This window comes from Hypanus sabinus, chromosome 23 (assembly GCF_030144855.1).
Source record: "Hypanus sabinus isolate sHypSab1 chromosome 23, sHypSab1.hap1, whole genome shotgun sequence".
Classification (NCBI taxonomy): domain Eukaryota; kingdom Metazoa; phylum Chordata; class Chondrichthyes; order Myliobatiformes; family Dasyatidae; genus Hypanus; species Hypanus sabinus.
Genome location: NC_082728.1, coordinates 11,038,252 through 11,168,599, shown reverse-complemented (window position 1 = coordinate 11,168,599; position 130,348 = coordinate 11,038,252). Strand labels below are relative to the sequence as shown.

Genomic DNA, 130,348 nt, shown 5'->3' with positions numbered 1-130,348 from the left:
AAGTCAAAGTCTAGCTCTTTGGTTTTGTTGACATTGAGAGAAAGGTTGTTGCCATAGCACAGTGTCCCGAAGCTCTCTATCACCTTCCTGTGCTCTGACTCATCACTATTTTAAATACTGCCCACTGCAGTTACATCATCTGCAAATGTGTGGATATAGTTAGAGTAGAATCTGGCCATGGAGTCATGAGTGTACAGGGAGTAGTGTAGGGACTGGGGACACAACTTGGAAGTGCACCAGTGTTTGGAATAACCGTAGCAGATTGCTGCCTGTACTTACTGGTTATGATTTGATGGTCAGGAAGTCAAGGAGCCAGTTGCAGAGGGAGGCATTGACTCCCTAGGGTCTGTATGGTAACTGTCCTTGAGCCTAGTGATATGTGCCTTCAGTATTTTGTACCTTCTTCCCAATGAGAGAGGACACGAAACGAGCATGTCCAGGGTGGAAGGTGTCTTTGATTACGTTGGCTGCTTTTCTGAGGCAGCAAGAAATGTAGACAGAGCCCATGGAGGGGAGGCTGGTATCCATGACTTGTCCACAACTCTCTGCAGTTTCTTGTGGTCTCCGGCAGAGCGGTTGTCATACCAGGACATCAGGGCGTGATTGATCTGGATTGGATGCTTTCTGTGGCGTGTCGGTAAAAATTGGTGAGGCTCAAAGGAGACCTGCAATTTTCTTTATCTTCCTCACGGTCCCGGCAATTGGCAAGGATGAGGAGATCAAGGAATTTCTTCACATTTCCAGCACCAACTGATTAACTGATTAAAGTCCTGAATGCACTAGGAAACTGCAGCCAGAAACCTCCCTTGCTCTGGACGAGATATGGTCTCAGCTTTCTGCTCAATCAACCTTTTAATTGTCTCAATTTTGCTCACTCCTCTTACTCATGGGATCTTTGTTCTGTGTAAATGTGACATTAGCCTCAGACAGAGCTGAGAGGGAATTAGGCACAAGATGCCAAACCCAAGAGCTGAGCTGAAACATGCCAAGAAATCACCGAGAGGCCCAGGCTCCTGAGGCCTTAATAAGAACTCCCTTTCAGAAGACATCCCTCCTAATACATGATGTACACTCAGTGGCCACTCTGTTAGTTACCTCCTCTACCTGATAAAGTGACCATTGAGCTTATGTGCATAGTCTTTTGCTGCTGTAACCCGTCCACTTCAAGGTTTGACATGTTGTGCGTTCAGAGATGCTCTTCTGCACACCACTGTTGTAACATGTGGTTATTTGCACTACTGTTGCCTTCCTGTCAGCTTGAACCACTCTGGCCTCTCTCATCGACAAGGTGTGTTCACCCACAGAACTGCTGCTCACTGATTTTTTTTTTGCACCATTCTCTGTAATCTAGAGACAGTTGCGCATGAAAAACCCAGGACATCAGCAGTTTCTGAGATAGTCAAACCACCCTCTTGGGAAACCTGCCAATCATTCCGCAGTCTAAGTCTCTTAGATCATATTTCTTCCCCATTCTGATGTTTGGTCTGAACAACAACAGAACCCCTTGACTGTGTCTGCATGCTTTTCTGCATTGAGTTGCTGCCTCATGATTGTCTGATTAGGCATTGGCATTAACAAGCAGGCGTACCTAATAAAGTGGCCACTGAGAGGAGGTGGGTATCTTATGGCTAAATCAGGAAACAGAAAGCATCTTTGAACTCTCTAAGATGGATGCAACAGAGCCCAAGCTTCAGTTTCACAGATCAGAAGAAGCATCCTGGTGTTCTAGCCAGTATTTTCTTGCAATCGATATTTCTGACGGATAACATTATTGTTTTGAGGAGTCTGTTGTGTTCAAATTAATTGCAGTTGCTTCTGATACACCATCATCGTTAACACCGGAAATCGAGTCTGCTGGAGGGTGAGGAAGATGGTCTGTCTTGGGGTTAGAGGACTGTGCGTGTGTGAGGGTGGGAAGGAGAGACAGGATCGGTTGTGCTGTTGTCCTGTTGCTTGTTACATTCTGTTGAGCTTTGTGGACATGCTATGTTGGCGTTGGAATGGGCGGCGACACTTGTGGGCTGCCCCCAGCACACCCTCGGGTGTGTCGGTTGTTAACACATTTCACTGTACGTTTCAATGCACTGTATATGGGATAAATAAACGTGAATCTTGATTCTTGAGCACTTTAGGGTATTCTGCCTGTGATGTATAAGGTGTTATATAAACACAAGCACATTACCACTGCATTCCTGTCTCAGCTTGGGAGGGGGTGTGGGGAGAGAGATTCCTCGAATTTTGACTCCTTCTCTCCTGTATTACTGTCTCGGCCGCTCAGCTGCCCTGCTAAGAATTCGTGGAATCCAAATGAGATAAAGGAAGACTGTGAATGCCAAAAATCTGAATCTAAAAAAGAATTTGCTGGGAGGATATCTTTCTAATTGGGAAACTAGGTTGAAAGACAAATGAAATGAAGAAACATTGTCCAAAGCACGGTCACTGGTTTGTGAGGTCTTTCAAAGGAACTTCGGCGAAATATCACAATGTGTTTTTAGATCTGATGCACTTGACTGTCACTGGTGATGGAGATAAGGACTGGCAAGGGTGGTGAATCAGAAACTAGTTTAATATCACCGGCATATGTCATGAAATTTGTCGCTATGCGGCAGCTGTACAATGCAATACCCAGTGATTAAAGCTATAAACTGCAGCGCGTAGTAATATGTATTTGAACAAAAATCAAATAAGTAGTGGAAAAAGAGAGAAAAGAAAGAAAAAGTAGTGGGGGTAGCACAAAGACAAGAAAATCTGTGGATGCTGGAAATCCAGAGCAACACAGACAAAGTGCTAGAGGAACTCAGCAGGTCAGACAGCATCTGTGGAAAACAGTCAATGTTTCAGGCCAAGACTATAATGTTGTGGGTTTTGCAAAGTAGTGAGGTAGTGTTCACGGGTTCAATGTCCATTCAGAAATCTGATGGCAGAGGGGAAGAAGCTGTTCCTGAATCATTGAGCGGGTTCCTTCAGGCTCCTGTACCTTGTCTCTGATGGTAGCAATGAGAAGAGGCACATCCTGGGTGACAGGGGTCCTTAATGATGGATACTGCTTTTTTGAGGCATCGCTCCTTGAAGATGTCCTGGATGCTCTGAAGGCTAGTGACCATGATGGAGTTGACTGAGTTCCCAACTTTCTGCGGCCAATTTCAATCCTGAGCAGTGCTCCCCCGTGTGACGCAACCAGTTAGAACGCTCTTCATGGTACATCTGTAGAAATCCGAGAGTGTCTTTGGTGACATGCCCCGCCATTCAATAAGATCATGGCTGATCTGTCAGTAAACTCAGTTCCATCTACCTGTCTTTTCCCCATAACCCTTAATTCCCCTACTATTTTAAAGTCTATCTAACTTTACTTTAAATGTATTTAGTGAAGAAACCTCAACTGCTTCCCTGGGCAGAGAATTCCACAGATTCATCACTCTCTGGGAAAAACAATTTCTCCCCATCTCCATCCTAAATCTTCTCCCCTGAATCTTGAGGCAATGTCCCCTAGGCCTACTCCTGCTCCTATTTCTTATGTACTTATGCCAAATCTCCTCAAACCCCTAATGAAGTATAACCACTGTCTTTGTAACTGCATTGATATGTTGGGCCCAGAATAGATCCTTAGAATGGGTGCCACCCAAATTTATAAAAATTGCATTGGCAGTAGCCAAAAAAGTTATCGCAGTTACTTGGAAATTTGATTTATATTTAACTATGGATCATTGGAATAATGAAATACATAGTTGTATTCCACTTGAAAAAATTACATATAATCTAAGAAATGAATATGATATATTTTTGAAAATTTGGTTCCCATACTTACAAAAGATAGGTCCTTTGAAGATAAAATTATAAAGTAATTGGGGAAAGTAAAAATAAATATTAAAATTATTTTGAACACCATGGAGCATGTGGGGATCCTCCGATATCCAGGCAATCTTTCTCTTCTTTCCTTTTTTTTCTTTCTTTAGATAAGGGTTAAGGGGGGGAGGGTTAATATTATTTTTCTTACTATTTTATCATCACATTTATTCTTTGTAATTTCTAAAATTTAATAAATAATTTTAAAAAAAGGAATGGGTGCCACCCAACATGGCTGGGTACAGCATAGCTGGCATAGCTGTTATCCCAGCGCCAGCAATCTCCAAATGGGTTTCACTTCTCATCACTGTCTGTAAGAAGATTGCACATTCTCCCCATGACTGTGTGGGTTTCCTCCAGGTGCTCCGGTTTCCTCCCATATTTCAAAGATGTACATGATAGGGTTAGTGAGTGCGGGCAAGCTATGTTGGCATCGGAAGCATGGCAACGTAGCAGGCTGCCCCCAGCACATCCTCAGACTGTGATGGTTGTTGATGCAAATGACCCATTTCACTGTATGTTTCCGTGTATGTGGGATAAAGGGAGCTAGTCCGTATCTTTAATGGAGGCAACAAATTCAGAGGAGATCATGTGTGAGAGTTGTGAGGTGATAATTACTGGAACATTACTTTAAGTCATTATTAATAAGAGGAACACTGAGCTAAGGCGATAACTGCAAGAAGCAGAGTGAATTACACCCAGTGGCGTTATTTATTAGATATACCTGCACACCTGCTCGTTAATGCAAATATCTAATCAGCCAATCATGTGGCATCAACTCAATGAATAAAAGCATGCAGACACGGTCAAGAGGATCAGTTGTTCAGACCAAACATCAGAATGGGGAAGAAATGTGATCTAAGTGACTTTGACCAGGGAATGATTGTTGGTGCCAGACAGGGTGGTTTGAGTATCTCAGAAACTGCTGATCTCCTGGGATTTTCATGCAGAACAGTCTCCAGAGTTTACAGAGAATGGTGTGAAAAACAAAAAAAAAAATCCGTGAGTGGCAGTTCTGTGGGTGAAAATACCTTGTTAATGAGAGAGGTCAGAGATGAATGGCCAGACTGGTTTAAGCTGACAGGAAGGTGACAGTAACTCAAATAACCACACGTTATAACAGTGGTGTGCGGAAGAGCATCTCTGAATACACAACACGTCAAACCTTGAAGTGGATGGGCTACAGCAGCAGAAGACCGCACCAGGTTTCACTCCTGTATCTACTGAGTATATTTCTTGAGGACTTTCCTATCCCTGCTTCCCAAATGACTTTCCTACCGGGTTCTGCCTGCCCCATGAGGACGAGGCTGAAGGAATTAGGGGATCACTTCACTGAGCACCTCCGCACCGTCCACCACAAACGGAGCTTCCCAGCGGCCAAACCTTTTAATTTCCATTCCCATTCCGACGTGTCAGTCCACAGCCTCCCCTTGTACCACGATAAGGCCACCCTCAGGGTGGAGGTGCACCACCTCATATTGTGTCTGGGCAGCCTCCAACCTGATGGTACGAATATCGATTTTTCCTTCCGGCGAACAAAGTATCCCCCTCCTGACCTTTTACTTCTTCTCACCTGCCGATCATTTCCCCTTGGGTCCCCCCTTCATCTTTTTCACCGACAGCCCACTCTTCTTTCCTATCAAGTTTCTTCGTCACGAGGTCCTCCACCTTTCCCACCCACCTGGCTTCACCTATTGCCCTCCAGCTAGCTTCTTTCCCTTCATCCCACCCTTTTATTCTGGTGTCTTCCCTCTTCTGTCTTTGGCTACATCCACACTAGATCGGATCATTTTGAAAACGCCGGTTTTGCTTAAAAATGATAGGCGTCCACACCAGGTGTTTTTGAAAATACCCCCGTCCACATTAAAACGGGTATTTGGGTGAATCTCCTCCTACCGGGCACGTGCAGGACACATCTACAGAAAACAAACGAAGAGGGAACGGTATACTATTTCCATTTCCGTGGCAGCGTTGTGCTATTTCCATTGGTCAAAAACTAGAGTACCTACAACAACAGCGGAAGAAAGTTTTCAACAATGTCTTCGAGGAATACAAAGAAAGGGGAGTAGTGGAAAACCGTATCAAGTTGGGCAGTATTTATGAGCAGGAAAACTGAGTTAAAGTTTCAAGATGACAACATTGTTTTTATATGAAAATTGTGAAATCTAGTTATCTAAAATTGTTCAATTCAGTGATGGCTATAGAATACTCTTAGAAGGTGCAATGCTGTTCCTTGAGCTTTGCTGGAGCAGGGAAAGGTCAAATGGGATGCAAATGGGATGGTATCTGCTAAATCTGTTCTGGCACATCATGACTGAGTTTTTAAAAAGCTCCGGGATTACCCCGTACACACTACAACGTCCAACCAGCGTTTTCAGATTCATACACTCTGGAGAGCGTTTTAGAAAAGCTCCATTTTCAGGGGAGGAAAACAGTTTCAGTGTGGAAGGAGGGTCAAAATGAAGCGAAAAAGCTTCAGTTACGGATTTATCCAGTCTAGTGTGGACGTAGCCTCTGTCCTGAAGGAAGGTCTCGGCCTGAAACGTTGACTATCCATTTCCATAGATGCTGCCTGGCCTGCTGAGTTCCTCCAGCATTTTCTGTGTATTGCCCTGGATTTCCAGCAACTGCAGAATTTCTCTTGTTCTCAGAACTCTTTTGAAACAGGCTGACAACATTCCTGAGGAGGAGGATGATAAGTCGTGTCTGTTTTAGGGAATGGTATGGCCCCAGTGAGCCAGCAGGGTAACGGCAGCCCAGAAATGTAAAGAATGACAAACAGGTTCCTTCTATAACAATTACTTTGTATTTCAATGGCATTCTGATCTTCCGGTTGCCATTTGTTCCAGCATACTTTTCCAACAGTGGCTCTGCTGTCCGGAGTAGAATCTGAATAGCGCATTCCAGGCTGCGGGAGTACGTGGTGAGGGATGCCCCAAAAGGCTCGGTGAGGAAGCACCACAGTGTAGGGTTCTCCCAGTACTGGAGAGGGAGGAGCTGGGTTGGGTGAGGAGCTCCCTGATTTACAAGTGAGCCAACCCAAAGGGCCACAGAGAAACCTACAGCACATTACTTACTTAACTTTATTGTCACCAAACAATTGATACTAGAGCGTACAATCATCACAGTGATACTTGATTCTGCGCTTCGTGCTCCCTGAAGGACAAATCAAATTAAATATAATAAAAATTTAAATTATAAATCATCATTAGAAAATAGAAGAGGGAAAGTAAGGTAGTGCAAGTCAGGTCTAGATATTTGGAAGGTACAGCCCAGATCCGGGTCAGGATCTGTTCAGCAGTCTTATCACAGTTGGAAAGAAGCTGTTCCCAAATCTGGCCGTACGAATCTTCAAGCTCCTGAACCTTCTCCCGGAGGGAAGAGGGACAAAAAGTGTGTTGGCTGGGTGAATCTTGTCCTTGATTATCCTGGCAGCACTGCTCCAACAGTGTGCGGTGTAAAGTGAGTCCAAGGATGGAAGATTGGTTTGTGTGATGTGCTGGGCTATGTTCACCATCTTCTGCAGCTTCTTCCGGTCTTGGACAGGACAACTTCCATACCAGGTTGTGATGCACCCTAGAAGAATGCTTTCTACGGTGCACCTATAAAAATTAGTGAGGGTTTTAGGGGACAGGCCAAATTTCTTCAGCCTTCTCAGGAAGTAAAGGCGCTGGTGGGCCTTCTTGGCAGTGGACTCTGCTTGGTTAGACCAAGTCAGGTCATTTGTGATATTCACCCCGAGAAACTTAAAGCTTTTGACCTGTTCCACCTGCGCACCACCGATGTAGATGGGGTCGTGCGGTCCGCTACTCCTTCTGAAGTCAACAACCAATTCCTTCTTGCTGATGTTGAGGGATAGGTTATTGTCTTTGCACCATGCCACCAGGTTCTTAATTTCCTCTCTGTACTCAGACTCATCATTAACCAAGATATGGCCTACAATTGTGGTGTCATCAGCAAACTTATATATTGAGTTCAATGGAAACTTGGCTACACAATCATGGGTGTACAGTGAATACAGCAGGGGGCTGAGTACACAGCCTTGTGGGGCACTGGAGCTCAGAATGATTGTAGAGGAGAGCTTGTCCCCTATTTTTACAGCCTGGGTCCTGTCTGTGAGGAAGTTGAAGATCCAGCTGCAGATCTGAATGCTAAGACCCAGGTTTTGCAGCTTAGGAATCAGTTTATTTGGAATGATGGTATTAAAGGCAGAGCTGTCAACAATGAAAAGGAGCCTTACATATGCGTCTTTATTCTCCAGGTGTTCTAAGGAGGAATGTAGTGCCAGAGAGATGGCATCTGCCGTTGACCTGTTGCTCCGGAAGGCGAATTGCAAAGCGTCGAGGTTGACCGATAGGTTATGGTTGATGTGTTCCATAACCAATCATTTGAAGCACTTCATAGCAATTGATGTCAGAGCCACAGGTTGGTAGTCATTCAGGCATGCCATCTTGCTTTTCTTCAGCACCGGGATTATCATTGCCTTCTTAAAACACGAGGGGATCTCAGACTGAAGCAGGGAGCAGTTGAAGATGTCAGCAAACACTCCAGCTAGTTTGCTTGCACAGGACCGGAGAATCCGTCCCGGGACGCCATCTGGGCCCATCGCTTTCCTTGGATTTATCTTCAGGAAGACTCTTCTAATGTCTTCCTTAGTGATGATGAATCTCGATGCCACCAGGTCTGGTTCATCCAGAGGGGGCGGGACGCTCCTCTTCTGTTCAAATCTTCAATGTTGTGCTGACCATGTAATCTGCTCTAGAAACTGCCTACGTTTTCCCTACCACATAGCCCTATATTTTTGTAAGCTCCGTGTACCTATCTAAGAGTTTCTTAAAAGACCCTATTGTATCCTCCTCTACCACCGTCACTGGCAGTGCATTCCACACACCCACCATTCTCTGTGTGAAAAACTTACTTTGTACCTACTTCCAAGCACCTTAAAACCATGCCCCCTCATGTTAGCCATTTCAGCCCTGGGGAAAAGCCTCTGACTATCCACACAAGTGGCAGCACCCCCTCCAGAATTGTCCACGCTAATTTCACCTGCACAGTTGGGAACTGGAATTTGTGCTTTGAAGTCAGGACAGGAGTCAGGCAAGGCTGTGTGGTGTTGGTGATATTATTTAACCTGGTGATTGATAATGAGGCAAACAACAAAAGATAAACAGAGAGGCATTAGGTGGACTCTATTCTCTGCTTCAGAAGACCTTGACTTTGTGGATGACCTTGCATTACACACCAGCACATACAAGGGAAAACTCGGCGCCCATGTACCTGTGCTGGACAGGTTGGATTTAGAGTCGGCCAGAGAAAGACTGAGACCATGACCCTCAATGTAGAGTCTCCTCCTCCCGTAAAGGCAAATGGCATCAACTTACCCAGCACCAGCAGATTCACCGACCTGGGCAGCATCTTTCGGCAGGGTGGTGGGAGCAAGGATGACGTCCAGTGCAGACTCATCACAGCTAAAAATGTCTTCAGATCAATGAGCAACAAATGGGGATCAACCAAGTACAGCGTCCACACCATGATGAAGCTGTGTTCTGTCCACTCTCTTGTACGGGTCAGAATGCTGGCTCATGACAGAGAATGACTTTACCAAGTTGTCATCATTCCACACCATGAGCCTCAGGAAGATCCTCTGTATTTTCTGGCCAAGAAAGATCTCCAAGCACATCCTAGTCCTTCAGTGTCACCCAGAGGACAAGGCCACAATCATCATGAGGAAACGCTGGAGATAGATTGGGCATGTGGTGAGAAGAGAGGCCAACATCATCAGACAGCATTTCACTGGACCCCTGAGTACTTGACACTGTATTGTAGAGGCACTCCTGGGGCACAATGGAGAAGATGGCCAAGCACAGACAGAGATGGAGGCCAGCAGCGTAACAGGCATTTGATAATGGTGATTAACAGCTTGGTAACATAGTGGTCAGCACATCGCTTTACAGTAACAGCGACCCAAGTCAATTTCCACCACTGCCTGTAAGGAGTTTGTATGTTCTCCCTGTGACCGTGTGGGTTAATTGGTCATTGTAAATTGGCCCTTTATTAGGCTCGGGTTAAATTGGGGGTTGCTGGGCAGCGTGGCTCAAAAGGGCCAGAAGGGCCTATTCTGTGCTGTATCTCAACATAAAGAATATATAAAATCTGCCTCGCAATAAATGAAGCCAACCCAATCAAATTTTTATAATTGTTTAGGCTGTAACTTGGTGCTAAGGTCAACTTGATTTTGATGTTAATTCAACCATAACCACAATCTCCATTAATAGAACTTAGAACATAAAACATTACTCCACACTCCAGGCCCTTAAGCCCATGATGCTGTACTAAACTATTAACCTACTCTAAGATTAATCTAACTCCTCACTCCCACACTTACCCCATTTTTCTTTCAACCATGTCCCTTCCTAAGTTCCTCTTAAGTTTCTGTTAGTACGGGGTTGCCATGGTAGCGTAGTGGTTGGCATGATACTGGTACAGCCTGGGGACTCGGAGTTCAGAGTTCAATTCTGTCATCATCTGTAAGGAGTTTGTACGTTCTCCACATGAGCGGGTGGATTTTCACCAGGTGTTCCGGTTTCCTCCCACAGTCCAAAGATGTAGGTTCATTGGTTATTGTAACTGGTCCCATGACCAGGCTAGGTTTAAATTGGAAGTTGTTGGCAGCATGTCTCGTTGGACAAGAGGGGCCTCTTCTGATGAAGGGTCTCAGACCGAAACATGGATTCTTTAATCCTTTCCATAGATGCTGCCTCACCTGCTGAGTTCCTCCAGCATTTTGTGTGTGTTCCTCTGGATTTCCATCATCAACAGAATCTCCTGTGTTTATACTCTTCAGTATCGGGAGTGTATCCTCTACCACCTCCCCTGGTAGCTCGTTCCTCACACCTATCACTCTCCTAATCTGTCTAACTCCTTCTGCAGCCTACCTGTTTCCCCAACTGTACCTGCCCCTCAGCCAATCTTCGTATCATCTGCAAACTTGGAAACAAAGTCATCTATTCCATCATCTAAGTCATTGATATACAGTATAAAATTAAACAGTCCCAATACCGACCCTTGCAGAAAACCACTAGACTCTGGCAGCCAACCAGAAAAGGATCCTTTTATTCCCACTCACTGCTTCCTATCAATCAGCCAATGCTCTAACCATGCCAGTAGCTTTCCTGTAAAACCATGAGCTCTTAACTTGGTAAGCAGCCTCATGTGTGGCACCTTGTCAAAGTCCTTTTGAAAGTCCAGATATACTTTTTTATTTCTATTTTTGCAGTACCTATTTAATATATATATACTTACCCTAAGTCACAGTTCTTTTTCCTATTATAATGTATTGCTCTGTACCGCTGCTGCAAAGTTAACAAATTTAACAACACATGCTGGTGATATTAAACCTGATTCTGATTCAGTTGAAGACAAGCATCAGAATTTTAATACTGTAGCATTTGAGATTAGATAAGATCCTAAAATATAGGAGCAGAATTGGGCCATTTGGCCCATCGAGTCCGCTTCAGCATTTCATCATGGCTGATCCATTTCCCTCTCAGCCCCAATCTCTTACATTCTCCCCATATCCTTTAATGCCCTGACGAATCAAGAATCTATCAGCCTCTGCCTTAAGTATGCCAAATGACTTGGCCTCCACCTGGATTTAAATCTTAGTACTCACATGTATATCGAAACTTAGAAACATAGAAATGCACCTTTAGTGTCAGTGACCAACACAGACAGAGGGTGTGCTGGGGGCAGCTGGCAAGTATCACCATGCCAAACTTTGTTTCTGAATAGCTTTTTATTGATTTTATTGTATTTCTTTGTCTTTATGCAACAAAATTATTCTCAGGGTAGTATTGGGTGTCACAGGAGCATAGGTGTTAGCCTATGACAGTTCTGGAGTTCAGTCTGATTCTGGTGCTGTCTCTGTATGCCCTCCCCTGGGAATGCATGTGTTTTCTCTGGGCCCTCTGGTTTCCTCCCACTGTACAAACTCATACCGGCAAGATTAATTAGTCATTGTATATTGTCCTGTGATTAGATCAGGTTTGTCGGGGGTTGACGGCGTAGTGTGTGTTGAAAGGCTAGAAGGGCCTACTCTGTGCTTAATAAAAATAAAATTACTAAATAAAAATATGGTGACACACAGTGTATGTACTTTGATAACAAATTATTTTGAATTTTGGGTTGAACTTGCTCTGTTCAAATGTCACAAGATGCACTACTCTGCACAAACACACGAGGGCAGCAGTGGACAGCTCATGCCGTTCCTCAGATTGAATTTAGTCCTGAGTCAGGAGAATTTAGTTCGCCAAGTGCAGAATGACGTTTTTCATTTCTCATTTTATCCCAAGACACCGCCGGAGTCGAGCCCTGTTCATTCTCCAAGCTGTCTTCAAATGCCACAAGAAATGACACAAAGCTGGGTGGCAGTGTGAAATGTCAGGAGGATGTTATGAGAATGCAGGGTGTCTTGGACAGGTTGGGTGAGTGGGCAAATGTATGGCATATGCAGTTTAATGTAGATAAATGTGAGGTTATCCACTTTGGTGGCAAGAACAGGAAGGCAGATTACTATCTAAATGGAGTCAAGTTAGGAAAAGGGGAAGTACAACGAGATCTAGGTGTTCTTGTACCTCAGTCAATGAAAGCAAGCATGCACGTACAACAGGCAGTGAAGAAAGCTAATGGCATGCTGGCTTTTATAACAAGAAGAATTGAGTATAGGAGTAAAGAGGTCCTTCTGCAGCTGTACAGGGCCCTGGTGAGGCCCCACCTGGAGTATTGTGTACAGTTTTGGTCTCCAAATTTGAGGAAGGGCATTCTTGCTATTGAGGGAGTGCAGCGTAGGTTCACAAAGTTAATTCCCGGAATGGCAGGACTGTCATATGTTGAAAGATTGGAGCGAATGGGCTTGTATACACTGGAATTTAGAAGGATGAGAGGGGATCTGATTGAAACATATAAGATTAAGGGATTGGACACACTGGAGGCAGGAAGCATGTTCCCGCTGATGGGTGAGTCCAGAATTAGAGGCCACAGTTTAAGAATAAGGGGTAGGCCATTTAGAACTGAGATGCAGAAAAACTTTTTCACCCAGAGAGTGGTGGATGTATGGAATGCTCTGCCCCAGAAGGCAATGGAGGCCAAGTGTCTGGATGCATTCATGAGAGAGTTAGATAGAGTTCTTATAGATAGCGGGGTCAAGGGATATGGGGAGAGGGCAGGAACGGGGTACTGATTGTATATGATCAGCCATGATCACAGTGAATGGCGGTGCTGGCTAGAAGGGCCGAATGGCCTACTCCTGCACCTACTGTCTATTGTCTATTGAAATCAGCACCGATTATCAAGAACCCCCACCGTCCAGGCTATGCTCTCTTCTCACTGCCACCTTCAGCTGGGCTGGAGGTACAGAGCCTTAGGTCCCACACTACGAGGTTCAGGAATTGTTAACTCTTCAACTATCAGGCTCCTGAACCTGCATGGATAACTTCACTCACCTCAACACTGAACTGATTCCACAATCTATGAACTCACTTCCAGGGATCTGCACTCAAATTCTCAGCATTCGTCTATCTATATAGTATATCCATCTATGCACAATTTCTTTTCTTTTGCATATTGATTGTTTGTCAGTCTTTGTGTACTTTTTATTGTATTTGTATTGTGGCCAAGTCCGTAAGTGTATTTAAAGCAGAAGTTGATAGTTTCCTGATTGGTCAGGGCATCAAAGTTTATGGCAAGAAGGCAGGTGTATGGGGTTGAGTGGGATCTGGGATCAGCCATGATGGAATGGTGGAACAGACTCGATGGGCTGAATGGCCTAATTGTGCTTCTATGTCTTATGGTCATGGTATTTCTTTACTTTCCCGTAAATGCTTACAGGAAAATGAATCTCAATGTTCTATATAGTGACATAGATGTACTTTGATAACAAGGTTATTTTGAATTTGCCTTTGGTTTTTGTGTTTATTGACTCACACACCCAAAACTATTTGGAAAACATTAAAAGTGAAGAAAAAAAGAGAGCAGCATATCAGGCCAGATAGGCATGGACTAGATGGGCTGAATGGCCTGTTTCTGTGCTTTAGCACTCGGCATGCCACCTTGACTGATCAGAGGAGTACTTTTAGTAATAGCCTAAGACAACCACACTGCTCTAAAGAGCACTCTGTGAGGTCATTGTTACCCTCGGCCATTAGGCTCTCTAATGAGTCAACCTATAACCGGTAATAATCCTGTCCTGTTAGACTGTTTGAGTTTAACTCATTTTTTCTTTCTTACTTTTCTTCTAATATTTATATCTGTGCACTTGTAATGCTACAGTGATGCTGTAATTCCCTTTGGGATCAATAAAATATATATCTATCAATCTCTATGACTCTATAATTTAAAAATAAAAGGAAAGCAATTTAGGAAAATAGAATACCATACCCTGGTGGTTTTTAATTTTACTATCTAGAAGTAAACAGTGTCCTCGATTAAATGCCAACACTGACCAGTGCAGGTGAGTGTTCATTATAGAACTGTCATGTTTTGTAACTCCAGAACATAAAACTGATTGTAAGAAATACGCGGGATAACTCGTGCATGTTTTTTTTTAACTTTAGTGAGGTGCACACTTGGTGACATAATAGGGTATGCCATTCACGTACTTTTACACACAACCCGTAATGAATATGTAAACAACAAGGGTGCTGAATCAAACAATATGTTTACAATATTACTCAAATATTATTGAAATATAGTAGCTTTTACACTTTATTCTGGATTGTTATTGTTTTACCTTGTTCCAGCTTAATGCACCAGGTAATGGATGAACAGCATGCAAGACGAGCCTTTCACTGTATCTCAGTACATGTGACAATAATAAATACCAATTCAATACCAAGCTCTGCACATTTGGTTTCTCACCCAGTGTATGTTTGCAATCTGGACGTCAACATTGCCAGATTTTGGAGGACTACACTGTTGTGTTTTTAATATTTCAGAAATATTTGAGTAGTCTTGTAAATATATTGTTTGATGAAGCATTGTTTGTTGTTTATATAGTTCATTATGGTTATATGTAAAAATACATGAATCACAGACGTTATGATGCCACTGGGTGATATGTGCACACCTCACTTAAAGTTAGATTCGCATTTCAGACGCCTGTCTCTTCCTTTGAATTAGATTAATGTTTTGAAGTTATAAAACATAGTGTACACTTATATGTCTTTAATAAATATATACATGGACACTCACAACCCCTCTGTAATAAGTTTATTCGGGTAATTGAGTCGTGCGCTACTTGCCAACCTTCCTTATGCCTGTGAAATTATTCATAATTCCATAGTTCATATAGGACATGGAACAAGTGTACAATAATTAATTAGTCAAAACAGTGTACCACCAATGACAGCTGGCCAAAATCCTTGGTGGTCTTTTCTCAGTAGGGCAGAGAAGCAGGCCCTTCAGCCCACAATGTCTGTTCTGACCATGGCCCCAAATAATTTTTCCCTACAACACAAATCACTCAGGCCATCAAGTCTAAAGTCATCTTACAGAGCAGCCCCAATTCCTGTCACCTATTATCATTACTGTAGCGAAATGCACCCGACTGCACCAGCTACTGCGGTTTAGGTGCTCTGGTACTCCAGAATATGGATAGCTCCCTTTAAAGGTTCAGGCCCACCCTGTAAGTTGCTGCCCAGGTATTAGAGCTGGGATTTTAATATTTAAAAAGTACCTGATCAGTGCTCAATTGTCGCCTCTACTTTGGATTCTCGTTTAGTGTCTAGTTTAGAACCCTGTCCTCATTTCAGTCTCGTATCATGCCTTTATTCTAGTCTCGGATACTCTAGCATGTGGGTCCTGATCCTCCTTACCTAGGTCTCAACACCGTCACACTTCCATCAACTTCTCCCAAGTTTCTACCTTTCACTTGCACACGATGGGTAATTTAACCTACCAAAGCTCAATTCTTTGGGAATGTGGGAATGAGTCCAGGGGAGAAACCATGTGGTCAGAGAGAGGAGGTGAAAACTCCGTGCAGAGAGCACTTGAGGTGAGGATTGTCACTGGGTTGCTAAAGCAGTGAGGTTAAAGCTTGGTGTATCAACTCCAGACCCCCAGAAACTCATCTGATGACTTCTGGTACCTTTATCCAAGACCCATCGTAGGCAGAGACTCCTGGCACCATTCAGAGTGGAGATAGAGTCACAGAGTCACACAACATGAAAACAGGCCCCTTGACCAAACTGGTCCACAACAACCAAGTTATCCAGGAAAGCTAGTCCTATATGCCCACGTTTCTCCCATGTCTATTTAAACTTCCCCTATCCCATCCCCTGAGGAATTCAAGATGAGTTTATTGTCATGGGACAAGTATGATGAGATGCAGTTACAATGAAAGCTGTGTTTGCAGCATCATAGACACAGTTAACACACAAAATCTACACTTCATTAGGTACATTCATGCAAAAAGCATGCAGACATGGTCATGAGATTCAGTTGTTGTTCAGACCAAACATCGAAATGGGGAAGAAATGTGATGGTAAATGACTTTGACCGTGGAATGATTGTTGGTGTCAAACAGGGTGATTTGAGTAACTGATGATCTCCTGGGATTTTTATACACAAGAATCTCTAGAGTTTATGGAGAATGGTGTGAGAAACATCAAAAATATCCAGTGAGCAGCAGTTCTGTGGGTGAAAACTCCTCGTCAACGAGAGAGGTCAGAGGAGAACGGCCAGACTGGTTCTGTGGGTGAAAACTCCTCGTCAACGAGAGAGGTCAATGGCCAGACTGGTTCTGTGGGTGAAAACTCCTCGTCAACGAGAGAGGTCAGAGGAGAACGGTCAGACTGGTTCTGTGGGTGAAAACTCCTCGTTAACGAGAGAGGTCAGAGGAGAATGGTCAGACTGGTTCTGTGGGTGAAAACTCCTCGTCAACGAGAGAGGTCAGAGGAGAGTGGTCAGACTGGTTCTGTGGGTGAAAACTCCTCGTCAACGAGAGAGGTCAGAGGAGAATGGTCAGACTGGTTCTGTGGGCGAAAACTCCTCGTCAACGAGAGAGGTCAGAGGAGAACGGCCAGACTGGTTCTGTGGGTGAAAACTCCTCGTCAACGAGAGAGGTCAGAGGAGAACGGCCAGACTGGTTCTGTGGGTGAAAACTCCTCGTCAACGAGAGAGGTCGGAGGAGAACGGCCAGACTGGTTCTGTGGGTGAAAACTCCTTGTTAACGAGAGAGGTCAGGGGAGAACGGCCAGACTGGTTCTGTGGGTGAAAACACCTCGTTAACGAGAGAGGTCAGAGGAGAACGGCCAGAGTGGTTCTGTGGGCGAAAACTCCTCGTCAACGAGAGAGGTCAGAGGAGAACGGCCAGACTGGTTCTGTGGGTGAAAACACCTCGTCAACGAGAGAGGTCAGAGGAGAATGGTCAGACTGGTTCTGTGGGTGAAAACTCCTCGTTAACGAGAGAGGTCAGAGGAGAATGGCCAGACTGGTTCTGTGGGTGAAAACTCCTCGTCAACGAGAGAGGTCAGAGGAGAATGGTCAGACTGGTTCTGTGGGTGAAAACTCCTCGTCAACGAGAGAGGTCAATGGCCAGACTGGTTCTGTGGGTGAAAACTCCTCGTTAACGAGAGAGGTCAGAGGAGAACGGTCAGACTGGTTCTGTAGGTGAAAACTCCTCGTCAACGAGAGAGGTCAGAGGAGAACGGTCAGACTGGTTCTGTGGGTGAAAACTCCTCGTTAACGAGAGAGGTCAGAGGAGAATGGTCAGACTGGTTCTGTGGGTGAAAACTCCTCGTCAACGAGAGAGGTCAGAGGAGAACGGCCAGACTGGTTCTGTGGGTGAAAACTCCTCGTTAACGAGAGAGGTCAGGGGAGAACGGCCAGACTGGTTCTGTGGGTGAAAACACCTCGTTAACGAGAGAGGTCAGAGGAGAACGGCCAGAGTGGTTCTGTGGGCGAAAACTCCTCGTCAACGAGAGAGGTCAGAGGAGAACGGCCAAACTGGTTCTGTGCGTGAAAACACCTCGTCAACGAGAGAGGTCAGAGGAGAACGGTCAGACTGGTTCTGTGGGTGAAAACTCCTCGTCAACGAGAGAGGTCAGAGGAGAATGGTCAGACTGGTTCTGTGGGTGAAAACTCCTCGTTAACGAGAGAGGTCAGAGGAGAATGGCCAGACTGGTTCTGTGGGTGAAAACTCCTCGTCAACGAGAGAGGTCAGAGGAGAACGGCCAGACTGGTTCTGTGGGTGAAAACTCCTCGTTAACGAGAGAGGTCAGAGGAGAATGGCCAGACTGGTTCTGTGGGTGAAAACTCCTCGTTAACGAGAGAGGTCAGAGGAGAATGGCCAGACTGGTTCTGTGGGTGAAAACTCCTCGTCAACGAGAGAGGTCAGAGGAGAATGGTCAGACTGGTTCTGTGGGTGAAAACTCCTCGTTAACGAGAGAGGTCAGAGGAGAATGGCCAGACTGGTTCTGTGGGTGAAAACTCCTCGTCAACGAGAGAGGTCAGAGGAGAATGGTCAGACTGGTTCTGTGGGTGAAAACTCCTCGTCAACGAGAGAGGTCAATGGCCAGACTGGTTCTGTGGGTGAAAACTCCTCGTTAACGAGAGAGGTCAGAGGAGAACGGTCAGACTGGTTCTGTAGGTGAAAACTCCTCGTCAACGAGAGAGGTCAGAGGAGAACGGTCAGACTGGTTCTGTGGGTGAAAACTCCTCGTTAACGAGAGAGGTCAGAGGAGAATGGTCAGACTGGTTCTGTGGGTGAAAACTCCTCGTCAACGAGAGAGGTCAGAGGAGAACGGCCAGACTGGTTCTGTGGGTGAAAACTCCTCGTTAACGAGAGAGGTCAGGGGAGAACGGCCAGACTGGTTCTGTGGGTGAAAACACCTCGTTAACGAGAGAGGTCAGAGGAGAACGGCCAGACTGGTTCTGTGGGTGAAAACACCTCGTCAACGAGAGAGGTCAGAGGAGAATGGTCAGACTGGTTCTGTGGGTGAAAACTCCTCGTCAACGAGAGAGGTCAGAGGAGAACGGCCAGACTGGTTCTGTGGGTGAAAACTCCTCGTCAACGAGAGAGGTCAGAGGAGAACGGTCAGACTGGTTCTGTGGGTGAAAACTCCTCGTCAACGAGAGAGGTCAGGGGAGAACGGCCAGACTGGTTCTGTGGGTGAAAACTCCTCGTCAACGAGAGAGGTCAGAGGAGAATGGTCAGACTGGTTCTGTGGGTGAAAACTCCTCGTTAACGAGAGAGGTCAGAGGAGAATGGCCAGACTGGTTCTGTGGGTGAAAACTCCTCGTTAACGAGAGAGGTCAGAGGAGAATGGCCAGACTGGTTCTGTGGGTGAAAACTCCTCGTCAACGAGAGAGGTCAGAGGAGAACGGCCAGACTGGTTCTGTGGGTGAAAACTCCTCGTCAACGAGAGAGGTCAGAGGAGAACGGTCAGACTGGTTCTGTGGGTGAAAACTCCTCGTCAACGAGAGAGGTCAGAGGAGAACGGCCAGACTGGTTCTGTGGGTGAAAACTCCTCGTCAACGAGAGAGGTCAGAGGAGAATGGTCAGACTGGTTCTGTGGGTGAAAACTCCTCGTTAACGAGAGAGGTCAGAGGAGAACGGCCAGAGTGGTTCTGTGGGCGAAAACTCCTCGTCAACGAGAGAGGTCAGAGGAGAACGGCCAGACTGGTTCTGTGGGTGAAAACACCTCGTCAACGAGAGAGGTCAGAGGAGAATGGTCAGACTGGTTCTGTGGGTGAAAACTCCTCGTCAACGAGAGAGGTCAGAGGAGAATGGCCAGACTGGTTCTGTGGGTGAAAACTCCTCGTCAACGAGAGAGGTCAGAGGAGAATGGTCAGACTGGTTCTGTGGGTGAAAACTCCTCGTCAACGAGAGAGGTCAGAGGAGAACGGCCAGACTGGTTCTGTGGGTGAAAACTCCTCGTCAACGAGAGAGGTCAGAGGAGAATGGTCAGACTGGTTCTGTGGGTGAAAACTCCTCGTTAACGAGAGAGGTCAGAGGAGAATGGCCAGACTGGTTCTGTGGGTGAAAACTCCTCGTTAACGAGAGAGGTCAGAGGAGAATGGCCAGACTGGTTCTGTGGGTGAAAACTCCTCGTCAACGAGAGAGGTCAGAGGAGAATGGTCAGACTGGTTCTGTGGGTGAAAACTCCTCGTCAACGAGAGAGGTCAGAGGAGAACGGCCAGACTGGTTCTGTGGGTGAAAACTCCTCGTTAACGAGAGAGGTCAGAGGAGAACGGTCAGACTGGTTCTGTGGGTGAAAACTCCTCGTCAACGAGAGAGGTCAGAGGAGAATGGTCAGACTGGTTCTGTGGGTGAATACTCCTCGTCAACGAGAGAGGTCAATGGCCAGACTGGTTCTGTGGGTGAAAACTCCTCGTTAACGAGAGAGGTCAGAGGAGAATGGCCAGACTGGTTCTGTGGGTGAAAACTCCTCGTTAACGAGAGAGGTCAGAGGAGAATGGCCAGACTGGTTCTGTGGGTGAAAACACCTCGTTAACGAGAGAGGTCAGAGGAGAACGGCCAGAGTGGTTCTGTGGGCGAAAACTCCTCGTCAACGAGAGAGGTCAGAGGAGAACGGCCAGACTGGTTCTGTGGGTGAAAACACCTCGTCAACGAGAGAGGTCAGAGGAGAATGGTCAGACTGGTTCTGTGGGTGAAAACTCCTCGTCAACGAGAGAGGTCAGAGGAGAATGGTCAGACTGGTTCTGTGGGTGAAAACTCCTCGTCAACGAGAGAGGTCAGAGGAGAACGTTCAGACTGGTTCTGTGGGTGAAAACTCCTCGTCAACGAGAGAGGTCAGAGGAGAATGGTCAGACTGGTTCTGTGGGTGAAAACTCCTCGTTAACGAGAGAGGTCAGAGGAGAATGGCCAGACTGGTTCTGTGGGTGAAAACTCCTCGTTAACGAGAGAGGTCAGAGGAGAATGGCCAGACTGGTTCTGTGGGTGAAAACTCCTCGTCAACGAGAGAGGTCAGAGGAGAATGGTCAGACTGGTTCTGTGGGTGAAAACTCCTCGTCAACGAGAGAGGTCAATGGCCAGACTGGTTCTGTGGGTGAAAACTCCTCGTTAACGAGAGAGGTCAGAGGAGAACGGTCAGACTGGTTCTGTGGGTGAAAACTCCTCGTCAACGAGAGAGGTCAGAGGAGAACGGTCAGACTGGTTCTGTGGGTGAAAACTCCTCGTTAACGAGAGAGGTCAGAGGAGAACGGTCAGACTGGTTCTGTGGGTGAAAACTCCTCGTTAACGAGAGAGGTCAGAGGAGAATGGTCAGACTGGTTCTGTGGGTGAAAACTCCTCGTCAACGAGAGAGGTCAATGGCCAGACTGGTTCTGTGGGTGAAAACTCCTCGTTAACGAGAGAGGTCAGAGGAGAATGGTCAGACTGGTTCTGTGGGTGAAAACTCCTCGTCAACGAGAGAGGTCAGAGGAGAATGGTCAGACTGGTTCTGTGGGTGAAAACTCCTCGTCAACGAGAGAGGTCAGAGGAGAACGGCCAGACTGGTTCTGTGGGTGAAAACTCCTCGTCAACGAGAGAGGTCAGAGGAGAACGGCCAGACTGGTTCTGTGGGTGAAAACTCCTCGTCAACGAGAGAGGTCAGAGGAGAATGGTCAGACTGGTTCTGTGGGTGAAAACTCCTCGTCAACGAGAGAGGTCAGAGGAGAACGGCCAGACTGGTTCTGTGGGTGAAAACTCCTCGTCAACGAGAGAGGTCAGAGGAGAACGGCCAGACTGGTTCTGTGGGTGAAAACTCCTCGTCAACGAGAGAGGTCAGAGGAGAACGGCCAGACTGGTTCTGTGGGTGAAAACTCCTCGTCAACGAGAGAGGTCAGAGGAGAATGGTCAGACTGGTTCTGTGGGTGAAAACTCCTCGTCAACGAGAGAGGTCAGAGGAGAACGGCCAGACTGGTTCTGTGGGTGAAAACTCCTCGTTAACGAGAGAGGTCAGAGGAGAATGGTCAGACTGGTTCTGTGGGTGAAAACTCCTCGTCAACGAGAGAGGTCAGAGGAGAATGGTCAGACTGGTTCTGTGGGTGAAAACTCCTCGTCAACGAGAGAGGTCAGAGGAGAATGGTCAGACTGGTTCTGTGGGTGAAAACTCCTCGTCAACGAGAGAGGTCAGAGGAGAATGACCAGACTGGTTCTGTGGGTGAAAACTCCTCATCAACGAGAGAGGTCAGAGGAGAATGGTCAGACTGGTTCAAGCTGACAGGAAGGATTTGGATTCTGATGTTTGTAATCCATGATTCATTCAGAAGTTAGGGAATAGGCTTCACGAGTGCTTTACTAAGAGTTAACAGAACGTAGAAAATCAAAAACAGTAACAGGAGCAGAAGGGTGAGACAATGAAAAAAGACAAAGAAGAAAATGAGTCAGCCTATCAGGGAGCCCATTTTCAAATAATGCAACAACAGGAAAACTTCCAGTGCTTTCCAGAATCGTACAAGCATAACTGCTAGGGCACACACTGAACATTTTCACATACATACCATGACCACTAGGAAGCATATAAGCAGTTGCTTGTATATAAATTCTAATATGAAGTATAAGCAGTTTATTAATTGTTAAGCTGCAAAGAAAATAAAAATTAAGCAGTCTAATCTGACAATCCTCCCTTTGATTCTAAATCACACACTTATAATCATTACATCTGAAAATTCAGAGGCAGGAGAGCTTGTGATATCTACATTTAATGAAAAATAATCACAGACTATCTAAATTATGGAAATATCAAAAGGTATATATTCTCCAAAGTATTCATAGAATTATGTCACAGTTAGGCAGATTAGTAGGCACACTTAAATAGGTTTGAACTGTTCTATCAATGATTGCCCTTGAACAAGTAAAAAGGATGTAAATTCTGATAAGGCATATTAATATGAATATGACTTGTAATATTGAGTAACCCCAGTTTCCAAGACTACTACTACAAATCTACTCAAAGAAAGTGTATCCATCAGGTTGATGTATTTTAGCTGATCCTTTATGGATATAATAAGCCAAATCAGTTACATCTTCAGGAATAGAAGTACAACACTCCTTGTCTATAAATATAGAAATTGCCCTTGTTACCTTTGTTCTTTAACATATAAAAATGCATTGTAATGTAGGGTTGGGGAGTCTGTCTCTCTCTCGTGATCCTAAAGGCTGCCAGCTTCTGTGTGTCCCAAATAAAGGCCTTTATGAGTTTTATATCTACCTGCTGTGTCTCTCTGGTGACTTCATCCACAGTTACAAAATGTGGGGGCTCATCCGGGGTATCTGTGCCCAGTCATATTTTGGAAATGTTTGGGTTAATGTCTATAGGATCATGAAATATCATGAACATGGCAGAGAGCCTGAACCAGCAGATACAAAAGTAGTGTGGTGTGTACGTGTGCACATGTGTGTCTATGTAAGAGACTAAACATTTGTATGTTAATCTTGCGATATAGGGCCACCAGTTGCAAAGGATGGTTACTGATCATTTGGGACACCAGTGCAGTGCGTGTATACTCATCCTGATTCTGACATAGCTTTCATGACTTGTTTCATCACTGTCATTCTCACTTGAGTCGCTTTGGGCTGCTGAAGATTCCATGTCATGTCTATCCTGTAATTCTTTGGAGTTCAGATAGTGTTTCTGTTTCGGGGGAACTGACTGATGTAGTGGGATTTTCCCAGCATCACTCCCTGTCCAACTGTATAAAATTGACTCTGTTTGCATTGAAGCTCCGCACTCTGCACATTGAGTATATCATATCATTTTCTCACCTGTTCAGTTAATGCGAGATTTGCTCCTTCAGTTTTAACTGTCTGTATCCATTTTTGTAGCTTAATGCAAGTTTTGCATTCCTTTCTCAATCAATTAGTAAAAGTTTTTATTTGCCCCGTTAACTTTTTCATTCACTCACACATTCTATCAAGCTGATCAGGTAGAGCCCATCTCTAAATCACACGTTCCAGTCTTTCCCTCAGGCATTCTCTGGGTCTTATCGCATTTCTTCTTATTCTTAATAAACTGACCACTGTTACTAAGTTCCATCCAGATTTTTTCATTAATTTCATCAAACTGAGAAAGTTTGGTGGCCATTGTTTTAATTGTACATACTTTTTATTGCTTTGACCATGATCTTCAAGTATTCATAGTAACTGAAATCTTAATAGGTTGTCCAGCAACCCAATGTTTTCTCACACTCACCACTGGCCTCCGTATTTAAATAACCTTCCACCAGCTGGTATGTATTTAAATTTTTTCTGTGCTCCACTCGTTTGCAATTCTCTTACTTTTTTCCCAAGCTCCATTGGCTTTTTTGCCCATGGCTCCATTTGCATGTGTTTACTAATACTCTACTGGCTTGCTCTTTTAATTAGCTCTCTACCAACTTGCACGTGGCTCCGCTAGCCTGTGCATTTAACTTTTACAGATCCATTTCTTTCCTCACTCTTAATTCCCATCCAATGATGTATTGAAGTCAGAACAAGGTTTACTCTCAGACAGTTTGGAACAGAGGAAGTCCTTACCACTTACACTGTGCACTAAGAATACTTCACTCTTGTTCGCGATTCTTCCAAGTTCTTAAGTCTTTGCAACCATTCTCACCGACCACGCCAAATTGTTTGATTCTGATGTTTTTAAGCAAGGTTCATTTGGAAGTCAGGGAAGAGGCACAAAATTTGTTGCTTCACGAAAAGTTTTATTAAGCGTTAACAGAACAAAGACAATTTAAAATGGTCAGTAATGGGGCAGATGCCGGAAGCAGAAGGGAGCAAATGACAAAGGTGGCGCTGCTGCAGGGCCAGCTCTTTCTATATTCATGGATAAGAAACATTCCATGCCAATTCATAGACAGGTCACCCAGTCAGGAAGGCCCTATTCAAATAATGCAGCACCAGAGAAACTTCCAGAGCTTTCCAGAATTATCGAAAGGTAACCACGACGGGACAAACTGAACAATTGCATATCCATATGGAAGCCTACTAAACAGTTACTTGTATGGAAGACAAGCTGCAAAGAAAACGATCAATTAAACAATCCAATCCATCCAAGGTGACTTGAGACTCAAATAACCACTTACTACAAGTGGTGTACAGAACTTCCTCACTGAATGCACAACATGTCAAACTGTGAAGTGGACGGGCTACAGCAGAAGACCATGAACATACACACAGCTGCCACTTTATTAAGTACAAAAGATAACTGAGTGTATTTATATTCATTATTTTTAAATTGTGTTCTTTATGCTTATTGCATTTATTTTCGATGCATCTGATCTGGAGTAACAATCGTTTTGTTCCCCTTTACAGCTGTGCGGTGAAGAATCTTGAACCTTGAGTCTTGAAAGGGTGGTCTGCGGTGTTCCATTGCTGGGGTAGTTTTCAGGTTGTGCAGCAACTTTGCCTCTAATCTCCATTCCAGCAGCGCAGAGCAGCCGTTGCATCGAGCAGGAAATGTACACGTGGCCCGAAAACCACATGGCGCTGTGCATTAGCAATATATATTCCAGCTGCGTGGCAAGGCCGCGTGCGGGGGAACATTTCAGATGCTGTGCGGCCGCGCAACTGTGAGAGGACAGTGTTGAGCAGGTTGGTTCAAGGGTCAGTGTGGAGTAGTTGGGTTAGGTGGTGATGGATGGGGTGGGCAGGTGGGTGGTTACTGATGTGGGGCACTCCTCCCAGTATTTACACCAGCTCACTGTGCGCTGCCGATATGTGGACTTGAGGTTCTCACTCCCACTCAGCGTGCTCTCTCCGCTCACTGGCTTCAGATTCTGGGGGTCAGAAGAGTGGGGGAGCTGCTCTCCAGTTTTTCTTGCCTCAGTGTTTATTTAATTTTTTTATTCTATTTAAAGATTCAGCATAGTAACAGGCTATTCCTGCCCATCTACACCCATGAGACCAATTAACCTGCACATCTTTGGAAACTGGAAGGAAATCAGAGCACCTGGAGGAAACGATGTAGTCACAAGGAGAACATATGAATTCCTTACAGACAGCAGCGGGATTCGAACCTAGATCGCTGCTCTGTAAGTGTTATACTAACCGCTGTTACTGTGTCATCCAAAATTGTCCTTGATCGGCAGTGACTTCTGAGGAAGTAGAAGAAAAAAATGCAATAGGGCTAAAGGCATATATTGTCTAATGAAGTCATTCTGTGGGTAGCAACATTTCAATTACAAATATTTCATAAGCTCCCAATACACGTAACCAATCTGTAAGTTTGTTCAAAAAGGGAAAATATTTATTACCGTTTATGATTAACATCTTCAAGTGTCCGGCATTTGGAGTTTTAAATGCCTTTCACATAACATTAGCTTTGTGTAACAATATTTTCAAGCCAGCAACAACAGCTGGAACTCTGAAATAAAACTCTGTGGAGGGTGCATCACCATGTAGTCCTATCACCCACCACTAGGTGGCAGCACAGGACGTCAGATTGAGCTCCAATGCTTAAATGCTTCTTAATGAAATACACACTTTCAACAAGTTGTTCTTCAAAGGCGCTGGCAGAGACAAGAGGGAATGGGTAGTGTCTTTATGCTGTATTAACTTATAAACGATGTAAAAGTTAATTAAATCTGTTTCCCGTCCTCCCCATGTATGTATGGTGCAGCCTCCTCAAACTTTAGCCCCTGACCAAGATTCTCATCCCCAGTGGTCCAGCCATAAACATCCCCTCAGGCTGATCTGCATTAACGGTATCGTCTCCCTGTTCTCTATCACCACGTCCCCAAAGCACTGAGCAGTCAGAGAGGTCATTCTGAAGCGCTGTCCTTGTTGAATGTAGTAAGGAATGCAAATCCAATGTTAGCATTCATTTCCAGAGGTCTGGAATTCAGTGCAAAAGCAAGGATGCATTCTGACTGAAGCTTTGAAAGGCATTGGTCAGACTGCACTCGGAATATTGTGAACAGTTTTGGGCCCCTCATCTAAGGAAGGATATGTTGACATTGGAGAGGGTCCAGAGGAGGTTCATGAGAATGAAAGGGTTAATGTATGAGGAGCGTTCAATGGCTCTGGGCCTGTACTCACTGGAGGTTAGAAGAATGAGGGGGATCTCATTGAAACCTACCGAACATTGAAAAGTCAAGATCAGGGGTTTCCAACCTGCGGTCCAAGGACCCCTCAGTCAATGGTAAGGGCCCGTGGCATAAAAAAGATTGGGACCCCCTGCTCCAGACAGGGTGAACGTTGAGAGGATGTTTCCAATAGTGGGGGAGTCTAGGACCAGAGGGAACAGCTTCTGAATAGAAGGACATCTCTTTGGAACAGAGATGAGGAGAGATTTATTTAGCCAGAGGGTGGGTCATTGGATATATTTAAAGTGGAGGTTGATAAGTTCTTGATTAGTAAGGGTGTCAAAGGTTATGGGGAGAAGGCAGGAGAATGGGGTTCAGAGGGGTCGTAAATCAGTCATGTAGGAATGGTGGAGAAGTTTCAATGGGCCAAATGGCCTAATTCTGCTCCTGTGTCTTATGGTGTGGGAACATGGCATTCATTATGTCCTCAGCCAGCTCCCATTGTAAACGTTGTGCCCCATAGTTAGCTCTTACATACCTGGCAATTTTCATCAGTGAAGGTTCGGATCCTGGTAAAGAAGGCATTGATGATAAAAATGCGTCACTCTCTTCAGGGTGCTGATATAGCCTTTGATCAATACAGGAAAAAGAAAACTGAAGACCAGGACACAGCATCAGACTCATGGTCTGCCAAATATATGGGTCACACGTGGGCAAACGGGGCCAGCCTCCTGGTCATAATGTACGAGTTGGGCCTGTCTCTGGACTGAGTTACTCCATAACCCTAGCACGGTAAACTAGGCAGGATTAAAGGTGAGCTTTATTCTTCACACGTGCATCGAAACATATGGTGAAATGCATCGTCTGTATCAGCCATTAGCACAATGTGAAGACGTGCTTCCCTAGCCCATTCCACAGGGGTGGAAGCATCAGCCACATTCTCTGGGAAGAGAAATGAACCATAAATCAGTGGTTTCTCCCAGCCAACAACTGCAGTGTGGAGACCCTGGTTACTCGCGCACTGTCAGTGATACAGGGTAGGACACAGCTTTCCCACACCCGGCTCTAGACTCCAGAAACAGGCTCTCGATTCCAAGTGGAGTATGAGTGAACGTGCTGGAATCTGAAGCACCAAGCAAGATACAGGAGGAGCCCAACTCCTTCTACACTACATTGACGAACGCATTGGCGCTGCTTCAGACACCCATGCTGAACTCATCAATTTTGCCTCCAACTTGCACCCTGTTTTTAAATCCACTCGGTCCGTTTGTGTCTCCTCTCTCCCCTTTCTCAATCTCTCCATTCCTGGGTTCAGACTGTTCACTGCTATCTTTTAGATCTCCGACAGTGGGTCAGATGTCTGGAATTAAGACAGTGGGTCTTACATCTGGCCTCCCCGACCTCATCCTCCATCTGCCTATCACTCCTCCTCACTTGGATCCACCTGTCGCCTGCTGGCTCTTGCTTCAACCTTTCCCTTAATCTTTTCACCTGTGTACGGACGATGTCCTCTCTACCTTTCAGCCCAGAAGGTGAAGGTGTTCATAATCAGTATGATGGTCCATCCACAACACTTAAGGTCCTCAAGCCCTATCTTCCATTTTGGTATCACAACTGTACACGGATCATCATGGTGAACACCTCTATCACTGGCTACATGTTCGTCCATCGTCTCCTACTCTTCTCAGAACACCCTCCTTCACTCAGGCAGGGTACCGTCTCCCATCTGTCACACCAAGTTTAAGGTCAGCACTGAGTCTACTGGAAGGAAACTTCACTCCGAGTATGAGGAATGTTCCCTATCCAGCCTGCACCTTGGTGAGCTCATCTTTCCCAGAGACAAGATTTGCAATAACTCTGTAGTGGAAACGAACCCTGTGCCGAGGCAACGTTGTGCACAGCGTTTTTTTTCTGTGCCCGTATTGTAATGTAAGGAGTCTTCTGAAGATCCGGTGAGTGCTCAGGACAGAATACAGCATAGTGCTGCTTCAGGCACGGTAACATCGACCTACGTGGAATTTCTGAGATCTGCCATGACCAACTGACAATAACCATCAACACCCCCTAACCCTATACACCCCTAAATCCTACACAGCCACTAATCCTAAACACTCTCTTATCCCTAAACGTCCCCTAATCCTAAATATCCCCATAAACCAAAACACCACCAAATCCTAAAGACTCCCTAATCCAAACCTCCCCTAACCCTCAACACCCCCAATCGTAAATGCTCCTAATCTTAAACACCCTCCAATCCTAAACACCTCCCTAATCCTAAACACCCACTATTCCTAAATATCCCCTAAACTGATCAATAAACACAAGTGTGATCTTTTTCCCACTGTGTGCAAACTGTAACCATAGTTTTTGTGGAGCCCAGGTTATATCTTTCAAACTGAACTGTTCCAGACCTTACCGCTGATAATAAAGACTTCTAGATACGTGTAATTTCAACATTTGTAGACCTTGATCAAATCTCCCTTCATTCTCCGAAACTCCAGGGATTAAGGTCCTAATTTGTTCCTCCTTTTCCTATAACACAGGTCCTCATGACCCAAAAACATCCTATTTGTTTTGTGCTGTACTCTTCCAATCTTATCAATATCTTACCTGTGGACAGGTGACCAGAACTGCACACACTATTTTAAATTTGGCCTCACCAATCTCTTGTACAACTTCCATATTACATCCCAAATCCTGTACTCACGACATTGATTTATGAAGGCTAATTTCGAAATAAATAAAATATGTTCAGGAAGGGGAAGTGGGGGTGGGGGAGGGGAGTAACTAAATAAAACCCAGTTCTTGATCCATCTCCATCCTTCCATAACCATCCAACTCTCCAAGCCCCAGGCACTCAGCAGCTGCTACTTAAACTCTTTGTGACAGTATCACCATCATTTCAGCATTTTAACCTCAAACATTAAACTGGTAATGGCAATGAATGATAGATTTTGGTTCTTCCAGTCCTGGCCCAAAACCCGAGAGCTGAAAGATAAAATAACTTTGACTAAATCCAAAACACAAGAGATTCTGCAGATGCTGGAAATCCCCAGACCAACACAGACAGTAATGCTGGAGGAACTCAGCAAGGCCAGGCGGTATCTACGGAAATGAATAAACAGTTGACATTTTGGGCCGAAACCCTTCATCGGGACTGGAAAGGAAAGGGGGAAGATGCCAGAATAAAAAGGCAGGGGGAGGGGAAGGAGTATAGTTAGAAGGTGACAGGTGAAGCCAGGTGGGTGGGAAAGGTCAGAGAGGAAGGAATGTGATAGGACAGTAGAGTGGACCATGGGAGAAAGGGAGGGAAGAGGGGACCCAGTGGGAGGTGAGAAGAGGGAAGAAGGGACCCAGTGGGAGGTGAGAAGAGGTAAAAGGCCAGAGTGGGGAATAGAACAAGAGGAGAAGGGGGAGGGATTTTTAAAAATTACTGTTAGGAGAAATTGATATTCATGCCATCAGGTTGGAGGCTACCCAGACAGAGTATAAGGGTGGCATCATCATGGGACAAGAGAAGACCATGGGCCGACATGTTGGAACAGAAATAGGCTGGTAGGTAAGGACAAGAGGAATCCTATCACTGTTAAGGCAGCAGGAAGATGGGGCGAGCACAGATATGCGGGAAATGAGAGAGATGCAGCTGAGGGCAGCATCGACGGAGGAGAAGGGGAAACCCTGTTCTTTGAAGAAGGAGGATGCCTCTGGAACAGAAAGCCTCATCCAGGGAACAGATGCGGTGGAGACGAAGGAACTGAGAAATGAGAATAGCATTTTTACAGGAGGTAGGGTGGGAAGAGCTATAGTCAAGAATACTGTGGGAACCAGTATGCCTCTAGCAATGGAGCCAGAGAGATCGAGAAAGGGGAGGGAGGTATGAGAAATGCATCGTTGATTTAAGGGCAGGGTGGAAGCTAGAGGCAAAGTTGATGAAATTGATGAGCTCAGCACTGGTGCATGAAGCAGCACCAATGCAGTTGTCAATTTAGCGCAGGAAGAATAAGGGAGTATCAACAAGGAGGGCTTAGAACATGGGAAGGCATAGCTGGCCCACATTGGTGCTCTGTCTCTTCCTTGAGTCTGGAGAAAGGGTGAGGAGCCAAAGGAAAAATTCTTGAGGGTGAGGACCATTTCAGCCAGAGGGTGGTTGGTGGAGGAGAAAGAGTACAAGCTGGAAGGAGTTAGGTGAAACCAGGTGAGGGGAAGGTGGGTGGGGATGTGGGTAGGAGGGATGAAGTGAGATCCTGGGAGGAGATAGGTGGTAAAGGGCTGCAGAAGAAGGAATCAGATAGGAGACAAAAGTAGGCGATGGGAGAAAGGGGAGGAGGAGGGGAACCAGAGGGAGGTGAGAGACAGGTGAGGAGAAGAGTTGAGAGGGGAGCCAAAATGGGGAAAGGAAAAAGACAGAAAAGGAAGGGGGAATGTAGAAATATTGATGTTCATGCCATCAGGTTGGAGACTGCCCAGCCAGAATATGAGATTTTGCTCTTCCACCCCGAGAGTAGCCTCAATGTGGCAGTAGAGGAGGCCGTGTTCAAATGGGAATATAGGGAATAAACTGAACACAGGCAATCTAGAATTCTGGAGAACCATACTTGCCAGGAGTCTATAGAAGTTCTTTCCAAGAGGAGGAATTGAGGTGAATCAAAGTGAACCGTTATGGGAAACACCTAAGTGGGGCATGAAATGGGAGCTGGAATGAGAATCAGTAACAGACTGACCCTTTTCTACGCCTTACAATCACAAGAAGTGCAAAAGGCTCGGATCTGACAGCAGCATGTAATGTCTGAAAGTGGTTGTCAGAAGATGATTTTAATTCCATTACAAAAAAACATGCGATTAGGAGACAGTATTTACAATTTATAAAGAAACATATCTAGCTCTCTGCCTGCTTAACACTTATAAATATGATTTACATAATAAAATAAATATGTAAAATTACCAACTCAGCATGGGTTTTAGTTTGTTAAAAAATACACAGCATTATAGTTTGTGGCACTTTTGACCTGAATCCCGCTGTCCCGGTTCTACACTGTTAACGGATGGGGAAAGGAGTAGGTTTGTGTTCTGCTGTCCAATCCATCATGACAACCAGTATTTATTTCGAAAGGCTGCTTGACCTTCTTTCTCCTTTAATTAAACAATCCAGTGCTTTCCACCATTTTGAATTTTATATTGTGTCCTTGCAGGTTTTTGTTGTGAGAGGTTGTGAGGTTCCGAAAGATAAAGCCTGCCTGCTTCTTCTCAGTGTGGGCTTTGACTTCTTTTCCTCGTCTAAAGTCTCGTCAGTCCCAAGGTGGGGGATGCCTTAGCTCCCGCTGCTTAGCATCCCCAGAAGTTTACTCACCTCCAGACCCTGCTCCTGGGCCATCTTCTGTATATCGAACCCCATGTGCATCAGGAACTGTATAACAGTCATCTCCTGCCCTGTGTACTGGTCTCTGATGGTGGGGCAGGTCGGGTTACAGTGCGGCCACTGACAGCTGTCCGTCAGGTGGACAGGGCACCCCTTCAGGGAACTCTTCCCATTTCGGTTGCTGTCTTGAAGGCTCCGGTCCCAGCAGTGCAGTGCCCGGGGGAGGGAGACTCCCTTCACTTGAAGGTTCAGCCAGTAACTGAAAGCAGGAGAGCAAAACTGGTGATGAGCATAAAGGCAGACGTCACGTATCTGCGGAGTAGGATGACAATGAGGTAACACGATCGAACGTTTTTACAGAGTTATGTTAGTGACTGTACCTGCTGGGAGCTAGGATCTGGGCTCACAGGGACAAAAAAGACACAGGCGCACTCGAAATACCGCACAGAGGCAGAAGTACAATTTACAAAAGGGACATTGGTTCCCCAGTAAAGTCTTTCAGCGGTTAGCAATGGTGCTATGATAGCGTTCTGCTAACCGCCATGCTAACATGCCGCCCAGCGTTCACCTCTGCTCTTATGGCTGTAGGACGAACCTCAGATCTGCATTCCGCAAACGTACTTTGATCATAAACGTACTTTGAATCCCTGAAGGAATACAACATGGTCTGCCACCTCTGATTTTTAAATAGAATGCTCCGCTGATTCCAGAGAGCGTAAGACACTACATAAATCTTCAGGGACAAAGTAAGGCGCCCTGGTCAGCAGAGAGGAGTTGGGCCAAAGGGCCTGTTTCTGAGCTCTGTAATTTTGTGCCAACATACTGACCCTAATCGGCATGTTTTAGGATAGTGCAGGGAAACCAGAAAACCAGGAGGAAGGCCATGCAATCACAGGGAAGACGTACAGACTCCTTACAGTCAGTGGGGGAATTGAGCCCATGTCACTGGCGCTGTAACAGCATTAAGCCACTGTGTCGCACAAATTTTGTCTCTGCTTTTACATAGAAGGAATATAATATCAGAGTGCTCCACTGATTTCCAGGGAGTGTAAGATTCCAGGGCTGCATTAATCATTAAGAGTAAAGTAACCCGCCTGGTGTCAGCACGAACACACTGGGCCAAAGGGCCTGTTTCTCAGCTCTACCATTTTATGCCTCTATGACAATGATCAATTATATTTCATCCATTTGCTTTTATTTGCTCTCTGTTCGCTCTACTTAATTTGTTTTAAAAATATATAATAAGAAATATATATGTTTCTTTTCGTAATTTATTATCCATTGCAGTGTACTGCTGCGGCAAAACAGCACATTTCATGATACACAGTACGCCAGTGTGGTTAAAGCTGATTCTGATTCTGAATAAGCTCCGGCTGTCAGTGATCTACTTCCTAGCCAAAGCAGCGCCGTTTTCGTCATGTTGAAGAACGAGAGACTGCTGCAGTGACTGAGAGGTTTGTACTGGAATCATAGAGAAGTACGGTATGGAAACAGGCCCTTCGCTCCATCCAGTCCGTGCTGAACCATTTAAGGAGTGAAAGAGTGCCGAGCTGTTGCTGGCAGGGCATTAACTCAGCAAGGTAGATCAAACTCTCTTGTGAATGAAACAGCTCATTAGATAAAGGACTCCCCCTTTCCCCGTCTTACCTTTTTGTGATAACTTCATGAGACAAGCATGCAGGTGCAAAAACAGCCCTAAAACCAAAAAATATATATTTGGAATCAATTATATTATAACGTAAATATCCTGCACATATAATACCATATAAACACACACACAGTGGGGTTAGCCTGATGTCCCATGGACCCACACCTGGACTATTGCCCTCCGTACCCTCCCCATTCAAGTATTCATCCACACAGCAAGGAAGGCTATCAAATCTTGCAGCAGGATCTGGACCAGATGGGAAAATGGGATGAAAAATGGCAGACGGAATTTACTGCAGACAAGTGGAAAGTGTTGTGCTTTGGGTGGACAAACCAGGGTAGGATTTACAGTGAGTGGTAGGGCACTGAGGAGCATGGTAGAACAAAAGTATTTGGGAATACAGATCCATTAATTCCTTAAAAGTGGCATCACAGCTAGATAGGGTCATAAAGAGAGTTTTTAAATCTAAATTTAATTTGGCCTAATTTGGAATATCATGTACACCTAGTTACCAGGGAAGATATCAGTAAGATGCAGAGAAAATTTACAAGGATGTTGCTGGGACTTGAGGACCTGTGTTAGAGGGAAAGGTTCAATAGGTTAGGACTTTTTCCCCCTGGAGATTAGGTGTAGGAGGAGAGATTTGACAGAGGTATACAAAATTAAAATATAGGGTATATGGAAACAGACTTTTTCTATTTATTTTGAGGAGACAGGAGCTGGAGGTCATACATAGATGAAGAGCGAAGGGTGGAATATTAAATGGAGAAATTCTTCACTCAAAGTGAAATGACGAAGTGGTGGACGTAGATTCGTTGGATAAGTACGCGGATGGGAAGAGTATGGAGGACTATGGTCCAAGTGCAGGTTGATGGGACTGGGCTGAATAAGTCTGGCACAGACTAGATGGGCCAAAGAGTCGGCTCCTGTGCTGCAGTGTTCTTGGACTCTTTGCTGCAGAGGGATTGTGAGGTGTAGTCCACATCTCCCTGACAGTGACCACACTAATAGACAGAGTGGTAAAGTGGGCGCACTGCATTCTCGTCTTCCGTCAGTCGGGGTATTGAGTATAAAAGCTGGCAAGACAACGTTTGTGTTCAGCTCTGGTGGCAGTTTCAGGAAGGAAGTGGAGGCTGGGAGAGGTTGCAGAAGAGTCTCACCAGAATGTGGCCCGGACTAGAGATGGTGAGCTACAAGGAGAGGGTGGGCAAACTTGGGAGGTTTTTTTCTGGAGGTTCAGAGTTACATCATGAGGGGCATAGACAGGTTAGATCTTCAGAGTCTTTCTCCCAGGGTTGAACTGTCAAACACTAAAGGGCATTCAATGTGACAGAGAGAAGTGGATCCATTGGGGGATTTAAGAGGTTCTTAGATAGTCACTTAGATGATGCAGAGCCATGTGTGAGGGAAGGGTTACATTGATACTTGAGTGGGTTATAAGGTTATCACAGCATCACGGGCCTAAGTGACTAAGCTGTACTCCAATGTTATATGAATGACAGGTATTTTACAGAGACTGCTAGATGCCCGGAACACACCTCCGAGGGAGGTGGTCGAAACAACGTTTAAGAGGCACATGGACAGGCAGGGAATGGGGGCGGGGGGGGGATATAGACCACATGCAGGCAAAATGGCATCGTAGTCAGTACCAACATTGTAGGCTGAATGGCCTGCTCCTGTGCTGTACTGTTCTGTGTTCTATACATGAATGCAGAAGCTTTCTTTAAATATACCAAATGGTTTCTTGTTCCTGGTTAATCTTCCTCAAGCAGTGTCTTCTGATTGATTGATTGATTGATTGGTTGGTTGGTTGGTTGGTTTATTTATTTATTTGGAGATACAGTGTGAAACAGACCCTCCTGGCAACCCGCCTATTTTACCACACACTAATCAATGTCAAAATGGTTGTTGTGATGTGTCTGGTGTGGTAGTGTAGTGGGTAGTGCCTGACACTCTCACTTTCCGCTTCCACTACTGGCTTGCAGTCTCGTAAAAAGGAGAGCTGAATATTTAAGTCTCTCTTTGCCAGTACATGGCCTCTCCGACAGCAAGCCTTGTGTAATGCCTCCTCGCTGGTGACACACAGAAACTGAACTCCTTTCGGACGGGGAGGAGGTCTGTCCCCTGCACATGTAGCACGCAGGCCAACTGGTATGTGGACATACCCTGGAGCTTGTGAACCAGATCCCCAGCTACGGGTAAATAGCCCCGCGGGCCTGCAGGCAGCTTTTAGGGGAGTAAACCCAGACAGCAAATCCAGAGTGGAGCCCCTGTGGTGGCTGGACACCATTGTACATCCTCCGGCAGTTCCTGCAGACAAGCTGGTGTCAAACATATTGCTTCATAAGCTTTCCTTTGGACTCCACTGGTGAGGCTGGGGGGGCGGGGGGGGATCTTAACGACTGGGCATCTCAGGACCTCTATAAGTTCCACCCAGGCTTATGACAATGTTCAATATCATCCATTGTCCTTCGAGCCAACCAATCACAGGACGATTTATAATGATCTACGAACCAGCTTACTTTAGGATTTTGGGAGGAAACCGGAGCACGAGGAACAGAGAGAACCTACAGCCAGCTTGGATCTGGAAGGTGCTGCCCAGAAGTGTACAGAATTCAGCAGGATATTTCCTAAAGAGAGTTGGATAAATTCTGGAAGGAGGAAGCACTAAGCTGCAGGGTTTAGTGTGGCCTGGTGGGACTCACGTGATCTTGCTTTGCCTAACAATAGACAGGGTGCACATCTCCTGCGCCGTGCAGTCCAATGATTAAGAGAGCTTTTGGGAACTCACTGAGGACACTGGATACAGTAGGTGACCCCAAAAGTCTTGCAGGTGCTCCCAGTGTGGCTTTCTCTTCATCGGTGAGACCCAGTGTAGTTTCGGGAACAGCTTCGTCATTTATGGCCTTCTCTACTGCCACAATCAGGAGCAGCACCTCATATTCCATCTGATGACGTGACATCGATTTATCTAACGTCCAGGAATAGCTCCTCGCCCTGCCTTCTCTCTTTTTATTCCCCATTCTGTCTTCCCTCTTCTCCTCGCCTGCCCATCACCACCGTCCAGTTCCCCTCCTCCTTCCTCACTCACTCACCTCACTCACTCACCCTCCTCTCTCACCAATCACCTGCCAGCTTGTACTCCTCCTACCCCCACCTCCTTATTCTGGCTCCTGTCTCCTTCCTTTCCAGTCCCAGTGAAGGGCTTCGGCCTAACTGTTGACTGTCTCGCCCCCTCCACAGATGTTGCCTGACCTGCTGAGATCCTCCCGCGTGTTGTTTGCGAAACTGTTTTGAACCATTTACTGACGCCAACAGCTTCACATGTGGGCTTGGTTCACGCAAACAACTGTGGCGACGAGGCAGTGTAGGAATTTTGGATGAACTCCTTCCATTTGCTAATGTAAATGATCCTTGTTTGGCACAGTCTCCTGCCAAACAAATCGAGGCTGAAATAACCAACTCATTTAAGGAGCAAGATAAACACACGTTGGGAGTGAATTACAGACGCTGGAGAGGTGTAGACTTAAATAAGTATTGGCAAGGAAAGCAGCTCAGTCCTTTACACAATAGCTACCTGGAAATGCCTTCTGGCAGTCCCACCCCAAGAGCAGAAATGTAATGGAGCCAAACTCCATTAAAAGCAACTACACCAACCAAGCTTACTGTGGTGACCAAGCCCAATACACTCAAAATGGCTGAAGTGATTCACTTTAGTGTAGTTTTGTGTTGTTTCATGTAGCACCATGGTCCCGTAGGAACGTTGTTTTGTTTTTACTGTGTACTGTACCAGTAGTTATATTTGAAATGACAATAAAAGCGACTTGACTTTGACTTTGAAAGGTCAAACCTGAAGGTAGAATACAGGACTCTTTAGTGGCGTGGAGGAACAGGGGAATCTTGAGTTGTCACGCAAGCTGATAAGGCGGTTAAGAAGGTGCATAGTGTGTTGGCCTCCGTTAGTCAGTGGATTGAGTTCAAGAGCCGTGACGGTAATATTGCAGCTCTATAAAACTCTGGTTAGACCACACTTGGAGTATTGTGTTCCTTTCTGGCTGCCTCATTATAGGAAGGAGGTGGAAGCTTTATAGAGGGGGCTGAGATTTACCAGGACGCCATCCCAATTGGAGAGCATTTTTCATGAGGATGCTAAGCAGCGACTTTCTGCTTTGGGTTGGAGGATGAGAAGTGGTTTGACGGACATGTACAAGGTGATAAGGGGCATTGATGGAGTGGACAGCTGGCGGTAGGTCAAGAGGGTGCAACAGCTTCATCATCAGACAATGCGGACAACCACCATTAATAGCTAATATGGTAGGGAGCATAATTTAAAAGTGATTGGAGGAAAGTATAGAGGGATGTCAGAAGTAGGGTTTTTACACTGAGAGTGGAGGGTTTGTGGGACACTGCTGGGTGTGGCGGTCGGGATACATTAGGGACTTTAGGAGACTCTTAGGTAGGCACATGGATAATAGAAGAATGGAGGGCTATGTGGGAGGAAGCATTAGATTGATGTTGCAGCAGATTACAAGGTCAGCACAACATCTGGGACCAAATTACTATGCTATACCCTTCTATGTTCTCAGTGGATTGAAGACAAGCTGTAACGAGAGAGCTATGGGTGGTGGTGAACTCAAGTGCAGAGTAATGCCTAGAATTAATTCAGACTCTGCCTCAACCTCAAACTAAACAAGATGACACAAACAAAATCCAAAGGTGAAATCACAAGCAGTAGGTCTAGAAAAGCAACTCCTATGATTGAGCACAGAGTGCTAGGCACGAGGCCTTTGAGAAGAGACTTTCCATGAAGGGATGTGGCAGGCAATAACTGGTCGCCTGAGTCTTAGAGGGACAGGTGAAACTAAACATATACTGGGGAATTGCAGTGCCGAAACTTGGATGTCTGCTGCTGTTTGGTCAGGACCAGGACACAAGTGTCCCGTTTAAAGTCTTGTCCTGGAACTCCTAGTCCTCCGGATCGCAGGATATATTACAAGTGTACCAACAAAGTCCTACAGCTTCTGTGGGACCACCTAGTGCCTACTCCATTTAGTGTACTACAGGACAAAACCCTACGCCATCCCACCAACTTCCCCAAAAGCACGGGTGTGAGACTTTGTCCCTCTTCCTTTTAAGTGAGGTTTTAAAGAAAGCAGACCCTGGAATATCAGCCCTCAACAAAACACACAAACATCTGGAGGTCAGCAGGACAGGCGGCACTTATAGAGAGGAATAAACAATGGACAATTTGGACCTTTCATCAGGACTGGAAAAGGAGGAGGAAGAAGCCGGACTAAGATGGTGGTGGGAAGGGAAAGGAGTACGAGCCGGCAGGTGATTGGTGAAGTCAGGTGAGGGGGCAGGGTGGGAGAGAGGGGGATAGAGTGAGATGCTGGGAGGTGAGAGGTGGAAAAGATAAAGGGCCAAAAAAGAGGAATGTGATGGGAGAGGAGAGTGGACCATGGGAGAAAGGGAAGGAGGAGTGGAACCAAAGGATATGATGGGCGGGTGAGGGGAAGAAGGGGTAAGAGGGGGCTAGAATGGGGAAGGGAAGGGGCAGGGGATAGAAACTATGGGTAGTTAGAGAAATTGATATTCACGTTGTCAGGTTGAAAGTATGGCACCCAGCTGCCTATGGGATATCCCGTCCTGATTTAATGGGAACATACAAACCTTCTGGAGCTTTACTACCTGTGAAGTGCACAGGGTCATTCAGCAGACAGTACGGTAAATAGAAGCCCCAACCCACCACCCACGTCACCCACCATAATACATGTCCTGCAATTAGATCATGAACTGATAAAATAGCTAGTTCTTTCCTGAGATTGAAACCAATGGATCTGACAAAGTCGTAGAGCCTTAAAGCTGACTTGAACTTACGGAACGTCCTTAAGGGTGTTCTTCAGCTCACGCCCGAGGTTCTGGATGTAGTTCCACTGGCCTTCTTGAACTGGTTGTCCAGTGAGATGCACGTTATCGACCGTAAGCTGCGCTTCGTCAAAGAGCCACTGCACCACGAACAACGGGCCTGTGGTCACAAAACTTGGTCAGGCTTACTTGGGACTTGACCCCACCTCCCCTCCGCCAGGCTGCACCCTCCAGCGGGGAGACAAGGAAAACTCTGGGCTGAAATCTCACCGTGCCCAGTCAAGTGTAATTCAATCTCCACGCATTATTTATAAATATACTGCCTCTCTGCTAACAAATAACCTGACTTCTTGGACTTTATAACATTTGGAATCATGTAAAATAAAGTGGGCCAGTCAGCCCATCATATACATGCTGTCCCTTTCCCCCAACATTGCCTGTCTCTTTACAGACTGGATTGGAAAAAGCTGTAATTGGCATTAGCCTCCCCACCATCAAGAACATCTTCAAAAGGCGATGCCATCCATCATTAAAGACCTTCGCCATATATGATATCTTCTCTTCTCATCAAGGAAGAGGTACAGGAGCCTGAAGACACACACTCAAATAACTTCTTCCCTCACCATCAGATTTCTGAATAGTCCATGAACTTATGAACCTATTCCCTCTAGAAGATCTCAGTTCATTGCCCTGTGCTATGTGGAGCAAAGTCCCCACCTATTCAATCTCAGGTCCTCAAGTGTTGCAACATCCTTGTAAATTTTCTCTGCAATCTGTCCTCAGCTTGAAGATCAGGACCTTCAGGCGTCAAGTCATTGCTTTAGAGTCCAGAACTTGCGGGCCGTGTTAGGAGAGACAAGTTTCTACCCATTGCTTGGAATGTTTATTTTAATGATGTGGCTATTTAACAGCCCTCGAGTTAATCCCACCACACTAATATCAGTCAGGGAACTGAGACGAGAACATTTCTGTCCCCAGAGTAGTTTCAACCTCAATCCAACATTTCTAATATTGACCTGCTGAGTTCCTCCAGCACATTGTGTGTGTTGCTTTGTAGTTCTAGCATCTGCAGACTTTCTAGTGTTTATTATTCCTAATCATTGGACAATTGGTTCAATTCCCAAAGATGGGATTTGAGGTATGAGGTTCCTGGAGTGAAGGTGTCAATCTGTCTAAACCAAACAGGATGTTATACCTGATTGAATATGACAAGGAGGAAGTTCAAAGCCAGACATATGCCAAAGAAGTTTTTCCTCCCTCCCTTTGATTCAAAGTCTAAGGGGCCTGCTTTTCATGGGAAGCTCTGGGGCATTTCTGGTCCTTCCTCCAAGAGGACACAACCTTGCCATGGGTTGGAGGCTTTCATGCCTCAATGACCCAGAGAGTCATGTTGGCTGGAGTCAGGGCTTCAGGCTTCAATTCTTGGTAGGGTCAAAGAGAACCAAACAATAGAGGTCAGACTACGAATGGCTCACTGGTCCTCCAGGTTAGAGGGTTCAGCTCAGGGCTAATAAATAACCCTGGTAAAACAAAATTGTTGCGGAAACAGCAATGAAGAATCCTTCTACATCTGAGTGCGATGGTATTCCTGAGTCTCCATCCAGGACTTGTGTGACTGACAGTGGTGACAACCAAGAGGATGTACTGACGTGATGAAGCAAGCCATCAACTCCGCCAGAGACGGAGGACCTTCATTGCTGCTCCGATCGCCAGTGGTGTAATGTAATTCTGGTCCATTCTACCAGACTTAAGTTGTATTTTCTACAATGAGAGTCAAGGCACGTGAATGTGCAGGGAATGTCGGGGTATGCATTATGTGCTTGCAGAAGGGATTAGTTTTACTTAGCACCATGCTCAGCACAGATATCATATGCAGATGGGCTTGTTCCTCTGCTGTACTGTCCCATACTCAGTGGCCACCTAGTCATGAATTGGCCACTGAGTGTGTGTTCATGGTCTTCTGCTGCTGTAGCCCTTCCCCTTCAAGGTTTGACATCTTTTATGTTCAGAGATTCTATTCTGCACACCACCGTTGTAATGTGTGGCTACATGAGTTACTGTCCCCTTCCGTCAGCTTGAACCATTCTGGCCGTTCTCCTCTGACCTTTGTCACTAAAAAGCACTGCCGCCCACGGAACTGCCGCTCACTGGATCTTTTTGTGTTTTGCACATTTCGCTGTAAACTCTAGAGACGGCTGTTCGTGAAAATCCCAGAAGGTCAGCAGTTTCTGAGATACTCAAACCACCCTGTTTACCACCAACAATCAATCCACAGTCAAGGTCACTTAGATCACATTTCCTCCCCATTCTGATGTTTGGTCTGAACAACTGAACCTCTTGACCATGTCTGCATGCTTTTATGCATTGAGCTGCTGCCACATGATTGGCTGTTTAGATATTTGCATTAACAAGCAAATGTACAGGTGTAACTCATAAAGGGGCCACTAAATGTATGTTCTACTCTTGATATTCGAAGTTGGTGCACAGCTGTTTAATTTTTTAACTTACTTCTTAACGTTGGATATATTTTGTATCCGAAGAAGCAATTCCATTCTTCTCCTTCTTTGAACTGTTGCTTACAACGTTCCGGCACGACTCCGTTCCAATAGCTGAAAGGGTAAAGAGGGTTCTAGTCACTTCGTACCAAAAAGCTCCCATCTTACTGAACCAAGAGGGAAGCAGAGGGCTTTGTATTTATGTAGTGCTCTACAGAGCCCAACAAGGTCCCGAAGCATGGACTAATGGAGTCTTGAATCTCCTTCGTAATGTGGGAAGCTCAGTTGGAGGTCTGTGCACAGCAAATTCCCATGTTGTCAGAACCAGCCAATATGTTTTAAAAAATATCGACCCTACTCTACCTTACTGTCATAGGTATATCATCATGAGGTGGGTTAAGAGCAGTCGAGAACACCAAAAGACTTTAAAACCATAAGACATAGGAACAGAATTAGACCATATGGTCCACCAAGTCTACTTTGCTATTACATCATGGCTGATTTATTATCCCTGTCAACCCCATTTTCCTGCTTCTACCCATAACCTTCGATATCCTTACTAATCAAGAACCTATCATATACCCAAAGACTTGGCGTCCATAGATTCATGTGGCCATGAATTCTCAGATTCTCCACCCTCTGGGTAATGAGGTTCCTCCTCAGCTTTGAAGAATCTGGGTTAGGAAGAGGTCCAAAGGACACTGCAATGCCCCCTCAGTACTACATCTAAATTTATATTGTCCACCTATCAGCTCCCAGCTTCTCACATCACCCACCCTCCCCCACCCCCCTCACAGGGTCTCATTTATCATCCTCCAGCTTATACTCCTTCCCCTCTCCTCACCTTCTAATTCTGGCTCCTGCCCCCTTCTTTTCCAATCCCAATGAATGGTCTCAGCCAAAAACTTCAACTACTCGTTGCCCTCTGCCCGGCCTGCTGAGTTCCTCCAGCATTTCCCATGTGTCCCCTGAGTGCAGCACTTGGTTTTCTTGGGGGGGGGGGGTCCCATGTAGAGCCTTGCACTGTGCTGAGATGCAACTCTTGAAAGTCAATCTCCAAACCACCCCAACAAATGCATCTCCTGCTATGGTTATATCTACAGAGGGATTTAGGATGATATTTTTGGAGAGCAGATTTAGGACAGAGATTATGAGGTACTACTTTTTCCGGGGTGGCAGTGTGGTGATATTGTAGTGGAAGGCAAGTCGCTCTGCTAACCTGCGGGTCACCCTTGGGCAAGGTGTAGCACCTGCTTAACCCCCCCCCCACCCACCAACCCCGATCAGGGTCACGTGAAGCCATGGGGGCAGGTGGTGGAAGGTCGTATGAGCAGCTGATGCATATCACAAGTTTCTGGGTTGAGCGGCCCCATGCAGTATCTAAAAAAAAAATAAAATAAATAAACTCTCCAGTCTGTAATAATGTTTATATTATTCTTGAGCTCATTGAACATATTGCTATAGTCCTGATTATGTGACCATTGACGCCAGGCAGACAGTCTCTGGAGAGTATTGATCATGGCTGGGGTCTTGTAAAGACACTGCCCAGAAAGCAATGGAAAACAACATCTGTAGAAAAATTTGCCAAGAGCAATCATGGTTATGGAAACCATGATCACCTACACCATATGACATGACACGTAACAATGATGTCATATGACATGGTGCACAATCATGACGTCATACAACAGAACACAAAATGATGATGATGACTTTTCCCAGAGAGTAGTGAATCCTTGGAATTCTTTGCCCAGGATGGCAGTAGAGGCTTCCTCAATAAATATATTTAAGACACAGTTGGATAGATCTCTGCATAGCAGGGGAGTTAAGGTTTGTGAGGAAAAGGCAGGTAGGTGGAGTGGAGTCTGTACTTGGATCAGTCACGATCTTATCGAATGGCAGAGCAGGCTCGATAGGCCAATTAGCTGACTCCTGCTCCTGTTTCTAATGTTATTAAATTTCTCAGATAGCAATTGAAACAGAATCATCAGAAGGATATATTCATGCTACCTTTGTTCATTAGGATTGTGTATGATAACGCTCATTTTTTAGAAGAACCATGTGTTGTGAGTCAGACAATCTGATTCATGAGACTGACAGGAGGCCACGAAGCAAAAGGTGCTCAGTTAGATTTGGAATCAAGTCCACCGTGCACTGGAATAACTCAATATCAAAGAGAACTAAGATATGTTTCCTCCACAGGTTTCTATGATAAGTTCAAGCCCGCAACAGAAAAGTGTAAGCAGAGACATGCCTTACCTTATCCCTTTCTTGATCGCTTCTGTGGGGGCGCACGATATTGTGTCGATGCAGTCCGTCCTCTGGTATTGCTTGTTGTCTAGGAACCAGCCCGAGTCAGCCAGTCCACGGACCTGCACCCCGTGCAGTCCCAGCTCCTCAAGCTGTTGAGCCACGCGGTCCACGTTCAGCAGGACGCCAGTACCTCCCGCACTAAACAAACACAGTCAGTTACACTGTGAACGCGAAAAACTGTTTATACAGCTTTGCAGCCTCAGGATGATCAATGCACTTTATAGCTGCTTCAGAAGAGATCAGCTTTGGAATATAAGTACCACAGACAGAGACTCTGTCTACCTTTGTTGCTGCTTCAGTAAAGCAGCCAACATAATCAAAAAAAAAACCCACACACCCCATACGTTTTCACTTCCCTCTCCCATCAGACAGAAGATACAAAAGCTTGAAAACACGTCCCAACAGGTTCAAGGACAGCTTCCAACCCATACAAGATGGACCCCTGACCTCACAATCTACACCAGTACTGTGCAAAACTCCTAAGGACATATATATAGCTAGGGTACCCAAGATTTTTGCACAGTACTGTAGTCATTTCATGACATGTGTGAGTGATGGTAAACCTGTTTCTGATATGGGTCTTTATTGTGGACTGAGAGTGGGAAAGGAGAGGGAAGCACCAGTGAGACATTCAGTAATGATCAATAAACCAGTTGCCTGGAATCAAGTGACCTTGCCTGGTGTCTCAGGGCTGGGTGTGTCTGCCTGCACAATCTCCCCGAGCCGGCACTCCTTCGCTGCCACCAGTCCCATGGCACTCCACTCTGACCATCCCAACCTACTTTGCTCCCACCAGATTTACAAACTTGCTCTCTGCTCCACGTTGAAAAGTACAGTACTGTGTGTAAAAGTCTTTGTTACCCCAGCTATATATGTGCCTAAGACCTTTGCCTAGTACTGTACCTCATCGTGATTTTGCACTTTATCATTTATCTGCAATGCTTTCAGTAGATATTAGAATTTATTCTGCATTGTTATTATTTTACCTGGTTCTAACTTAATGCACTGTGTGATGATTTGATCTCTCTGAACAGTATGCAGGGCAGGCTTTTCACTGTACCTTCGTCCACATTAAAACAAGAACTAATTCCAAAATGAATTAAAGCTCAATCATACACACAAGAGATTCTGCAGATGCTGGAAATCCAAAGCAACACACGCAAACTGCCGGAGGAACTCAGCAGATCAGGCAGCATCGATGGAAATGAATAAACAGTCGATGTTTTGGGCCAATACCCTGCTTCTGAACTGGAAAGGGAGATTTCCTTCACTGAACCAATTGGTTTTTTTTTACAACACTCTGGAAGTTTCAACATTACTACATTTTACCTATTTTTTTCCATGGGGGCTCTGGATTCCTCTCACAGTCCAAAGACGTAGCAGTTAGTAGTTTAATTGGTCATTGTAAATTGTCTCACAATAAGGCTAGGGTTAAATCAGGAGTTGCTGGGTAGCGCAGCATAAAAGACCTGAAGGGCCTATTCCACTCTGCATCTCAATAAATAAATAAATATTTTGATTACATGCATTTAAAATTTCCTATCTGCTATGGAGGGATTTGAACTCACATCTTCAGATCAATAGACCAGCCCTTTGGTCCAGTGTCTCAACCACTCTGCTGGTTTTTATTAAGAATGATTTAGTGCTAACATATAGTAATCCTCATTTGTCAGAACAGTCTATGGTGATGTACGCAAATGCACAAACCGGTTTTGGATGAGACAGCCAAATGGCTCAATTGACAGAAATAACATGTGTCTTTGAGTTATCGTCAAAATTGCTTCTTTTTGGCTGCTCCAGGGATCGCTGGATGTTCAACACCCCCCCCCCCACCCCCGCAAGAGAATTTTAATTAGGAACAAAGAAGACTGAAGAGAGATTTAATTGAGGTATAAAAAAAATCTTGAGAGGCCTAGTTGTTGGAGGAAGGAACAGTTTCCCATGGCAAAAATGTCAAAAAAGAAGCAATGGATCGTCTTCCAGCTGCAGGACGGAGGAAATCTGAAGGAACAGGAGAGATGGAACACTCAAGCCACAAAAAAACCAGCACATTAACAAGCCTTCCAGACCAAAGAGCCCTTGCGACCATGCCACCAATTAACCGACTAACCCGTACATCTTTGGAGCACCCGGAGGAAAGCCGTGGTCACGGGGAGAAGGTGCAAACTCCTTACAAGACAGCTGTGGAATTGAACTCATGTCACTGGTGCTGTAGTGCGTTATGCTAACCGCTATGTTACCATGCCACCGCAAAATGCTAGCATTATACATTGGGGAGACCCGCCACAGACTGGGAGACCGTTTCGCCGATCACCAGCGCTCAGTCCTCCAGCAGTGGCGGGATCTCCCTGTGGCCACACACTTCAATTCCACAGACCACTCCCACACTGACATGTCTGTCCACGGCCTCCTCTACCATCAAGACGAGGCCACACGCAGGTCAATGGAGCAATACCTTATCTCCCGCCTAAGTAGCCTCCTTCCTGCCGTCATGAACATCCAACTCACTGACCTCTGTTGATACCCCTGCCCCCCACCCTTACCCCCATCCCTATCTATTATTTCTCTCTCTTTTCCCCCTCACTATAATCTCTCCCCAGCTCTACCTTTCTTTCTCTTTTATTTCCCATAATACTCCACCTTCCCCCCCAGCCCATCACTTCCCAGCTCTCTACTTTATCCCTCCCCCCCACTTCTTATCCCCCCTTGACCATCCCATGTTACTTCACTCCTGATGAAGGGTTTCAGCCCAAAACGTTGTTATTACCTCCTCCCATAGATGCTGTCTGGCCTGCTGAGTTCTGCCAGCATTTTGTGTTTTTTATTTATTTCCAGCATCTGCAGATTCACTCGTGTTGCCTCTAGCATTGTCAGGGTATTTAGTTAATTATTGCAACCCCCCTCCCAATTTAATCCTAGCCTAATCGCAGGACAATTTACATTGACCGATTAACCTACTAACCAGTACATCTTTGGACTGTGGAAGGAAACCAGAGCACTCGGTAGGAAACCTACACATTCACGTACTCCTTTATGGCCAGCAGACGCGAGTTGAACCCAGGTCACTAGTACTGTAAAGTGTTGGGCTAAGCACAGCACTAACATACGAATGATGCTTGTAGTGTTTCTTTAGCTAGCAGGAATAAGATGGGCCAAGTGGTTTCCTTCTGTATGCCTAATAATTAAATTAATGGTTAATTAAATATGCCTAAGTGGATCAGATGGGAGCACGTTTGATTTAACTGTCAATTTGATCAGGTTTTGATCTTGAATTGGGGTTTGGCAACCTGTTGGAGCATCAGATGATTCTGAACTCTTGGGCCAGCTGGTTGGCCTTCTTTCGTGAGGCATCATAGATACTGCAGGAGACACAAGTGACTACAGACGCAGGGATCCGGAGCGAAAAACAATCTGCTGGATGGGCCCAGTGGGTTGCACAGCATCCGTGAGGGTGGAAGGGATTAAGCAGTCAACATTTCTGGTCGAGACCCTTCATCATCCTCGGAAGATTGATGGTAACTCACTAAAGAAGTCTATTGTCTATCTTTATCAGGGGATCCCAAATGTTTTTCTGCCACGGACCCTTGCCCTTAACTGAGGACCCCATGTTGAGAGCACCTGGTCTATACAGAAGATGTACAGCCAATGTGAATGTCTTCAGTTGCTAAATTGTCACAGGTACCAAGGCACAGCTTGTGTTTTGCATGCCATCCATACAGATAATTTCACCTCAGTATTCCATCAAGGTAATCCAATTGAAAATTTATATAATACGTTGTATTTTATATATTTAGATTTACATTTAAAGATACATTGTTGTAAGAAAGCCCCGTCGGCCAATTAAACCCACGTGGTCAATTAACCTACTGATCCTGATGAAGGGTCTCAGCCAGAAACATTGACTGTTTACTCCTCTCCGTAGATGCTGAGCTCCTCCAGCCTTTCGTGTGTGTTCCTCTGAGCTGCCAGCATCTGCAGAAATCCTTGTGTTTATAACCTACTTACTCATGCATCCTTAGAATGAGAGAGGGAACAAGAGCCATCTGTAGGAACCTCTACAAGGTCACGAGGAGACAATCTCTTTGCAGGCAGCGGTGAGAAATGAACCTGGGTCACTGTTGCTGTACTAGTGTCACACTAACAGCTATCCTTTTGTGTTGCTCTTCACCTATGCAGATCTTTGCTTGCATCTGTCCCCCACCATCAGGGAGGAGGCTAAGTAGCATCCACACCAGGACCACAAGACTCAAAAACAGTTACTCTCCCCACAAGCTGATCAACACCTCCTCCCCACCATCATTAGTTCCTGTCAGTCACCTTATGTACCATACAGATGCTCCTGTGCTTTACGTCTCTTTATGTCCATACAGTTATTCTATGTAAATGTTTAAGATAATCTTATGTATTTATGTTTATTGTGTTTGTTAATTGTGTTTTTTTTGTGCTTATTGTGTTTTTTATGCTGCATCCGATCTAGAGTAACAATCATGAATCTTGAGGTGGTACTAGGGAAAAGCAGCAACAGAACGCCGATTAGAGTGTAGCGTTTTCACAGAGCAATACAATTTAAAAGTGTAGAACGATTATAAGGACCTGCACCATCCAGGCCATTCCCTCTTCTCGCTGCTGCCGCCTCAGGTCCCACACCACCAGGTTCAGGAACAGTTTCTACCTTTCAACCATCAGGCTCCCTGGACCAGAGTGGATGACCTCACTCACTTCAACACTGAAATCACTCCATAATCTGCTGCCTCACTTTCAAGGACTCTGTTCTTAATAATATTTACTGATGGCATCCGTTAGTCTCGCGAGACCATAGATCAGCACCTGGAAAGTCTTGGAGAGTCCTCTCCAGGGTGCAGGCCTGGGCAAGGTTGTATGGAAGATCAGCAGTTACCCAAGCAGCAAGTCTCCCCTCTCCACACCACCGATGTTGTCCAAGGGAAGGGCAAGGGCCAATATAACTTGGTACCAGTGACATCGCAGGAGCCGCCAGAGCGAGGTTGAAGGCAATGTCGGACTGCCTCAGGGACTCCAGCTCCGGATTTGTCCGCAGGGTTTACTCCCAAAGCCTTTCCCATGAGTGGATATGGCCACAAGGCAGCGGAGGTTTGAAATCAGAGCTATCCCTCTCGTAGATGGACTGCCGTCCCAGGCTGACGAGCTTCATATACCCAGAATATTATTTATTACTTATTGTTTTTTTTGTATTTGCGCAGTTCGTCTTCTTTTGTACATCGGTTGTTTGCCCATCATTGGCTGTGTGTGGCTTTTCATAGATCCTGTTGTGTTTCTTTGTATCTACTGTGAATGTCCACAAGAAAATGTATCTCAGAGTACTATATAGTGTGATATATGTAGCACGTACTTTGATAATAAATTTACTTTGATATTTGAACTTTTAATAGAAGTCATGAGTAGATTAGCAGAGAGCAGCTTGCAGCGATTCACCATGAGCTGATTATGTGCTTTCCCAGCCCGCTTGTATTAGGCCCAAAAGATGTATCCTCTGGCCACTTTATTAGGTACACCTGTCATTAATGCAAACATCTAGTCGGCTAATAACGTGGCAGCAACTCGATGCATAAAAGCATGCAGGCATGGTCAAGAGGTTCATTTGTTCTTCTGAATGGGGCAGGAATGTGATCTCAGTGACCTTGACTGAGGACTGATTGTTGGTGCCAGACGGGGTGGTTTGAGTATCTCAGAAATTGCTGACTTCCTGGGCTTTTCACGCACCACAGTCTCCAGAGTTTGCAGAGAATAGTGTGAGAAACAAAAAATAATTCATTGAGTGGCAGATCTGTGGCCAAGTGCCTTGTTAATGAGAGAGGTCAGAGGAGAATGGCCAGACTGGTTCAAGCTGACACGTTACCACAGTGGTGTGCAAAGGAGTATCTGAAAGCACAACATGTTGAACATTGAAGTTGATAGACTAGAGCAGCAGATGAGCACGAGCATACACTCACTGGCCACTCTTTTATGTACAGGAAGTATCTAATAAAGTGGCCACTGGATGTAAAAATATTGCAACCACATTTCTTTTAAGGTACAGCCACCATTGCGAAGTCCTAGACTACCTCTTCCTCCTCTCAGCATAATGCTGATAGCTAACACTGGCTAGTGAAGATGTCACATGCCTCAGTGCGATTCCCCTGACAATCAGCTCCCCCCCCCCCCGAATGGGTGCTACAAAGAGCTGGAATGTTAATTGCTTGGGCGGGGAGAATGGGAGGGAGATGGCGAACAGCTTCAGACTTCATTCAATTGGACGGCATTTTCCTTTTAATCCACATCTGGAGGCTCAGGGGACCCACAAGGAGGTAATTAGGACCACATGGACCATAAAAGAAAATGGCAACAAAGATACACGCACACGCACACACACACACACACACACACACACACACACAAACACACACACACACACACAAACATACGTACACACGCACCAGTATGAAAAAATCTAACTTACACTATGGACAAGATCGTTATCATTATTTAGGCAGCAAAGAGTTATTTAAATACTGCTTATACCACATAGGGAATGCAGTTGGGCAGCACTGCTCAAGGGCTCCAGACTTCATACTCTGTACTCATGTATTCAGCATTAGTTCGGACTGAGTAGCTCACAATTTGGAGGAGCTGTCTTGTGGAGTGCACTTAAATCTTCAAACCAGGTTAACGCTCTTGGAGTCTCTGGCTGGCATCACACCATTTGCACGTTACGTTAATGTCCAGAACTGGCACGAAGCAGAGGCTTTGATGAAGGCTTGTCTTCTTAGAAGGAGGTCTCACTGTGCAGTTTAACTTATTCAAAGTTTGAGGTGGTGTCTGAACCGCAGCCGACTGCCCAGTCACAGCTGAGCACAAAGCAGCAACTAAGAGCAAAAGTTCTCCCCCCACCACTCACAGGCCAATAGAAGTGGGAGCAGGAGTGGGTTACATGCTCCCTGAACCCACTCCACTGCTCAGGGAAAATCCGACTGTGGCCTCTAATTTCTCCATTCCTGCCAGATGTAGAAGATCCTGGATCCCCTGATAATCTGGAAACCTATTCCATCTCAATAAACTCATTATCCACAGCTCTGTGGGGTAAAAGTTCCTTCAGGTTGTCATGGCCAGGGGATGTATTGGGGACAAGCTCCCAGTACCCATTGGCATGTGTCTCCAATAGTCTCTGACAACCAGCTCCAGCTTTTGACCTTCATGTGTGGTTTAGCCTACTAAACCCGGCAGAACAATTTCTACTGACAGGAGAAGGGACAAGGACATGTTACTAGTGCCTTAAAACCAGTCGCTTTGTGCAGATGGGGCTCATCAGTTGCGGCTGGCAGCTCATCTGGGAGAAGGAAAACTCTCACCTCAAGCCTGCACTGCTTTGTGGCTGTACCTTCTCATGGGGAAGGCTTCGGGAGTAAACCCTGAGGAAAAATCCCTAAGGCAGTCTAAAGTTAAGCTCAAGGCTGACTGGCAAGTCCCGTGATGCTGCTGGTGCCAAACTGTATCAGTCTCTGCCGTTCCTTTGGGTTCGTCAGCTGCGTGGAGAGGGGGAGCGTACTACATGGGCAACAGCTTGCTCTCCATATCGTACTGCCCTGGCTTGCGTAACACATTGACAGCTAGAACACAATTTCTATCCATTGTTGGCCCTAACCAATGGACAGGGAAAGATTTCCAGACATTCACAATCCTCAGCTGTGTGAATCTGGGTTGCGGGCCTTCTTGTGGGTGAATCACAAAAAGTTAACAGGGAAAGTAGTGAAAAGGACAAATGCCATGTTGGCCTATATCGCAAAGCGGTTGGAATTATAAGATAAGAAAATTATGTTCTGAATTGTAATTGTTAATTATGTTACACCTGTAGTACGCTGCACAAGTTCCCTTTCATGAGCAAGGATGTTTAGTCCTGTGTAGGCACACATATAGACCTGTCTATATGACCTGTCTAGCAATTATAGACCTGTCAGTTTGACATCAGTGGTGGGTAAATTAATGGAAAGTATTCTTAGAGATAGTATTAATAATTATCTGGATAGACAGGATCTGATTAGGAGTAGCCAGCATGGATTTGTGCGTGGAAGGTCATGTTTGACAAACCTTATTGAATTTTTTGAAGAAGTTACGAGGAATGTTGACAAGGGTAAGGCGGTGGATGTAGTCTATATGGACTTCAGCAAAGCCTTTGACCAAGTTCCACATGGAAGGTTAGTTAAGAAGGTTCAGTCATTAGGTATTAATGCTGGAGTAATAAAATGGATTCAACAGTAGCTAGAAGGGAGATGCCAGAGAGTAGTGGTGGATAATTGTTTATCGGGATGGAGGCCGGTGACTAGCGGGGTGCCTCAGGGATCTGTTTTGGGCCCAATGTTGTTTGTAATATACATAAATGATCTGGATGATGGGGTGGTAAATTGGATTAGTAAGTATGCCGATGATACTAAGGTAGGAGGTGTTGTGGATAATGAGGTGGGTTTTCAAAGCTTGCAGGGAGATTTATGCCGGTTAGAAGAATGGGCTGAACGTTGGCAGATGGAGTTTAATGCTGAGAAGTGTGAGGTTCTACATTTTGGCAGGAATAATCCAAATAGAACATACAGGGTAAATGGTACGGCATTGAGGAATGCAGAGGAACAGAGAGATCTAGGAATAACAGTGCATAGTTCCCTGAAGGTGGAATCTCATGTAGATAGGGTGGTGAAGAAGGCTTTTGGAATGGCCTTTATAAATCAAAGCATTGAGTACAGAAGTTGGAATGTAATGTTAAAATTGTACAAGGCATTGGTAAGGCCAAATTTGGAATATTGTGTACAGTTCTGGTCACCGAATTATAGGAAAGATATCAATAAATTAGAGAGAGTGCAGAGACGATTTACTAAGATGTTACCTGGGTTTCAGCTCTTAAGTTACAGAGAAAGGTTGAACAAGTTAGGTCTCTATTCATTGAAGCGTAGAAGGTTGAGGGGGAATTTGAGCAAGGTATTTAAAATTTTGAGAGGGATAGATAGAGTTGACGTGAACAGGCTGTTTCCATTGAGAGTATGGGAGATTCAAACTAGAGGACATGATTTGAGAGTTAGGGGGCAGAAGTTTAAGGGAAACACGGGGTATTTCTTTACTCAAAGAGTGATAGCTGTGTGGAATGAGCTTCCTGTAGAAGTAGTAGAGGCCAGTTCAGTTGTGTCATTTAAGGTAAAATTGGATAGGTATATGGACAGGAAAGGAGTGTAGGGTTACGGGCTGAGTGCGGGTAGGTGGGACTAGATGAGATTAAGAGTTCGGCACAGACTAGGAGGGCCGAGATGGCCTGTTTCCGTGCTGTGATTGTTATATGGTTATATCTTTTGCACAGTACTGTGGTATTTTTATGTATGTACTGTTGGCACAAAAATATCAAATTTTGTGACATGTGATGATAAACCTGATTCTGATATGGGTGTGTATTGAGAACAGAGAGTGGGAAAGGGGCAGGGAGAGGGGAATCATGGTTGGGAAAAGGGGAGAGGAGCAGGAGCAGGAAGCAACAGAGAGACATATTGCAATGATTAATAAACCAATCATTTGGAATCAGATGACCTTGCCTGGTGTCTCAGGGCTGAGTGTGTCTGCACCCGTGCCATCCCCTGCCCCGGGCACTCCTTCTCTGCGACCTGTTCCACACCATGACGCTCCAGCCTCACCACTCTCAACATCCTTTGCTCCTACTGGATTTATAAGCTCGCTCCCCGCTCCACGTGGACAAATACTGCACTGAGCTAAAGTCTGAAGCTTCCTGGCTATATTCTGTATATGTGCCTTTGCACTGTACTGTAGAATCACCAGAGGCAGATAATAAAACAACATGAAACCAAGTTATTCCCATTTCTGTTACCTTTCGAAGGACCTGACTTTGAGAAAAGGTTCTGATTTACAGACTTCATTTGTCCAAAGAATTTAATCATTGAAAAAGTACAACAATTAATAGAAACACGAGGGTCTACAGATGCTGGGATTGGGAGTGAGAAACAAACGGCTGGAGGAACAGTGGGTCAGGCAGCATCAGTGGAGGCAGAGGGATGGTTGAGGACATCTTAAAAGGTGACACCTCAGGAAGGTGGCATGGATCACAAAGGACACTCTCCATCTGGGATGTGCCCACTTCCCATTGTTACCATCAGGAAGAAGGTACAAGATCCTGAAGACCCAAGCTCAGTGTTTTAGGAATAGCTTCTTCCCCTCTGCCATCAAATTTCTGAATGGTCCATGAACATTACCTCACTGTTTTGCACTGTACTGCTGCCACAAAACAACAAAATCCACGACATATATCAGCTTGTGGGCATGCTCTGATGGTTGTTGGCATCCTACATTGGTACTGGAAGAGTAGATACATACACCTGTGGGCTGGCTATCCAGCATAATCCCCGCTGATTTGATTTGAGGCAAACAACCCGTTTCGCTATGACAAACAAAGCTAATCTTCAACCTTTATCTAATGTTTTCTTTGACAATAAACCCAGTTCTGTTTTTGCTTCTGGCAATTTGGGCTGAGACCCTACATCCGTGCTGAGAGTGTAGAGGGAAGATATCCGGAATAAAGAGAGGAGAGGGTGGAGTGAGGAGAAGCTGGCAGGTGATTGGTGGAACCAGAGAAGTGATGGGCAGATGGAAAAGGTGGAGGAGGGAGGAAGGGGAGTGGTGATAGGTGGAACCAGATGATTAATGTGTGATTGACAGATGGGGGAGGGGATAATTTTGCTTGACACTGAGTTCTTCTGGCATTTATTTTTAGCAACGATTAATTATTCTGTTAAATAACTATTAGCTTCTTTAAATGAAAGAGGGTACAACCCCAGGTGTGCATTTATATAGAGTGCATCACAATATTCCAAGCTGCCACACTGTCTGTAATTCCACCATGAACACTCTAAATCCCGGCTGTGAAAGGAGGAGGGTTGGGCATGGGGTAGCAACCCGATCCCGTAAAAACACAGAGCTACAGAAACGCCAACAGACCTCATTCCTGCGAGAGAAAGGATCTTCGAAAATGGGCTCCACCTGGGGACAAGTTGAAAGACTGCCCCAGCACAGTGGACTCTGTTGGCAGCTCGTGCCCCAGTGGGACTGATGGGTTTACGTGCACAGTCTGTGACGAAGTCTGAACAATAGAAATAATTATAATTTAAATTGTTGCATTTCTTAGCAATGTGGCAGACAGGAAGGTTCTACAGTGGGTAGTTGAAACTGCCCAGTGCATCACTGGCAGCAGTTTACCCCGCCAGTGAGGACATACAGTGTACACATAAAGGTGCCAGAAGACAGCCAGTCACATCAGGAAGGACCCCACCCACCCTGCTCACAGACTGTTCGCCCCACTTCAGATACACAGCATCATGGCAGAACCACCAGACTCAAAAACAGTCATTCTCCCCAAGCAATGAGGCTGATCAACTCCTCCACCCACTAACCCACCCTCCACACCCCCAGCCACCACTACTTTATCACTTCTGTCAATTGCCTCATGTACAGACACTCCTGTGCCTAGTGTCACTCATGGACATACAATTAATCTATGTATATAAGCTATCCTAGGTATTTATGTTTATATTTATTGTTCTTTATTATTCTATCTTCATCTGTTCTTTTGTGCTGAATTGGAGCCGGAGTAACATTTACTTTGTTCTCCTTTACACTTGTGTACTGGAAATGACACTAAACGATCTTGAAGTCTTGAAAAGCAGACTCATTGTCTCAAATGCACACTGTCCATCGCTCTCCCATCTATATTCCTCACATTTTATTCCCCACACAGTCCTTTCAGATTCTCCCTGAACACAGGGGCCAAATTAACCTACCTACCAGCACACCTTTGGGATGTGGGAGGCATTGTTCCCTCTAGGCTGCTTTACCGCTCAGTAACTGAAACGCTCTCATGAACATAACCTTCAGTGCTGCGCAGCTGGAGTTGTCTTTTATGTAATGTTAATATAGTTTTGAAAGTATGTTAATATAATTATGAAATACTCTGTCATTAATTATGTGTTAATGAAGATAATCCATATTTCTTAATTTGAAACATTTTAGAGCTGCAATGAATATTACTTAAATTGTCAGTGTTTCAAGTTACAACACTGTTACAAATTGTGACAATAAACACAGAACGGAAGTCAGAAGCTCATTCTTAATAAACCATCGGCCTGCTGAATGCCGACACCATTCAGTCAATATTCATACTATGTGTTTTACAAAAAGAAATTTAAAGTGCCATGTAATTTTCAGGCTGGGTAAAAATAGTTGGTCTGTGCAGCTGTAAAAAAAATTAGAGGGAACATTGGTGGGATGAATCCCTAGCACCTATGGGAAACACGCTGAGTCTCAAGGAGAACGTGAAAACTCCACACAGACAGCACCAAGGTCAGGATCAAACCCTGGTTGCTGGAGTTTTGAGGTAGGGCTCAACCCACTGGGCCACAAAGCTATGAAAGTTATGGTTTCACATGCTTTTATTTTTCGATGGAAGCAAATATTATTGAAGTTTACAAATAGTAATTACTTGGCAAAAGTTCTTTTCTCAGACATAGAGCTTTGTAAATAAAAATCTCAAAGGATTTCCTAGATTAGTTGTGGGTATTTGTTTATTTAGAGATATTGTGCTAAACAGGCCATTTCCGTCCAATAGGCCCCACTGCCCAGCAACCCACCTATTTAACACTAACCCAATCACGAGACAATTTCCAATGACCAATCTAGTAGCTGGTACATCTTTGGACTGTTGGAGTAAACCAGAGCAACCAGATGAAACTGACGGACTCATGGGGAAAACATAGAAACTTCTTACAGGGTGCTGGAATTAAACTTCGAACCCTGGGACATCCCAAGCTGGAATAGCGTTGCACTAACCGCCATACTACCGTGGCTGGGAAAGTGAAGGTGAGGTACAGGATTAACCATCGTCTCACTGAAGGATAAAACGGGCTCAAGGGATGAAACAACCCAATCATGTTTCTGCTTCAAATGATTTTCCATGACCTTACAAAACACAGGCACAGCCCCAGCTTTTGGCACTGACAAGACACATCCACCAACTGTACCATCTTACAAGTGCATCGAAGCAGCAGGGCCTAGGTCTAAGAGCGAGGAATGACCCAAGGGTTAGACGATTAAACGCCAGGCCAGATTGAAAACACAGGAGCCAGAGGTGAGGGACGGGTCAGTTCAGTTCGCTGCTCAATGACGTTTACCCGTTTGTGCACTGAACTAAGGCAACTAATGGGCTTCTGTAGGCTCACCTTTGTGAAATTCAGCTCTGAATGCTATTTTGCTTGCTTTTATTTTTTTGCACGATTTGTTTTTTTCTCTCTCTCTGCACATTGGGTGTTTGACAGTCCTCATTTTTAAATGGGGTCTATTGGGTTTCTTTGTTCTGTGGCTGCCTGTAAGGAGACAAGTCTCAAGGTTGTTTAAAGTATAAATACTTTGATAACAAATATACTTTGAACTCTCCTCAGTCCAAGCACTTCTCTTCCCAAAAGTAATTCACTGTAATAATAGCCGCAAATTAAAAGGAAAAGTAAATTTATTGTTGAAGTACTTATGTCACCAAATTCTACCCTGAGTTTCACTTATGTGTGTTCCTGGTCTTTCTTCTCTGCATTCTTTAAAGCTTCCACATCCTTCCTATAATGAGGTGATCAGAGCTGAACACAATATTCCATGTGGTCTAACCAGAACCTTACGGAGCCCCAACATTACCTCACGGCTCTTGAACTCAGTCCGACTAATAAAGGCCAACACGCCATGTTCTTTCTTAACAACCCTATCAACTTGCACAGCAACTTTGAGAGATCTATAGACATTGGACCCAAGATCTCTTTGTTCCTCCACACTTCAAAATTCAAAGTAAACTTATTATCAAAGTACAACCCTGAGATTCATTTCCTTGTGGGCATTCTCAATAAATCCATAATAGAATAATAACCATATTAGAATCAATGAAAGACTGGACCAACTTGGGCATTCACCAGTGTGCAAAACAAAAAAAAAAGACTAATCAAGTACAAAAAGAAACAAATAATGGTAATAAATAAATAAGCGATAAATATTGAAAACGTCAGACAAAGGATCTTTGAAAGTGAGCCCATAGGTTGTGGGAACATTTCAATAATGACACAAGTGAAGTTGAGTAAAGTTATCCTCTTTAGATCAAGAGCCTGATGGTTGAGGGGTAAAAATTGTTGCTGAACCTGGGTGTGAGTCCTGAGGATCCTATCCTTTCTTCCTGTTGGCAGCAACAAGAAGAGATCATTACCTGGTGATAAGGGTCCCTGTTGATGTATGCTGCTTTCCTGCAGTGACATTTCATCTAGATGTGCTGAATGATGGGGAGGGCTTTACCCACAATGTTCTGGGCCTATCCACTACTTTTTGTAGAATTTTCCATTTAAGGGCATTGGTGTTTGGACACCAGGCTGCGATGCAACCAGTCAATATACTCTCCACTACACATCTTTAAAAGCTTGTCAAAGTTTTAGATGTCAAATGTTTGCCAGACTCCTCTGGAAGTACAGATAGTTGTGCTTTCTTCGTAACAGCCCAGGACAGGTCCTCTGAATCCTGCCATTAGCAATTTTCCTTACATCTTTAGGTGAGTGTTCTTGTTCAATCATGTACAACTCTTCGTGACCTCATGGACCATAGGGTTTACGTAGTAAGATATGGAAGTAGATTGCCAGGCCTTTCTTCCGCTGCTGCTGCCCAGGTTGAGATCCGGCTGGTTTGAACTCAAAACCATCTGCCTTGAAGCCCAGTACTGATGCCACTAAACCACCAACCGGCCTAGGTGAGGGGGTCTTTGATGAAATACAATTACGTGAAAAAGATAAGACCCAGGCAGCAATAGAACAGAAAGGGAAGATCAATGTATATAGTACAAACAACCAGATGGCCGATGTCTGCCGGGAAAATGGTCAGTCTGAGTGGGATGCATTGGTGTTGAGTGATCACCACAAGGTTATACTGCATGTTTCATTGTAGGTGTGATAAGTAAACCAGAATCTGAATATGAATCTCATTTTTCTAAAAATGCTTATTGACCTGCCTCAGTGACTAGATGTTCTTGACTGCATGATGCTATCGTAGTTGCTAGAGAAAATGAAAGGCTGTGCAATAAAAGGGGAGAAGAATGAAAAACAGCTGAGGTACGTTTCCAGTAGTTGAAGGAAGGGCTCAAGTACTGTAATGAAAAGAATGACAACTGCTGCGCACCAGTCCCCCTTCCAAGAAATATCAAAACAGCTCGCCTGGCTTCTTTTCAACGTGTGTGAACCAGCTGTTGTGGCAAGCATTCGACTGGAAAATCGACGCCGACATCAATCAGTTGGTAGAATGATGTCACGCATTGCATGCACGTGTGGAAATCACATCATGCAGGATTAAAGTATCTTACACGCTCTGCGATGATTTAAAAAAAAATCTGAATCTAAGGAAGACTACAAGACCATGGGATGGATCTCAGGCTGGCGTTGTAGGGAAAAGCCTTCTCCTTCGACAACTTTATGCCCTCCACTCCGGATGAAATCAGGATGGTCCTCCTGTGTGCCTCTCACTTTCCTCAGTTCTTACTTATTACTGAAGTGCTGAACGTTAAATGACAAAGATTTCCCAGGATCTTAATGAAAGTTTACCCCAGTGTAAACACTTTAAAACACATTTTATAGAGCTGTTTACATTGTTAATACATATGGTATTTATGGATATATGCACGTTTTTATTCCATATCCATACTTTTCACTTGGACATGCTCTCTTCTCACTGCTGTCAACAGGAAGAAGTTACAGGAGCCTTAGCTCCCACCAGGTTCAGGATCAGTTATTACCCTTTAACCATTAGATTCCTGGACTAGTGTGGATAACTTCACTCACCTCAATGCTGAACTGATTCCACAACCTACAGACTCACATTAAAGGTCTCTAGGACCCCTGTTATCAGTATTATCTATCTGTTTACCTATTTATGTTATTTGCATGGTTTGTCCTCGTTTACACATTGTTTATCAATCTTTGTGGGCATTTCTTCGTTTTACTGAGAATGCGGGCAAGAAAATAAATCTCAAGGCATTGACATATAAGTTCTTTGACAATAAATTTCCTTTGAACTCTGAACATTATTTTACAGGTACTTTATTCTTTTTTTCTTTATATTTGTTGAAGATTGCTGCTCCTAAAGAGTAGTTCTGGTCTTACACAGGACTACAGGGAACAGAAATTCCATTGATAACACTTAACCAATAAGATAGCCAGACTCAAGTAATAATACACCTACTACTAAAACTGTGAACTTTCAAGAAAAATACCAACAATCAAAGACCAACCTTATTCACCACATACGTTTACATGCATTCAGAATTTGCTGTGGTCTATTGGTCGTGTTGCAAAATGCAACCATAAGACATAGGAGCAAAATTTAGGTCATTTACCTATCTTGTTGGTTAATTGCTATCAATGGAATTTCCAACATCTCTGGTCCAGAATGAAAAGGTTACCCTACTTTTTAGTCTGCTTTTTGTTCTCCTCCAAGAGGATCATTACCTTGTCATTGGAATTTGAGGCTTGTGTGCCTCAATGGCCCGGAGAGCTATGTTGGCTAGAGTCAGGGCTTTATGCTTTGGCTCTTGGTAGGGTCACCCATACTAAACAGATCAAAGGGTAGAGGCCAGACTAAGAGTGGTCCACCGGTCCTCCAGGTTTGGGGTTCAGCTCAGGGCCAACAAACTTGACTGGTAAAACAAAATTGTTATTAAAAACAGCAATGAAGAATCCTTCTACATCTGAGTGCAATGGTATTCCTGAATCTTCATTTGGGACAGCAGTGAAAACTGAGAGGAAGCTACGGACATGATGAAGGAAGCCCTGAAATACCACCAGAGATGGAGAACCTTCATTGCTGCCCTAAATGACAGTGCCGTAAGTTTTTAAAATTCTCTCAACACTTCTTCTTTGCTCTCGTAACACTTAATAAAATATCTGTGAGCAACAAGTTTTATATCTCATTCTTGAGTCTTTGGTTCGTAGAATGCAACACTTCCGAACTGCATGTCTGTAACTGTGCATGTCACTGCTCTATGTGCTCATCCAACTTCACTGTAACAGGGCCCACAGCAAGCCAAGGATGTAATCAGAGCCTTCAGTGACCAACTAGACAAGGCGATCAGAACATCAATGCAATGGAAGCTATTCTATTCTGGCTATTAGTGCCATAGAATACTACAACACAGAAAGAGGACCTTTGGCCAATCTACTCTGTGCCATCCTGGTCTTTTCCCCAGTCCCATCTATCTGCACCTACACCTGGACATAGCCCACCATTCCCCTCTCATCCATGCGCCAATCCAAACTTTTCTTAAATGTTACAAATGAACACACATCTATCACTCCTGCTGGCAGCTCATTCCACACTCACACCACCCTCTGAGTGAACAGATTTCCCATCAGATTCTCCTTAAATATTCCACCTTTTATCCTAAACCAATGACCTCAAGTTGTAGTCTCACCCAACCTCAGTGGAAAATGCTTGCTTGCATTCACCTTATCTCTACCCCTGATAATTTTGTATCAGATCTCCTCTCATTCCCTTATGCTCCAGGTATAGACTTCTGATCTATTCAACCTTTCCCTAATACTCAGCTCCTTGTGTTAGCAACATCTTTGCAAATCTTTGTGCACTCTTTTAAACTTATCAGTATATTTCCTGTAGGTAGGTGAGCAGAACTACACATCATGCTCCCAATTTGCCTTTACCAATATCACGTACAACTACAATATAACATCCCAACTCCAGTACTTACGCAAGATTTCCCAGTGGTCACCCATTTCAATTCAGCTTCCCATTCCTATCCCTTGGACTCCTCTACTGTCACGATGAAGCCACACTCAGGTTGGAAAAGCAAAACCTCACAGTCCACCTCACTAGCCTCCAGCCTGATGGCATGAACATCAATTTCTCTAAACTTCCAGTAATTTCCCCCCCCCCATTCTCCATTCTGGCTCCTCTCTCCTCCCCACTTGCCCATTACCTTCCTCTGGTGCTCCTCCTCCTCCTTCCCTTTCTCCCATGGTCCACACTCCTCTCCTATCAGATTCCTTCTTCTTCAGCCCTTGACCTCTTCCACTAATCACCTCTCGGCCTCTTACTTCATCCCCACCTAGTCTCACCTATCACCTGCCAACTATGCTCCTTCCCCTCCTCTCACCTTCTTAGTCCAGCTTCTGCCCGCTTCACCTCCAAAACACTGACTGTTTATCCCCCCTCCAAAGATGCTGCCTGACTTGCTGAGTTCCTCCAGCATTTGTGTGTGTGTGTGTTCCTCAAGATTTTCCATGTCTGCAGAATCTCTTTTGTGTGTATGAACTCCTATACTCAATGCCTTGATTTATGAAGGCCAATGTGCCAAAAAGCTTCCATTATCACCCACCCTATCTACCTCTGATGCCTTTCTTTAACGTAAGGGAGCTCCTGCCTCCAACGCCCTTTCACATCATGAGTTCCAGACCCCCTTCCTTCGCTGAGTGAAATATTTCTCAAATCCCCTCTAATCCTTTGTCTAATTATGCCCTCCAGTCATAGACTTCTCTGCCAGGCCTCTCATAACCTTAATGAACAAAAACATTCTCTACTATTTCAAAAGCCTTTGTATGCTAAGTGTGTAATAATAGTGATTTTCATCACAGCCACATAAAGCAACATTTACACATTGAAAGGATAAGCAGAACGTAAGTGGCGATTCCACAATAAAAGCATATTTAATCCAAGGCTGGGTAGCAGAAATTCCTTTAATCTCCGAGAACTCACTTTGAAGCAAGCCCACAATGTAGGAGCAGTTCCTCATGCAAGGTCCCATAAGGAACCCAAGGGGCATGAAGACATCGCCTCCCATCTGATGTCATTTCAGACAAAGTCAAGGTCAAAGTAAAGTTTATTATCAAAGTATGCATATGTCACCATTTACTGCCAAGAGATTTATTTTCTTATGGGTTTTTGCAAAGGAAATAAAGAAATATAATAGAATTTATGAAAAACTATAAATGAAGACTGACAAATAACCAATGTGCAAGATAAACCAAAGAGCACAAAGATAATACTGAGAATATGAGTTGTAGAGTCCTTGTAAGTGAGTCTGTGGGTCATAGAATCAGTTCAGTGTTGGGGTGAGTGAAATTATCCACACTGGTTTAGGAGCCTGACGGGTGAAGGATAATAACTGTTCCTGAACCTGGTAGTGTGGGACCTAAGGCTCCCGTTCTTCCTTCCCAATGGCAGTAGTAGGAGGAGGGTATTGCTCTACCAGATGTTTGCAGTTTTGATGGGCTGAATGGGTCCCTTCTGTGTAGTGACAAGAGGCCAGTTTATTAGCGACACCTGTACACCTGCTCATTAATGCAAATATCTAATCAGCTAATCATGTGGCAAAACTCAATGCAGAAAAGCACGCAGATGTGGTCAAGAGGTTCAGTTGTTCCTCAGATTAAATGTCAGAATGGGAAGAAATCTGATTAAAGTGGCTTTGACTGGGGAATGATAGTTGGTGCCAGACAGGGTGCTTTGAACATCTCAGAAACTACTGATTTCCCCAGATTTTCACGCACAACCGTTTCTGGAGTTTACAAAAGCATCCAGTGGGCGTCAGTTCTGTGGGTGAAAATGGCTTGTTAATGAGAGAGGTCAGAGGAGAATGGCCAAGCTGACAGGAAAACGACAGTAACTCAAATAACCGTGTATTATATATAACAGTGCATCTCTGTAGAAGAGCGTCTCTGAATGGTCAACATGCCATACAGTAGTTACCGAATGAATTTTAGTCAGAGTGTAACTAAAATTCTGGAAACAGCTAAGTCAGGTGTTTGTAAAACTGCAAAGAGAAGGTGAGGTTCACATCTCCGGACCACAAGCTTTCATTATAACTGATTTCCAACACCTGCAGTAATTCACTTTTTATGATTGTCTTAAAAGAATAAAGCATTTATTCTCCACAGTGAAACCCACTAAAGCTTCCACATCCTCCCTATTATGAGGAGGGGAAGTCAAGGACTGGAGGGCACAGCATCAGAGCACAAGGGCAATGATTCAGAGCAGAGATGAGGAGCAATTTCTTTAGCCAGAGGGTGGTGAATCTGTGGAACTCATTGCCACAGATGGCAGTGGAAGCCATGTCATCGGGTATATTCAAAAGTGGAGGGTGATAGGTTCTTGATTAATAAGGGCATCAAAGGCTACAAGGAGAAGGCAGGAAATTGGGGCTGACAGGGGTAATAAATCCGCCATGATTGAATGGCAGGGCTGACTTGATGGGCCGAATGGCCTATCTACTCCTGTATCTTATGGTCACACTCCAATTACTAGTTGAATATTGAAGTGTGTCAGGATTTAACCTTTTTATTGAACCCATTAAGTGAATTAATCAGGATTGCTTTCATGTGTTGGCCGAAGTTTCATATCAGGGATAAAAAGGATCAGTTATTTCCACTCAAGTGTTGGTACCTTGGAGCACACACCAAACAGAAAGGTAACATGGTGGATTTCCTGACATCTCCCTGACACGTGACTGTTTAGCACCAACACCATCCTCCCCCTTGCTCAGGAACTAGAACTGCATTTCCACAGCAGATTTCATACCTTCAGGACCTCCACCAAAGCACTTGAAACACAGCAAGAGGTACAACAGTAACGCTGGTGCCAGTCGGTGCAAAGCAGGCTCCCAAAAGCAGCAGCGTCTCTGTGAATTTGTGGGAGACGCATGCCTGGTAATGGATGTAGGGGAGAATCCTTCCCAACACTTCCCTCCCCACCCTTCTTCAAACACTCCATAGGATGTTTTGCTCTTCTCAGAGGGCACTGTCTCAAAACAAAACCATTGCAATCTATAAGACTATAAGATAATCAGACACAGGAACAGAATTAGGCCATTTGGTCTATCTAGTCTGTTCCACCATTCCATCATGACCGATTTACTATCCCTCTCAACTCCATTCTCCTGCCTTCACCCCGTAACCTTTGATGCCCTGATTAATCAAGAACCTGCCAACCTCCACTTTAAAAATACTCAATGGCTTGTCCCTCACAGCCGCCTGTGGCAATGAATTCCACAGATTCACCACCATCTGGGAAAAAAGGTTGCTCCTCATCTTCATTCCAAAGGGGTGTCCTCCTATTCTAAGGCTGTGTAGACACCCCCATTTTAGGACTCATCCTCTCGATGTCCACCCTATCTAGGCCTTTCAGTAATCGATAGATTTCATTGAGTTTCCAACTCATTCTGAAATTCTAGGGAACACAGGATCAAACGCTTCGCATACACTTTGCATTTCTGGGATCATTCTCGTGTTCCTCCTCTGGATTCTCTCCTTTTCTGATAAGAGGCTCAACACTGCTCACTATGTTCCAAGTGTGGTCTGACCAATGTCTTACAAAGCCTCAGCAGTACCTCCATGATTTAATGTTCTAGTCCTCTCGAAATGACCGTTAGCATTGCATTTGCCTTCCTCATCACCAACTCAGCTTGCAGGTTAAGCTTCAGGGAATCCTGCATGAAGACTCCCAAGTCCCTTTGCACCTCTGTTTTCTGAACTTGTTCTCCATTTATACAATAGTCTACACCTTTATTCCTTCTGAGACACTCTGTGCAATCAGGCAACCAAGCAGATCATCACTCCCATCCCCAGTTCCCCTATTGTTCCACAGCCCAAACACCACCATCACTCGTGTGGGCACTTAATGTAGATACACACCCTCTTGCACTTTTTCATCTTTTGTACTGCAGGATTGTACATCAATTATACTCCTCTCTGCATTCCATTTCAGGGAGTCAGAACAGTTGGGAATGGACATCAAAAAAGAAGGTAGCTTTATTTTTCTGTTGTCAAGCTCAAACTCGCCTGGACTGGACAAGCTATTTTGCTTCCAATTTTATCTAACAATCATTGTTGACAATTGTTTATTGTGATACCATAGAAACTATACATCCTCATATCCACTCATAGTCCCATTCATGTACAGGCAGCTATCTTTGTAAGCCTGACCACCATAGCTCAAAGAATTTCAACACAATGACGGCCGAATTAGGACTTCTCCCCGTTGCTGACTTGTAAATATCTCGGTTCAAAACTTCCTTTGGTGTTTCCACTGCAAGTGACAGCATGAACATAAAGAACGTGTTTACCACTCCAATAGTCAGCAGGCAAACCCTACATGAGCGTGTCTATGGTAATGCTACAACATTCTAACACGAGATTTCCCACTGCAATGATGCACAGAATAGGAGAAATCCGAATAGGACAAAACCCAGGTTGGATGTGCTTGGGACACTGTGTTCAATTCTGGTCACCTCGTTATAGGAAGCATGTGGTAGCTTTCGAGAGGGTGCAGAGGAGATTTACCAGAATGCTGCCCGGATTAGAGAGTAAATCTTATGAGGATCAGCTGAGCGAGCTAAGGCTTTTCCCTTTGGAGCGAAAGAGGGAGAGAGGTGACTTGATAGGGGTGTACAAGATGACAAGAGGCATAGATAGAGTGGACACCTCATGACTTTTTTTTTCCAGGCCAGAAATAGCTGATATGAAAGGACATCATTTGAAGGTGATTGGAGGAAAGAATAAGGGGGGGGGGGGGTAGCTGCCAGATGCAGGTTTATTTACACAGAGAGTGGTAGGTGTGTGCTAGGGATCACAGTTAAAGGCACTGGGGACATTTAAGAGTCTCTTAGATAGGCACCTAGAGAGAAAAATAGGAGGGTTGTGAAGGAAGGAAGCATTGGATTGATACTAGTTGCTCCAGGCTTCGTGTCTATGGACTCACTTTTGTTCTGTGTACTATTTGCTTACTTTTATTGTTTGCACGATGTATTTCTCTCTCTCTCTCTCTCTCTCTCTGCATTCTGGGTGTTTGACGTCTTTTTTTATGGGTTCCTTGTGGTTTCTTTGCTTTGTGGCTGTCATAAGGAGACAAATCTTAAGGTTGTTTAACATACAACAGTGTGGGCTGAAGGGGCTATACTGTGCTGTATTGTCCTCTGTTATGTTCTACGTTCTAAATACAATCTGACAATTTTATCATCCCATCGTCCAGCCTCTCATGGACAATATAGAGCAAGGTGCATTGATGGTACCAACAAGCTTCAGCCATTCACCAGCTGATTTCTCTGATGATTCACCAGAGGTTTTGGTGAGGCCACTTGGCTCCTTAAGTCATTACAAACATGGTGAAGAGCCAAAGTCCAGAGATAAGGCCAAAATGTCAATGAAAATGGACATTTAAAATTGAAGTCAGCTGAGGGAACGGGAGAAAGACTCTCCACTGGCCAAACACAAAGGAAGATGGTTAGTTTGAGTAACGGACACAAAGTGCTGGAGGAAGACAACAGGTTGGTCAGCATCTATAGAGGGGTAGAAACAGTTGAGGTTTCAGGCAGAAAAATGGGGCAGAGGCCAGAATAAGAAGGTGGGGGGGTGGGGAAGGAGTACAAGTGATAGGTGAGACCTTGTGAGGGGGGATGGTGGTTAGGTCGATGGGGGGGGGGGGGTGGGGGATGAAGTAAGATCAGGTGGAACAGGTAAAGGGCTAAGGAAGACGTAATCTGTGTCACCAGTGATGACTAGGGATGGAAGAATTTTAGTCTCCACAGATTCCACCAGTCATCTGCACACTAGTCAATAGCACCCAAGGCCAGGATTGAATCGAGGTATCATGCACTATGAGAGAGCGTCTCTGCAAACTGTGCCATTGTGTCACCCTTATTGTCCAATTAGGAATGAAATAGGTGATGCACTTCAAATATAATTCCCCAAAATTGGTTCAGAAGGTAAGTTAAACCAGAGAGCAGAAGGGCAGGAAGTTTGCTTTTTCTCTTGAACACAAAAATGTTCCCATTTTGTTCGGAGTAGAACACTCACTGCCAGATATTAAGTTCAAGAGATTTTGCAGATGCCAGAAATCCAGAACAAAACACACAAAATGCTGGAAAAACTCAGCAGGTCAGGCAGCGTCTATGAAAATTGACAGTTGACGTTTTGGACCAAGACCGTTCTTCAGGACTGGAAAGGGAGGGGAAAAACGCCAGAGTAAAAGAGTGGGGGAAGGGGAAGGAGCACAATATAGGAGGCAATAGGTGAAGCCAAGTGGGTGGGAAAGGTACAGGGCTGGAGATGAATTAATCTGATAGAAGAGGAGAACGGACCATGGGAGAAAGGGAAGGAGGAGGGGCACCAGGTGGTTGGCAGATGATAAGAGGTCATAAGAGGCTGGAGTGGGGAATAGGAGAGGGAAGGGGAGGGAAAAAAATTACCAGAAGGAGAAATCCATCCCATCAGTTTGGAGGCTGCCCAGATGAGATGTTACTCCTCCTCCCTGACAGTGGCCTCATTGTGGCAAAAGAGGAGGACATGGACGGACATGTTGGAATGGGAATAGGGCATAGGAATTAAGATGGTCACTTATTTCCTTGTTTTACAAACGTTTGTATTTGTCTATACAGGACCCCCCCCCCCCCACACACACTCTACAGCACAATCGAAGTTCCTGCAACACACAGACTGCAACGCTCCAAAAAGGCAGCTCAGCATCACTCTCGCAGAACGAAAGATAAGCAGAATACACAAAGTCTCACCGGCAAGCCACAGAATAAATAAAGAAAATAAAAAACATAAAACAATTTACCAGAGGAAGTGGTCGAGGCAGATACAATACTATCATCTAAGAGGGACTTGGATAGGTACATGGAAAGGAGAGGTCTGGAGGGATATGGGTTGAAATTGCGATAAGCTCCATGGGCGCCATAGTTGGCAAAAACTCAATGGGCCAAATGGCTTGTACCTTTGCAGCACTGTTCTGTGATTCTGTGAATTCTCTTGTGCTGCTACCTATATTTACCCTTGCATCTTCACGTTGACAGAGTTCATATAGACAACAATGGATCTGGGGTTGAGAGGGTGAGCAGCTTTAAATTCCTCGGCATACACATCATCGAGGATCTCACCTGGTCTGTACACACCAGCTGTGTGGTGAAAAAGGCACAACAGCGCCTCTTTCACCTCAGACGGTTGAAGAAGTTTGGTATGGGCCCCCAACTCCTAAGAACTTTCTACAGGGGCACAATTGAGAGCATCCTGACTGGCTGTATCACTGCCTAGTATGGGAACTGTACCTCCCTCAATCATAGGACTCTGCAGAGAATGGTGTGGACAGCCCCGTGCATCTGAAGATGTGGACTTCCCATTATTCAGGACATTACAAAGACAGGCGTATAAAAAGGGCTCGAAGGATCATTGGGGACTCAAGTCACCCCAACCAAACTGTTCCAGCTGTTACCATTCGGGAAACAGTTCTGCAGCATAAAAGCCAGGACCAACAGACTCTGGGAGAGCTTCTTCCACCAGGCCATCAGACTGCTTAATTTATGCTGATACAATTGTATTTCTGTGTTATATTGACAGTCCTGTTAGGTGTGAAAATCCCAGGAGATCAATCAGTTTCTGAAGTGCTCTAACCACCCGTCTGGTATCAACAATCATTCCACAGTCAAAGTCACTTAGATCACATCGCTTCCCCATTCTGATGTTTGGTCTGAACAACAACTGAACTTCCTGACCACGTCTGCATGCTTTTATGCATCGATTTGCTGCCGCATGATTGGCTGATTAGATATTTGCATTAACGATCGGGTGTACCTAATAAAGTGGCCACTGAGTGCACAGTCCTGCACATTACTTTCTACTGTTTGTACTGGGTCTGCCATTTATTCCCCATTTTGTGTCCATCAGGAAATTCCAGTTTGCTATCCTCTGTTCCTGACACATTTGAGTATGTTCTGTAAAGCAGGACGTACCATGTGGAACATATCTTAGCATGTTTTACCAGTTACAGAAACTTCCTTTTTACCTGCCCCCACTGTCTTCTTCTTGACTGGTTGCCCTTTTCCTGTGAATCCAAGCCAATTACTTCAATGTGTCAACATCGTTGCCGTAGGTCTCCATGCTTTCATGGAAATTCACATGAACTATGTTCGCTGCATTTCCTGAAGCTAGTCTATCTGCTGTTTCTTCAGAGTGCTGTACCTTGCCAAGGATAATCAGTCGCTTGTGGTTCTGAGCTGAATGTCCATCCAGTATCTAATAAAGGTGGCTAGTAGAGCCACAGTGCCAGTGACCTGGGTTCATCTCTGGCCTCCGGTGCAGTCTGAATCCACTCCGGTTTCCTCCCACATCCCAAAGGCACACAGGTCGGTCGGAACATAGAACAGTATACCACAGGGAGAGGTTCATCACTGACCATGACGTTATTCTTAACCAGTCCATCTCGCTGCACAGGGGCTGCACCCCTTCATTCCCTGCCTGAAATTGCACCTGTCTGAATGCCTCCTAAATTTACCAGGACGCTGCTGCCTGGATTAGAGAGCATGCCTTACAAGGATAGGATGAGCGAGCTACAGCTTTTCTCTTTGGAGCGAAGGAGGATGAGAGGTGATGTAATGGAGGTGTACAAGATGATAAGAGCCATCGACTGAGTGGGTAGCCTGATATATTTTCCCAGGACGGAAATGGCTAACACTAAGGGGCATAATTTTCAGGAGATTTGAGGATAGTATGGGGGGGTTGCAGGGGTAAGATTTCTACACAGAGAGTGGTGGGATGTGGAGCACGGTGTCACAGAGGCAGGTACCTTAGGAACTCTTAGAGAGGCACATGGATGACAGACACATGGAGGGCTAGGTAGGAAGGAAGGGTTAGATTGACCTTAGAGTAGGTTAAAAGGTCAGCACAACATTGTGGGCTGAAGGGCCTGTACTGTGCTGTAATGTTCTATTGCTATCGTACCCATTTCTGGAACCTCCCCTAGCAATCCATTCCAGAACCCACCACTCTCCATGCAAAAAAATACCCTGCCTCACTTGGGGGGCAAAGAAGAGGCAGACGAACTTAACAAGTATTTTGTGTCACTCTTCGCTGTGAAAGAAACTAGCCATAAGCCAGAAATCTGAGTGTGTCAGGGGGCAGAAGTGAGTACCAAGGAAAAGTTGCTTGGGAAGTTGAAAGGTCTGAAGGTAGATAAGTCACGTGGTCCAGATGGGCTACACCCCAGGGTACTGACAGAGGTGACTGAAGAGATTGTGGAGGCATTAGTAATGATCTTTCAAGAATCACTCGATTCTGGAATGGTTCCAGAGGACTGGAAATTTGCAAATGTCACTCCATTCTTTCAGAAGGGAGGGAGGAAGAAGAAAGGAAATTATAAGCCAGTTGGGAAGGTGTCAGAGTCTATTATTAAGGAAGGGGTTTCGGGGTACTTGGAAGTTTAGGATAAAAATAGGCTGTCAGCATGGTTTCCTTCAGGACAAATCTTGCCTGACAAATCTGTTGGAATTCTTTGAGGAAATAACAGACAAAGGAGAATCAGTGGATGTTGTTTATTTGGATTTTCAGAAGGCCTTTGACAAAGTGCCACACATGAGGCAGCTTAACAAGATAAGAGCCCATGATATTACAGGAAACATACCAGCATAGATAGAAGATTGGCAGGAGCCAAAGAATGAGAATAAAAAAGGGCTGCAGGTGACTAATGGTGCTCCACTGTAAACTGCCCCTGGAATGAAGATGAGTGATAATATACATGGAAAGTTGATGAAAAGAAATGGGATTAAAGTAGGATGAGTGGTGGGTGCATAATACAAACTCGGGGGGGGGGGGGCTGAAGGGCCTGGTTCTGTACTTTATTTCCAAATTTAATTTCCAATATACTGAGTTAACTCTCCTGCAGATGGTCAAATCCAGTAGATAAAGTCTGTAGAAAACTAAAAGTAAATTGCTTCCAGTGCCAGAAATATACTTTTTTATCTATTTAGAGATACATTGCAGACCAGGCCCTTCCAGCCCAATGAGCCGCAATGCCCAGCAACCATCCAATTTATCACTAACACCACAATTTACACCGACCAATTAACCTTCTATCCAGCACGTCTCTGGACCGTGGAAGGAAACCAGAGCACCCGGAGGAAACTCGCGCGCTCATGGGGAGAACGTACAAACTCCTTACAGGCAGTGGTGGAATTGAGCACTGAAATTCGGCAAAGCCCCAAGCTGCAACAGCGTCATGCTAACCACTTGGCCACCGTGGCCTACAGGGAGCAGCGCTAATTTGTTTCCGACTTTGATGATGAATATAACATTGACCGGCTTATTACTTACAAGGGAAAATCTGATCAACACACAGAGAGTGCTGGAGGAACTCAGCAAGCCAGGCAGCATCAATGGAAAAGAGTTCTGCCGAAGGGTCTCGGCCTGAAACGTCGACTGTTCACTCTTCTCCATTGATGCTGCCTGGCCTGCCAAGTTCCTCCAGCATTCTGTGTGTGTGGTGCTGCCAAGTTCCTCCAGCATTCTGTGTGTGTGGTGCTGGCTTATTATTTCCTGGTTTATCTTTGCTGATTTACCTACTCGTGCAAGAAAAGGGCAGTAACTGTTGCCACCCTTCCTCGCCTATTTCTTCCCTAGTTGTCACTGGGGAAGACAGCTAAGGAAGAAATAGTTTCATCCCTCCAATCACATCCATCTCAGTTGGAATTTTGAATTTTGAGTATCCCTATACCGTCTCTAGGAACTGTAGTCTTTCCTCAGTAATACTGCAACCTCAGTACAGACCCCTCCTCTCTAGGGGTGACAGCCCATCGATATCTGTTTACCCTACCACTTCATTGCTTTCTCAACTTATCAGCAGCCTTTCCCTGTTTTGCCTAAAAGTTCAAAGTAAAGTTATTGACGAAGTACATTAAGGTCACTATTTACAACCCTGAGATTCACTCTCTTGCAGGCATTCACAGTAGAGCAAAGAAATTCAATACAATCAATACACACCAGCAAAAACTGATAAGCAATCAGTGTGCAAAAGGCACTCTGTGCAAATACTAAAAAACAAATAATAATAATTGTAATGTAATGCCCTGGTTAGGATTTCTACTGCTATGCTGTGAGGTATTTTATTTTAGTAGTTTTCTGTAAAAGCAGCGTGTCCTGCTGATGAGGGTGTTTTGGCTTCGGCTGAAAATAAGGAGCCATGTTTTCCAATTTAGGAATGTTGTATCAGCCAGTTGGGAGTGGGATGGCATGGAGCATTCTGGAGAGCTGGGTAGGAAGGGTTTTCTGAAGGATGGTAGTCTGGTTCAGGGTTTTTTTGGCGGAGAGAAGAGTATAAGGGAAGACATCTGGAGGGTCCCATCTGAAGGGGTGACCCGGTTGCAAGGCACAGGATTCCAAGAAGGAAGTCCTACCTGTGGTTGGTGAGGAAAATTCAGTGCCATAAGTAAAGTGACACACCCAGCTACTACCGAAATGAGCTCCAATGCTTATGTGCACATTTAGACTAGTTAACTGTAATTGGCCCTTTAATTTTCCTTTTTCTTTCTCTGTTAACTATTTAATAAAATAGAAAATAGGATATAGTATCTTTATAATTTTATGCTGGTGTACAATCTGTCATTTCTGAGCTACCAATAACTGTACGGGCATTATTTACACAGCATTCGCTCTAAGCAAGGTTCCTTTAATCGGAACATCCCAACATTCCTGTTTGGTTAAACCCAAATCAGACTGACCCTAGACGTGCAGTGCTTATGACAGACGGCCGCTGAGTCACGTGGCTGTTGACAGAGTCAGTTAACGAGCCAAGTTGGCATACGAGCCCCAGTGAGAATGTTACAATAATTATGAAACATAAATAAATAATACTGAGAACATGAGTTGTGGAGTCCTTGAGAGTGAGACTGTAGGTTGTGAAATCAGTTCAGTATTGCTGTGAGTGAAGTTATCCACACAGGTTTGGGAGCCTGATGATTGAGGGTTAATAACTGTTCCTGAACCTGGCGGTGTGGGATTAATCATCAATACCTTTCCTTTTTCCCTCACTGCTTTCTGTTTAGATTTGCTTTTAAGGACAGTCTTGTTTGCCAATTGTTCACACCCTTTAACCTAGACAAGGTCCTTTATCATCTCTCAGTATAATTAGCTATTTCCAGTCAAATGAACATGCCTCTCACTTTTCTTGGGTCTTGCTATTCTTGCGTTGAGCGTAATTATGTTGTTGTCACTGTTTCCTAAGTGTTCCCCTAATTTAAAATGACTTGCACGTTCCAATTCAAAAGCAGCAAGAAATGAAATAGCTCTTCGCTGTGTCAAATTAGCAATGTACTCCCTGCATAAAGCAAGCTGTAAACTGCCTGTTCACACTCGTATTTATTTATCACACGGACAGCGAAACGCACAGTGAGACGCATTGTTTGCTTTAACAACCAGCATGCCCAAGGATGTCCTAGGGGCAGCCTGCAAGAGTCACCACACATTCCGGCGCCAACATAGCACACTCAGAATGTTCAGCAGAAAAACACAGAACTCAACGAATGACAAAACAATCCCTATTCTTCCTTACCGCTCACTCACACACACGGGCAGTCCTCCATTCTCCAGTCTCCAGGTTTCAACTGTTTCCTCCCCTTCCCTGCTTTGGGGAAACACAAATACTGTTGCTACAAACGACAGATTTCCTGTCAGTGAAAACAAATGTGATTTTGATTCTGATTCTGACAACCAAAACTTCCAACACTTCTACTCCATTAGGAGGTTAAGGAGATTTGATATGTCACCTGGGTGGCGGGGTGGAGATGCGTCTCTACCGAAGGAGGGGTAAGGCGTTCCTCCCTCTGCAAGGTCACCTTGGGCAAGGTGGAGCATCTGCTCAGACCCCACCCCCCACCGCCCGATCAGGGTCACATGAACCACGGGAGCAGCTGGTGGGCGGTCGTATGAGCAGCTGGTGCATATCACAAGTCCTGGTTATACAACCACTGACGCCAGACAAGCACTGCCCGGAAGAAGGCAATGGCAAAACACTTCTGTAGAAAAGCTTGCCAAGATCAATCAGGGACATGGATATGTCATACAACACGACACTCAACGAACAGATGCTACGTCATGAAAGACTAACAATTTTTTACAGATGTACGAAGGAGAGCATTGTGACAGCCTGGTCACAGCCTGGTATGGTGTTTGCAGAGAGTTGCAGTACCAACCATCTCCCCATCATCACCAGCATCTTCTAGAGCAGACATCCCACCTCTCAGGAGTCTCCCACATATTGATAGCGGCTCTCTGACATCCACAAATTACATACAATATCCCGGAAATAGATTTTTTTGAGAAAGTGAGAGTGAGAGTGACAGAATGAGAGTGACAGAATGAGAGTGAGAGAGTGGGAGTGGGAGTGAGAGTGAGAGTGAGAGTGAGAGTGAGAGTGAGAGTGAGAGTGAGAGTGAGAGAGAGAGAGAGAGAGTGAGAGAGAGAGAGAGAGAGAGAGAGAGAGAGAGAGAGAGAGAGAGAGAGAGAGAGAGAGACAGGCATGCAGTGAGAGAGTGACACAGAGAGCATCCTGATTGGTCTCTCTTTGTGCTAAGTAGTTTTCTCTGTGGGTGGGCTTTACAGTCGACCTCTCTCTCTCTTTCATTGTCCATCAGTTCAGTTTAATGTCGGGCAGCACCATGGCAGAGTGTTCCCAAAAAAGAAAATATAAAACATACTTCACCCCAGACTACACTAATAGGAGTCAAAAATAATGACAGTGTTGCTCACTGCACTGTTTGCAACACTGACTTTTCTATTGCCCATGGTGGGTTAAATGACTGTAAAAGACAAGGTGAGGTGAGTTTAACAGGTATCATTCGTTCATTAACATAGCTAATGTTATTTAAACTAGCCGGCTAGCTGCTAAGGAGCTACTCTATTGATGTCCTACATGATGAGGCCAAACTCCCTGTAGACTTGCTTAAAGTTGTAATAGAAGAAAAAACAACTCCATGATAATAAGTACATATTTTAAAGCCACATTTTCTGCATAAGACAATATAATATGGATACACCTTATGCTTTATTTCTTTTAGGGAACACAACATATTAGGGAGGCTAAGCGCAGGGAAGGCTGCTCAAGTATTTCACAGTTCTTTTCAGCAGAAAACCAAAGTCTGACAGAGAAGATCACTAGAGCTGAGGTGTACTTTTCATCTTTCATCATTGAGCGTAACCTGCCATTCCAGGTGTGTAAGCGCACGGGCGAGCTATTCAGGAAAATGTTTCCTGATTCAGAAATAGCAAAACACTATGCCTGCTCATCAACCAAGACAGCAGCTATTGCGAACATGGCACTGGAACCTGAAGGTGCAGAGGATCTCTACAAGCTCATCCGGACAGAAAAAAAGGCCATATAGTATTTTGGTTGACGAAAGCAGCGATATCATGTGTGAGAAGGAATGTGCCATTTTAGCCAGGTACTATAATGAAACACAGGATAAAGTAACAGTTGGATTTGTAGACATGCCAGTGTGCAATGATGCCAAAGCTGAAAACATATTCAACAACATTGCATCATCCATGCATGACAAAGGCCTCGAATGGTCTAACTGTGTAGGATTTAGCAGTGACAACTGCAATGCGATGATTGGCAAAAACAACTCTGTCATATCAAGAGTGAAAGCACAGGCCCCTCATATTTACAGTGTTGGCTGTCCAAGTCACCTGGTCAAAATTTGTGCCAAAACTGCTGCTAAGGAGCTCTCAATGTCACCTGAGGAACTGCTCTACTACTACTCTGAGAAAAGTTCCAAACAAAGAGAAGACCTAAAACAGTTTCAAGAGTTTTGCAATGTTGCCCAGCAGCGAGTACAAAAACATTGTCCTACACAAAATGCTGGCAGAAACATCGTCACTACCTCCTCCCATGGATGCTGTCTGGCCTGTTGAGTTCTGCCAGCATTTTGTGTTTTTATTTATTTCCAGCATCTGCAGATTCACTCATGTTGCCATTGTCCTACCCGCTGGCTTTCTTTAAGAAAAGGTTTAGACCATCTGCTCCACCGATAGCCAGCTTTTATTTCATAGTTTGAGTCAAAGTGTGAGAATCAGAAGTCATCTCATATTCAGAAGAGGCAGAAAGACCCCAAAATGAAAATATACACATGCTTTCTCCATAATGTCACACAATGTTTTGACAAATTCAATTTGATTTTTCAAAACGAGGCACCTACCCTCTTTAAGTTGGGTCAGAGTGTAGAAGAGCTCCTGCATGACAGAGCAAGCAGATTTATTGAGCCAAAGGTATTGAGAGAACAGAACGTTCAGGAGATCGATGTGAGCAACCCTGAAATTCACCGCCTGGATGAAGAGATTTTTACTGGATACCTGGCAAGGAGGCAGTTGCTAAGCGAGGAAGAACAAGAGATCCCCCCCCCCTTACAAGACAAAGCAGTTCTTCAAAGATGCCGAAACATTCTATGTCAGAAAGTCTTGGAGAAGTTCCCAATGAGAGACCAAATCTTGAGAAATCTGTCAGTGGTCAACAGAGAGACAAGATGAGGTGAATCCAGAGCAGATTTTGACTTTGGCAGAGAGATTTCCAAATGTGATCAAGGCAGATGCAAGAGAATGTCTCCACTTGGAAGTCCTGGATTATGTCTCAACTAACCTTGAAGGACTGGTGCCGAACTACAAAAGTTTGCCAGTTGATGAGTTCTGGGAGAAGCTGTCCAAAGTAAAATCTGTGAGCACAGGGCAGTAGAGATTCAAAGAGCTCTGCCAGTTGATGAAGCTGCTTTTGGTGCTGCCAAATTCTAATTGTGATGTGGAAAGGGCATTCAGCATGGTGCATCACATTAAGACAGAATTCAGAAGTCAGCTGTCTCACAAAGCACTTGTGAATCTGATGTCTTGCAAAATTAACAAATTCATTGACACAGACTGCTATGAGGTTGAGACTTCCAGCAAAATGCTCAAATCTGCCGAGCAAGCCACATCACAGTACAGGGAAAGTTTGCAAAAGAAATAGAAAAGCTATTTACATTAGCTATTAGCATCGAGACTGCCAACAAAATACTCAACAAGGAGAGTGTGTATGTGTAAATAGTTTCAACATGTGATCAAATAAATTGTGTTCTTTCAAAATCAAATGTCCTGTATACATATACCCTTGGAGGTCAACCGGTGGGGGAGGGGGGATTTAGGGTTGCGGGGGCGGGGTTAGTGGTGCTACCTCCCTGAAATGAGTTTTTGCAGGGTGGGATGTCTGCTAGAGGCGAAGCGTCAATGAGGCAGCATCCATCGTTAAGGATCCTCACCCTCTGTGATGTGCCCCTCTTCTCATTACTCCCACCAGGGAGGAGGAACAGAAGCCTGAAGACACACACTCAATAATTCAGGATCAGCTTCTTCCCCTCTGCCATCAGGTTTCTGAACGGACACTGAACCCGTCAACATGATCAATATTTCTCTTTTGTACTATTGATTTATTCATTTGTACTTCGTAGAGCGGCAAAGTTTGCGACCCATGTCAGTGACAATAGACCTGACTGCGATTCTGACGTTGCAGTACATTGACTCGTATGCATCTGTGTCAATAATCTACACAAGGGTAATGGTTTCCATGCAAAGGAATCGGAATAAGAATCAGGTTTAATATCGTGAAATCTGTTGTCTTTGTGGCAGCAGTATAATGCAATCCAAGATAAATATAGAAATAAATAAATAAAACAACAGTAAGTTATATATGTATATTAACTAGTTAAATTAAAAATTGTGCAAAAACAGAAATAATAAAAAAGGTGAGGTAGTGTTCAAGGGTTCAATGTTCATTTAGGAATTGGATAGCAGAGGGGAAGAAGCTGTTCCTGAATCGCCTAGTGCATGCCTTCAGGCTCCTGTACCTCCTTCCTGACGGTAACAATGAGCAAGCTGCATGTTCTGGATAATGGGGGTCTGTAATAATGGAGTCACCTTTCTGAGACGTTGCTCCTTGAAGATGTCTTGGATACTATGGAGGCCAATACTTATTTTGCAACTTTCTGTAGCTTCTTTCAGTCCTGTGCAGTAGCGCCCCCCACCATACCAGACAGTGATGCAGCCTGTCTGCAGAAGTTTTCGAGTGTTTTCAGTGTCAAACCAAATCTCCTCAAACTCCTAATGACATATAGCCAATGTCTTGCCTTCTTTAGGAAGAAAGGATTCTGAGTTTAGCAGATGTGATTGAGAGACTAAAATATTAGTGATAGTGGTAATGTTGAAGAACCAAACCCATTAATACAGTAAGTGGCAGATCTCCACAGAAAAACAAATACTATTCTTTCTATTCTCCCCTTATTCTTATGCCTTCCCTGACAGTTTAGCATTCAGGTATATTTAGTTACCGGTCTTCAAATTTCCATACTCAAATTTCAGGTCCCGGTTCACGCCTATTTTAATCTCTGAAGTTTGTTTCCCAGTTTTATACTTGGCTGGGCAGTCAGTAACTGATCTCATGTAGCAGAGAATATTCCAACTCTCCAAAGAATTACCATCTTACCGACCTGTATTTTGACCAATCATAGGCTGAGGAGTACACAACAAAATCACATCTTGAAATATAAGAAAATAATATAAAATATAACACGTGTTTCCTATATTCAGGCCATGAAACCCATGGACAATACCTCAGTCTTTGCAGTTTTTGTTGCACTACTTTTTTAAAATATGTATTTCAGAATTAGGTGTAATCAGTTTTAATATCACTGGTATATGACATTATTGTAATTTATCATAATCCTTATGTTCTGCACTGTACTTCTGCTGCAAAGCAAATTTCACAACCTGGCCATTTTTTGGGGTACAGGAGCGGAGCCCAGGGTGGTCTTCTACTGCTCTACCCCTTCCACTTCAAGGTTCGACGTGCTATGTGTTCAGAGATGCTCTTCTGCACACCACTGTTGTACCGTGTGGCTATTTGAGTTACTGTCACCTTCCTGTCAGCTTGAACCAGTCCGGCCGTTCTCCTTTGGCCTCTCTCAGTAATAAGTGTTTGCCCACAGAACTGCCACTCACTGAATGTTGTTTTTTTTTTGTTTTCCCACACCATTTTCTGTAAACTCCAAAGACTGCTGCGTGTGAAAATCCCAGGAGATCAGCAGTTTCTGAGATACTCAAACTACTATGCCTGTCACCAACCATCATTCCACGGTCAAAGTCACTTAGATCACATTTCTTCCCCATTCTGATGTTTGGTAGGATACAACAACTGAATCTCTTGACCGTGTCTGAATGTATCGAGTTGCTGCCACATGACTGGCTGGTTATATATGTGCAAGTGTACCTAATAAAATGGCCATCGAGTGCACATCCATGGTCTGATTCTGATACTGAGCAAGACAGTTTGGGGTAATGTTCAAAATAAAGACTGGATTAGTTTTATTTGTCACATGTACATTAAAACGTTGAAACGTAGACTGATGTGCATCATTTGAGTTAACGACCAACACAGTCTGTGGACATGCTGGGGAAGTGTCGCCACTCTTCCCACGCCAACATACTAACCATGGTATGTCTTTGGAATATGGGAGGAAACCCACACTGTCATGGGACGAATGTACAAACTCCTTACAGACACTGGCGAGAATTGAACCCCTATCACTGGTGCTGTAAAGCGTTGCACTAACTGCTATGCCACCAAGCAGTTGGAAACCGCATTATCTTCCCACTTTCTACAATAAAAATATACAGCAATTTGTTCTAGTCTGATGGCAGTATCACACACAATTATATTCTTTAATTTCAATAGCTCCTTTAAGTTGTCTTCTGCTTCATTTTGTACAAGCGCATCAGACCATAACATGTGCTTGGCCATGGTGTACAAACATATTGAGGTTTTGAAATACTCCCTTTTCCTCTGACTTAGCAGAGAACATAGAACAGCACAACCCATTATGTTGTGCCGACCTTTTAACCTACTCGAAGATCAATCTAAACCTTCCCTCCTACATAGCCCTCCATTTTTCTATCACCTATATGACTATTTAAGAGTCTCTTAAATGTCCCTAGTGTATCTGCCTCTTCCATCATCCCTAGCAGGGTGTTCCATGCACCCACCACTCTGTGTGTAAAATACTAACTACCTCTGACATCCCCTTACATTATGCCTTCTTACATTTGACATTTTTGCCTTGGGAACAAGTCTCTGGCTGTCCACTCGATCTGTCTCTTGCCATCTTGTACAACTCCCCAAGTCACTTTTCATTCTCCTCTTCTCCTTGGAGAAAACCTCTAGGTTGCTCAACCTATCAGGATAAAGGTTGCCAGAAATGTTTATTCCTCTCCATGGATGCTGCTGGACCTGCTGAGTTCCTCCAGCTTTTTGTGTGTGTTGTCAGAAAATCAGCTGTAGAGCCACAACGTCACGGTGCGTGGCCAGGAACAATGAGTCAGTGTTTCTGTTGCATTTCCCGAACACAGTTGGCTGAGCCGACTCAATCCTGGTCGGCATTAAAGACCAGCTGGGAATCGGGACTCAGGCAGCAGGCGATAAACACGATCCAGCCCCAGCGAGTGAACGCAAAAGGACAATACGTCAACTGTATTGCATGCACCATTGGCTGTTTGAGCAGTGTCCCAACAACAATCTTGCACTCGGTGTCAGCAACACCAAGGAATTGACTGAACTTCAGAAAGGGGAAATCAGAAGAACACACTCCAGTCCATATTGAGGGGTCAGCAGTGGAAAGAGTGAGCAGCTTCAAGTTCATGGATGTCAGAAGATCCAACCTGAGCCCAACACATTGATGCAACTATGAGGAATTTACACCAGCAGTGATACTTCAATAGGAGATTGAGGCAATTTGGTCTGTCACCAAAGACTCTGGCAGATTTCCACAGATGTACCGTGGAGAGTTTTCTAACTGGTTGTATCACACTCTGATACAGAGATTCAAATACACAAGGTCATACAGAGGCTTCAAAAGGTTGTAGACTCAGCTGGCTGCATTACAGGCCCAACCCTCCCAACCATCAATGTCATCTTCAAAATGAGCATAATTTTGAGCATCTCACATGCCCCCTTCTCATTACTACCATCAGGGACGAGATTCAGGAGCCTGAAGACCCACCATCACCATTTTAGGAACAGCTTCTTCCCCTCCGCTATCAGATTTCTAAACAGACAATGAACCCATGGACACTACTTCACTCGTCTTCTTTTCTACTATTTATTTTTTGAATATATTGCTTATTGTTTAGTAATTTTTTATGTCCTGCTCTGGTCAGCTGCCACAAAACAATAAACTTTATGGCATAGGTCAGTGATAATAAACCTGATTCTGATTCATAAATAAACAGTAAGCTATAGTGAAACCCTATCATATTCAAAATACTTTTCTTGGGAAAGTTGCTTGAGAAATTACTTTTGCTGGACTAATGACCTGAGTACACACTCTTAAACATGTACCCTGTGCTTTGATTCTGTGTCCACTCTGTCTCTACTTGTTACGCGAATGAAACTGTGGGCAGTGCAGATGAGGCCTAAGCAGCCTTTTGAGCTTTGATCTCAGTTCTTCCTGATCACAGGAAAGCTGTAACCCGCCTCGTGGCTGGCGCGGTCGCAGCTCTAGAGTATTGCACGATGACCCCTGCGTGGTTCAAAGGTGCTGAGAGAACACATTTCAAATGCCAAGAAACAGGAGAAGGCTTGCAATCTCCTATCTCAGAGCCAGAGAAGGAGAAACCAATGAACTCCCCTGCTACTTAATTCTATCTGATTTCAACCTTGAGAGACCCACTGACCTTCTGGGTACTTTTCAGCATTTTCTGCTCTGACAGACGCAACTTGAAAGTTCCAAGATGAAGCGAAAGTGCCTCAACTGAAGGGACAATGCCTGGCCAGCCTACAAAAGCTGTCCAAACTCAACAAATATTTCTGTCGAACTAACGGCTTTTACATCTCACATATCCAGCATTCACACCTCACTTGCCCATAAGTTCGAATTTGATTCAACTTCTGCTGCTCATTCCTCCCCTGGACTCCTCAGAAAGTTAACGCAGCAGCTCAGACAACATCTGTGGACAGGAGTAGCCGAGGTTTTGGGCTGAGACCCTTCACCAGGCCTGGCCCAAAATGTTGACTGCTTATTCCCTTCAGTAGATGCTACCTGACCTGCTGAGTTCCTTCAGCATTTTGTGGGTGTTGCATCTGCAGAATCTTTTGATATGGTATTATTTATTTTTTAATTTATTTATTGAGATGCAGCGCAGCATTAACCCTTGTGGCCCTTTGAGACCAGCCGCCCAGCATTCCCCCAGTTTAATCCTAGCCTAATCATGGGACGATTTGCAATGATCAATTCGCTTACCAACCGGAACATCTTTGTACTGTGGGAGGAAATTGTAGCAAATGGAGGAAACCCACATGGTCACGGAGAGAACATACAAAACTCCTTACAGGCAGCGGCGGGAATTGAACCCAGGTCACTGGTATTGTAAAGCGTTGTGCTAACCACTATGCTACCATGCTGCCCACTTGTACTCGTAACAAGGTACGATAATGAAACAGTGAAATGTGTTGTCTTCACAACAACGGTCAACATGGTCCAAGATGTGCTAGGGATATGCATCCAATGCCAAATAGCATGCACCTAACTTACTATCCCTAACTTGTATGTCTTTGGAAACCAAGTGAAACCTATATGGTCTCTGGGAGAATGTACGGACTCTTTCCAGACAGCAGCAGTAATTGAACCTTGATCTTACAACTGGCTCTGTGAAGTGTTACACTAACTGCTACACACTTGTACTTGTAACACTTCTGACAAAGTTCCACCCTTTCCCTAATTTGCCAAATGATCCTTCAGCATTTCGTGTCTAGATTTGAGAACGAGGAACTCTAATTAGACTCTGAAACTTTAAAAATATCTAAATGCTTTCATTCTGAGGCAATAACTGCTAACAGTTTAGTCGATTTGAAGCAAAGATTAATTAATCCACAACATCGTTTGATTTTATCAAATTGCAGGTGAGAGAGAGTGGAATTTAATCTTTAAGGATCGTGAGCAGTATTTAAGATCCAAAATAAGATTTGATTGTAACCAGGATAATTTCCCCAGCAGGAGCTGGGCACCATACTCCGTGCGGAATTTGCTTTTAACTGTGAAAAGCATTTGATCTTATCTCAGAAGGTGGTGAGGGCTTCAACGCTGGGGCCCCACAAACACAAAAAAAACGTACCTGGTGCCTGCCAACAGAAGGATCTTGGCATTTTCAAGGCCTTTCGTCAACAGCTCTTTGACAACCTCTTGTATTATCAGTGCTCCCATGAAAGCATAATCACCTTCAACAAAGAACAAGGAGAGAAATTTGAGAGAAGACAGAATGGTGCTTAGAGAAAAACCATTCCATTGTTTAGGATGGAGAAATGGAGCAAGGAATAGACCCTTCAGTCTCTATGTCGTGTCTATTGAGACCATCCATTTACACTTATTCAACACTGAACCATCAGATTCCAAATTCATTTCCATCACCTCTTGCCGGAAGCTATGCCTCGCCCACATATTAGCTGCAATTTACAGTGGCCAATTTACCAACCAACCCTCACGCTTTTGGAACATAGAACCCAGAAGTACTTGTTACCAGGGGTAACCCCTTGTAATATTTCGGTGATGAGAAACATGAGCAAACTTAGGCCACTTGGCCTATTGAGTCTGTTCTGCCATTCCATCCTGGCTGATTTATTATCCCTCTCAATCCCATTCCCCTGCCTTCACCCTGTAACTTCTGGTGCCCTTTCTAATCAAAAACTTATCAATTTCCGCTTTAAGCTTATCTAGTGACAGTCGTCCAAGGCAACAAATGTCACAGATTTACCACCCTCTTGCTGAAACAATTACCCCTCCAATATATCTGAGTAATATTGTAAATATATCGTTTGTTAAGCATTCTTTGTTGTTCACCTAATTTGTTATGGATTATATGTAAAAGTACGTGAATGGCATATGTCATGTGAGCATGCCGCACTGAAGTCGAAACGTAAGTAGACTTAAGTTGTCCCCAACTCTACCGTGTTTTTCCTTTGACTAATTTCTGGAGTTACAAAACAAAACAGAACAGTATAATACAGGACAGACCATTCAGCCCACAATGTTGTACCAATGTTGATGCCAATTTATATTAAATGTACTCTTCTTGTACCTCATCCATATGTCTCCATTGCCCTCACATATGCGTCTATCTAAAAGCTTCTAAAACCCCAAATTGTCTGCTTCCACCACTACCCCTGGTAACACCTTACCAATCTCTTTGTAAAGAATGTACCCCTCACATTGCCTTTAAACTTCCCCTTGCTAACTTTAAAAGCATATCTTCTAGTATTTAACCTTTCTATCCTTAAAAGATCCTGGCTACCTAGCCTACTTGTGCCTCTGATCATCTTAAACATGAGAGGAAACCCACATGGTCATGTGGGGAGTGTGCAAAATTCCACAAAGGCCAAATCGGAGGTCAGGATCAAGCACAGGTCTCTGGCACACTGGTGCCACAGCTCTATCAGCCAGCCACCCTGGGAACCGTTGCCTAATGCTGGGCCTGTAGGTCCACTGGGAAAGTCAAAGACCCTGACTTGGGGTTAGTGGGCTCCGTGTGAGTGTAGGGGAGGTTGTCTTCCCCCTTCCCTTACAGCCTGAAGAAGGGTCTCAGTGAGAAACGTTGACTGCTTATTCATTTTCATAGATGCTGCCTGACCTGCTGGGTTCCTCCAGCATCTTGTGGGTACTGTGCTGGATCTCCAGCATCTTATGATACGATATTATTTATTTTTAAATTTATTTACTGAGTGTTACTTCGTTTTGTTGTTGTGGCTTGTGTGTTCTGCGAACATGATGGGCATACTTCTGGGGGCAGCCCGCAATGCGTGGCAGCACTTGGGGGCTGCTCCCAGGACAACGCCAGGCTGTGTTAGCCCGTTCATCCAAACAACATATTTCACACTACGTTTCAATGTTCAGGCGACAGGTAAATGAAACTGAATTTGAAGCAAATTGTTACAGAGGAGGATCTGTGCCATGTGCGTCAAGAGCCAGACACAAGGCTCACATGCACGGAAAATTCTGGTAAGGGCCAAGAGGAAGAAAACGGGACAGGAATCATTGACTACACATACACTCATCCTCTGGAACAGAGTAGGACTGGTGACTTGCTGCAGCTAATTATAAGGTTGAAAGGTACTGGTGGAAGAAAGGAGAAAAGACTATTTACAACTGCTAGTAAGGGAGTGGGAAAAGAGGCTAGGCGTTGTTCACTGAGTCATTACAGGGAGTTGTTCAGACAGAGACAGCACACTCCGTGGCCAATTCATTAGTTACATCCTGAACCTAACCGAGTCACAGACATAGAACACTACAGCACAGAAACAGGCTCTTCGGCCATCTAGTCCTTGGGAAATTACTAATCCGCCTCATTCCATTGACCTTCACCTGCACCCTCCATACCCATCTCCTCCATGTACCTATGCAAATTTCCCCTAAATGTGTAAATCAAACCCGCATCCACCACCTCTGAGTGAGAAAGTTCCCCCTCATGTTCCCCTTTAATATTTCACCTTTCACCCTTAACCTCTAATTCTAGTCTCACTCAAACTCAGTGGAAAGAGCTTGCTTGCATTTACCCTTTCTACACTTCTCATAATTCTGTATACCTCTATTAAATCTCTCCTCATTCTTCTGTGCTCTAGGGAATAAAACCCTAACCAACTGAACCTTTCCCTATTACTCAGGTTCTCAACATCCTTGTAAGTTTTCTCTGTACTCTTTCAATCTTAATTACATTTTTCTTGTATGTAGGTGCACACAATACACCAAATCTTTTACAAATACACCAACATCTTATACAAATTCGACATAACATCCCATCTCCTGTACTCAGTATTTTAATTTATGAATGAAAGCCAATGTGCCAAAAGCCTTCTTTACAACCCTACCCACCTGTGAGGCCACTTTCAATGAATTATGGATCAGTACTCCTCGGTGCGCAGCCTTGGTTGGTCCTTCTGATAAGCAAAACCTCGCACCAGTCTGCATTAAACTCCATCTACCATTTTTTAGCCTGTTTTTCCAGCTGATGCAGATCCCGCTGAAAGCCATGATAGCCTTATCACTTTCCACTACGCCCCTAGTTTTGGTGTCATCTGCAAATTTGCTGATCCTGTTAATCACGTTATCATCCTGATCATAGATACAGATGACAAACACCAACAGACCCAGCACTGATCCCTACAGCACACCTCCAGTCAGAGAGGCAACCACCTACAACCACTCTCTGGCTTCTCCTGTGAAGTCAATGTCCAATCCAATTTACTTGAATGCCGAGCAGCCAGCTTCCCTTGAGGGACCTTGTCAAACCCCTTACTAAGGTCCATATTGTCAACATCCACTGCCTTGCCTTCATCAACTTTCCTGGTAACTTTGTCAAAAATCTCTGATTGGTTAGACAAGATCTACTATGCTCAAGGCAATGTTGACTGTCCCTAATCAGTTCCTGTCTATCCAAATGTTCATATATTTGGTCCCACAGAATACATTCCAGTAACTGATGTCAGGCCACTGACCTACAGGCTTCTCTGAAACAATGGAACGGTATCAATCCACTGGCACCTCACCCATGGCTAAGGACGTTTTAAATATTATCACGGGGACCCCTGCAATTTCTGCACGGGCCTCCCACAGCGTCCCAGGAAACCCTTTGGCAGGCGCTGGGGATTTATCCACCCTAATTTGCCTCAAGAGAGCAAACAACTCCTCTTTTGTAATCTGTACACAGTCCAGAGCCTCACTGATGCTTGGCCTCACTTCTATAGACTTCGAGTCCATCCCCCAAGTAAGTACAAATGCAAAATTTCCATTTAAGATCTCCCCAAGTCTTTCGCCTAGACGACCACGTTGATCTTCCAGAGAACCAATTTTGTCCCTTGCTGTTCTTTTGCTATTAATATATGTGTAAAAGCCCCTAGGATTCTCCTTCACCTTGTCTGCTAGGGCAACCTCATTCCTTCTTCTAGCCCTCCTGACTTCCTTTTGAAGTGTTCTCTTGCATTTCTTATACTTCTCAATTACCTCATCTGCTCCTTCCTGCCTATACCTGCTTTGCGCCTCCTTTTTGAGAGCCTCAGTATCTCTCAAAAACCAAGGTCCCCAAAACCTGTTATTCTTGCCTTTTATTCTGAGCGAAGCATACCAACTCAGTACTCTTAAAAGTTTACATTTGAAGGCCTCCCACTTACCAAGTGCACCATTGCCAGAAAATTACCTGATCCAATCCACACTTGCCAGATCCTTTTTGATACCATCAAAAGTGGCATTTCTCCAATTTAGAATCTCAAAAGGAGAGCCAGAACTAACATCATCCATAATTATCTTGAAACTAATGACACCTGATCACTAGATGAGAAGTGTTCCCCTACATAAACTTGCCCTGTCTCATTCCCTTCTAGCAAATCAAGTACCGCACACTCTCTCGTTGGAACTTCAATGTACTTCTACGTACCGATTAACAAAGCTTCCCTGAGCATATTTGACAAACTTTTTCCAATCTTGTCCTTTTACAGTATGGGAGTCACAGTGAATACGTTGCAAGTTAAAATCACCAGCTTTCACAACCTTCTGTTTCTTGCTACAGCCTACGAACTCTCTGCTCCTTTAAATCCCATGGACTGTTGGGTGGTCTATAATATAATCCAATTAACATTATCATCCCCTTCTTCTTCCTCAGTTCCAACCATATAGCCTCAGTAGACAAGCTCTCAAGTCTGTCCTTTCCGAGTCCTGCTGGGACATTTTCCCTGACTGATAATGCCACCCTTCCCCCTTCAATCCCTCCCGCTTTATCAGTCTAAAACAACGGAACCCTGGAACATTAAGCTGCCAGTTGTGCCTCACCTGTAACAAATCTCACCGTTTCCATGTGCTGACCCTAATCTCACCTGCCATTCCTCCAATACTCCTTGCCTTGAAATCTACACATTAGCCCCGCCATGCTCAACCTCATGATTCCTGACTTTGTATGTAAGCTGAACATTTTTCCCCAAAACCACTCCACTATCTGCTCCTGCACCCACACTGAGCTCCTCCATTTCATCAACTTCCATCCTGCCCTCAATTTTACCTGATCTATTTCCGACACCTCTCCTCCCCTTTCTCGATATCTCTGCCTCTATCTCTGGAGAGTCTTTTTCCACTGATACCTTTTAGAAACCCACTGATTCCTGCAGCTACCTGGACTATACCTCTTCCCATCCTGTCACTTGTAAAAATGCCACCCCCTTCTCTCAATTCCTCTGTCTCCACTGCATCTGCTCTCCGGATGAGGTTCTTCCAGAGAAACATAGAAAACCTACAGCACAATACAGGCCCTTCGGCCCACAAAGTTGTGCCAAACATGTCCCTACCTTAGAAATTACTATTTTCATTCCGGAACTAATGAGGTGTCCTCCTTCTTCAAAGAAAAGGGCCTTCCTTCCTCCACCATCAATGCTACCTCTCCAGCATGTCTTCCATTTCACACATGTCTGCCCTCCCTCCTTCCACCCGCCACCCCACCAGATGGCATGAACACTGATTCCAGTAATTACCTCCCCCACCATTCCTCATTCCTACTTCCCTCTCTCACCTTCTCTCCTTTCTGTCTATCACCTCCCTCTGGTGCTCCTCCCATTTCTCCCATGGCCTTCTGTCCTCTCCTTTTAGATTCCCCCTTCTCCAGCCCTTCATCTCTTTCACCAATCGTCTTCCCAGCTCTTTACTTCACATCTCCCCCTCTCCCAGTTTCTCCTATCACCCACCACCTTGTACTTCCTCCTCCCTTTGCCCCACCTCCTCACTCTGACTTCTCGTCTCTTGTTTCCAGTGTCGATGAAGGGTCTCGGCCCAAAATGTTGACTGTTTACTTTTTTCCATAGACGCTGCCTGGCCTGCTGAGCTCCTCAAGCATTTTGTTTGTACCACTATCTGCTCTCCCATCCATCCACAACTCTAGTTTAAACCCCCCCTGTGCAGCACTAGGGGGGTTTAAACACCATATTAGTACACCTCCAGTTCATATGCAAATCATCCCCTCTGTACAGGCCCCACCTTCACTGGAAGACAGCCCTATGATCCAAACGTCTTACGCTCTCCCTCCTACACCAACTCCTTAGCCACACATTGAACTGTGTGATCTTCCTCTTTCTAGCCTCACTCAGTTGTGAGCCTAGTAATCCTCCCACTCCAGTGTCGTTCTTGCTCCGTGCATATGTCACCACAAACCTTGACCCTACACACGCTGTCACAAACTGAACAGCAATCAAAGGTTGAAACCCTAACGAAAGAGCCCCCTCGCACTTCCTGGGAGTGATCAGCTAACTAAACTCAGATCAGACACCGACCCTCCGAAGGCCTGCAGCACAACACCATTCCTGACAGTGTGTTAACCCAATAAGTCATTTGAACAATTATGCCATTCAAAGATGAGTTCTGCTTAAAACAGAGAAGAGCTTACTTTTCTCAGACTTCTGGGATGCTCCGCTCCAGACGTCACTTGAACAGTAAGGAATGAAGCTGAAATGGAAAACAGAAACCCAATTAACAGACACGCTCGACACAATCAAGTGGAGATCAGCTGCCAAGTCAATGTAGAGGATTACAAATTGCTTGTGTGTGGAACATACCCTCATACCTCTGCTGTTTATATTCATGGTTGCATCTCGGCCTGGAGTGGGAAAAACAATACCCACAAATGGGAAAAATTGCAAAAGGTAGCAGATACAGCCCAGGCCATCTCAGGAAAAGCCCTCGCCACCACTGAGCATATCTACGAGGATTGCTGCCACAAGAAAGCAGCATCCATCAATAAGGACCACCACCACCCAGGCCAGGCCATCTTCTCGCTGGTTCAGAAGCCTCAGGTCCTACACCACCAGGTTGAGGAACAGATATCAGAATCTATCAGACTCCTGAACCAGAGTAGGTAACTTCACTGCCCAACTCTGAACAAATTCCACAGTTTGCGGTCTCTCTTTCAAGGACCCTACAACTTCTGTTTTTGTATTATTTATTTATTTGTTGGTATGATGTTCGTTCAGTTTGTTTTTCAATCTTTATTCATGTATAGTAGTTTGTTGATTCTATTGTATTTCATTGCTTTGCTGTGAAAGCCTGCAAGGAAATCAGTTCCACGGTACACGGTGGCATAAATGAACTCTGATAATAAATTTACCTTATTGATCCGCTAGCTAAATCACTCACTATGGCAGTGCAGTTCATGGGATCTTGCTGTGCGCAACTCTGCCCTTCTAATTCTGAAGTTGCAGCAGTGACTGGACTTCACAAGAGCTCCGCTGGCTGTGAAATGCTCCAGGATGGCCCAGGGGCGAGGAAAGGTATAAACAGAAGTCTTTCCTTCTATAATAACCCATGGAGCCTGTCTCAGATTTCAGCTGTGGTTACGACGAGCCAATAAAAAACAGACCTCGGGCACTTCAGCAGAGGTCGGGAATAAAAGCCCAGCGGGACCTTCACCCTGGTAATCGCGTTCTTAAGCCTCTCCAAGTCACCAAAGCAAGAGTGAGCGAGGTCAAGGAGCCTGTCAATGCTGCCTCTTGCCCCACACTCGCTAAGTGGTGAAGACAGAGGCTGAAAAATAACTTTGAAATCAGAGAAACTGACACGTTTATAGTTCCCAGCATCTGCCTGCTCTATTTATACACTCTGTGTGGCTTCCAACAGCAGTTGGAATCACTTCAGCTCCTGCGCTTGGTGTCCGCTCTACTTTCCTACAGATGACCCTATCACATCGCCACAAGCGAAAACAAAATAAGGCTGAAAACGCTGGAAGATACTCCGAATGTCAGACAGCCTCTGTGGTGAGTTAGGAATTCAACTTGATAAACTGGGATGCATTTACACCCACATGTCCTGTCTGAGCATTGTAAAGTGTCACCTGTGCACACATGTACTTGTACCTGTGCCAACAAACTCTGACTTTCAGCATTATTTCAAATTTATAGCACCTAGTATTTTCTTTACTTTGAAATATAATTATTATGACATTCTCCAGCCATGGTGTAATTTATCCCCATTGTAAGAAGCAAAATGTTAAGCCTCAATGTGAATGCAAACAAATTTATAGAGAGCCCAGTCAAGAGTAGTGTTAGCATTTCTTATTGATACAACTGCTGTTGGGTTTCTGTAGCTCAATTCAATTTAATAGAATCTTTATCAGGCATTTTTCCTAATTCTTACTCATTCCGTCAACTGGTCTCACCCAATCCAAGATTCTACCCAGGAATGAAAGGGTTAATGTACAGTGCTGTGCAAAAGTCTTAGGCACATACATATAGTTGGGGTGCTGGAGACTTTTGCACAGAACTGTAGTTGTCAACACGGAGCTGAGATTGAGCTTGCAAATTTGACAGGAGCAAAGGATGTTGGGAATGATGAGGGTGCAGTGCCGCGGGAGGGGTGTCGGACATGTGGCAGAGAAGGAGAGCCGGGGTGGCGGGGTGCGGGGGGCGGTGAAGACACATCCAGCCCTAATAAGACACCAGCCAAGGACATTTGATTCCAAACAATTGGTTTCTTGATCATTACAGAATGTCTCTCTGGTGCTTCCCACTCCCTCCCCTTTCCCCAAAACCATGAATCCCCTCTCCCTTCCCTCTTCCCACTTTCAATCAATGAAGGCCCATCATCAGAATCAGGTTTATCATCACTCATATATGTCATGAAATTTGTGTTTGGGGCAATACATGAAGTTACTGGAGCACTCCAGCTATATATATGTGCCTAAGATCTTAGCACAGTATTGTACATAAGATTAACTTTTATTTATTTTATTTTCTAGAGTTAGAACAGGGTAACATGATCTTCCTGCCCAATGAGCCCACACCACCCAGGTGACCAACTGACCCACCAAACCGTACATCTTTGGAACGTGGGAGGAAACCAAAGAACCCAAATGAATCCCACGCGATCATGGGGAGAACGTAGAAACACCTTACAGACAGTGGTGGGAATTGAACTCAAATTGCTTGATCTGTAACAGCATTATGCTAACTGCTACGATAATGTGCCGCCCCAAATTTATATTCTCTCTTTCCCTGTTCTGATGAAGGATCCCCCTGTGTAAAACGCACAAACTGCTTTGCTTTCCACAGGTGCTGCCTGACTTCCTGAGAGTTTCCAGCGTTTTTAATTTCATTTCAGCTTCCCAGCATCTGCAGGATTTTGGTTTTTATTGGCAGAGGCTTTATGTTACTATGTATATGGTGCTAACCTTCCTTTTCTACTGCATTCCCGTATAATGGAGTTGACAAAACTTACACTATATTAGCATTCCACCAGTAAGGGTTCTCCTCGGGCTGTGCAGATAGCATTCCAGTTCCTATTTAAAAGAAAATCCCAAGAGGTCATGTCCATGTCTCTGACTTTGCCAATACAACACACTTTGTTGCAAGAAAGTATTACAAATCGTCACAAACAGTACAAAGCTATAATGAACTTTGGGTGAGTTGGGAGGAATTCAGCAGGTCAGGTAGCATCTATGGAGGGGAATAAACAGTTGATGTTTCAGGCAGACTTACTTCATTAGGGCTGGAATAAACCATAGGACCCTAAGGTATAGGAGTGGAGTTAGGCAGTTCAGCCCATTGAGTCTGTTCCACAATTTGATTGTGGCTGATTTATTAACCGTCTCAACCTCATTCTCCTCTGCCTTCATCTTTGATGCCCTTGCCAAACAAGAATCTCCACTTTAAACATACCCAACCTCCACAGCCAGCTTCTTCCTCCCTCCTCTACAGTCCCGATGAAGGCTCTTGGCCCAAAAGGTCACCTGTTTATTTCCCTCCACAGATGCTGCCTGACTTGCCGAATTCCTGCAACATTTTTTCCCATGCTACTGAAAATTTCCAGCATCTGCAGAATCTCTTGTCTTTATGCACAGTGCATGAGGAATTTCCAATCACTAATCAAAGCAATTGAAAAATCAGGCCGGGAATCTGAGCATAATGCGTTGAGTTTAAATTACAAGTCATGACACCCACAGAGAGGCCGTTTTCTGCCTGAGTTATTTGTTGTAACAGATCATATAGTGTATAACAAATTACTTATGCAAACCTGTATTAATTCATGCAACTCTTTCATTACCACTGACATTCGGATAACAGCAGTAAACACAGAACATAAAAATCTACAGCACATTACAGGCCCTTTGTCCCACAATGTTGCACTAATTGTGTAGAAACTGCCCAGAATTTCCCTAGTGCATAGCCCTTCATTTTTCTAAGCTCCATGTACCTATATAAGAATCTCTTAAAAGACCCTGTTGTATGCGCTTCTACCACCACCACTGGCAGTGCATTCCACACACCCACCACTCTCTGTGTGAGAAACTTACCCCGACATCCCCTCGGTACCTATTTCCAAGCACCTTAAAACTGTGCCCCCTTGTGTTAGCCATTTCAGCCCGAGGAAAAAGCCTCAGGCTATCCAACGATCAATGCCTCTCATCATCTTATACAACTCTATCAGGTACTATCTATCTTATAAACCTTATTGATCTTGGAGCTACACAGACAGGGAACGCATGAGAGAAGAGAATAGGAAAGCAAGAGATCTTATCGACGTAAATAAAATGAGAAGGGACCCTGGTTACACGTTATGTCTGATTTTGTATGATTTTCAATTAGTTGTGTTATGACTGCATTGACAGCTTGTTAAGGAACCGAATCAAAATCAGAATCAGGTTTATTATCACCAACATATGTTGTGGAGTTTGCTATTTTGTGGCAGCAGTACCATACAATGCATAAAAAAGACTAAGCTATGGAAATAACTCGGAAAAGGTGTAGCTCATGCGGCTGAATGTTGGGTCGAGTTTTTCTCTGATCTTGGCAATTTACTTGCAAACATCTCCTTGCATAGTGACAAAACATTTGCAAAGCCAAGTTAATTGCAAAGCTTGGAGAACAACTCAACCCAGCCACTCTAAGTCATGATAAGAAAACTACAAAAGATTAAATAGTACCAAAATGGAACAAAATAAACAGTAGTGTTTCATGGGTTCATAGACCATTTGTAAATCTGAAGTAGGTGCCCCATCCAATAATAAATACTTTTATCTATTTCATTAGGATTTATTAATCAGCTATGGTATAATTTATGCATGATTTGTATTCTAACCTACATGCCTGTGATGCTTTGGGAAACAAGTACTTCACTGTACCTGTACCTCACCGTACTTGGACACATGACAATAATCTTTGGTGTTAACTACACCAGACACATCTCTACTACCACCCATTCTCAGCTTCTGCAGGGATCGCTCGCTCTGTGATTCCCTTGTCCATTTGTCCCTCCCCACGAACCTCCCAGCTGGCATTCCCCCCCCCCCGCGAGCAGAAGTGCCGCACCTGCCCGTTCACCTCCCTCACCTCCATTTGGGGACCCAACAGTCCTTCCAGGTGAGGCAACACTTCACCTGTGAATCCGCCGGGGTTGTCCACTCTGTCCGGTGCTCCCGATGCAGCCTCGTCTACATTGGTGAGATCTGATGTGGGTTGGGGGACCGCTTTGTTGAGCACCATTGCTCCACCCACAAGAAGCAGGATTTCCCAGTGCCAACCATTTTAATTCTAATGCCCATTTTCACTCCGACATGTCGGTCTGTGGCCTACTCTACTGCCACAACGAGGACACTCTCAGGTTGGTGGAGCAACGCCTCATTCCTCCAACTTGATGGCATGAACATTGATTTCTCCAACCTGCTAATTTATCCCCCTCTCCTTCTCGTTCCTCTATTCCCTACTCTGGACCCCCTCTTACCTCTTTTCTTCTCCTCACCTGCCTATCATCTTCCCTGCTACCCCTCCTATTTCCCTTTCTCCCATGGTCCACTCTTCTCTCCTATCAGATTCCTTCTTCTGCAGCCCTTTACCTTTTCCACCTATCACCTCCCAGCTTCTTAATTCATCCTCCCTCCCCCACCACTTGGCTTCACCAATCACTTTCTGGCTTGTGCTCCTTCTCCTCCCCCCACCTTCTCATTCCAGCTTCTTCCCCCTCCCTTTCCAGTCCTGATGAAGGGCCTTGACCCAAAATATTGACTGCTTATTCCTCTCCATAAATGCTGCCTGACCTCCTGAGTTCCTCCAGCATTTTGTCTATACTGCTCTGGATTTCCAGCATCTGCAGAATCTTGTGTTTTTAATCTGATTACCTGAGACATTTAATAACATTTCAGGAATAGCTTCTTCACCTCTGCTATCAGATTTCTGAATAGTCAATGAGCCCATGAACACTGCCTCAGTGTATCTCCATCCCTCTTTTGCATTATTTATTTATTTTTTTAAGCTGTAGTTTATAATAATTTTTAATGCTTTCTACAAATCTGCAAATTTCATAACATACGTCAGCAGTAACAATTTTGATTCCGAAGAGATTTTTGTATCAAAAGGCCACGAAAGCTATTATGGCAGGACCTTGCGCAGCTGGATCCCGGACTTCCTGTTGGATTGCCAGCAGGTGAGGTGAGGATGGGCACCCTCACCTCTGCCCCTCTGACCCTCAACACAGGAGCCCTCCCATGGCTGTGTTCTGACCCTGTTCCTCTGCTCCCTATACAGCCATAATTATGTTACCACACACAGCTGCAATCTGCTGATCAAATTTGCACATGACTTGACATTGATCGGCCTTATTTCCAACAATGATGAGACAGCCTACAGAGGAGAAGTCAAAGCCCTGACACAGTGGTGCCAAGAAAACAACCTCTCCCTTAAAGTCAAAAAAACGAAGGAGACGATCTTGGATTACAGGAGTAACAGACAGGCTAGCCCCTATTGACATCCATGGGAATGCAGTTGAAGGGGTGAGTAGTTCCAAGTTCCTCAGCATACACTTCACAGAGGATCTCACCTGGACTGTACATACCTGCTGTGCGGTGAAAAAAGCACAGCGCCTCTTTCACCTCAGGTGGCTGAAGAAGTTTGGCACGAGTCCCCAAATCTTCAGGACTTTCGACAGGGACACCATCGAGAGGATTCTGACTGGTTGTGCCATTGCCTGGTACAGGAACTGTTCTACCCCAAATCGCAGGGCACGGCAGAGAGTGGTGCAGACAGCTTAGCAAATCTGGGGATGTGAACTTTCCTCCATTCAGGACATTTACAGCAGCAGGTACGTAAAAAATGGCCCAGAGGTTCATCAGGAACTCCAGCCACCCCAACCACAAACTGTTTCAGCTGTTCCGTCTACCGCAGCATCTTTCACCAGGCCATCAGATTTTCTGATTGCATAACTGACTGTACATTGTATCTGTCTGTATATACATGTATACAAAATAATTATGTATACAATCTTAGTGTTTGGGCAATATCCTCCTACATTTCCCCTCTTTATTGCTTGTACATTGGGACAGAGACGCAACATAAAGACTTTCACTCCCTCAAGTTGTGAGATGGATGTAAGAAATAAAATAAATTCAATTTTATTTCTAATGTTCAGGATCAACGACCTGAGGCCTAGTCATCCATCACGCCTCATTCTACTGCATGTGGTAGCTATGGCAACCAGGTCTCAAGATCATTTGAACCATGGGGCTACAAAACAAATATTTTTCAGAGTCACTCCACAAGTTTCCAGACTCACCAAGGAGTTCAACCACCTTGGACAATATTGCACTATTCCCATTAACACTTCCTCAATAACCATCTTCTGGTTCTTTACTTATCCCGCCATTATCCTCCAGGAAGAAGTAACAAGGACAGGTTCTTTGTCTCCTCAGAATTGTTCCTCCATTCACTAAGATCTTCATTGATCAGATCATGGACTCAGCATTTCGTGTTTGGTTTCCCTAACTCCATTTTCCTCAAAACCTAAAAATCTATCCATCACAATTTAGGAATAGATTTAATGTCTTGGTGTGTAGTTCTTTGGCATGGAGAATTTCTAAGACCTTTGAGAATAACTTCCCCTTATCTCATATTGGCTCCAAGTCCTAAAATATCTCCTCACCCTACCCCACCTGGCTCAACCTCCACACACCCCCCACCCTCACATCTGCTTCCATTTATCACCTCTGCCTCCCCCTACCTCCCAGTTCCATATATTTGGCGATCTTTGCTCTGAAGCCTCAGTCCTAACTCAGGGTCTCAACTCACGGTCCTTTGCTTCCAGACCAGCTGAGTTCCACCATGGATTGTTTTTGGTCCTTAGTCTCAGCTTCTTCTCTGAGGAACAGCATTTTCTCAGCAGCTACCTTTCTTAAGACTCTACCCATTTGAGACAGTTCCCCTGTCAATCTTTTACACACCAGAGACTGTCATCCCAACCTATTTCATCTTCCCTCTTTCATCTTCGGATTCCATCTAGGAAATCTTCTCTGCACAGTCATCTTAAGACATAAGACGCAAGACATAGGAGCAGAATTAGACTCTTTGGCCCATCAACTCTTCACCATTTGATCTTGGCTGATTTACTTCCCCCTCTCAATCCCATTCTTCACGTATTCATTGATGCCCTTACTAATATTTAAAAAATCAGCCTCTGCTTTACATATACCCAATAACTTGGCTCCCATTGCCACCTATGGCAATGAATTCCAGACATTCACTACCCTCTAGCCATATAAAAAAATTCCTCCTTGTCCCTATTCTAAAGGGACACCCTTCTATTTAGAGGCATGCCCTCTGGTCCTAGACTTCCCCACTATAGCAAACATCCTCTCCATGGTCACTCAAACTGGGTCACTTAATATTCAATAAATTTCAATGGGATGCTCCCCCTCATTCTACTAAACACTAACGAATATAGGCCCACAGCCATCAAACACTCCTCATATTTTAACTCTTTCAATCCCAGGATTATTCTCGTGAACCTCATCTGGCTCTTCTCCAATTCCAGCACAACCTTTTGTAGATAGAGTGCCCAAAATGTACACAATACTCTGACCAATGGCTTTAGAAAGCCTCAACATTACATCCTTGTTTCTATAATCTAGTCCTCATGAAATGAATGCTACTAATGCATTTGCCTTCCTCACCACCGAGTCAACCTGCAAATTAACCTTTAGGGAATCCTGCACAAGCACTCCCAAGTCCCTTTGCACCTTTGATTCCTGAATTCTCTCCCCATTTAGAAAATTGTCTATCCTTTTACTTCTTCTATCAAAATGCAAGATCATTCATTTCCCCACTCTGCTCTCTGATGTCTTGCACCATCAAATCTTCTGTCCATGCTCTCTGCCCTTTCATTCTTTATTCCTGCCAAAACACTCCATCTTCTCCTTGCCTCTGATCTTGCTGAAAATAATCTCTCTGATTGAGAAAATATAAATCATCTCCAACTGCTGTCCTGGCGAAGGGCTTCCTCCTGTGGAAGCAGAAAAGCTTCAGGTTCTCCATCCTCGGATGCTGCCTGACCTGCTGAGCCTTTGCAGCTTTCCCGGAACCTATAGGTTTCCGACAGCGGTGGGATCACCGACGGACACACACCTGTTCTGCTGCGAGGCCAGTTGGTAGAACTCATCAGCCAATGCATGGTATCGTATCGGTTGTCACAGTTCTCCTTGCTGAAACAGTACCAGCCCCCTGGGAGAATAGAAAAAGGAACAGTCAATATAAAACCATAAGACACAGGAGCAGAATTAGGCCATTCAGCCCATCGAGTCTGCTCTGCCATTCTATCATGGCTGATTTGGTATCCTTCTCGATCCCATTCTCCTTCCTTCTGCCCATAATACTCTTTGACAGCCATACTAATGAAGAAACTATCAACCGCCACGTCAAATACACCCAATGACTTGGCCTCCACAGTCCTCTGTGGCAACAAATTCCTCCTCATCTCTGTTCTAAAAGGATTATCCTTCTATTCTGAGGCCGTGCCCTCTGGTCCTAGATCCCCTCCCCCACATGATATAAAAAGGAAAGGAAATGTTAGAGGGAAGGGTTAGATTGATCTTACAGTGGGTTATAAAGCCACCACAACATCATGGGCCAAAGGCTCAGTAAAATGCCAAAGCTAACTACGTCCTTTGTTCTATCATCCCGCATATCCACTCCACCTAGGCCTTTCGATATTCCATAGAGTGCAATGAGATCACTTTCATTCTTCTAAACTCCAATGAGTATGGGCCCAGAGCTATCAAACACTCTGGAAACATTAACCCTTTCATTCCTGTGGTCACATAAACCTGCTCACAAGACTCGAAACGTGGTGTAAACAATGCCTTAAAAGCCTCGGTATTATAATATGGACTGGCTATGCCTGGAGATTAAAATCGGCATAAATAACATGATATATACAAACAGGACAAGTAGTCATGAAGTTACAGAGATATGCAGCCTGGAAAGGGCTCTTTGTCCCACTGAGTCTGTGCTGACCATCAACCACTCATTTACACCAACCCTACATAGATCCCATTACTTTCTCTCATCAGCTCCCTGCAGGTTCTACCCCTCAGGTGCAAACCCAAGGTACTTTACTAGGATGTGTGGAAGAGAAGGTCCACCACAAATAATGCAACATGGAGTCCAAGGCAGAACGCTGTCCACTTATAACAGGCAGAACAGACCGGTGTTTTTTAAGTTGCTTTTAATATTGTGAGCCTTGGATTATTTTATTCTGACATCACTTACGTAATTGGACTTGTTGGAATACTGACCAAGAATCGGTAAGCTATTGGACTACCCGCCTCCAATCAATCAGCCACCATGCCATCCAATGGGATCTCACAAAACATAAAATGGGTGGGGATTCCATTTCTTCATGAAGATAAGGATGGCTTTGTCAAGTGGAGGTGTGTGCAACCCACCAGGAAGGAAACCTCTTGCTGTGGGTTTATTTTAAAAAGTGATTCCTCCATTTTTCCCCTATGAGATCTGGATCCACGGAGGGAGCTTGAGGTCTCTAGATCAATAGATGTTAGTCCATAGATCACTCTGAGTAACTGTGCAAGTTGATGGGCTGGTTAAGAAGGCGTACGGTGTGTTGGCCTTCATCAGTCGGGGATGGAGTTCAAGAGCCACGAGGTAATGTTGCAGCTCTATAAAACCCCGGTTAGATCACACTTGGAATATTGTGTTCAGGTCCGGTCACCTCATTATAGGAAGGATGTGGGTACAGAGGAGATTCACCAGGATGCTGCCTGGATTAGAGAGCATGTCTTATGAAGATAGGTTGAGTGAGCTGGGATTTTCTCTTTGGAGTGAAGGAGGACGAAAGATGACATAATTAATGCCAAGCTAATTTGACTAAAGACATCTAAACCCTCCTGCCTGTTCATTGTCCATATCCTTCCATTTTCTGTTGTACATAGATAGCTAGAACCTCTGTATTCATACTCAGACATCTGTTCATATTTAATGGTATTTAAGGCAGAAGTTGATCAATTCCTGATTAGTTAGGGCATGAAGAGATATGAGGAGAAGGTAGAAGATTTGATGCTGCATCATAGCTGTCTGGATACACAAGCCAGGGTAGTACAATATGGATGGAGAGCAAGCTGTTGCTCATGTAGCAAGCTCCCTCTCTCCAAGTATCTGATGAACCCAGAGGAACGGCAGAGACCAATACAGTTTGGAACCAGCAGCATTTCAGGAGTTGCCCGTCAGCATCAACCCCAACACAGGACTGCCTCAGAGACTCCAGCTCCAGATTTTTTGGAAGGTTTACTCTCGAAACCTTCCCCATGAGTGGGCACAGCCGCAAAGCAGCAGAGGTTTGAGATCAGAGTTTTCCTTCTCATATATGAACTGCCAACCACGGCTGACCAGCCCCATCTGCCAGAAGCGACTGGTTTTAAGGCACCAGTCGCCCGCCCTCGCCCCTTCTCCTGTCAGTAGAAACAGTTCGGCAGGGTTCAGTAGCTAAGCCACACGTGAAGGCCAGGAGCTGGACTTAGTTGTCAGAGGCTATTTGAGGTGCACGCACTGGGAGCATTTAATAGGTCGTGGGAGCTTGTCCCCACTAAAACCCTCTCCCTGGCTATGACAATCTGCAACAACCACATGCATTCCTGTAGCACTTTAATCATAATATAATACACTATTCTAGTTCAAGGGCTGCAGTCAGACTGGATTGGGCACCAAGGTTTTGAAACGAGGTCAGGGCGTGCTGCTTGTGTCAAGTTGAGCAGTGCATGAAGATGTTGAAGGAAATAATTTCGGAAGGTAGAGCAATAACAGCTAAAGGCACAGCGGGCAATAATAAAAATAAAAATGAAAACAGGCTTTTCTTTGAGGGTAGCACAGTAGCAGAGTAGTTAGAACAATGCTTTATCAGGGCCACTGACCAGCGTTCAATTTCCACCACTGTCTGTAAGTAATCCCCAAGACTGCGTGGTTTTCTCACACATTCCAAGGATGTGTGGGTTGGTAAGGTCAGTTGGTCATATGGGAACAATTGGACATCATGGGCTCCTTGCACTGTCAGGGCCAAGACCCTTCATCAGGATGACGATGCCCAAAACATCGACTGTTTATTCTCCTCCACAGATGCTGCATGACCTGCTGAGTTCCTCCAGCATTTTGAGTGCCACCTCAAGTTTCCAGCATCTGCTGAATCTCGAAGTTTATCGCTTGAACCCATGATTTATACTTGTGACTTTGTTAATGAGTTGTCTGCCCTGTGTGCCCCATCTGCACAAGGATCTGCGTTCCCACACACTGAATTAATCAGCGGCTTCAGAATCCGCCAATCCATCCAGACTGGAAATAAGTTGCTCTTGACTTGCAGGATGGCAGCATGTTAGCGTGGTGGTTAGCACAATGTATTACAGCGCCAGAGGTTCAACTCGCTCTGCTGTCTGTAAGGAGTTTGTCTATTTCCCCCCTTGACTGCATGTGTTCCCTCTGGGTGTCCCGGTTTCCTCCCACATTCCAAAGACATACGGGTTAATGTTAGTATAAGTGTGGTGACAGTTGTGCGCTGGCCCCAGTACATTCGCAGACTGCGTTGGTCATTGATGCAAATGACACATTCTATTGTATGTCTCAGTGTTTCAATGGACATGTGACAAGTGACGCTGATCCTTAATCTTTATTAACAGGAAGTGCTATAAAGGGCAGGATGACCTACTCTACTCCTATGTCTTATTGAAACTTTTCCACTGGTATCATAAAATTCGGGACCTCGGTGTTGGCAAGGCCGCACGTACTGCACATCCCTCGTGGTGTCGCTTGGATGTAACTGATTGCAAGTGGCTTGTTAGGCGGCAGAGAGCATTTAAGAGCCAACTACATGGGGTATTCCGGAGTTGTATATGGAGCTCACCGGGTGCGGGTGCCAAATGCCCTCCCATGAAGAACATCAGTGAACCAGGTTGGTCTTTGCAGCATTAGTAAAGTTCATATCACAATAGATCATAGAACATAGGAATAATACAGCACAGTACAGGCCCTTTGGCCCACAATATTGTGCCGACCCTTAAACCCTACCTCCCATATAACACCTCCATCTTAAATTCCTCCATATACCTGTCTAGTAGTCTCTTAAATTTCACTAGTGTATCTGCCTCCACCACTGACTCAGGCAGTGCATTCCACGCACCAAACACTCTCTGAGTAAAAAACCTTCCTCTAATATCCCCCTTGAACTTCCCACCCCTTATCTTAAAGCCATGTCCTCTTGTATTGAGCAGTATTGCCCTGGGGAAGAGGTGCTGGCTGTCCACACTATCTATTCCTTTTAATATTTTGTATACCTCTATCATCTCTCCTCTCACCCTCCTTCTCTCCAAAGAGTAAAGTCCTGGCTCCCTTAATCTCTGATCATAATGCATACTCTCGAAACCAGGCAGCATCCTGGTAAATCTCCTCTGTACCCTTTCCAATGCTTCCACATCCTTCATATAGTGAGGCAACCAGAACTGGACACAGTACTCCAAGTGTGGCCCAGCCAGAGTTTTATAGAGCTGCATCATTACCTCACGACTCTTAAACTCTATCCCTCGACTTATGAAAGCTAACACCCCATAAGCTTTCTTAACTACCCTATCTACCTGTGGGGCATGTATCCCCAGATCCCTCTGCTCCTCCACACTACCAAGTATCCTGCCATTTACTTTGTACTCTGCCTTGGAGTTTGTCCTTCCAAAATGTACCACTTCACACTTCTCCGGGTTGAACTCCATCTGCCACTTCTCAGCCCACTTCTGCATCCTACCAATGTCTCTCTGCAATCTTCAACAATACCAAGCCTTCTCTCCAGATCGGGGGTGGGGGGGGGGCAACCTCAGCAGATATTACACCTTGCCCAAGAGTGACCTGCAGGCTAGCGGAGGGAAAGGGTGCCTTACACCTCCTTTGGTAGAGGCAGATCTCCACCCCACCACTCAATGGGCTGAAGATACAAAAGCCTACAAGAATATCTCACAAGGCTTAGGGACAGTTTCTATTTCACTGTTGTAAGTTTACTGAATGGCTTCTTGAACTCATAATCTAGCTCATCATGAACTTGCACGTTATTGTCCACCCAAAATGCATTTTCTCCTTAACCATGACCATAAGAGATAGCACAGAATAAAACCATTTGGCCCATCAAGTCTACTCCACCACTCAAACACAGCTGATAGATTTTTCCTCTCAACCCCATTCTCTCACATTCTCCCGGTAACATTTGACGCCCTGACCTATCAAGAACTGTGGTTTACAAAATTTACATGTTGCTGGGATTTGAGGACGTGAGTTATAGGGAAAAGTTGAATAGGTTGGGATTTTATTCCCTGGAGTATTGGAGAATGAGGGAGACTTGATAGAGGTATATAAAATTATGAAGGGTCTGGATAGGGTAAATGCAGCAGCCTTTTTCCACTGAGGTTGGGTAAGATGGGAAGAAGAGGTCGTGGGTTAAGGGTGAAAGGTGAAAAGTTGAAGGGAAACATGAGGGTGGTGCAAATAGTTATTGCTTTTCCCTTTTACTCTCTTTATGTACTGGCCTGATGAAATAATCCATCTAAAACATAGAAACATAGAAAATAGGTGCAGGAGTAGGCCATTCGGCCCTTTGAGCCTGCGCCACCATTCAGTATGATCATGGCTGATCATCCAACTCAGAACCCTGTACCTGCTTTCTCTCCATACCCCTGATCCCTTTAGCCACAAGGGCCATATCTAACTTCATCTTAAATATAGCCAATGAACCAGCCTCAAATGTTTCCTGTGGCAGAGAATTCCACAGATTCACCACTGTCTGTGTGAAGAAGTTTTTCCTCATCTCGGTCCTAAAAGGCTTCCCCATTATCCTTAAACTGTGACCCCTCATTCTGGACTTCCCCAACATCGAAAACAATCTTCCTGCATCTAGCCTGTCCAATCCCTTTAGAATTTTGTACGTTTCAATAAGATCCCCCCTCAATCTTCTAAATTCCAGTGAATATAAGCCTAGTCGATCCAATCTTTCTTCATATGAAAGTCCTGCCATCCCAGGAATCAATCTGGTGAACCTTCTCTGTACTCCCTCTATGGCAAGAATGTCCTTCCTCAGATTAGGGGACCAAAACTGCACACAATACTCCAGGTGTGGTCTCACCTTGTACAACTGCAGTAGAACCTCCCTGCTCCTGTACTCGAATCCTCTTGCTATGAATGCCAATATAACATTCACCTTTTTCACCACCTGCTGTACCTGCATGCCCACTTTCAATGACTGGTGTACAATGACACCCAGGTCTCGTTGCACCTCCCATCTAGATGACATGCAGAACACTTTTGACTGTAGCTCGGTACACAGGACAATATAAACGAATCACCAGTTACTTGATTCCAGTGTCCTGATCATTAACTAAATTTGAGTTCCAGAGTGGCAGTGGGAGGATCAAAATGTAGATAAAACATCGGTTATTTTGGTTATCCTATCAAATATTCACAAACTGCATCCTTGGAAATGGCTCCCTTTCAGTCTGAAACAGAAATTCGGACCCTGGAAAGGTAAATCTGGGTTGGATTTGTGGCAGACCGTCCGGGGCTGTTGGGAGCCATTTGAATACCTGCAGCTGGGGTGTCCTAACTCAGCCCCAGCATCACTCCACCCTCCCCTAAGGAGGGCAGTGCGGATGCCTGCAAGCGATGTTTGCCAGGGTCTTTAGGCAGCACCCTTCCTGAGGTAAAACACGGGGGCAGCTGGTGCGGTCAGGCACAGTGACTCGTCCGAGGAAAAGGCATGGCATAGGCATGGGCACAAGGATGTGCAGACTTGACAGGTCAAATTCTGCACCTATGCAGTAAATGCAGGTGCTGATATCAATGGGTGGTCAGCACGGCCCTGAGGGCCTGGACAGCCTGTAGATACTGGAACGGAATCAATGAAAATGGAATAAGGTTTTCCTAACTAAATAGCTTAGAGCTCCAGCACTGTGACAAATTCTTCTGACCCAACCTGCCTGGTGCCCAGTTACACCCATGTGACCAACTAACCTCATAACCTGCGCCTCCTAGGGATGTGGGAAGAAAGTGTGAGGAAACCCACACAGTCGATGGTTCCTTAATGTCGTCACGGGTGGGGGCTGAGGTGTCCAGGGGATAAGCTCCCACTACCTACTAAATGCTCTCAATGGCGGGCGTCTCTGACAAACAAGTCCAGCTCCTGTTCTCCACGTCCGGCCTAGCTACTGAGCCTGGCGGAACCGTTTCTACCGTCAGGAGAAGAGGCAAAGGCGGGTTACCGGCGCCCTGAAACCTTACAGCCAGTCGTTTGGGGCAGATGGGGCCGTGGTTGGCAGCTCATCGGGAAAGAAAACTCTGATCTCAAACCTCACTGCCTTGCACTCCTGAGGAAGTTTTCCCGCAGTAAACCCGGAGGGAAGAGTCTGGAGCTGGAGCCCCAAAGACAGTTCTACCTCGAGTTCGATGCTGACCAGTAATTTTTGCGATGCAACTGGTGGGTCTCTGCCGTTCCTTTGGATTGATCAGCTGCGTGGAGAGGAGCAGCTTAGCTTGCCACATGGTCGCCAACTTGCTCCCCGTGTTGTAACTCCCCACCCCGCTTGCGTTTCATGAAGACAGCTAGGTCGCAATGTCCACGGTCAACTCAGCAATAACGCGAGGAAGTACAAGCTCCTTACAGACCGTCGCTGGTGCTGTAATCGCGATAAACTAAGACGCCTCTCCTGAGCTAGGGTTGCCGAGAGTGCTATAAAGTCTGGAGAGAGTGGGGCCGACAGACTCTGAAAACGTGTCCTCGGGCACGGCTGAAAAAGCTGCGGGAAAGGTCGGTACATATTCCCATCAGCAAACCCAAACTCACCTTCTAAGAAGATAAGCCATCGCCTGCTGCCTTTAGACTCTTTAATGTAGTATCTGTGAAGACAAACCCAGAAAGGCCAGTTAGCAGGTTGGACGTCAGTAAGGGGGGGTCTCACGTTTGACTGGTGCGAAATCGGGAAGGGAGATTCTCGTGTCGGCCAGGGCGGGGCTGTGGCTGGTGTCCTAAGGACCCGGACAGTTCCGCGTCCGCAGCCTGGAACCAGGAGTGGGAGAGGCCAGCGAGACCTGAAGAGATCTTCAGGGTGACTCTGCGTAGATCAGCGATTCCTATGAACTGTTCCGCCTTCTAACTTAATCAACGAGGACGTGTGTATGTCTGATTATACAGACGCCTTATGGGGTTAAATCTTGGCCGGCCCCGTCGGGCGAACCGGGGGAGAAGTTAAATAGTCGGTGCGTAGACCGCTGTAAAAATCGTGGGCAAATGCATTGTACTCTGGAAACGTTTAGGTCCTGTAGGTTACTACAGAGCGGCAAAAGAGGCTTCTTAGTTTGCAAATTGAGTTTGATTCTGAGGTGAGTTAACACTTGAGTTTCCGACAACAGTTCGCTTACTTCTCTTTTTACTCGCGGTTCCGACCACCTGAGACGTTAACCCCTTTCCTCTGCCCACGGATGCTGCTCGAGTTTCCAGTATTTACTGATTTTATTTCAGATTTCCAGCACCTGCAGGTTTTTTGTTGTTGTTCCATCGGCAACTTTCAACGCTCACCAAGCATCCCAACGTACTCATTAGGCGTTAGTGTTGCGGTTAGGGCGACGCTGTTACAGCTCAGGGCGTTCCGGAGTTCGGAGTCCAACTCCGGCGCCGACAACAGTCTGCACTCCGGCCCTGCACCCAGCTCGGTGTCCACAAAGGGCCGGAGCGCGGTGACGCCAAATAAATAAATAAAGACCATTCGGCCCATTGAGTCTGCTCTGCCTTTCCATCATGCTAAAGTATTATCCCTCTCAATCCCATTCCCCTGCCTTCTCTCCGTAACCTTTGACACCCTTACTGATTAAAAACCTGTCAGTCTCCGCTTTATGCCTTCGCAGTCGTCCGTGGCAATGAATTTCATGGATTCACCACTCTCTGGATGAAACAATTCCTCCTCCTCTCTCTCTCGTGGCATTCTGAGGCTGTGCCCTCTAGTCCTAGACTCCCCCACTATGGGAAACATCCTCTCCATATCCACTCAATCTGTGTCCTCTAGTCCTAGACTCCCCCACTATGGGAAACATCCTCTCTACATCCGGTCAATCTAGGCCTTTCAGTATTCGGTAGGTTTCAATTCCCACCTCACCCCTTCATTCTTCCTATAGGCCCGGGAATGCATCCATTCGCCGTTGGATGTAGGACTCAGTACAGCGGGTGTCTGAAACTGACCAAGGTGTCCGATTCACGAAGGGCAGAGGGTCAAAACTGCAGAGTCCACGTACGCTGGGATAGAGTTCCCGCGACGTGAGTGTCGGGTAACCGAAGGCAAGCCAGCTCCTTCGCACCCGCTCCACAGTCCTACTAAACCTAGCTGGCAAGCCCGCAGTCAAAGCCCAAAGTACCTCTACCCTGAGTTTCGTGTTCTTGCGGGCATACACAGTAAATCCTGGAATCAACGAAAGACTGCGGCCAAAAGGACGGACAAACAACCAGCGTGCAAAACACAACAAACTGCGCGAATAAAAAAAAGGGGGGAAAATAATAAATAAATGAATGAATGAGTAATAAATATCGAGAGCATGAGATGAAGAGTCCTTGAAAATGAGTCCATAGGTTGTGGGGGCAGTTCAGTGATGGGGTGACCGAAGTTCAAGAGCCTGATGGTTGAGGGGTAGTAACTCTTTCTGAACGCAGCAGCGAGAAGAGAGCATGGTCAGCGACCGCGAGTGGATTCACGTGTCTCGAGAGGAGCTCATTTCTGGGCTCGGGGAGCGTCTCCCTGAGAACTTACAACACTTTATTACTAGGAGAGTGAGATGCGAGGGCGCGCATTCCCCTCACTAAGCGTTCAGAAGCCGGGGTGGGACGTAGATTTAAGGTCACTGGCATTAAAATTAAAGATGATAATTTATATAGAATGTTGTGAGTCTCCCCTTGTCAAAGTCTTCCTCGTCACCCTTAAACTTCTACTTGGTAACTCTCTGGCGGTAATTTCGAGTATTCTGGAGAGATAGATAGCACGGGGTCAGTGCGCCGAATAGACGTCTGAGGTGGGGGGGGGGGGGTTCTGCAAGATATCTACGGGTCTGTAACAAGTGGCGGTGAGGCTGAGGGGCGGTTTGAGCAACGTGACGGGCGTCAGTCAGACTGAGGTGATACATACCCGGCCGGGGTGCCGTCATTGCAGGTAACGGAGGTATTGGCCAGAAAGTGAAGTTTCATGTCGTCGTTCAGCTTCTGAGAGGAGCAGGGGTAGAGAGACTGAGCCAAACTCTTGATCTGAGCCATGAAGTTGTCGATGTTGCCCTCGACGGCGGTGAAATCCAGCGTAAAACTTTCCTCGGTGGCTGCCGTGCCGGGCTGCTGCTGCTGGTTCCAGCCGGGCGCCTGGTTCCTGTCGCGGGCGGCCAAGCCCTGCGCCCGGCGGTAGTGCGAATTCTGGCGACCGGCCTTCCAGCTCTTCCTGGCGTCGGAGAAGCCACCGAACTGGAGCAAGACGACGGTAAAAAGCAGCGGGCGCCACAGTCCAGTGCTGGCCTGCCACTTCAGGTCAGATCCCATTCTCTCTCTGGAATATGTTGTAACAACTCCCGCTATCCCGGTGCAACCGAGGATGAAAAGTGAGGCTAAAGTATAGATCAACCGCCTAAAGTTAAAATAGGGAAAAGTACCACTCAAATATTTTAATTTACAAGACACAGTAAACTTCTCCCAATTAAATAAGGGGTTCCTGCGTTCAAATATTTCTCTTCAGATATATTTAACACAAGAAGCTCCGTATAAATGCTAAGCTAAACCTCTGGGAACTATTCCGCAACCTTGTTCAGCTTGGGCTGGGGTCTAGCACTCTTCCTTGCCGCTTACCTCCGCCTCGTTAAATACTCATCTTGAAGTCCAGTGCATTTAGATAACTAATATGGGACGGAGGATTTTAGCTCCCTCTCTCTTTCTCTCTCCCTCTCTCACTTATTTCATTATCCCTCTGACTCTCTGCCAATGAAGGCGCTCTGAAATTCCTAGCTTGAAAATGGGCGTACTTTATTTATACCGTTTGCAGATGCAGATATTTTTTCCCCCGAGGGCGAGGTGCTTCCACGTATACCGTTTGATGTTTTTGAAGAGTGAGAGAGAGAGGGAGAGAGAAAGAGAGAGGGAGAGAGAAAGAGAGAGAGAGAGAGAGAGAGAGAGAGACGTGGGGGGGGGAGGGAGGAGGGGTGAGGGTTCTTTCAGTGAGTCCGTGTTTCTTTTCGTCGTCCAGTTACGGCGGCGCAACTCACCCCCCCCCCCCCCCAGCCATCCTGCTCACCACCTCCCCGAAACCGACACACTACGGAGTATTGAACCTTGCAAGGAGAAATTCCTTTGATATCGCCGCTCCCAGAGATCGGACGCGGCGGGGCGTTAATAGAGAAGGCAGGTCGGAGGTGGTGGGGGGGGGGGAGAAAACAAAAATACTACCTGCTCGTTTCCCCAGCGATTTCTATATAACCCCCCCCCCTTTCTGCAGATAAGGATTTCATTGAAGGGGAGCAGTGGATAGTTATCGGAATTGATCCCGCTGGTGGCGTTGGCACCAGTGCATAGTGCAATCGTGTTTAAAACATGTTGCCGTTAGTTTGAACCGACTGCAATCACTTCCAGACTTAATCTGCAATCAGTCATTGCAATCAAGTCATTCCACGACCTTCTCTCTCAGTGTATCAAGTGCGGCAGACGAGCTTTATCAGTCTGCCGGTCCTTGGGCATCATCCTACCCAGATGGTGTATATTTTATTGCGGACTAGTGGACGAAGACACTGGACGATGCACCGTTGGTGAAGAGCTTTGAAATGGATTTGATCCCCCCTCCCCACCCCACACACGCACACACAGAACAGGCGGCTTCTTCAATAACCCAGCTACCCAGGCAGTCTCAGGCTGTCTTTCCCGTTGCATTCAATCACATCCCGCTATTATTTTTCAGTCGTGACTTGTTTACATACAGCTTAGAAAACAATATCAAAGGAAATAATGTGTAATGAGAACTCTTAAATCGTCTGCGCTTGGCCGGCGCGGAAACTTCGTTCTAAAGCAAACAGGTTGTGCGCTCTCTGCTTTCAATTAACAATGAAACGTGTCCTTTTGAAGTGATTGATTCAGTAAAAGGATGCGGACTCGTGATAAGGTGTGTTTATTCACGAAACAACCACGGGCGCAGAGAGAGAAAAGAATTAACGTTAACGCGTTTGATTGTGCGTGGCAGAGAAGTCCGTTCTCGCACCGGGCGCGTAGCCGAGAGGTCGACGAGACGCGGCCGGGAGGAGGGCGGAGTGGACCGGGGCGAGATGTGCAAGAGAGAGGGAGCGGAGGATAAGCGTAAATGGATGGGAAACGAAGAGGGAGAGAGCTTGGACGGTGAAGGAAGAGAGAATGAGGGTGAAAGCAGGAGAAGGGAGGTAGAGAAATGGAGCGGAGGCCAAAGTAGAGGGAAGTGTAAGAGAAGATGTAGAAGAATAGGCGAAGGGGAGAATGTAGAAAGGATAGAGGTGGGGAGATAGTTGAAATCAGGTGGGGAGGGAGATAGCAAAAGGAGGGGGTCATACAGGAAGTTTTATGGCCCTTCGGCCCAACTCATCCATGCTGACCAAGATGTCTATCTGAGTTAGTCCCACCTGCCTGCATTTGGCCCTTTCCTATTTGTGAACCCAATAGTACCTGCTTTTACAGCAGGGGTTTCCATCTTGGGGTCCACAACCCCTCAGATAATGGTAGGGGTTCATGAAATAAAAAAAAAGCTGGGAACCCCTGCTCAACAGGTTTGACTGACAGCTCATTCCATATACCCCTCACCCTCTGAGTGGAAAACTTGCCCCCCAAAACTTCCCCTTCTCACCTTAAATCTATGCCCTTTAACTTTAGCATCCCCCTATCCTGGGAAAAGTAAAGAGATGGAGAGTGATTGTGTGGGGGGTGAGATGGAGGCATTGAAGTGGGCAGAGAAGATGAGGGGTGGAGGTAGTGGGGCAACTTGAGGAGAGGGAAGGTGGTGTGCAGGCCTGGAAATTCTGGGGTGGAGTGGAAGTGGTGCAGATTAGTCAAAGGTAGTGATTGTTTCTCCTACAGGATTTGATTAAAATAAAGAGTGCAATGTGCTCTGGTCCAAGAAGTTCACACTAACGATGACTAAATTACTCTGAGCTGTGTCCAGGCCAGTGAATGTCAGGAGAGTTGTATCAGGACCATTCTCAACAATTCATTAAAATATGAAACATCCCTCCACTCAATGGAGAACTGGTCCAGACTCCTGGAGCTTTCAGTCTCTTGGAAGGGAGGATGCAGAAGACCAGCATAAACCAAAGAAGGGATAGTCCATTGACTAAACATAGAAACACTATAGAAAGCATCCTATCAAGATTAATGTTTAAAGTGGAAATGGGTTCTTGATTAATCGCAGCATCAAAAGTTAAAGGGTGATGGTAGGAGAATGGATTGAGAGGGAAAATAAATCAACCGAGACTAAATGGTGAAGCAGCTTCAATGGGCTGAATGGTCTAATTCTATTCCCATGATTTAAGCTTATGCTCATAATGGCTTCAACATAGAACTTTACAGCACAGTACAGGTGCTTCAGTCACAATGTTGTCCCCCCCTTTAACCAACTCCAAGATTAATCTAACCTTCCCCTCCAAGATAGCCCTCCAGTTTTCCATCATCCATGAGCCTACCTAAGTGTGTCTTAAATGTCCCTAATGTATCTGCCTCTACCATCATCCCAGGCAGTATATTCTATGCACCCAACACTCTCTGTGTAAAAAAATGACCTCTGACATCTCCCTTATACATTCCTCCAATCACCATTTCTGCACTGGGAAAAGGTCTTTGGCTGCCTACTCTATTTTTCTTTTCATCTTGCACACCTCTATCAAATACAACATAGTTCTTCTTCCCTCCCTCTACTTTTTTCCCCTCCATCTCACCTCCACACAGTCACCTTCATTTTAGTTGGAGGGTTGTCATGGCAACTGTTCTGCCCGTGACTGCAAGAAACTATAGAGAGTGTGGGTGCAGCTCAACGCATGGCGAATGCCAGCCCCCCCCCCCCACCACCATAGACACTGTTCATAATTCCTGCTGCATAATCAAAGACCCCACCTACCAAGAACAATCTCTCTTCTTCCCTCCTCCCATCAGACAAAGGTCTGAAAGCATGTATCTTCAGGCTGAAGGACAGCTTCTACTGCCCTGTTATCAGACTATTGAGTGGTTCCTGAGAATGAAAAGATGGACTCTTGACCTCACAGTCTACTTCGTCTTGGCCTCGTGCCTTATCTGCCTGCACTACACTTTCTCTGTAACTGTAACTCTACAATCTGCGTTCTGTTATTGTTTCTTTTCACTTTCTTACTGCCCATTATGCCGCTGGTCTTCAGGGCAACAATGAGGGTCCTCCATCTCTGGCGGTGTTTAGGTCTTCCTTCATCATGTCAGCAGCTTCCTCTCGGTTTTCACCGCTGTCAGTCCTGCAAGTCCCGGCTGGAGACTCAGGAATACCGTCACACTCAGATGTCAAAGGATTCTTCATTGCTGTGTCTATAGCAATTTCATTTTACTTCAGAGCTATTAGCTCTGAGCTGAACCCCTAAACCTGGAGAACTGGTGGACCACTCTTAGTCTGGCCTCCACCCTTTGACTTGTTTAGCATGGGTGACCCAACAAAGAGCCAAAGCATAAAGCCCTGACACCAGCCAAATTAGTTCTCTGGGTCACTGAGGTGCACAGGCCTCCAAACCCAATGGCAAGGCTGTGGTCCTCTTGGAGGATTGCCTTTTTAATTTGTGCAATTTGTCTTTTTTTTGCACATTGGTTGTTTGTCAGTCTTTATTAATGCACAGATTTTCATAAATTCAACTGTATTTCCTTATTTTCATTTAAATGCCTGCAAGAGAATGAATCTCAGGGTAGAATATGGTGACATATTAGAACTTTGACCATAAATTTACTTTGGTTTTTCCTTGTACTACCTCAATGTATTGCTGTGATGAAATGACCAGTATGGATGGCATGCAGACCAAGGCTTTTCACTGTATCTTGGTACACGTGACAACAATAATCCAAACTACCAATATACCACCCATCACATCAAGTGCCTCCTGCCACACCCAAGGCAGGTTACACGGGTCTCAAACAACTTCATCACCCAAAGAACCTGCATAGTAGGAGGTCATCCTCAATCCCAAGGGTCTGCCCAAGGAGATTAAGATAAGAAGATACGAGGGGTGATTGATAAGTTTGTGGCCTAAGGTAGACGGAGTCAATTTTAGAAAACCTAGCACATTTATTTTTCAACATAGTCTTGGATCTCCAGAGGAAGATAAGGTATACAGCTCTCGTTAGATGCATGTGTAGTTCAACTCTTTGAGTGATTATGCAGAAAGTTTGAAGTTAATAACTCATCTCCTTTTACCTTAGGCCACCAACATCAATCACCCCTGCCGTGGACCACTTCCTGGAGGTCCAAGATGCGGACTTCTACAAAGAAGGGATCCATGTGTTCCACAACCGCTGGACTAAGTATGTAAATGTAGGAAAAATAAATGTGCTAGGTTTTCTAAAATAGATTCCTTCTACCTTAGGCCACAAACTTATCAATCATCCCTCATAGACCATAGCTTCGGTCTGCAATGCTGTGCCAACCTTTTAACCAACTCTAAGACCAATCTAATCCTTCCCTCCCACACTGCCTCCATTTTGCTATCATCCATGTACCTCTCTAAGGATTTCTGCAAAGTCTCTAATGTATCTGCCTCGACCACCACTCCTGGCATTGTGTTCCACGTAACCACCATTCTTCGTGTTATAAACTTACCTCTGGCACCTCCCCTATACTTTCTTAATTTTTAATCTCTCCCTCTCCCAATGTAGAGTGCCCTCCTGCTTCAAAACATCCACCATTGTCCTTGTACCCAAAAAGAGCAAGGTAACACGTCTCAACGACTGGCATCCTATCGTACTCACTTCAATAATAAGCAAATGCTTTGAGAGGCTGGTCAAGGACTACATCTGCAGCATGGTACTACCCACACTGGACGCAATAGCCACTGCTCTACACACCGTCCTTACACATCTGGAGACGAGGGATGCTTATGTGAGAATGCTGTTCTTGGATTACAGTTCAGCATTCATAATTCCCTCCAGGCTCGACGAGAAGCTCAGACACCTTAGACTTCACCCTGCCTTGTGTAGCTAGGTCCTGGACTTCTTGTCAGATCGCTAGCAGGTGGCAAGAGTGGGCTCCCTCACCTCTGACCCGCAACACTTGCCCCTCAGGGTGGTATACCCTGACTGTGTTGCCACCCAGAGCTCCAATTCTGTTAGTTAAATTTGCTGATGACACTACACTGATTGGCCTAATCTCAAATAATAATGAGGCAGTCTACAGGGAAGAAGTCATCACCCTGACACAGTGGTGTCAAGGAAACAACCTCTCCCGCAATGTCGCGAAACAAAGGAGCTGGTTGTGGACTACAGGAGGAATGGAGACATGCTGACACCGTAGACATCAATAGATCTGTGGTTGAGAGGGTGAACAGCTTTAAGTTCCTCAGCATAAAGATCACCGAGGATCTCAGGTGGTCTGTACACACCAGCTGTGTGGTGAAAAGGGCACAATAACGCCTCTTTCACCTCAGACGGTTGAAGAAGTTTGGTATGACCCCCCCCCCCCCCCCATATTCTAAGAACTTTCTACAGAGACACAATTGAGAGCATCCTGACTGGCTGCATTACTACCTGGTATGGGAACTGTATTTCCCTCCGTTGCAGGACTCTGCAGAGAGTGGTGCAGGCAGCCCAGCGGATTTGTAAATGTAAACTTCCCACTATTCCGGACATTTACAAAGACAGGTGTGTAAAAAGGGCCTGAAGGATCATTGGAGACCCGAGTCACCCCAACCACAAACTGTTCTGGCTGCTAACATCCGGGAAACGGTACTGCAGCATAAAAGCCAGGACCAAGTCTCCAGGACAGCTTCTTCCACCAGGCCATCAGGCTGTTTAATTCATGCTGACGCAAGTGTATTTCTATGTTATATTGACTATCCTGTTGTACATAATATTTATTATAAATTACTGTAATTGCACATTTGAACGGAGATGTAACATAAAGATTTTTACTCCTCATGTGTATGAAGGACGTAAGCAATAAAGTCAATTCAATTCCATCATCTTAAGATTATACTTTCACATATCAGCTATTTCCACCCTGCGAAAAAGTTTCAGGCTCTCCACTCAATCTATGCCTCTTATCAATTTACACACACCTACTAAATCATTTCTCATCCTCCTTCATTCCAAATAGAAAAGCCCCAGCTCGCTCAAGACATGCTCTCGAATCCAGGCATCATCCTGGTAAATCTCACCTGTACCCTCTCTAAAGCTTCCACATCTGTCCAATGGTGAGCTGGCCAGAACAGATCAAGTGTAGTCTTATCTACCATATTCCTATAAGCTATATATTGTAGATATCAGAATCAGTTTTATTATCACTGGCATGTACCATGAAATTTGTTAATTTAGCAGCAGCAGCAGTTTAATGCAATACACAATAATATAGAGAAAAATAGTTAAGTAAATCAAATACAGTAAGTCTATACCAGGGGTGGGCAAACTTTTTGACTAGTGGGCCACAAAGGGTTCTGAAATGTGACAGGGGGGCCGGACCAGGAGCAGATGGACGGAGTGTTTTGGTAATACACCTCATAAGAGAAAATAAAGTATCATGGGATATGTAGAAAACATATGCTTTAATTTCAATTGAAAATGAACAAATGCATTACAACAAAATATCTGTCTTTGAAGTCCCATGGTATTTAGCTATTTATTGAAATGACCTTTAAAACACTGAAAATAAAATGAATAAAATACAGCTTTTTTAATAGTAACAGTTATTATTTTAAAGCACTGAAAATTCTGTTATGCTTCAAGATATTATCATCATCACTCTCCTCCTGACTGTCTTTATTTCAAAAACGGTAGGAGATGCAGGTCTACTTGTCCTGCTCCTTCTTATTCAATTGTCCCCTGTGCCAAAACTCAACAACGACCAGCATAAAGACAGAACAGTGACAGCGCGCCAGTATGCGGAGCGCGTTATTTGATCTGGAGCACATTTTTTATTTTGAGAACGTACGTGCACCTGCGCACTACTCATGTCCATCACTTAACAGAAATTACATGTAACATGTAAGGCTTATTGAAAAAAATATTTTCAAATGCATTTTTTACATAACACAATGAAGAAACTTATTTTTAATTTCAGTGGGAACAGTGTTGTTGGTCTCCCTTTTTAGCCAGCGCATCAAAGTCTGGATTTAGTTTTGTTGTGGCGATTCTCAGGGTGGATTTGAGGTGTTGGTCAGTTAACTTGGATCTGTGGCTGGCTTTGTTGATGTTCATGACTTTGAACGCCTGTTCACACAAATAGGTCGAGCCGAACAAAGAGTAAAGCGCAAATGTAGAGTAGTATGCTGCACCTCAACAAAGGTCAATGTATATAGTGTACGTCATCTATTGGGAAAACACCAGAATTGCGGGGAAAAAACGTTAACAAGGTTTATTAATATAATTTCATCAAGTTCTGCAGGCCAGATTAAAAAGCTTAATGGGCCGCATATGGCCCGCGGGCTGTAGTTTGCCCATGCCTGGTCTATACTGTATATGTATATTAAATAGATTAAAATAGTGCAAAACAGAAATAATATATTAAAAAGTGAGATGGTGTTCATGGGTTCAATGTGCATTTAGGAATCAGGTGGCAGAGGGGAAGAAGCTGTTCCTGAGTAACTGCGTGTGTGCCTTCAAGCTTCTGTACCTTCTTCCTGACAGTAACAATGAGAAGAGGGCATGTCCTGGATGATGGGGGTCCTTAATAATTGATGCTGCCTTTCTGAGGCACCGCTCCTAGAAGATGTCTTGGATACTACAAAGGTTAGTACCCTCGATGGAGCTGACTAATTTTACAACTTTCTGTAGCTGTTTTTCCCTGTGCAGTAGACCTCCACTCCATACCAGACAGTGATACAGCCTGTCAGAATGCTCCCCATGGTACATTTATAGAAATTTTTGAGTGTTTTAGATGACAAACCAAATCTCCTCAAACGCCTACTGAAATATAGCTGCTGTCTTGTCTTCTTTATAGCTGTATCGATATGTTGGGACCAGGTTAGATCCTCAGAGATCTTGATATCCAGGAACTTGAAACTGCTCACTCTCTCCACTTCTGATACCTCTATGAGAATTGGTTCATGTTCCCTTGTCTTACCCTTCCTGAAGTCCACAATCAGCTTTTTCCTCTTACTGACATTGAGTGCAAGGTTGTTGCTGCAACACCACTCCACTAGCTGGTATATCTCACTCCTGTACACCCTCTCATCTCCATCCAAGATTCTTTCAGCGATGGTTGTATCACCACAAAGATAAAACAGACGACTACAAATGCTTAGTGAGGTCGTATCTGTCACATGGAGGGTGCCAAGAATGAATTGGTAAAAAGGTTTATGGTAGTCACTGTCATGGTGTATGCAGGCAATGATGAAATCCTAGTCCAGAGGAAAGACAGACACCTATGTAGACAACCCAAACAATGTTTATACATAGGAATTCCAATGGAACAACAGCCGCTCAACTGAGTGACTCTGCGAGATGCAAACATTCTCAAAAATAGGACCCCCTGATAAACGCTAAAGAGTATCCACTTAAATAGCACAATGAGTGACCCGGAATCCCCTAAATAAACTTAACAAGCTTAAACAATGATATAATTTGAACCACAATTAACCAGGTAAGGTGCTCTGGAAAGTTCAGAGCCCATTGTTGTCTGACTTCCAGCACAGGCCCGGAGATCTCATAACAAACATGTGTACCAAGATACAGTGAGGAACCTTGTTTCATATGCTATCCATACAGATCATTTCATGAAGTTGGTGTATCGAGGTTGTACAAGGGAAAATGGATAAAGTAATGCAGAATAAACTGTTACAGTTACAGGGAAAGTGCAGTGCAGGCAGGCAATAAGGTGCAAGGCCATGTTGAGGTTGATTACGAGGTCAAAGGTCCATCACATTATGCAGGAGGTCCATCAAATAGAATTGTAACAGTGGGATAGAAGCTGTACCTGCTGACGAACATATACATTGAAGCACACTCAAGGATGCGCAAGTGTCGCTACGTATTCTGATGCCAACATAGTAGCACAGAACAACATAAGCCACAACAAAAACAAAACAACAGCAAAACAAGCTCCTTTCCCATACCACACATACACACACACACACACAATATGCACATACGCGCACGCACGCACGCACATACCCACCACACACACACGAAAGTGCACACACATGGATACACACACACACACACACTCTCACCACACATACACACACACACACTCTCACCACACATACACACACACACACACACACACACACACCACATATACACACACACACAGACACATACACTCACCACACACACACACTCACCACACACACACACACACACACACACACATACACACACACACACACACACACACACACACACACACACACACACACACACACACATACACTCACCACACACACATGTGCGCACACACACCCACACCCCTACCCATCGAAACCATCTCAGAGACAGGCCTCCAGCCCCAAGACAGACCACCTCTGGGCTTCCGGTCCTTGTCCCTGGATACTCTGACCCATTCCATGTGTTCTTCTTACCATCTTGTACACTCCTTCAGTCCTCTCACATCTTCCTTCACTCCAAAGGGCAAAGTATAATTTAATACCAAGGCTTCGCCATTACTCCACTGGGGGGAGGGGTTGGTTGGTGTCTTTAGCCTACGGACAGTATATATGGTCCATATGGGATTGGCAGGTGTTGATGGCCCACTCCACCCTTCATTCTGGACACGCCCTTCCCCTGAACTTCCAAACACCTTTGAAATAAATGAGGCATCAATTCCCAGATTAGCTCCAGGCCATCTATCTGTTCCAATGTGACTTGAATTTACTTCAACTGACAAGGTTTATTCAGTCCCGCTGTTCATTTATTTCCAGATTGCGGCCCTGACAATCAACCAGGGGTGTGGTCTTCCCCGTCTACAGGAGGAACAGAAAGAACAATTCACCCCACGCCAAGCTACAAATGGATCTGAGTTGGTTTATCATATCCTGTCAAAAGAAAACAGAACCTCACTGGGAAGTGAAGGACATAGCAATAGCACACACCACCATCAAAGCCTTGCAGGGAGATTTAGTGAGACCTGACGTGGGTTTTGATGCCTTACCAACATGTCTTCACGTTGCAGACCTTCTATGTAGGGTCAATGAGAGGAGCCAAGTTCCTTCGGTAGAGATACAACAGCATTATCAAGTACCATATGAAGGATGGAAATCAACATGAAGCTACAAATTAATGAAAATCTGAAGGAAATTCTCAGGAGGTCAGGCAGCATCCGTGTGGTGCATCAGGATGAAGTTCTGATGTAGGATCCCAGACCTGAAATGCTGAAGTGGCTGAGGTGGAGGATCTCAACCTGACAATTTATTCCTCCCCCACAGATGCTGCTTAGCTCACTGAGTCTCTCTGGTAGATTGTTCTTACTCCTGAAGAGCTAATGTTGCTTCTCTTTCCAGTTGCTGCCTTGTGTGCTTCTATTGTTTTCTGCTGATATGGAGGACGGGTTTAGACCATAAGACGTAGGAGTGGAATTTGGCCATTTGGCCCATCAAGTCTGCTCTGCCATTCAATCATGGCTGATCATTTTTTCCTCCCCAGCTCCACTGCTCGGCCCTCTCCCCGTATCCTTTGGTGCCGTGTCTAATCAAGAACCTATCAAGCTCTGCCTTAAATACACCCAACGACCTGGCCTCCACAGCTGCCTGTGGTAATAAATTCCACAAATTCACCATCCTCTGGCTGAAGAAATGTCTCAGCATCTCTGTTTTAAATGGACACCCCTCTATCCTGAGGCTGTGCCCTTGTCCTAAACTCCCCCACCATGCGAAACATCCCTTCCATATCTACTCTGTCTAGGCCTTTCAACATGAGAAAGGTTTCAATGAGACCCTCCCCCCTCATCCTTCTAAATTCTAGTGAGTACAGACCCAGAGCCATCAAGCAATCCTTGTATGATAACCCTTTAATTCCTGGACTCATTCCTGTGAGCCTCCTCTGGACCCTCTCTTTATTCAGAGTATTGGTGTTGTCGAAAGCCCAGAGAGAAATAAAAAGGCGCACTTGCCCTTGTCACATCAATATAACCCCTCCTCTACTTTCCTAGATCTGTTTTCCTTTCATTGATCTTACCCCTGCCCACCCTGTCCATCTATTGTTGTGTTCCTGGTTGGTCTCAACCCTTGTCATGATGCTCAATGTTACCCATTACAACTGCCTGGGTTGGACAATTTTGCCCTAAAATGCAACAGCGATGTGTTAGAAGCACATACACAAAATGCTGGAGGAACTCGGTAAGTCAGGTAGCATCTGTGGAGGGTTTCATGCTGAGACCCGATGTCAGGACTGGTTTTAGATACATGTTGGAGTGCGAGACACATGCGAACCATTAAAACATGGTGCCCAACAAGGAAGCTAGTAGTGTTTTGACAGTAACACACTTGTTCAAAGTGACACCCTATAATAATCTGTCCCATCTGTTTTCACCGGCATTTACATTGACACTTAGATCCAAAACATTGTTCAGACCCGGTGTCAATTGGTTCAATCACGCTCCATGAATGCAGAGGGGATGTTTCCTATGATGGGAGAGTCTAGGGCCAAAGGGCACAGTCTCAGAATAGAGGGATGTCCATTTAGAACAGAGATGAGGAGGAATTTCTTTAGTCTGAGGGTGGTGAATCTCTGGAGTTAATTGCCACAGACAGCAGTGGAGTCATTGGGTATATTCAAAGTGGAAGTTGTTGGGTTCTTTACTAGCAAGAACATTAAAGGTTACAGGAGAAGACAGAAGAATGGGGTTGAAAGGGATAGTAAATGAGTCAGAATGGAATGGCTGAGCAGACTTAATGGGACAATAGGCCTAATTCAGCTTCTACGTCTTATGGTCAATAGGGAGTTAAAATTCAATCCTTTCTGCCAACCCAGATCACCACAGGTCCTCACTAGTGAAACAGCAATGGGAGAACTCCTGAATGTGAGGCTTGAAAGGACATAACCTTAGATAGGAAGATGAATGATGGAAAAATGGAGGGCTATGAAGGAAGGAATGGTTAGATTGATCTTAGAGTAGATTAAAAGCTCAACACAACTTGTGGGCTGAAGGTCCTGTACTGTGCTGTAATATGCTATACTCTAAATTCTATAATTCAGAGCAATGCCTCCTTCAGGAATAGAGCAGAATTGCACCTAAAGAGAAATTTGAGTTTCGCAGTGCCCGGCATTGTGAGGAACTTCCCCACTCGTATTGGCGCATGTTTCTACTTTGAGGGTGACCAGTTCATGGCTCCATATTAAACTGCAATGCCCTGTGCTACACCAGTGCTCCCTCAGCCTAGCTTTGAGAAAGGGTACCCACAGTACTGGAAAGCTTAGGAGTGGGAGATGTTAGTCACTGGTTATTGTGTTCAGCGTGACAAATTCACACCAGGTAGGACCAAGGACCAGGAGGTGGAAGCTGTTGGAGGTGTAAGGGTTCAGAATTGTTATTTTTTTCTCATATTTTTCTTGATTAATTTCTCTGCTTGTACTTTATTTATTTTTAATTTGTATTATTTTATTTAGCGATGCAGGCTTTTCAGGCCCAGCAACCCACCTATTTAAACCTAGCCTAATCACAGGACAATTTACAATGACCAATTAGTAGTAACTGTAAACTGGAGCACCCGGAGGAAACCCTCATGCTCACGGGATGTTCTTACGGACGGTGCTGGAATTGAACTCCAAACTCCAACATCCCGAGCTGTAATGGCGTCACGCTATCTGCTATACTACCATGGCCTGTATTGTTCAGTGAATTTTCCAGGCCTTGCACTACAGCTGATTGTGTATATTTCTAGAAGCTTCTCAGTGTTCCAGTAGCAGGTGTCAGACACTTGAGTCTGGCTATTTTAGAGGTTAATTGTTATCACTGGAATTTTGTTACCTGTAGTTGGAGAATGAGATAATGAGATGACTACAGCTGCTTTTTCTTTGTCCCCCACCATTCAGGCCATGTTCTCTTCTCACTCCCACTACCAGGAGGAAGGTACATGAGCCTCAGTACCCACACCACCAAGTTCAGGGACAGTAATTACCCCTCAACCATCAGACTCTTGAACCAGAGGAGACAACTTCACTTGCCCCGTCACCGAACTGTTTGCACAACCTATAGACTCACTTTCAAGCACTCTTAATATTTATTACTAACTAACATTGATTTATTTATTTAGTTATTATTTCCTTTGTCTGTCCTGTTGGTTGCAGTCTTTCATTGATTCTATTATGCTTATTAAATTTACTATGAATGCTCGCAGGAAAATGAACCTGTGGTGACATATATGTATCTTGATAATAAATTTACTTTGAACTTTGTTCTCTTGGCTCCTCTTCTTTATTCATTCTGGTTTAAGGTGGCACTACTGAAGTCAGGTGACAACTTACTGAAAGTTCAAAAGGCAAGAAATATGTTTAAATACTTGCTTAATAACACTTTCTCTGTGGTAAATTGTGGTAAACTATCACTGCAAACATTGAAGAGGTGAGCGAAGGCGAGGCTGACTTGAGCTCTAGCCGTGCAGGTGCGATGCAAAAGCAGAGTGTGGCATGGTTGAGGAGAAGTGAGGTCGAGGCGTGTTCGAGACGGTGTCAGAGTCTAAGATGGAGTTGGAGCGAGTCAATCAGCGAGGAGGAGGTTCAGAACCCATCCGACTAAACCAGGAGTGAGGTTCAATAGATCTAAGTACCGAGCCAATTTGGGAAGGTCGAGAACAGCCTCAGGCTGGGCAGTGATGTCTGGGCCCAGTTCCTAGTGAACAGCATGATCCCTACTGTTTGGATGATTTAAACACCGGTCCAGTTAGACTGAAAAAGCAGGGTGTCGGGACCAGAGGTGAGGATTGGGCTGATTCCACTCGGTTTTCCGCGATGTTCATTCCTCTCTCTGCAGTGCTGAGGCTGTGAGACTATTTCGGCTGTTATGTGCTTCATGTCTGCAAGCTTTGTGGCGATTTGCCTCACTGTGTGATGAACTGAGACCAAGGCTGTGGGCCTACCCTGGCTGCTCTGGGATTCAGGTCTATGATTTGGAGTGCTGTTGCTTGCTTTTATTGTTGGCAAGATTTGTGTGTTTTTTTCTCTTTTCCTGCACATTGGGTGTTGGTCTTGTTTAATTGGCTTCTTTCTGGTTTTTGGCTTTGTGGCTGCCTGTAAGCAGACGAATCATCATTTATACATTCTCCTTGATAATAAATGTACTTCAAATCCTTTGAATCTTAGTTCTTGTAAGAGTTAATAAAACAGCTGTAAGAGCAAGTTTTATGCCTCATTCTTGGCTTCCAAAGAATCCAACAAAGTTTTCATGCCATTGACTTTCGATGGGCTTGGCATCAGACAACCGAGGTATTTCAGCACCATGTTAACCTTTAATATAATGCTTTCCCATATCCAAACTTCTTCAACAGGAGCTTCAGGTGTCAGAGCCAGTGGGATAATAGTAAGAAACTCCAAACACTCAGAACTTTTATACCTCCAGTTTTATTCTTAACACTTCAGATTAAAAAAAAGTAAGCATTGCAGCTCAGAAACAGGCTCTTCTGCCCATCCAATCCATGCTGAACTGTTTTTCTGTTGAGTCCCATTGATCTGCACTTGTTCCATAGCCTCTGTACCACTCCTATCGTCCAAATTACTCTTAAATGTTGCAATCAAACCGCTTCCTCTGGAGTTCGTTCCACAGAATCCCCATCCTCTGAGTGGAGAGCTCCCCTTAGACATTCCAACTTTTACCCTTCGCCTCCAGTTCCAGTCTCACCTAATCTCAGTGGAAAGAAGCCTGCTCGCATTTTCCCTCTCTGCACCCCTCATAACTTTGCACGCCCCTATCAAATCTTCCCTCATTCTCCAGTGTTCCAGGGAGTGCAGAATGAAATGCAGTTACTTGTAGTCTCTGCCATTCTGACCTTGGACGATTCTCAGACGAGACATTTCATATTGCACGCTGTGTCGTTGATGGTTGGCACGAACCACACAGGAGCTCCGCCATCTTCAGCAGTGCAAAATCTTCTTGCTATTCCAGCTTTAAACTTCTTCTTATGCATTTCAATGATGCCACTATCACCCGCAATTAATCCAAAACTACTATTTCGAGGGGTGATTGATAAGTTTGTGGCCTAAGGTAGTAGGAGTCAATTTTAGACAACCTAGCACATTTATTTTTCAACATAGTCCCCTCCTACAACTGCAGACTTAGTCCAGCGGTCATGGAGCATATGGATCTTGGACCTCCAGAAGGTGTCCACAGATGGATGATTGATAAGTTTGTGGCCTAAATTAGAAGGAGATGAGTTATACAGCTCTTGTTACATGTACCTGCAGTTCAACTCTTTGAGTGATTATGCAGAAGGTTTGAAGTTAATAACTCATCTCCTTCTACCTTAGGCCACAAACATATCAATATAAGGAGATGTTATTAATTTCAAACTTTCTGCATAATTATTCAGAGTTGAACTGCATGTACATGTAGCGAGATCTGTATAATTCATCTCCTTCTACCTTAGGGCACAAACTTATCAATCACCCATCTGTGGACGCTTTCCGGAGGTCCAAGATCCGTATGCTCCACGACCGCTGGACTAAGTGTGTAAATGTAGGAGGGGACTATATTGAAAAATAATTGTGCTAGGTTTTCTAAAATTGACTCCCTCTACCTTAGGCCATAAACTTATCAATCACCCCTCATACCTCCATCTTATAAATCGCAAGCATGGCCTGGAATACATAAGGGTCGTGTAACTCAAGAATATTCTGCAAGGATGTCAACTTCCAGTCTGGCTGTCGCCACTAGATGTCTGAGTCCCATGTTCCTATGTGCAATATGTTTTATGGCTGGTCTTCAATGGCTGAAGAATAACATTTACCAGGCATTCCCTCCTAATGTAGCTCTGCCAATGTTACAGTCATGGCACCAAATCTCTGAACCATAACAGAACTGCATGCAATTTGTCAGCCGTGGTCTGGACACGCCGGTCTTTAATTTCAAATTAATGTTATTATGTATATTTATATATAATTATTTTATTATTAAGATAATTAAAATAAAACAAAACCAAACGTTTAAAAAAATTGCTGTATATACATAAACATAAGAGGTTCTGCAGATGCAGGAAATCTCGAGCAACACACTCAAACTGCTGGAGGAACTCAGCAAGTCAGGCTGCATCTTCTGGAGGGGAGTAAGCAGTTGACATTTTGGGTTCAGACCATTCATCAGGATCTGATGGTCTCGGGGATGAAGGGTCTCAGCCTGATGAAGATATTGCTGAGATATTTGATTAAACAAACATTCAAAGTCAATTTTATTGTCATATGCACAAGTACATGTAGGTATAGACCAGAATCAGGTTTAATATCACTGGCAGATTGTATTTTGTTAAATTTGTTGCTTTGCAGCAGTGGTACATTGCCAAACAAAATAATAAAAACTATATATTACAATAAAAAGTACATATAAAGAATTAAATTCAATAAGTATTGCAAAAAAAGAGGAAACTAAAAATAGTGAGGTAGTGTTCATGGGTTGGTTCATTGTCCATTATGAAATCTGATGGTGTGAGGGAAAGAAGCTGTTTCTGAAATGTTGAGTGTATGTCACCATTCTTCTGTACCTCCTCGCTATTGATAGCAATGTCCTGGGTGATGGGGGTCCTTAATGATAGAGGCCATCTTTTTAAAGTATTGCTTTCTCAAATTTCAAAGTAAATTTATTAACTAAGTACATGTATGTCACCAAACACAACCCTGCAATTCAATTTCTTGTAGACACATACAGCTCTGACTCTCAATACAGGAGCCCCTCAGGGCTGCAAACTAAGTCCCCTCCTTTACTCCCTGTATCCCTCCTTTACTCCATGACTGTATCACCATCACAGCTCCAATCTGCTAATTAAATTTGCCAACAACACTACATTGATTGGCCTAATCTCAAACAATAACAAGGTGGCCTACAGGGAAGAAGTCATCTCACTAACACAGTGGCATCAAGAAAACAACCTCTCCCTCAACATCACAAAAACAAAGGAGCTGGTTGTGGACTACAGGAGGAATGGAAACAGGCTAATTCATATTGACATCTATGGATCTGGGGTTGAGAGAGTAAACAGCTTCAAGTTCCTCAGCATTCACATCACTGTGGACCTCATGTGGTCTGTACACACCAGCTGTGTGGTGAAAAAAGAACAACAGCACCTCTTTCACCTTAGATGGTTGAGGAAGTTTAGTATGGGCCCCCAGATCCTAAAAACTTTCTACAGGGGCACAATTGGGAGCATTATGACTGGCTGCATCACTGCCTGGTATGGGAACTGTAACTCCTTTAATTTCAGGACTCTGCATAGAGTGGTGCGGACAGCCCAGCGCATCTGTAGTTGTGAACTTCTCATGATTCAGGACATTTACAAGGTGTGTAAAAAAGGGCCTGTAGGATCACTGGGGACCCAAGTCATCCCAACCACAATCTATTCCAGCTGCTACCATCCAGGAAGCGGTACTGCAGCGTAAAAGCCAGGACCAACAGCCTCCAGGACAGTTTCTTCTACCAGGCGATCAGACTGATTAACTTACACTGATTTGAGTGTATTCTATATTAAATTGACTGTTCTATTTATTATAAATTATTATAAATGACTATGATTGCACATGGCACATTTAGATTGAGACGTAACGTAAAGATTTTTACTCCTCATGTATGTGAAGGATGTTAGAAATAAAGTCAATTCAATTCAATACATTTATTGAATAATAACCATAACAGAATCAATGAAAGACTGCCCAACCAGAATGCAGATGACAACAAACTGTTCAAATAGAAAAAGACATAATAGTAATAAATAAATAAGCAGTAAATATTGAGAACATGAGATAAAAGTGATTCCATTGGTTGTGGGAACATTTCAAAGATGGAGCAAGTGGAATTATCCCCTTTGGTTCAAGAGCCTGATGGTCGAGGGGTGGTAACTGCTCTTGAACATGATGGTGTGAGACCTGAGACTCCTATACCACCTTCCTGAAGGCAGCAGTGAGAAGAGAGCATGACCTGGGTGGTGGTGCTTCCTGATATTTGATGCTGCTTTCCTGCGACAGCATTTCATGTAGATGTGCTCAATAGTTGGAAGGGCTTTACCCGTGATGGACTGGGCCATACCCATTACTTTCTGTAGGGTTTTCCGTTCAAGGGCATTAGTGTTTCCATACCAGGCTGTGATGCAGACAGCCATTATACATCTATAGGAGTTCGTCAAAGTTGTAGATGTCATGCCGATTCTCTGCAAACTCCTAAGGAAGTAAAGACACTGCCATGTCTTCTTTGTAATTGCACTTACATGCTAGACCCAGGACAGGTCCTATAAAATAATAACTCCAAGGAATTTAAAGTTGTTGACCATCTTCACCTCTGCCTCACGGACCTCTGGTTTCCTTCTCCTTAAGTCTATAATCAGCGCCTTGGTCTTGCTGACCTTGAGTAAGAAGCTGTTGTTGCGGCACCACTCAGCCAGATTTTCAATCTCCCTTCTATGTGATGACTCATCACCACTTTTGATTTGGCCTATGACAGTGGTGTCTTCTGAAGGCATCCTGGATGCTGGAGAGGTGAGTGCCAATGATGAAACTGGCAGAGTTTACAACTTTCTGCATCTTTTTCCAAACTTGTGCAGTGGCTCCTCCATACTAGACGGTGATGCAACCAGTTAGAATGCTCTCTCCATGGTGTATCTGTGAAACTTTGAGAGTTTCTTTGGTGACATACCAGTTCTCCTCAAACTCCTAATGAAATATAGCTGCTGTCATCCCTTTGTATTGCATCAATATTTTTGCCTCAGGATTGATCCTCAGAGATGTTGACACCCAAGAACATAAAACTGCTCACCTTTTCCACTGCTGATCCCTTGATAAGGATTGGTGTGTGTCCCCCAACTTCCCATTCCTGAATCAATTCCTTGGTCTTACATTGAATGCAAGGTTGCTGCTGTGACACCACTCAACCAGCTGATCTCTCTCGCTCCTGTATGACTCCTTGTCACCATCTGAAGTTCTGCCAACAATAGTTGTGTCATCAGCAAATTAATAGATGGCATTTGAACTGTGCCTAGCCGCAGAGTCATGGGTGTAGAGAGAGTAGAGCAGTGGGGTAAGCACACATCCTTGAGCTGCGCTTGTGTTCATTGTCAGTGAGAAGGAGCTATTCTTTCCGTGTGGTCCCCCAGTGCAATGGGGACGAAGGGTCTCAGCCTAAAATGTCGATTACTTACTCCCCTCCATAGATGCTGTCTGACCTGCTGAACATTTTGTGCGTTTTGCTATATGTA

General features: G+C 44.8%; 1 protein-coding gene and 1 long non-coding RNA gene across 4 annotated transcripts; one reads left to right on the top strand and one right to left on the bottom strand.

Annotated features, from left to right (window-relative positions):
- Positions 1–30,227: 30,227 nt before the first annotated feature.
- On the bottom strand, positions 30,228–110,914 carry notum1a (notum, palmitoleoyl-protein carboxylesterase a). Of its 3 annotated transcripts, XM_059948381.1 has the most exons (13): positions 110,658–110,914; positions 109,957–110,439; positions 107,634–107,686; positions 99,887–99,982; positions 93,717–93,777; positions 90,895–90,953; positions 84,601–84,703; positions 74,972–75,043; positions 44,480–44,671; positions 42,234–42,334; positions 39,738–39,885; positions 33,857–33,904; positions 30,228–32,468 (listed from the first exon to the last, which is right to left on the bottom strand). In XM_059948381.1, the coding sequence occupies exons 2-13, from the start codon at positions 110,352–110,354 to the stop codon at positions 32,162–32,164; spliced, it is 1,638 nt and encodes a 545-aa protein (XP_059804364.1). In that variant the 5' UTR covers positions 110,355–110,439; positions 110,658–110,914; the 3' UTR covers positions 30,228–32,161. The 3 variants fall into 3 exon arrangements, with proteins under 3 accessions (XP_059804364.1, XP_059804363.1, XP_059804365.1); XM_059948380.1 differs by having other exon boundaries at positions 109,957–110,913; XM_059948382.1 differs by lacking the exon at positions 74,972–75,043 and having other exon boundaries at positions 109,957–110,909.
- On the top strand, positions 110,213–124,293 carry LOC132379969 (uncharacterized). The gene is made up of 3 exons (XR_009507583.1): positions 110,213–110,342; positions 115,242–115,343; positions 120,890–124,293. It is a non-coding gene; the product is annotated as an uncharacterized LOC132379969 (long non-coding RNA).
- Positions 124,294–130,348: the final 6,055 nt, after the last annotated feature.

Bases quoted from the DNA above. Each gene is read 5' to 3' on its own strand.
- notum1a (XM_059948381.1), bottom strand. From the start codon at position 110,354: ATGGGATCTGACCTGAAGTGGCAGGCCAGCACTGGACTGTGGCGCCCG. The intron at 75,044-84,600 runs GTACGTTTTTTT...GTTTCCCCAAAG, and splicing joins CTTCTGTTGGCAGGCACCAG to CAGGGAAGGGGAGGAAACAG. The intron at 39,886-42,233 runs GTAAGTTAAAAA...TTGTGACCACAG, and splicing joins AATATATCCAACGTTAAGAA to GCCCGTTGTTCGTGGTGCAG.